This window comes from Anomaloglossus baeobatrachus, chromosome 1, assembly GCF_048569485.1.
Source record: "Anomaloglossus baeobatrachus isolate aAnoBae1 chromosome 1, aAnoBae1.hap1, whole genome shotgun sequence".
NCBI lineage: Eukaryota > Metazoa > Chordata > Amphibia > Anura > Aromobatidae > Anomaloglossus > Anomaloglossus baeobatrachus.
Window position 1 is genome coordinate 953,282,861 of NC_134353.1, and position 104,494 is coordinate 953,387,354.

General features: G+C 48.5%; 1 protein-coding gene and 1 long non-coding RNA gene across 3 annotated transcripts; one reads left to right on the forward strand and one right to left on the reverse strand.

Annotated features, from left to right (window-relative positions):
• Positions 1–10,293: 10,293 nt before the first annotated feature.
• On the reverse strand, positions 10,294–62,574 carry LOC142257395 (uncharacterized). The gene is made up of 12 exons (XM_075329490.1): positions 62,359–62,574; positions 62,175–62,270; positions 58,681–58,857; positions 58,475–58,598; positions 58,326–58,393; positions 58,022–58,124; positions 33,009–33,127; positions 32,507–32,683; positions 32,294–32,423; positions 32,151–32,215; positions 14,235–14,337; positions 10,294–12,192 (listed from the first exon to the last, which is right to left on the reverse strand). Exons 2-12 carry the CDS (start codon positions 62,229–62,231, stop codon positions 10,358–10,360), a joined length of 2,958 nt encoding a protein of 985 aa, XP_075185605.1. The 5' UTR covers positions 62,232–62,270; positions 62,359–62,574; the 3' UTR covers positions 10,294–10,357.
• A 4,372-nt stretch (positions 62,575–66,946) lies between these two features.
• Positions 66,947–87,250, forward strand: LOC142257536 (uncharacterized). 2 transcript variants are annotated; one of them, XR_012727639.1, is made up of 4 exons: positions 66,947–67,005; positions 78,262–78,389; positions 86,512–86,580; positions 86,944–87,250. It is a non-coding gene; the product is annotated as an uncharacterized LOC142257536 (long non-coding RNA). The 2 variants fall into 2 exon arrangements; XR_012727638.1 differs by having other exon boundaries at positions 87,025–87,243.
• Positions 87,251–104,494: the final 17,244 nt, after the last annotated feature.

The window sequence follows — 104,494 nt, forward strand, 5'->3', positions numbered from 1 at the left end:
TCCAATAGAAGCGGAGATGAGCGAGACGTAACATCCCGCCCACCTCCTTCCTTCCGCATTGCCGGTGGAGGCAGGTAAGAAGATGTTCGTCGCTCCTGCGGTGTCACACATCGCTACGTACGAGACGATTTTTGGTGTTTGGACACCCTCTCCAAAACCAACGATTTTTGTCTCTTTTGTGATCGTTGTAGGTTGCTCGTACGTGTTACACGCTGCAATGTCGCTAACGGTGCTGGATGTACGTCACAAACACCGTGACCCCGACGATAAATTGTTAGCGATATCACAGAGTGTAAAGCCCCCTTTAGTCTAAGATCATTTGCGGAACGAAAGGGGCGGGTAAGATGATAGACAGAGATGAGGGATGAGATATATGGTGGTGCAGAGCTGTGGAGAGCTTTGTGGGTGAGGGATATGAGTTTGTATTGTATTCTGTAGCTGATAGGTAGCCAGTGTAGTGACTGGCACAAGGTGGAGGCATCGGTGAAGCGGCAGGACAGGAATATGACCTTGGCTGCTACATTCGTGATGGATTGGAGAGGGGAGAGTTTGGTCCGAGGGAGACCAAATCAATAAAGAGAAAAACAAAGACCAAGTACAGCAAACGTCATAATGATGGTAGTGTACATGAACCCCATAGAATACATACAAAAACTTGTGAACGAGGGGGGGTATTTTTCATGTTTTTTGGAGTAAGAATTACTGCACCACAATTGTGAAAAAAGTATACAGTTTTTATTATTACAAAAAATACAAAATACTGGAAATCACATGTGATTACAGTTAGTGATTAGACATACATAGTTAAAATTCAATTAAATGAGACAGAGAAAAGAAGGTCACAGGGAAGAAGACAGGCTACCCCTTAATTTCTGTGCAGGGAAGAGGATAGTTAGATTATATCCAAGATGGCCATATAAATAACCCGAGAAACATAGGTATATCCCCTAAGATAGTAGAGTAATGGAGTGCTTATACATGAAAAGTAACCAACAGGATAAGGTCCAAATTAGGGCCTGAACACATGTCCACATGTGAGGCTGACAGACTCCCCTCCTTGGGTGCTATACATACCACAGGTAGGTCCTTCAGGTGCCAATCTCCACCATTGTATGAATTATTATTTTTTTTGAGATTATGCTATGTGCTTGCTGGTGGTGTTACATACTATTGTGTTCAGGCCCTGATTTGGACCTTATCCTGTTGGTTACTTTTCATGTATAAGCCCTCCATTACTCTACTATCTTAGGGGATATACCTATGTTTCTCGGGTTATTTATATGGCCATCTTGGATATAATCTAACTATCCTGTTCCCTGCACAGAAATTAAGGGGTAGCCTGTCTTCCTCCCTGTGACCTTCTTTTCTCTGTCTCATTTAATTGGATTTTAACTAAGTCTAATCACTAACTGCAATCACATGTGATTTCCAGTATTTTGTATTTTTTGTAATAATAAAAACTGTATACTTTTTTCACAATTGTGGTGCAGTAATTCTTACTCCAAAAAAACATGAAAAATACCCCCCCTCGTTCACAAGTTTTTGTACAAATCAATAAAGAGTTGCAGTAATCCAGGCGGGAATGAATAAGAGCGACAATAAGGGTTTTTGCAGTTTCGAAAGTAAGAAATGGTCGGATTCTGGACATGTTTTTGAGATGTAGGTGACATGTGCAAGTGAGTGATTGTATATGGGGAATGAAGGAGAGTTCTGAGTCAAATATGACCCCAAGACAGCGAGCATGCTGCTCGGGAATAATGATTAAATCATCAAAGGTAATTGAGATGTCGGGTGTAGGTTGGTTGGTAGAGGGAGGAAACACAAGAAACTCAGTTTTGGAGAGATTCAGTTTCAGACAGAGGGAAGACATGCTTTGAGAGACAGCAGACAATCTCTGGTATTTTGCAACAAAGCAGGGGTGATGATTGGAGATTATGTATATAATTGGGTATCATCAGCATAGAAATGGTATTGGAAACCGAATCTGCTGATGGTTTGTCCAATAGGGGCGGTGTATAGAGAGAAAAGGAGCGGGCCCAAGACTGAGCCTTGAGGAACCCCAAAGGTGAGGGGGAGAGGAGTGGAGTAAAGGCCGCTTTACACGCTACAACATCGCTAAAGTGATGTCGTTGGGGTCACGGAATTTGTCGCAAAAACGTTCAAAATCGCTAAATCTGTGACATGCCCCCCTATTCCCAATTATCGTTGCTGCTGCAGGTACGATGTTGTTCGTCGTTCCTGCGGCAGCACACATCGCTATGTGTGACACCGCAGGAACGAGGAACCTCAGCTTACCTGCGGCCGCCGGCAATGAGGAAGGTGGGCGGGATGTTACGTCCCGCTCATCTCCGCTTCTATTGGGCGGCCGCTTAGTTACGTAGCTGTGACGCCGAATGAACCGTCCCCTTAGAAAGGAGGCGATTTGCCCATGACACACAAATGATGGAGGCGGGTACGAACGCTAGTGATCTCACTAGCGAGATCACAGTGTGTAAAGCGGTCTTAAGAGCCAGGAAAGGAAACAGTGAAGGAGTGGTCGGAGAGATAGGAGGAGAACCAGGCGAGAGCGGTGTCCTTGAGGCCAATAGAGCGGAGCATGGTGAGGAGAAGTTGGTGATCCACAGTGTCAAAAGCAGTTGAGAGATCCAAGAGAAACAATAGGGAATAGTGGCCTTTAGATTTTGCTGTTAATAGATCATTTGAGACTTTGGTGAGGGCCGTTTCGGTGGAGTGTAAAGAGCGGAAACCAGATTTAGAGGGATCAAGAAGTGAGTTTTCAGATAAATAGCGGATTAGCCAAGAGTGGACCAAGCGTTCCAGGAGCTTAGAGATAAAGGGAAGGTTAGAGACTGGTCTGTAGTTAGCGGCACAGTTCTGATTGAGGAAAGGTTTTGTAAGTAGAGGGGTTATGGTCGTATGTTTAAATGATGAAGGAAAGATACCTGATGAAAGAGAGAGGTTAAACATTTTGGTTAGATAGGTAGTGACAGCTGGGGAGAGAGCCTGAAGCAGATGTGAGGGAAGAGGGTCACTCGTGCGTGTTGTTGGGCGGGAAGAGCAAGGAGTCATGTCACTTTTTCTGTGACCGGTTCGAATTTTGATAGTGAGCTTGAGGTGCGGGAAAGGAGCGGATCAAGGCTCTGAGGGGATTTTTCAAAGATTTCTTTGCGGGTATCGTTGATCTTTTGTAAGAAGAAAGTGGCCATATCATCAGAGCTTAGGTTGGTGACCGTGGTCTGTGCTTTAGGGCTCAGGAGGGAGTGGAAGGTTTCAAAGAGTCGTTTAGGATTGTTGGCTAGTGAAGTGAGGAGAGTGGTAAAAACTATACTTGTTTAGCCAGATGGAGAGCAGAGTTATATTTTTTGAGCATGAACTGCTAGTGGATGAAGTCTTCAGCTGAAAAAAATTTTCTCCACAGACACTCAGCACACCTAGAACAGCGCTGTAGGAAACGTGTTTAAGGCGTGTGCCAGGGCTGCCGCTGCCTGTGTGTTTTTTTTCTGCATGTAGCTGGTGCAGCTTCATCCAGGGCACTCTGCAATGTCTTATTATAATGTGAAACTGCACAGGAGAGGGAGGAGATGGGAGCCAAGGATGACTGCAAATTGTTCATTAACAGTTGGGTATTGATGGCGCTTAGATTTCTGTATGGGTGATAGGTGGGGACATCCCGTGTTTGAAGACAGTTTGTGATGGAAAAGGAGAGAAGGTTGTGGTCAGAGAGTGGGAAAGGGAAATTGGTGAAGTCATGAAGAGTGAGGAGGCGGGAGAAGACCAGGTCCAGCGTATTCCCATCCTCATGTGTAGGAGACTTAGTGAGTTGTGAGAGGCCGAATGACGAGGTTAGAGAAAGAAAATGGGTGGCAGATGGGGAGAGTGGGTCGTCAATAGGGATGTTGAAATCCCCCATGCTGAGAGTGGGAAGGTCACAGGATAAAAAGTGTGGAAGCCAAGTGGCAAAATGATCAAGGAACTGATGGGAGGAGCCTGAAGGGCGATACACAACTGCCACTCGCAGGGAGAATGGTTTGAAGAGTCTAATGGTGTGGACTTCAAAAGAAGGAAACAAGAGTGAGGGTACTGAGGGGATGACCTGGAAGGCACACTGGGATGAGAGGAGCACACCAACACGTCCACCTGTGCAATGGTATACTGTATATTGTACATATGTACAGAAAGTTACCTCCAGAGCGAATCAGAGCATGGTGAAAGGACTGACCCACAAGTGATTGCAGTGAATATTTGCTCGTATTGCAAAGCATTTCTCTTAAAGTTACACATTTTTAAAAAGCTTTGCTTGTCTTGCAATACGCTCTCAAACTAAGTTACTCTAAAACCAAGGTTCCACTGTATAACATTTCCCACATTATAAACATAAAAGAAGGGAATTTTGTTTACTTACCGTAAATTCCTTTTCTTCTAGCTCCAATTGGGAGACCCAGACATTTGGGGTGTATAGCTTCTGCCTCCGGAGGCCACACAAAGTATTACACTTAAAAGTGTAAAGCCCCTCCCCTTCTGCCTATACACCCCCCGTGCATCACGGGCTCCTCAGTTTTGGTGCAAAAGCAAGAAGGAGGAAAAGTTATAAATTGGTTTAAAGTAAATTCAATCCGAATTAATTTCGGAGAACTGAAACCATTCAACATGAACAACATGTGTCACAAAGAACAACAGCCCGAAGGGAACAGGGGCGGGTGCTGGGTCTCCCAATTGGAGCTAGAAGAAAAGGAATTTACGGTAAGTAAACAAAATTCCCTTCTTCTTTGTCGCTCCATTGGGAGACCCAGACAATTGGGACGTCCAAAAGCAGTCCCTGGGTGGGTAAAATAATACCTCGTAAAAGAGCCGTAAAACGGTCCCTTCCTACAGGTGGGCAACCGCCGCCTGCAGGACTCGCCTACCTAGGCTGGCATCTGCCGAAGCATAGGTATGCACCTGATAGTGTTTCGTGAAAGTGTGCAGGCTCGACCAGGTAGCCGCCTGACACACCTGCTGAGCCGTAGCCTGGTGCCGCAAAGCCCAGGACGCACCCACGGCCCTGGTAGAATGGGCCTTCAGCCCTGAGGGAACCGGAAGCCCCGAAGATCGGTAAGCTTTGAGAATTGGTTCCTTGATCCACCGGGCCAGGGTTGATTTGGAAGCTTGTGACCCTTTACGCTGGCCAGCGACAAGGACAAAGAGTGCATCTGAGCGGCGCAGGGGCGCCGTACGAGAAATGTAGAATCTGAGTGCTCTCACCAGATCTAACAAGTGCAAATCCTTTTCACATTGGTGAACTGGATGAGGACAAAAAGAGGGTAAGGAGATATCCTGATTGAGATGAAAGGGGGATACCACCTTAGGAAGAAATTCCGGAACCGGACGCAGAACAACCTTGTCCTGGTGAAACACCAGGAAAGGGGCTTTGCATGAGAGCGCTGCCAGCTCGGACACTCTCCGAAGAGATGTGACTGCTACTAGGAAGACCACTTTCTGCGAAAGGCGTGAAAGAGAAATATCCTTCATTGGCTCGAACGGTGGTTTCTGAAGAGCCATCAGCACCCTGTTCAGATCCCAGGGTTCTAACGGACGCTTGTAAGGAGGGACTATATGACAAACCCCCTGCAGGAACGTGCGTACCTGTGGCAGTCTGGCTAGGCGCTTCTGAAAAAACACAGAGAGCGCTGAGACTTGTCCCTTAAGGGAGCCGAGCGACAAACCCTTTTCTAATCCGGATTGAAGGAAGGACAGAAAAGTGGGTAAGGCAAATGGCCAGGGAGAAAAACCCTGATCAGAGCACCAAGATAGGAATATCTTCCACGTCCTGTGGTAGATCTTGGCGGACGTTGGTTTCCTAGCCTGTCTCATAGTGGCAATGACCTCTTGAGATAACCCTGACGACGCTAGGATCCAGGACTCAATGGCCACACAGTCAGGTTGAGGGCTGCAGAATTCAGATGGAAAAACGGTCCTTGAGACAGCAAGTCTGGTCGGTCTGGTAGTGCCCACGGTTGGCCCACCGTGAGATGCCACAGATCCGGGTACCACGACCTCCTCGGCCAGTCTGGAGCGACGAGGATGGCGCGGCGGCAGTCGGACCTGATCTTGCGTAACACTCTGGGCAACAGTGCCAGAGGAGGAAACACATAAGGCAGTTGAAACTGCGACCAATCCTGAACTAAGGCGTCTGCCGCCAGAGCTCTGTGATCTTGAGACCGTGCCATGAATGTCGGGACCTTGTTGTTGTGCCGGGACGCCATTAGGTCGACGTCCGGCATCCCCCAGCGGCAACAGATCTCCTGAAACACGTCCGGGTGAAGGGACCATTCCCCTGCGTCCATGCCCTGGCGACTGAGAAAGTCTGCTTCCCAGTTTTCTACGCCCGGGATGTGAACTGCGGATATGGTGGAGGCTGTGGCTTCCACCCACAGCAGAATCCGCCGGACTTCCTGGAAGGCTTGCCGACTGCGTGTTCCGCCTTGGTGGTTGATGTATGCCACCGCTGTGGAGTTGTCAGACTGAATTCGGATCTGCTTGCCTTCCAGCCACGGCTGGAACGCCTTTAGGGCAAGATACACTGCCCTTATCTCCAGAACATTGATCTGAAGGGAGGACTCTGTCTGAGTCCAAGTACCCTGAGCCCTGTGGTGGAGAAAAACCGCTCCCCACCCTGACAGGCTCGCGTCCGTCGTGACCACCGCCCAGGATGGGGGCAGGAAGGATTTCCCCTTCGACAACGAAGTGGGGAGAAGCCACCACTGAAGGGAAGCCTTGGCTGCTCGCGAAAGGGAGACGTTCCTGTCGAGGGACGTCGACTTCCTGTCCCATTTGCGGAGGATGTCCCATTGAAGTGGACGCAGATGAAACTGCGCAAAAGGAACTGCTTCCATTGCTGCCACCATCTTCCCTAGGAAGTGCATGAGGCGCCTCAGGGGGTGTGACTGGCCTTGAAGGAGAGATTGCACCCCTGTCTGTAGTGAGCACTGTTTGTCCAGCGGAAGCTTCACTATCGCTGAGAGAGTATGAAACTCCATGCCAAGATATGTCAGTGATTGGGCCGGTGTCAGATTTGACTTTGGAAAATTGATGATCCAGCCGAAACTCTGGAGCGTCTCTAGGGCAATGTTCAGGCTGTGTTGGCATGCCACTTGAGAGGGTGCCTTGACAAGCAGATCGTCTAAGTAAGGGATCACCGAGTGTCCTTGAGAGTGTAGAACTGCTACCACTGTTGCCATGACCTTGGTGAAGACCCGTGGGGCTGTCGCCAGGCCAAAAGGCAGTGCCACGAACTGAAGGTGTTCGTCCCTTATGGCGAAACGCAGGAAGCGCTGATGCTCTGGTGCAATCGGTACGTGGAGATAAGCATCTTTGATGTCGATTGATGCCAGGAAATCTCCTTGGGACATTGAGGCGATGACGGAGCGGAGCGATTCCATCCGGAACCGCCTGGTTTTTACGTGTTTGTTGAGCAGTTTTAGGTCCAGAACAGGACGGAAGGATCCGTCCTTTTTCGGCACCACGAACAAGTTGGAGTAAAAACCGTGACCCTGTTGCTGAAGAGGAACAGGGATCACCACTCCTTCGGCCTTCAGAGTGCACACCGCCTGCAGAAGAGCATCGGCTCTCTCGGGGGGCGGAGATGTTCTGAAGAATCGAGTCGGAGGACGAGAGCTGAACTCTATCCTGTAACCGTGAGATAGAATGTCTCTCACCCATCGGTCTTTTACCTGTGGCAGCCAGGTGTCGCAAAAGCGGGAGAGCCTGCCACCGACCGAGGATGCGGTGTGAGGAGGCCGAAAGTCATGAGGAGGCCGCTTTGGGAGCGGTTCCTCCGGCGGTCTTTTTAGGACGTGACTTAGACCGCCATGAATCGGAGCTCCTCTGATCCTTCTGAGGCCTTTTGGACGAGGAGAATTGAGACCTGCCCGCGGACCGAAACCTCGATTGTACCTTCCGTGGTTGAGGTCTGTTTGGTTTGGACTGGGGTAAGGATGAGTCCTTTCCCTTGGATTGTTTAATGATTTCATCCAATCGCTCACCAAACAGGCGGTCGCCAGAAAATGGCAACCCGGTTAAGAACTTTTTGGAAGCATAGTCTGCCTTCCATTCACGTAGCCACATGGCCCTGCGGACTACCACCGAATTGGCGGATGCTACCGCCGTACGGCTCGCAGAGTCCAGGACAGCATTAATGGCGTAGGACGCAAACGCCGACGCCTGAGAGGGTAAGGACTCCACTTGCGGAGCAGATGTACGTGTGACTGTATTAATCTGCGCATGACAAGCTGAGATAGCTTGGAGTGCCCATACGGCTGCGAATGCTGGAGCAAAAGACGCGCCGATAGCTTCATAGATGGATTTCAACCATAGCTCCATCTGTCTGTCAGTGGCATCTTTGAGTGAAGCCCCGTCTTCCACTGCAACTATGGATCTAACCGCCAGTCTGGAGATTGGAGGATCCACCTTAGGACACTGAGCCCAGCCCTTGACAACGTCAGGGGGGAAGGGATAACGTGTATCCTTAAGGCGCTTGGAAAAACGCTTATCTGGACAAGCTCGGTGTTTCTGGACTGCCTCTCTGAAGTCAGAGTGATCCAGAAACGTACTCAATGTACGCTTGGGAAACCTGAAACGGAATTTCTCCTGCTGAGAAGCTGACTCCTCACTTGTAGGAGCTGGGGGAGAAATATCCAACACTTTATTGATGGACGCTATAAGGTCATTCACTATGGCGTCACCTTCAGGTGTATCAAGGTTGAGAGCGGTCTCAGGATCAGAATTCTGATCTGCTACCTCCGCTTCATCTCCCAGAGAGTCCTCATGCTGAGACCCTGAACAGTGTGATGAAGTCGAGTGAATTTCCCAGCGAGCCCACTTAGGCGGCCTGGGACTGCGGTCTGTGTCAGAGATCTCACTCTGGGACCTATGGGTCACCTCAGGAGCACTTTGCTGCTCCAATTGAGGGGGGCCTGGGGTCAATGATTGAACAGTGCCCGGGGCCTGAATCACGAGTCTGGACTGTAAGGCTTCTAGTATCTTAGCAGACCATTTATCCATACTCTCAGACAGTTTGTCAGCAAATACTGCAAACTCCGTCCCTGTCACCTGGACAGTGGAAGCAGGTGGTTCCACCTGGGCCACCAGTAGCAGAGGCTCTGGCTGAGTAGGAGCCACAGGGGCCGAGCATTGCACACAATGAGGGTCAGTGGAACCTGCCGGTAGGATAGCCGCACATGAGGTACAGGTTGCAAAGTAAGCCTGTGCTTTGCCACCCTTGCTTTTTGCAGACGACATGCTGTTGTGTCCTCTGAGTACAATCCAGGAGGGCATATAGCCAAAAATCAACAGTGCGACTATACAGTGTAAATGTATAGCATATAAGCATATATATATATGTACACTTCGGCACTCAGTGGGGCTAGCACCTCAGGTGCTGCTTACCGACCGCTCAAAGCGGTTGTGTGATCACCAGATTCCCTGCCTGGGCCTCCCAATGTTGTCTCTCCTCTCCAGCGTCAGAAGTGCTGACAGGAATGGCTGCCGGCGTTCTGTAGGGAGGAGGGGGCCGTGGGCGTGCACTAAAAAGTGCGGGAATCTAGTGCCCCACTGTGCTGAGTGAGGTGGGAGGAGGATACACAGTATGCTCCATCCCCCAGTGCTGACGATCTGTGCAGCGTCCCGCCCTTCCCCTGACTGGCAGGCCTGTGGGCGGGAATATACGATACTAGGCCGCAAAAGCCGGGGACTAAAGTTATAAGCGCGGCCGGCAAATAAGCTCGGCCGGCGCGGTAGTCCCCGGCGCACTAACACACCCAGCAGTGCTGCAGTGTGTATGGCACAAGCGCTCCATGCGCGGTCCCCACGGGGACACAGAGTACCTCACAGTAGCAGGGCCTTGTCCCTGACGATACCCGGCTCCTATCCAGCAAATTCCCCAGGGGCTGCGGAGGGAGCACGGTCCCAGTGCCTGGAGACCGATTAGGATCCCACTTCACCCAGAGCCCTAAAGGGATGGGGAAGGAAAACAGCATGTGGCTCCTGCCTGTGTACCCGCAATGGGTACCTCAACCTTAACCACACCGCCGACCAGAGTGGGGTGAGAAGGGAGCATGCTGGGGGCCCTGATATGGGCCCTCTTTTCTTCCATCCGACCTAGTCAGCAGCTGCTGCTGACTAAGCTGTGGAGCTATGCGTGGATGTCAGCCTCCTTCGCACAAAGCATAAAAACTGAGGAGCCCGTGATGCACGGGGGGTGTATAGGCAGAAGGGGAGGGGCTTTACACTTTTAAGTGTAATACTTTGTGTGGCCTCCGGAGGCAGAAGCTATACACCCCAATTGTCTGGGTCTCCCAATGGAGCGACAAAGAAATGTCTGCTACCTTCTGTGAGTTTTTATATGCAAATCAAGCAGTGATTTCACAATAAAACATTTCCCACATTCTGAACATGAAAATGGCTTCTCCCCTGTATGAGTTTTTATATGCCTATCAAGATGTGATTTCCGAATAAAACATTTCCCACATTGTGGACATGAAAATGGCTTCTCCCCTGTGTGAATTTTTATATGCTGATGAAGGTTTGATTTCCGAATAAAACATTTCCCACATACTGAACATGAAAATGGCTTCTCCCTCGTATGAGTTTTTATATGCAAATCAAGCAGTGATTTCACAATAAAACATTTCCCACATTCTGAACATGAAAATTGCTTCTCCCCTGTATGAGTTTTTATATGCCTATCAAGGTGTGATTTCCGAAAAAAACATTTCACGCATTCTGCACATGAAAATGGCTTTTCCCCCGTATGAGTTTTTATATGCAAATCAAGCAGTGATTTCAGAATAAAACATTTCCCACATTCTGAACATGAAAATGGCTTCTCCCCTGTATGAGTTTTTATATGCATATCAAGGTGTGATTTCAGAAAAAAACATTTCCCACATGCTGGACATGAAAATGGCTTTTCCCCCGTATGAGTTTTGATATGGTCATCAAGACGTGATTTCCGAATAAAACATTTCCCACATTGTGGACATGAAAATGGCTTCTCCCCTGTGTGAGTTTTTATATGCTGACGAAGGCTTGATGTCTGAATAAAACATTTCCCACATTGTGGACATGAAATTGGCTTCTCCCCTGTATGAGTTTGTATATGCCTATCAAGGTCTGATTTCATAATAAAACATTTCCCACATTCTGAACATGAAAATGGCTTCTCACCTGTATGAGTTTTTATATGCCTATCAAGGTGTGATTTCCGAATAAAACATTTCCCACATTCTGTACATGAAAATGGCTTCTCCCCAGTGTGAGTTTTTATATGCACATTAAGGTGTGATTTCTGAATAAAACATTTCCCACATTCTGAACATAAAAATGGCTTCTCCCCCGTATGAGTTTTTATATGCAAATCAAGCAGTGATTTCAGAATAAAACATTTCCCACATTCTGAACATGAAAATGGCTTCTCCTCTGTATGAGTTTTTATATGCTTTTTAAGCGGTGATTTCCGAAAAAAACATTTCCCACATTCTGAACATGAAAATGGCTTCTCACCTGTATGAGTTTTTATATGCCTATTAAGGTGTGATTTCCGAAAAAAACATTTCCCACATTCTGTACATGGAAATGGCTTCTGCCCCGTGTGAGATTTTATATGCAAATCAAGCTGTGATTTCTGAATAAAACATTTCCCACATTCTGAACATGAAAATGGCTTCTCTCCTGTGTGAATTTTTATATGCAGGTCAAGCGTTGATTTCCGAACAAAACATTTCCTACATTCTGAACATGAAAATGGCTTCTCCCCTGTGTGAATTTTTAGATGTTGAATAAGTTTTGATTTCAAAGTAAAACATTTTACACATTCTGGACAAGAAAATGGTTTTCCTTTGTGAATTATATTATGTGAAATTAGAGCAGACTTTTGGGTTAAACATTTTCCACATTGACTAGCTTTTAGATGTAAAATAAGCTGTGATTTTTGATTAAAACATATCTCACATTCTGAACAGGAGTACAGCTTATCCCTTGTGTGAGTTTGTTGCTGTTGATGCCCCCTTATGTGGCTTTTAATTTGCTGAACATTCCGAGGTGACTCAGGATATTGTTTAGAAGCATAAGATGACGGATCTTGAATGTGAAGGACTGAGGATTTATCTGGGATAATGACTTGTTCTTCATACTTATTCTGTATAATACCACAATATTCTGTCAAAAGAATAAAACAGATTTTGTACATTTAAAAATTTGTAACATTTGAACTTGGTTTTTATTGGTAAATTCAGGCCCCTAACTGCATTATAGTTGTGCTGCCCAGATTGTGATGATTTTATTATATTTAAGACGACTCTTCCACAATTCCAAAAAGAAATCACATAGAAAATGAGTTAATAATATTGATTATATACTGAATATCATATCTGGTAACATAAGCACAGTGTCCATGGCTGCCTTATATAAGGCAACATAAGAGGAATTATACTTTATGATGCCATGAAGGTGAGGGTCAAAATACAGCACTCACCACAGCAAGTTGTGCTAGCAGGTACAACACTGGAAACAGCCCAGAAAAAATCCTGCGGAAGCTGCAGCACCGACCGCCCAAGACAAGAGAACTTATCATGGAAGGAAAGGGGCTGCATAGCAGGATGATCCGAGCGCTGCAAAAAGAGGAGGCGAGCCAGTGCAGGAACAATCAATTCTTACAGAATACCGCTCTGTAGCCCCTTTCCTTCCATAAATCCTCTATAAGATGGAGGAGTCAGCAACAGAAATAAGCAAAGAGAGATTTGTTACATTTCAGCATCTTGTGATATAAAAGAAAAAAATATAAATCTGAATATTTTGACTCCTAGAAAAAAAAAAATCAAAATATAGAAATAGTTTATGCCATTTGCTATTATTAAACTCGTATCCGGCACAATGACAGATGAAATGTCAGTAAAAGAATCGCCCAAGAATCCCACCCCCCAATATCAGGATTAAATTGCTGGACCCCGGACATCCTATCAGGACACAATAGGTTATATATAAGAGGTGACGCTCATCTTCATGTAACCATATTTGTTATGTGATGATAATGCTCTGCCATCTTTGTCTCTGCCTCCTCCCTGGTGAGCACCATTACCGACCCTCAGAGCAGTAATCTCCATCCGCTCCGGTTATTTGGGTATATGTCCCCGTTCTGTATCTCTCACACACTGACATGACTGTAACAGGAGATAATGGAGACTTAGTCCTTAAACTGGAGAAACCCCTCATCAGCCCTGACAGCAGATAATAGGAGAGAGCTGAAGCTCGTCCTCGCTCACATCGGCAGAATTCACGTCCAGCTGTATTTCTCCTCTATAACATAACTGCACATCCAGTGTTATCCCCTGCACCGGGATCACAGATTCATTCACATTTCATGTTTATTTTACATGAAGGGTTAATATACCGCTGGAAAAACTGACATATAAAAATAGCAACAAAAAGAGGACAATGTCCTCCAAAAATTAAGTATTACTCACAGCAAGTTGGGCTGCAGTGTGTACATCGCCCAGGCCAAAAGCTAATGCTCTACCAGGATACAGCTAAACCCCCACTAATGTGGAAGCGTCACAGGTGCAGGAGAAGCAGATCACACACACACCTCCATGGAATGGAGGGGAGGCGAATGCTAGATGATAAAACTGCACACTAGTGGCTTGCATAGAGGGCTGTTCACATGCAGATGGCACAGTCACAAACCCGCAGCCTATTAGGTGACGCCCTTCTATTAGATCAGGCGGGCTGCCAAGCCGTACCCCACTGTGTATATTTTTTTTGTTTGTACAGGATACAGCCAGGCCCCTTTCTGTTGGGCCTTGCATTGTAGAGTGTCTGTCCGTGCATGATACACAGTGGGGTACGGCTTGGCAGCCCGCCTGATCTAATAGAAGGGCATCACCTAATAGGCTGCGGGTTTGTGACTGTGCCATCTGCATGTGAACAGCGCTCTGTGCAAGACACTAGTGTGCAGTTTTATCATCTAGCATTCGCCTCCCCTCCATTCCATGGAGGTGTGTGTGTGATCTGCTTCTCCTGCACCTGTGACGCTTCCACATTAATGGGGGTTTAGCTGGATCCTGGTAGAGCATTAGCTTTTGGCCTGGGCGATGTACAAACTGCAGCCCAACTTGCTGTAAGTAATGGAAAAACTGACACCGGAAGGAGCGGAGAAATTGTAATGTGTGACTTGTTTGCGTTATTCGGTGGTCTGTACTCACCGGGGCGGTGATCTGTAGGAATCCCCTCTTTACTCCGCTGATCGCCACTCACATTTCTCTCTGGAGAATTAATATTATTCAGATCTTTATCCAGATCCAAAAGCTGCAAAACAAAATATTGTAAAAGTCCCCGGGAATAATGGAGATAAGATCCGGACATGTGAAATCTGTGGTCAGCTGTGATCCTGCTGTCTCCACCGCTCTCATGACACAAGTATATAACATCCAATACTGGAGGAGAAAATAGGATTTGTCATACTGGTAATTCAGTTTCTAGGAAACCCTCCACGACAGCACCACAGGAGTTAACGCTCTACCCTAATATGGACTGGAAACACAGAGGATAAAAGTAGATTTTGGGTACTCACCGTAAAATCTCTTTCTTGGAGCCTTCATTGGGGGACACAGGAAACCATGGGTGTATGCTGCTGGGACTAGGAGGTGACACTATGCAAATAAGAAAGATGGCTCCTCCCCCGCAGTATACACCCACTGACTGGAGCTGAGGAGATCAGTTTGTGTAAAAGCAGTACGAGGAGAAGCTTGAAATCTATAACATTCCGAATCCATTGAAGTCTTAGAAAAGGGCGGGTGCTGTGTCCCCCAATGAAGGCTCCAAGAAAGAGATTTTACGGTGAGTACCCAAAATCTACTTTTCTTTATCGCTTCATTGGGGGACACAGGAAACCATGGGACGTCCTAAAGCAGTCCCTAAGGGTGGGAAGAGAAAAACCCGAAAACAGGGTTAGCAGAGACAAGGTTCTTTGACCGGAACCTGGTCCTAGACCCCGTAAGGAACCCCTATCCGGCCAGGGGCCGAAGTACAGGAGACGAGTTAGAGTACTAGGGAGTACTAAGAACCAGTGTAAAATGCGTGTGCTGGGGAATAGGATGATCAGGGAGAAACTGCATCCTCTGAGGTCTGTACCTAAGAGAAAGCTAAGGATCTAAGGCGATTGACAGCAATAGGTCTGGCTAAGAGAGAAAGAACTCGACAGACCCTGGTACTACGTTTGAGAGTGTAAGAATGAGCGAAAGGCTAGGACACCTGGTAGAGGTAGGAGCTAGAAAGCGGAGGCCAAAGGAGCCTTGGCCCCTCCTTATTGCCGCAGAATGACTAAAAGGGAAACCGACTGCCTAAAAGGTTGCAAGGGAGTCGGGATACTCGAGAAGCGTGCAAGGGAATTCCGCCATAGGGGAACGTGACCCGTTGGTTCCACAGTACCCGAGGAAAGTGATCTGACCCTAGTGGAAGAAACAGCCTGCGGACGGGTAAAATAATACGGGAGATAATTCTCCTGTGTATGGAAGGGGTTCAGAGAACCTGTGAGGCTCGGAGAAAAATGACAGTGTTAGAGAGCCAAAGGAATTCCCAGGACCGATTACCACTGTGACGTGACAGACAGGAGAAGGGAATCAGAGCATCTACAATGACGTGACTGGGAAAAAACTCGAACTCTGTAGTCGGGTACTGGGTGATCATTGCAGTGAATTATGGGAAGGAGAACCCCCATGGGGGAAGGCTCCTGAGAATGACAAAGAGGCACAAGACCTGGGATATATGACCTGAAGTGGAAGAAGGAAGACCCTTTCGAGGGGGACTTCAAGAAAGGGCTCGAACTATGTCGTCGGCTTAAGCGCTAGCCGACCAGGGGAGGGACGCCTATTCCTGGAAGGTAGCAAGGAAAATGGGACAGTGACGGGAGAATGAATAAAACATTCTCAATATTATTGTAAAATGCGTCATCCAGTCACAACTAGAAGTGACGACGAGGGGAAGGAAATGAGTGAGAATATGTGAGTCTAAATGGTCTGGCAGGAACTCTGCTTGAAAAAGTGCAGGGATGCACAAGAGACTGAGACCAAGCGGTGGAAAACGGGCATGGAATCTGGTATGGCGGAGACTACGGAAAGATCTAGCATATCTCCAAGAGCCATCTAGAATGGCTACGAGGGAAGGGAGGCAGACCCGTGACAGAAGAAAAGAAGACCCCTCTTGGCCTGAAACTGAAGCAGGTCATGTCTAGGTGTTGGCGAAGAGTGGTAGATCAGACAGGGATCACTCGCTGTAGTGTTGAGTGTTCGGGTGGAAACACCCAGTGGCCCGAGTAATCAGGGCTCCCTGGAGGATTCTGTTGTGGAAAAAGGACAGAAGACAAACATTGGAACCTACGACCTGTCCGGAAGAGTGAACCCAATGAGTGGGCCATCAGGATACTAGAGGTCCCTTGGGGAAACTGGTCCTCCGTGGAATCGACGATTGGACGCTCCTGTGTCTGGTTCTTAACTTCATCTGTTGACTGAGAAGGGACTGAGGAATCTGAACTCTATCTGAAAGAGAGAGAATGTAAGTAACGACTTATGGCTTTAGACATGTACAGTGCCTGGCCTGAACCCTAGTGGCGGGCGCAGCCAAGGCTGGTCTAAGCCAAAAAATAGGCGGATACCAGAAGTACTATGAACCACCCGAGGGGGGTGGCAGGAAGTAAAAAACGGACCACATACTGGTTAGCAGACAGAGCTGTACCCTGCTTACCTCATTTGGGAACCAAAATGACTGCTGCTTCAAGAAAACGACGGAGCCAACGCACGGTCAAGAGAGAAGAAGCCTTACCTCGTGGTTACCTTACATGCATGTGCGAGATAGGAGAAGGTCTCGAGTCACTGGGAAGCGACCAAAAGAGAGCTGCTGCTGTGCCGCGTCATGGGGTTCGTGCTTGCTGCCGGGGGTGAAGCACACGACTCTCCAGTTAAATGGTCGCGTGTAGTCTTACCTCAAGGTTACTCCAGAGGTATGGATGCAGATCACTGGGAAGTGAGTAAATAGCTGGTGCAGGAAGGAAAGACAATGAACTGGTCCAAAGGACTCTGGCTTACCTCCAGGTCACCTGAATGGGTGGTTTGAAGTAGGAGAGAGTCCTGGGTCACTGGGGAGCAACCTACTGACAGTTGCAACCGTGCCGCATCATGGGTTCCCTGCAGAACCCAGTCCTCACTTCGGTCGGAGATGAGGGAAATAGCTGACCTACTAGGTGACTCAGTCTGTTCGAATCACTGGGTCGAGAGTAGAGAAACACATACCTGTTACAGTATCCAGGCTCTGGAGTGGAGAAACGCTAGCCCCTTGGGTAGCGGGCAGGATCATCGATCAGGAGTACTGGCACTGAATGTGACAGCTGCTGCCGTGCCGCCTCATGGGGCAGTGATGGATGGAGCTCTCGCCTCGGTCAGAGATGAGCGGAAAAGCTGAGCAAAGCACTTAAGCCAGTTGCTGTATCTGGCTTCTGGTTCAGATAAGTGCTGGCCCAAAGGCTAGTGGGCAGGCTCATCAAATCACTGTCCGCTGTAGTGTAGAGGTGCATATAGAAACGCTGGCACACAAGATAGAGGTCACATGCAAGAAAACACTAGCACACCGAATGGTGGGTAGGTGCCTAGAGATACACTGGATAGTGGATGCTGGCACGGCTCATCAAATCCTTGTCACGCTGTAGTATACAGGTGCGTATAGCCAACAGGTACACGAGATCGGGGCCCATTCAAGAAACACTAGCACACCGGATGGTGGGTAGGTCCCTAGAGACACTCTGGATAGAGGATACTGGCACCCTGGAAGATGGACCGACATATAGAGACATTGGCACACAAGCAAGTGGACAGATTTCTGGAACTGTCAATCTGGATGCTGGACTTGATGGTCTATATACAAAAAAATTCTTTTGTCTGCAGAAACAGACAGGTGCGATTAGAAACCTGACACCCCAAACAGTGGGTAGGTTCACACAACACTGGTACAGTGGTGTAAACAGGTGCGTAAAGAAACACTAGCGCACTGAATAGTGAGCCGGCTCGAGAGGACACTGGTACACCAGAGTAAACAAATGCGCGTAGAAACGCCGGCCCACTGAATAGCGGGCAGAATCCCAAAGGCACCTGTGTATTGGGGCAGACCGGCATGGCACAGACACTGGCACCTGGGTATTGGGGCACACAAACACTGGCACACTGGATAGTGGACAGGAACAGGGAAGCGCTGGCACGGAGATGTAGGCCAGTGCGTAGAGACGCTGACACACGGGATAGTGGGCAAGTACATGAAGACACTGGCACACAGGTGAAGACCACGGGCACACTGGTGTATACCATTGCAAGCGAAACACTGGCAAACTGGGTAGTGGACAGGCACATGGGAACACTGGCACACTGTATAGCAGACAGGTAAATGGAGACACTGGATAGTGGACAGGCTGAGGCTGAAAAAAAGAGGACGGGTCAATGACCCTGTGGTAGGCGGGTATAAGACAGCAGAGGACATGAGGAACATTAACCCACCAATGGTGACCCTACGCGAAAAACACTGACACACTAGGTAGTGGGAACAGGAAAGTAGGCAGGAGCACGAGATACACAGACAGTGGAAGTGGATAGGACCACAGTACGCTGGAAAACCCCTAGAAATGGAGTGCGTGTAGGAGATTGGTATCTCGCACCTGTAGGAGGGGGAGGGGGGGGCTGTTAATATTCCCGGACTGAAGTAGCTCTATAGCCATGCGGTATGCTCATGGAGTAATAACAGGAGAGCCGGTTTTGCGGCATGCTTAAGATCTTTTTTTTTATCTCTGCAGTCTTACAGGGACCGGGAGTAAAAAAGTGAAGCAAGTGGTGCTGTGCAGCCCGGAGCAGTGACTGCGGGGGGCCTGAGTCGCACTGGTTGCCTGCGGGGGACGCTGAAGCTGCGGCGGTGGGGCTACTTACCGAGCCGGGAGGCTGAAGAGCGGGCAGGAGTGACGGTCCCCGGGATTCTCAGCGCCGGGTGGTGACGTCAGGCGCCAGGAAGGAGGGGGGCGGCGGTTGCACAGGAACGCAAGCCCTTGGAAGAATTTGAAAAGCCGGCCAGGAGCGTGGGGGCGTGGACAGGAGAGCGTGCGGACACAGAGGGCCGCAATGAAGCCGGGGGCTAAATTTTAAGGTAGGCCCCGGAGGGGACGCCGGGCCGCAATGGAGCCGGGACCTAAATTTGTAAAGGTATGCCGCCGGAGGAGACGCCGGGCCGCAGTGGAGCAGGGACCTAAATTTGTAAGGGTAGGCCGCCAGAGAACACGCCGGGCCGCAATGGAGCCGGGGCCTAAATTTTAAGAGTAGGCCGCCGGGCCGCACTGGAGCCGGGGGCTAAGGTTTGAGGATAGGCCGCCGGAGGGGACGCCGGATAATGGACGCCACAGCAGGGGGGCCGGTTGGTGGAACGCAGGGAGGTCACGGAACCGGGGAAATAACTACCAAGGGGCCTAAGGTGAGGGGTTCTAGGGGAGATATGGGACCCCCTGACCCAGGTGGAAAAGACTGTGGGTTTCTATACCCGGGATCCCTCCCCATAACTCGGGACGGGGAAGAGGAGGGGGGAGTGGAGTACTTATCTGAGGTCCCAGCTTGTCTTGAGGTGATCCTGGATCCATCCTGGAAGGCGAGCGAAGACGTCTCGACGGTCGTCCCGGGCATAGTCTAGGGGAAACCGGAAAGGTACCTCTCCATCCTGGGTACGGTCTTCGTCTTCCTACCCCACAATCAGGCTCGGAAGCAAGAGAGTTTGGGGAGGGGGGCAAGGACCATCCGCCTGTCCCTCTGTGCGGATGCCCCCCAAACAGTCTTCAGAGTGTTAGGGGGGTAGGGTCCTGCCAGACTGACACGGAGGACAACGGAAGTGGCGGACGGACCCCACTTCTGTGCGACCGGTCTCTAGAGGGAGAGCAGTGTGAGCGATTACACCCTGTCGCCCGACGAGCTGTGTCTGAAAAACAAAGGGAAAACATTAATAAAACACAACAATACAAACCTGAGGGGCTGAGAGCAGCCCCTGTGTGTCCAACCTCCTCGGACACTAAGCAAAAACTGATCTCCTCAGCTCCAGTCAGTGGGTGTATACTGCGGGGGAGGAGCCATCTTTCTTATTTGCATAGTGTCACCTCCTAGTCCCAGCAGCATACACCCATGGTTTCCTGTGTCCCCCAATGAAGCGATAAAGAAATAACCTCTTCCCACCTCCCATCTGCAGTGTTGTTTTTTTCAAGAAACCACACTAGCATGAATGGTCTAAATCTTTTATTTCAGAAATAAGCCATTAAGTGCAAAACGTACAGAGAGGGAATAACCGTGCTGTCATGAAGGGTTCCTAGAAACTGAATTACCGGTAAGATAAATTCTATTTTCTTTATTCTCCATCCACAACAGCACCACAGGAGGAGTACCAACAAGTACACTTAGGGGGGGCGGCCAACAGCTTTAAGGACATTTCGACCAAAGGATAGGTCTTTATTAGATAGCAAATATAGCCTATAATGCTTTAAGAAGGTATGGACTGAGGACCAAGTGGTGACTCTGCAAATCTGCTCAATGGAGGAGTCTGGTTTCTCGGCCCAAAAGCCGGACACTGATCTGGTAAAATGAGCTGTGAGACCCTGGTTCTTGCATGCTTCGCTGATTGCATTTTTAATCCAGTTAGTGATTGTACTCTTGGCAGCTTTCTTGCCTGTGGTTTGACCAATGATTTAGACAAGAGACTTTGGTCCTTCTGCAAGGGCTTGGTTCTTGGAAGGTAGTTCATTACTCCTCTATGTACATCTAAGGAATGGAATTCCACTTCTTTATAATTGGTAGACTTTTGGCAGAAGAATAGTAACACAATGTCCTAGGAACTGTAAAACTCATAATACCTTTGGAAGGAATGACTAATCTAAGCGAAATAGTATTCTGTCTTTGCAAATTCATATGTACGGTTCTCTTGTTGACAAAGCCTAGAGTTCACCTTTTCGTTTGGCTGTGGTAATTGCCACCAGGAAGGTGGTTTTCCAGGATAAGATTCTTAGGTTTGAAGCGGTAACTGGCTCAAAGGGGAGGTTGTGTAAGTCCTTTAAGAACTATTTTCAAATCCAAAAGGGGAACTAGGTTGACTTGTCTGGGTCTTAACCTAACTGACATGAAACTTTTGATCCAATGGTGGCCTGCAAGGTTTTGATGAAAGTAGGAACCTAGAGCCGAGATTTGGACCTTAAGTGTTCCAGGTCTGAGATCTTTCTTTAGCCCATTCTGCAGAAACAGTAAGAGGCACTTTGCACGCTGTGACCATCGCTAGCGATGTGAAATTCTAGATCACAAGTGCGATCTTTCGGGATCGCACATAAGTAATTTTACGCATGTGCGACCTAGAAAGATCGCACTTGCGATCTAGATTTTCACATTGCTAACGAGATCGCTAGCGATGGTCGCAGTGTGCAAAGTACCCCTAAGATTTGAGCTATGCTAGGACGGAATGGGTCTGGAATATTGGGTTTACACCAGGGGTTCCATATTTTATTATAAATGGCGTTTGTTACTGGTGTGCTGCACGTCTGAAGGGTTTCGATTACCCTGTCCGACAGGCTAGCCTCTGGCTTTCAGGAGAGTGGCGTCAGAAGACAAACCACCAAGTTCGACCTGTGGAGGTAATGGGTAAAAAAAAAAAAAAAAAAGAAGAAGAAGAAGAGTGGACCCTGGTGGGGGGGTTGTATATTTGGTGTATGCTTCTTGGGCTAGGCTGATGAGAGTAACTGCAGCTTTGAGAACCTACACTGGGTGCAGACTTATTAGGCAAGTTGTATTTTAGCGGATTTTTTTTATTATTGATCAACAACTACGTTCTAAATCAACTCAAAAGACTCATACATATCAGAGCTTAATATTTTTGGAAGTTGGAGTGTTTTTTTTTTAGATTTGGCTATCTTAGGAGGATATCTGTTTGTGCAGGTAACTATTACTGTGTAGACTTATTAGGCAACTTAATAAAAACAAAATATATTCCCATCTCACTTGTGTATTTTCACAAGGTCAACCAATATAACTGCACAAAATTTAGACAAACATTTCTGACATGCAAAAATAAAACCGAAAAAAATTAGTGACCAATATAGCCACCTTTCTTTATGATGACACTCCACAACCTACCATTCATAGATTCTGTCAGTTGCTTGATATGTTTACGATCAACATTGCATGTAGCAGCCACCACAGCCTCCCAGACACTGTTCCAAGAGGTGTACTGTTTTCCCTCCCTGTAGATCTCACATTTTATGAGGGACCACAGGTTCTCTATGGGGTTCAAATCAGGTGAACAAGGGGGCCATGTCATTATTTTTTCATCTTTTAGACCTTTACTGGCCAGACACGCTGTGGAGTAGTTGGATGCATGTGATGGAGCATTGTCCTGCATGAAAAGCATGGGTTTTTTTTAACGATACCGACTTCTTCCTGTACCACTGCTTTAAGAAGTTGTCGTCCAGAAACTGGCAGTAGGTCTGGGAGTTGAGCTTCACTCCATCCTCAACCCGAAAAGGTCCCACAAGTTTATCTTGGATAATGCCAGCCCATACCAGTACCCTATCTCCATCTTGCTGGTGTCTGAGTCGGAGTGGAGCTATCTGTCCTTTACTGATCAGCCTCTGGCCCATCAAGAGTCACTGTCATTTCATCAGTCCATAAAACCTTTGAAAAATCCTTCTTAAGATATTTCTTGGCCCAGTTTTGACATTTTATGTTATGTTTCTTGTTCAAAAGGTGGCCATTTTTCAGCCTTCCTTACCTTGGCCATGTCCCTGAGTATGGTACACCTTGTGCTTTTTGATACTCCAGTAAAGTTGCAGCTATGAAATATGGCCAAACTGGTGGAAAATGGCATCTTGGCAGCTTCACGCTTGATTTTCCTCAATTGATGAGCAATTATTTTGCGCCTTTTTTGCCCAACATGCCTCTAACAATCCTGTTGGCTATTTGCAATGAAGCGCTTAATCACGCTTCAAACGTTTGGCAATTTCAAGATTGCTGCACCCCTTTGCAAGACATCTCACAATTTTGGACTTTTCAGAGCCCTTCAAACCTCTTTTCTGACCCATATTTCCAAAGGAAAGGAAGTTGTCTAATAAGTATGCACCCCTTATATAGGGTGTTGATGTCATTACACCACACCCCTCCTCATTACAGAGATACACATCCCCTGATTTACTTAATTGGTAGTTGGCTCTCTAGCCTATAAAGCTTGGAGTAGGACATGTATAAAAATTGTCATGTGATCAAACTACTCATTTGCCTAATACGTCTGCACACAGTGTAGACTACTATTTTCAGTTCCCTGACAGGGGAAGACTTGCAGCTGATGTCGCGTGCAGAGTCCCTGGAAGGATATTTGTTAGACCATTGCTCCCCAACCTCTCTGGCTGGCATACTTTCTTGGACATCTACAATAAAAGTTATACTCTTATCCGCCCAGGTAGAAGGACCTTCTTGTCTAAGGACCTGGGCGATATGTTGTGAATATCATTAGACATGGTGCTGTTCCCGAGAGTGTTTCTGCGCTCCCTCTGGTGGCTAGTGCCGGTAGTGGGTCCGATTCTGCATCTGTTGCTCAGACAGGTGCAGGAGATGATTGCTGTTCCAGGAAGCCTATGGAGTCCAGCCTGGAGAAATAAAGGAAGACAATTTCTGTCTAGCCTTTGCTGGTGATAATTGTTTCTGCTCAATGAGAAAATGTCCGGAACTTTGTCCTCCAGCTTTGAGGCTTTTGCCTTTCCCTGCAAGTTCTGTTTATGCATTTTTTCTGCTCCTTTTTTGGACTCTCCAGGAATGATTTCTGCAGCGATTTTTTCGTTCCTTTGCGTCGGTTTTGTTTACATGCCATCCTGGTCTGCAGCTATGCCTCATAAGTATTTTTATTTTTTCCTTCTGAGATTTAATTAGTTCTCATGCACCTTTTTGTTTCTTGCATGTGAATAAGTGCTCTCCCTGCACTTTGTTTGGAGGACTATTTATTCCCAGCAAGAAAGGGAGTTTTGCTCCCAGTCTAATCTAATCTAGAGTGTGTATTTTTGTATCTCATGTATTTGCACAAGAATTCCTGATATAGTTGGAGGAAAGATCGTGTGATCTTTTTAAGGAATTTTTGATTATCAGGTGTTGGTATTTCTTTAAGGGTTTTTAGTGGCTGTAACTAGGAAATCTATCCTTTCCTTTTGTATCTAGCTAGCAGGGACTCACTTTGCTTAACCCTATACTTTCCATCTGTGTGTTGTTTTTTCTTATATCACCGTCGTTATATGTTGGGGGCTTGTCTCTTTCCTTTGGGGCAATTCTGAGGCAAGTCAAGATTCCTCATTTCATCTTTGAGGTTAGTTCTCCGGCGGTGAAGAGGAGTCTACGTTGGTTAGGAACGCTCCACTGCTACTTCTATTTGTATTTGTGCAGTTAGTGAATTGCAGCCAGCTAAGTTTCCAACTACTCTTGTGCATTATCTTCAATCATCGTTTATGTTTTTTTTGCAAGATCTTTTGTGGTCTCATGACCATAACAGCGATTCGTCCCAAGAGGCTAGGATGTGTGTTATGATACGGAACCATGGAAGACCACCATAAATCATTGGTAAAAGGTGACAAGAGCATTGGCAACTAATCTGGCCGCCTTCCCCTTACTAACCATCACAACTAGAAATAGCCGATGGGTGAACTAACATCCTGTGCACCGCGAACCCAGCCGGAGAACTAGCTATCCTAAAAGGAAGGAAAGATGAATAACTCTCTACCTCAGAAAATAGATAAAGAATAGCAAGCCCCCCACAATCAAAGACTGCGGTGATATAGGAAAACACAATACACAGATAGATCATAGGATTAGCAAAAGGTGAGGCCCCCACTGACTAAAATAGAAAAGGACAGGAAAGGGGCTGATGGTAGCCAGAGAAAAACCCTACAAAATTCCAAATTCCTGATAGTACAAAAAAGCCCTCAGATCGCACGATCTGCACTCCGTCCTATACCAGGCGCTCTTGTCATACCAATGAACAGAAAACAGGAATCATTACAAATTCAAAAAAGCCACAAACACATGGACTTATAGGAGCAATACTCCAAACATAACTGCAGGGAGTTTCCCAGCTAAGCAACTGAGAGGGAAGATCCCTGCATGCAAATAAACTGAAAACAACCACAGCAAATGACAAACTCAGATAAGAGCAAAAAGCACAAAGCAACAAATAAAGAGCAAAGCATTTATCTGAGGTAGATGTGGTCTGAAGCAGGCTAGTGAATAAAGAACAACTGACATCCGGCATAGCCTGCTATCAGATCAGGATTTAAATAAGCAGAGAGAGTTAGCAATGGAAACGCCCATTGCTCAACACACCTGGTTTCTGTCCAAACCATTCCTGGCCACAAGAGGGAGCCTTCCAGCAGCCAAAGCATAACTGACATTCACAACATTACCCCCCCCCCTTGAGGAGGGGTCACCGAACCCTCACCAACGCCACCGGGTCGCTCGGGATGAGCATGATGGAAGGCGCGAACCAACCTGTCCGCATGAATGTCAGAAGCCACAACCCAAGAGTTATTCGCCTGCCCATAACCCTTCCATTTCACAAGGTACTGAAGCTGTCGCCTACTGCGACAGGAATCTAGAATTTTTTCAACCTCATACTCCAGATCCCCTTGTCCAAAAACAGGGTCAGGAGGCGCTGCTGTAGGAACCGTTGGCTCCACATGTTTCTTCAACAAGAACTTATGGAAGACCTTGTGAATCTTAAATGACACAGGCAGAGTCAAACGGAAAGATACAGGGTTGATAATCTCCGAAATCTTATAAGGTCCAATAAATCTGGGCTTAAATTTAGGAGATGGAACTCTCATAGGAATATTTTTAGAGGACAACCACACCATGTCCCCCACTTTAAACCAGGGACCAACAGTCCGACGCCGGTTGGCAAACTTTTGGGCAGTTTCTTGGGACTGAAACAATTTATCCACTACCTGCCCCCAAATCTGCTGCATTCTGTTTACCACCGAATCCACCCCTGGACAATCAGACGCCTCAAGCTGCCCCGAGAGGAACCTGGGGTGATACCCAAAATTGCAGAAAAAGGGGGACACCAATGTGGTAGAGCTAGCTCTATTGTTAAGGGCAAATTCAGCCAAAGGCAAAATCGAAACCCAGTCATCCTGATCCGCAGAAACAAAACACCGTAAATAGGTCTCCAGGGCCTGGTTAGCCCTTTCAGTCTGACCGTTGGTCTGAGGATGAAACGCCAAGGAGAAAGACAGCTGAACACCCAATTTGGAGCAAAAAATTCCTCCAAAACCTGGATACAAACTGCACCCCTCTGTCAGAAACAATATTTTCGGGAATACCATGCAAACGAACAACATGTTGGAAAAACAAAGGCACCAACTCTGATGAAGACGGCAACTTAGGTAGGGGAACCAAGTGGACCATCTTGGAGAATCTATCACAGATCACCCAAATCACAGTCATTTTCTGAGAGACGGGAAGCTCTGAAATAAAATCCATAGAGATGTGCGTCCAAGGTTTCTTGGGTACCGGCAAAGGCAATAACAGCCCACTAGAACGTGAACAACAGGGCTTGGACCTAGAACAAACTCCACACGACTGCACAAAACGACGGACATCCCGGGAGAGAGAAGGCCACCAAAAAGAGCGTCTCACAAGATCCCGAGTACCAAAAATGCCAGGATGACCAGCCAAAAGAGCAATGAACCTCAGAGAGAATTCGGTCTCTCCATTGGTCCGGGACAAACAGTTTCCCCGCAGGACATCTCTCAGGTTTATCCCCCTGAAATTCCGCCAGTGCCAACCGCAGATCAGGCGTAATGGCCGAGAAAGCTACACCATCATTCAGGATAGTAGACGGCTCGACAACCTCCAAAGAGTCAGCACAGAAACTCCTGGAAAGGGCATCGGCCTTAACATTCTTGGTTCCCGGCAAAAAAGAGACCACAAAATTAAACCGGGTAAAAAACAAAGCCCACCTGGCCTGCCGAGGATGCAACCTCTTGGCCGATTCCAGATAGATGAGATTCTTGTGGTCTGTAAGCACCACAACTTGATGTCTAGCCCCCTCCAACCAATGTCTCTACTCTTCAAATGCCCACTTCATAGCCAATAATTCCCGGTTCCCCACATCATAATTCCGTTCAGAAGGAGCAAACTTCCGAGAGAAAAAGGCACAGGGCTTAATTTTACCCGAAGTAGCGTCTCGTTAAGTCAGAACAGCTCCAGCTCCGATCTCTGAGGCATCGATCTCAACTTGAAATGGGCGAGACACATCAGTTTGCTGCAGGACTGGGGCAGAAGTGAATCACCTTTTAAGCTCCTGGAAGGCCACAATCGCCTCTGAGGTCCAAATGCTCAGCATCAGCTCCCTTCTTGGTCAAATCTGTCAGAGGTTTGACAATGGCAGAAAAATTGGCTATAAATTTACGGTACAAATTAGCAAACCCCAAAAACTGCTGCAGGGATTTTAAAGAAGTCTGTTGCACCCAGTCGTAAATAGCCTGAACCTTAACCGGGTCCATTTCGATAGCGGGAGACAAGATGAAGCCCAAAAAGGAAATCCTTTGCACCTTAAAGAGGCACTTTGACCCCTTAACGTACAGTGCATGATCCTTAAGTATCGGAAAAACAGCCCGTACTTGCCCAACATGAGAGTCCCAATCGTCAGAAAAAATCAAGATGTCATCCAAATACACAATCAAAAATTTACCAAATTTACCAATAAGGTCCCGAAAAATATTATTCATGAAGGCCTGGAAGACTGAGGGTGCATTAGTGAGTCCAAAAGGCATCACTAGGTACTCAAAATGCCCCTCAGGAGTATTAAAAGCCGTCTTCCATTCATCACCCTCCTTAATACGGATGAAATTATACGCACCCTTGAGATCCAGTTTCGTAAACCATTTGGCGCTCTTCACTCTAGCGAAAAGATCTGACATCAGAGGCAAAGGGTACTGATATTTGACTGTAATTTTATTAAGAAGACGGTAATCAATACAAGGCCTCAACGACCCATCTTTCTTAGCAACAAAGAAAAAGCCAGCACCCAAAGGAGAAGATGAGGGCCGAATGTGCCCCTTCTCCAATGATTCCCTGATGTATGACCGCATGGCATCATGTTTGGGCACAGACTTGAAAATCCACCCCTTGGAAAATTTACAACCCGGCACCAGCTCAATGGCACAGTCACAGTCCCGGTGTGGGGTCAGAGAATCAGATTCCTGGTCATTAAATACGTCACGGAAATCAGACAAGAAGGCCGGAACATCAACTGCCTGAGCAGACGTGGATGACACGGAAAGGTCCTGATGCAAACCTTGACAACCCCAACTAGCTACCGACAAGGATCTCCAGTCAAGAACTGGATTATGGGTCTGCAACCACGGAAATCCCAGTACCAAGGTATCCTGTAGATTATGCAATACTAAAAATGTACAAGTTTCCTGATGCGCTGGTGCAACTTTCATAGGCACCTGGGTCCAAAATTGGGGTTTATTTTCTGCCAAACGGGTAGCATCAATGCCCCTTAAAGGAATAGGAGTTTGCAAAGGAACCATGGGGAAACCACAATCCCTAGCAAACCCAAAATCCATCAAATTGAGCGCTGCCCCTGAGTCCACAAAGGCAAATGCAGAAAAGGAAGACAATGAGCAAAGCAATGTGACAGACAAAAGAAACTTTGGTTGCAAAGAACCCACAGTAACAGAAGTAGCCAATCTCCTTTCACGTTTAGGGCAGACAGATATTATGAGAAGCGACTCCACAATAGAAGCACAGTCTATTCTTCCGTCTGAACCCCTGCCGACTAGCATTAGAGAGGACCCTATCACACTCCATAGGCTCCAAAGGCTGTTCCACAGGAACAAAACCAGCAGGTATCTTCCTGCGCTCACGCAACCGCCTATCAATCTGAATGGCCAAGGTCATAGAGGCATCAAGACCAGAAGGGATGGGGAATCCCACCATTACATCCTTCACTGTATCAGCAATACCCTTCCGAAAAAGAGCCGCAAGCGCGTCATCATTCCATTTGGTAAGGACCGCCCACTTTCGAAACTTCTGACAAAAAGTTTCAGCAGAATCCAAACCCTGAGTTAAGGACAAGGCCTTTTCTGCTTAGTCCACAATATTGGGTTCATCATATAATAAACCCAAGCCCTGAAAAAAGGACTCCACATCACTGAGATTCGGATCATCAGACGCTAAAGAGAAGGCCCAGTCCTGAGGTTCAACACGCAGTAAGGAGATGACAATCTTAACCTGCTGTACGGGATTCCCTGAGGACTTAGGGCGAAGGTCAAAAAATAATTTACAATTATTTTTGAAACTCAAAAATCTTGACCTATCTCCCGAAAAAAATTCAGGAACAAGAATCTTAGGCTCTGCAAGGGGAGTCTGTGCAAGAAAAGACTCTATATGACGAACCTTAGCATCAAGATGAGCAACACGCTCACCCAATTCATCCATGCTAGAAAAAAGAAATCTTCCACAAAACCCAAAGAAAAAGAGAAACACAAAAAAAAACCAATTTTCAGCACACCTTATTTTTTTATTTTTCCTTCTTAAGAGTACCCTTTAAATTTGTAGGACGGATATACTATTATGATCCGGAACCATGGAAGACCACCATAAATCATTGGTAAAAGGTGACAAGAACATTGGCAACTAAACTGGCCGCCATCCCCTTACTAACCATCAACACTAGAAGTAGCCGAGGGGTGAACTAACATCCTGTGCACCGCGAACCCAGCCGGAGAACTAGCTATCCTAAAGGAAGGAAAGATGAATAACTCTCTACCTCAGAAAATAGATAAAGAATAGCAAGCCCCCCACAATCAAAGACTGCGGTGATATAGGAAAACATAATACACAGATAGATCATAGGATTAGCAAAGGTGAGGCCCCCACTGACTAAAATAGGAAAGGACAGGAAAGGGGCTGATGGTGGCTAGAGAAAAACCCTACAAAATTCCAAATTCCTGATAGTACAAAAAAGCCCTCAGATCGCACGATCTGCACTCCGTCCTATACCAGGCGCTCTTGTCATACCAATGAACAGAAAACAGGAATCATTACAAATTCAAAAAAGCCACAAACACATGGACTTATAGGAGCAATACTCCAAACATAACTGCAGGGAGTTTCCCAGCTAAGCAACTGAGAGGGAAGATCCCTGCATGCAAATAAACTGAAAACAACCACAGCAAATGACAAACTCAGATAAGAGCAAAAAGCACAAAGCAACAAATAAAGAGCAAAGCATTTATCTGAGGTAGATGTGGTCTGAAGCAGGCTAGTGAACAAAGAACAACTGACATCCGGCATAGCCTGCTATCAGACCAGGATTTAAATAAGCAGAGAGTTAGCAATGGAACCGCCCATTGCTCAACACACCTGGTTTCTGTCCAAACCATTCCTGGCCACAAGAGGGAGCCTCCCAGCAGCCAAAGCATAACTGACATTCACACAGATGTGTGTCTGCAGGATTCTCATGCGGGCCTGGGCCTAGGCTACTGCTTGGATGTACAATGTCATAGATCCCAGTATTGACATTGTCAACCTCAGTGTTACCAATCTCTGTGTATCGCTGAGATTTGGAATTGATTTCTGACTGATTTTCCCTGGGCAGGAAGGATGTTTGCTTGCTTGAGTCTAGTGGGATTCTGTGGAAATTCTTCCTTGTGGAGGGTTTCAGATCGGACTTCCTTGGATTTACCTTCCACCCCAACTTCTTTAGGACCTCGAGGGTTATCTGTATGTGCTGTTGGAGTACCGGAGTTGAGGAGCAAGGACAAGGAAGCCATTGAGGTAGGGAACAATGCAGAAGTCTTGTTCCCTAATGAAAGCCACAACCTCTGCCATCAGCTTGGTGAACACACAACGAGCTGAGCAGATGCCGAATGGGTTTACGTTGTACGGGTAGTAGTGTAATATCTACCGGTTGTGAGACACCACAAACTCCAAGAATTTCTTGTGAGACTGGTGGATTAGGATATGGTAGTAGGCATCCTTTAGGTCGATTGTTGCCATTACGAAATTGCACCTGATTAGTGGAATTATGGACTTGACTGATTCCATTTTAAACCGTCTGTAGGTTAAGTACTCGTTCAAGGGTTTTAAGTTTATTAAAACCCTGTGCGAGCCATTGGGTTTCTTTATCAAGAATAACTGAAAGTAGCGGCCTTGTCTGACCTCTGTCTCTGGAAGTGGTGATATTACCCCAGACCTCTGGAGCTCTCGAAGACCTTACATGAGCGGGTCCTGCCAACCCTGAAAGGAAGTACAGGTGAGTCTTAGATGTCGTGGAGGATAGGAGGAGAGCTCAATCTTCAACCCGTCTCTGATAGTATTTAGGACCCACTGGCTTGATGAAATAATTTGCCATTGGGAGGGAATTTTAAGATGTGGCCTCCTACTATGTTGGCGTCATTGTTTCTCCTGATGCTAGTTCCAATCGTTCGACCTCTGGGAGGTAAAAATGTTCCTGCCTTTTCATCCTTTTAGGTAACTCCACCATCCTGTTTTACCTTGACCTCTATACTGAAATGGCTGGCTCTGAAAATATTTTTTATCGTTTTATGCTCTGGTAGTGACTTTCGATTGCCCTTTCTAGTAACTCGTTTAGAGCCAGACTGGAGATGTACTCTCCCTGGAAGGGGATGGAGAAAAGCCAGATCTTTGATGTAGCATCACTGCTCCAGAACTTGAACCACAGGGCCCTTCTTGCAGAATTTGATAGTACCGCTGCCTTTGCAGATCAGCGATGAAGGAGAAAGCGAGTGAGCTCTGACCTCAGCTACCTGGTATAAAGGTGGAATTTTGCTGTAGCAGTGTTCTGGTCACCAGCCACGAAGCACCGCAGGTAACCTGTTCATGCCCTCATAAGGACAGGAAACAAAACTGGAAATGGGAGGTGGGAAGGGACTCGGTTTCCTATTCCTATTTGGTCAGAGAGTTAACTCCTGCTGTGGTGCTGTCCTGGAGGGTGACTAGAGAAAACAAGACTGAACACAAGGAGGTCACAGCCGTCTACACCTCATAGGGGAGATCTCCATCTACCTGAGGATCCTGGGGAGGAGGAGGAGCGGGACATCTCTCTGGGGTCGTCCTTGTACTGGAGAGACCTGCAGGAGACACAGACAAGACGGACATCATTACATACAGATAATTATAGGGTGGGTGTATTCAGTCCTGTCTATTACCTGGTGATGGGCGGGGCTGGTGCTCCTCCATCATCACCTCCTTGATGACCAGTAGGTCCTTGTGTCCTTCTAGATACTCCCACTCCTCCATGGAGAAATAGACGGTGACGTCCTGACACCTTATAGGAACCTGACAACACAATGATACCATCATCACCCAGAATACTCCAGTGCCGTCCTGTATAAATGTCCCAGCATTCCCAGCAGTGTCACCTCTCCAGTCAGCAGCTCCAGCATCTTGTGGGTGAGTTCTAGGATCTTCTGGTCTTTGATGTCCTCATGTATCCGGGGATGAGGTGGAGGCCCCGGGATTGGGCTCATGGTTCCTCCCTGTCCTTCAGACACAGGAGCCTGAGAGCGATCACTAGAGGTCTTCACTACTGTGTAATCCTGAGTGTGGAGACATTAATAATATCACTACAGACATTTCCAGAGTCCATCACCTCCCCGGTCATATCCTCTGTTATTCCCATAGATAATGATGTAATGTGATTACATCAGAGCCTCTCACCTCCCCGGTCATATCCTCTATTATTCCCATAGATAATGATGTAATGTGATGACATCAGAGCCTCTCACCTCCCCGGTCATATCTTCTGTTATTCCCATAGATAATGATGTAATGTGATGACATCAGAGCCTCTCACCTCCCCGGTCATATCCTCGGTTATTCCCATAGATAATGATGTAATGTGATGACATCAGAGCCTCTCACCTCTCCAGTAAGATGGAAGATTATCTCCAGGGTGAGGTGTATTATCCTCTCCGCCATCTTGCCTCTGTCCTTCGTTCTCGCAGAGATGTGATCAGCAGAGGATTCTTTATTATAGGAATCTGAATGGAAAAGAAGGGAATTTTGTTTACTTACCGTAAATTCCTTTTCTTCTAGCTCCAATTGGGAGACCCAGACAATTGGGTGTATAGCTATGCCTCCGGAGGCCACACAAAGTATTACACTAAAAGTGTAAAGCCCCTCCCCTTCTGCCTATACACCCCCCGTGCTCACGGGCTCCTCAGTTTTGGTGCAAAAGCAAGAAGGAGGAAAAAATTATAATTGGTTTAAAGTAAATTCAATCCGAAGGAATATCGGAGAACTGAAACCATTCAACATGAACAACATGTGTACACAAAAAACAGGGGCGGGTGCTGGGTCTCCCAATTGGAGCTAGAAGAAAAGGAATTTACGGTAAGTAAACAAAATTCCCTTCTTCTTTGTCGCTCCATTGGGAGACCCAGACAATTGGGACGTCCAAAAGCAGTCCCTGGGTGGGTAAATAATACCTCATAATAGAGCCGCAACCGGCTCCGTCCTACAGGTGGGCAACCGCCGCCTGAAGGACTCGCCTACCTAGGCTGGCATCTGCCGAAGCATAGGTATGCACCTGATAGTGTTTCGTAAAAGTGTGCAGGCTCGACCAGGTAGCCGCCTGACACACCTGCTGAGCCGTAGCCTGGTGCCGCAAAGCCCAGGACGCTCCCACGGCCCTGGTAGAATGGGCCTTCAGCCCTGAGGGAACCGGAAGCCCGGAGGAACGATAAGCCTCGAGAATTGGTTCCTTGATCCACCGAGCCAGGGTTGATTTGGAAGCTTGTGTCCCTTTACGCTGGCCAGCGACAAGGACAAAGAGTGCATCCGAGCGGCGCAGGGGCGCCGTACGAGAAATGTAGAATCTGAGTGCTCTCACCAGATCTAACAAGTGCAAATCCTTTTTACATTGGTGAACTGGATGAGGACAAAAAGAGGGTAAGGAGATATCCTGATTGAGATGAAAGGGGGATACCACCTTAGGGAGAAAGTCCGGAACCGGACGCAGAACCACCTTGTCCTGGTGAAACACCAGGAAGGGGGCTTTGCATGACAGCGCTGCTAGCTCAGACACTCTCCGAAGCGAAGTGACTGCTACTAGGAAAACCACCTTCTGCGAAAGGCGTGAGAGAGAGATATCCCTCATTGGCTCGAACGGTTGTTTCTGAAGAACCATCAGCACCCTGTTCAGATCCCAGGGTTCTAACGGACGCTTGTAAGGAGGTACGATATGACAAACCCCCTGCAGGAACGTGCGTACCTGTGGAAGTCTGGCTAGGCGCTTCTGAAAAAACACAGAGAGCGCAGAGACTTGTCCCTTAAGGGAGCCTAGTGACAAACCCTTTTCTAATCCGGACTGAAGGAAGGACAGAAAAGTGGGCAAGGTAAACGGCCAGGGAGAAACACCCTGAGCAGAACACCACGACAGGAATATTTTCCACGTCCTGTGATAGATCTTGGCGGACGTTGGTTTCCTAGCCTGTCTCATGGTGGCAATGACCTCTTGAGATAATCCTGAAGACGCTAGGATCCAGGACTCAATGGCCACACAGTCAGGTTCAGGGCCGCAGAATTCAGATGGAAAAACGGCCCTTGAGACAGCAAGTCTGGTCGGTCTGGTAGTGCCCACGGTTGGCCGACCGTGAGATGCCACAGATCCGGGTACCACGACCTCCTCGGCCAGTCTGGGGCGATGAGGATGGCGCGGCGGCAGTCGGCCCTGATCTTGCGTAACACTCTGGGCAACAGTGCCAGAGGAGGAAACACATAAGGGAGTTGAAACTGCGACCAATCCTGAACTAAGGCGTCTGCCGCCAGAGCTCTGTGGTCTTGAGACCGTGCCATGAACGTCGGGACCTTGTTGTTGTGTCGGGACGCCATTAGGTCGACGTCCGGCATGCCCCAGCGGCAACAGATCTCCTGAAACACGTCCGGGTGAAGGGACCATTCCCCTGCGTCCATGCCCTGGCGACTGAGAAAGTCTGCTTCCCAGTTTTCTACGCCCGGGATGTGAACTGCGGATATGGTGGAGGCTGTGGCTTCCACCCACAGCAGAATCCGCCGAACTTCCTGGAAGGCTTGCCGACTGCGTGTCCCGCCTTGGTGGTTGATGTATGCCACCGCTGTGGAGTTGTCCGACTGAATTCGGATCTGTTTGCCTTTCAGCCACGGCTGGAACGCCTTTAGGGCAAGATACACTGCCCTTATCTCCAGAACATTGATCTGAAGGGAGGACTCTGTCTGAGTCCAAGTCCCCTGAGCCCTGTGGTGGAGAAAGACCGCTCCCCACCCTGACAGGCTCGCGTCCGTCGTGACCACAGCCCAGGATGGGGGCAGGAAGGATTTCCCCTTCGACAGAGAAGTGGGAAGAAGCCACCACTGAAGGGAAGCTTTGGCTGCCCGAGAAAGGGAGACGTTCCTGTCGAGGGACGTCGACTTCCTGTCCCATTTGCGGAGAATGTCCCATTGAAGTGGGCGCAGATGAAACTGCGCAAAAGGAACTGCCTCCATTGCTGCCACCATCTTCCCTAGGAAGTGCATGAGGCGCCTCAGGGGGTGTGACTGACCATGAAGGAGAGATTGCACCCCTGTCTGTAGTGAACGCTGTTTGTTCAGCGGAAGCTTCACTATCGCTGAGAGAGTATGAAACTCCATGCCAAGATATGTCAGTGATTGGGCCGGTGTCAGATTTGACTTTGGAAAATTGATGATCCACCCGAAACTCTGGAGAGTTTCCAGAGCCATGTTCAGGCTGTGTTGGCATGCCCCTTGAGAGGGTGCCTTGACAAGTAGATCGTCTAAGTAAGGGATCACCGAGTGTCCCTGAGAGTGTAGGATTGCCACCACTGTTGCCATGACCTTGGTGAAGACCCGTGGGGCTGTTGCCAGGCCAAAAGGTAGTGCCACGAACTGAAGGTGTTCGTCCCCTATGGCGAAGCGCAGGAAGCGCTGATGCTCTGGCGCAATCGGTACGTGGAGATAAGCATCTTTGATGTCTATTGATGCCAGGAAATCTCCTTGGGACATTGAGGCGATGACGGAGCGGAGCGATTCCATCCGGAACCGCCTGGTTTTCACATGCTTGTTGAGCAGCTTTAGGTCCAGAACGGGACGGAAGGATCCGTCCTTTTTTGGCACCACGAACAAGTTGGAGTAAAAACCGTGACCCCGTTGCTGAAGAGGAACCGGGATCACCACTCCTTCCGCCTTCAGGGTGCCCACCGCCTGCATAAGAGCCTCGGCTCTGTCGGGGGGTGGAGATGTTCTGAAGAAACGAGTCGGAGGACGAGAGTTGAACTCTATCCTGTAACCGTGAGAAAGAATGTCTCTCACCCATCGGTCTTTTACTTGTGGCAGCCAGGCGTCGCAAAAGCGGGAGAGCCTGCCACCGACCGAGGATGCGGTTTGAGGAGGCCGAAAGTCATGAGGAGGCCGCTTTGGGAGCGGTTCCTCCGGCGGTCTTTTTAGGACGTGACTTAGACCGCCATGCATCGGAGTTCCTCTGATCTTTCTGAGGACTTTTGGACGAGGAAAATTGAGATCTGCCCGCGGTCCGAAAGGACCGAAACCTCGATTGTACCTTCCGTGGTTGAGGTCTGTTTGGTTTGGACTGGGGTAAGGATGAATCCTTTCCCTTGGATTGTTTAATGATTTCATCCAATCGCTCACCAAACAAGCGGTCGCCAGCCAATGGCAAACCGGTTAAGAACTTTTTGGAAGCAGAGTCTGCCTTCCATTCACGTAGCCACATGGCCCTGCGGAGTACCACCGAGTTGGCGGATGCCACCGCCGTACGGCTCGCAGAGTCCAGGATAGCATTAATGGCGTAGGACGCAAACGCCGACGCCTGATTGGTTAAGGACACCACTTGCGGGGCAGATGTACGTGTTACTGCATGAATCTGCGCCTGACAAGCTGAGATAGCTTGGAGTGCCCATACTGCAGCGAATGCTGGGGCAAAAGACGCGCCTATAGCTTCATAGATGGATTTCAACCATAGTTCCATCTGTCTGTCAGTGGCATCTTTGAGTGAAGCCCCATCTTCCACTGCAACTATGGATCTAGCCGCCAGTCTGGAGATTGGAGGATCCACCTTAGGACACTGAGTCCAGCCCTTGACAACCTCGGGGGGGAAGGGATAACGTGTGTCCTTAAGGCGCTTGAAAAAACGCTTGTCTGGACAGTCTCGGTTTTTCTGGATTGCCTCTCTGAAGTCAGAGTGATCCAGAAACATATTTAATGTACGCTTTGGAAACCTGAAACGGAACTTCTCCTGAGAAGCAGACTCCTCAATTGGAGGAGCTGGGGGAGAAATATCCAACACCTGATTGATGGTCGCTATAAGGTCATTCACTACTGCGTCACCCTCAGGTGTATCTAGGTTGAGAGCGGCTTCAGGATCAGAATCCTGATCTGATACCTCCGCTTCATCCTCCAGAGAGTCCTGCTGGGACCCTGAACAGTGTGATGAAGTGGAGGGAATTTCCCAGCGACCCCGCTTGGGCGGCCTGGGACTGCGGTCCGTGTCAGAGACCTCACCCTGGGACCTATGGGTTAGCCCCGGGGCACTTTGCTGTTCCAATTGAGGGGGACCAGGGGTCAAGGATTGGATAGAGCCCGGGGCCTGAATCACCGGTCTGGACTGCAATGCTTCCAGTATTTTAGCCGACCATTTATCCATAGTCTCAGACAGTTTGTCAGCAAAGGCTGCAAACTCCGTCCCTGTCACTTGGACAGTGGTAGCAGGTGGATCCACCTGGGCCACCTGTAGCAGAGGCTTCGGCTGAGTAAGTGCCACAGGGGCCGAGCATTGCACACAATGAGGGTCAGTGGAACCTGCCGGTAGTACAGCTGTACATGAGGTACAGGTTGCAAAGTACGCCTGTGCTTTAGCACCCTTGCTTTTTGCAGATGACATGTTGTCTCCTCTGAGAACAACCAGGAGGGTATATAGCCAAAAATCAACAGAGCGACCGTACAGTGCAATGTATAGCCTATAAATATATATATATATATATATACACACTTCGGTACTCAGTGGGGCCAGCACCACAGGTGCTGCTTACCGACCGCTCAGAGCGGTTGTGTGGTCACCAGATTCCCTGCCTGGGTCTCCCTGTGTTGTCTCTCCTCTCCAGCGTCTGAATCGCTGACAGGAATGGCTGCCGGCGTTCTGTGGGGAGGAGGAGACCGTGGGCGTGCCCAAGAAAAGTGCGGGAATCCAGTGCCCCACTGTACTGAGTGAGGAGGGAGGAGGATACTAATGTATGCTCCAGCCCTCCGCTGACGATCCGTGCAGCGTCCCGCCCCTCCCCTGACTGGCAGGCCGGTGGGCGGGAATAAACGACACTAGGCCGCAGAAGCCGGGGACTAAAGTTATAAGCGCGGCCGGCAATACGCGCGGCCGCGCGGTAGTCCCCCGGCGCACTAACACCTCCAGCAGTGCTGGAAAGTGTCTGGCACAAACGCTCCATGTCCGGCGCACTAACACACCCAGCAGTGCTGGAAAGTGTCTGGTACAAGCGCTCCATGCCCGGCGCACTAACACACCCAGCAGTGCTGGAAAGTGTCTGGCACAAGCGCTCCATGCCCGGCGCACTAACACACCCAGCAGCGCTGGAAAGTGTCTGGCACAAGCGCTCCATGCCCCGCGCACTAACACACCCAGCAGTGCTGTAATGTGTATGGCACCAGCGCTCCATGCGCGGTCCCCACGGGGACACAGAGTACCTCAGAGTAGCAGGGCCTTGTCCCTGACGATATCCAGCTCCTATCCTGCAGATTCCCAGGGGCTGCGGAGGGAGCACGGTCCCAGTGCCTGGAGACTGATCCGGACCCACTTCACCCAGAGCCCATTAAGGGATGGGGAAGGAAAACAGCATGTGGCTCCTGCCTGTGTACCCGCAATGGGTACCTCAACCTTAACAACACCGCCGACAAAGTGGGGTGAGAAGGAAGCATGCTGGGGGCCCTGTTATGGGCCCTCTTTTCTTCCATCCGACCTAGTCAGCAGCTGCTGCTGACCAAGCTGTGGAGCTATGCGTGGATGTCTGCCTCCTTCGCACAAAGCATAAAAACTGAGGAGCCCGTGATGCACAGGGGGTGTATAGGCAGAAGGGGAGGGGCTTTACACTTTTAGTGTAATACTTTGTGTGGCCTCCGGAGGCATAGCTATACACCCAATTGTCTGGGTCTCCCAATGGAGCGACAAAGAAATGAGGAGACGATTAAAACAACGTAAACTTCATAGTAAACAATACAGAGAAACGTTTACATTGTAACCGTCATGTAACCATATACCCCGGTTTCTGCATCTAGGCGGTGCCGCATTTGCTCTGTGGACAGCACTGGGGGCGCAGGCGCAGTGCTGTGTGACATTAGTGTGGCTGTGATTTGTTGTGCCGTCCAGCAGGGGATCTATGTCTCTCTGCAGAGTGCTGGGATCTGTAGTTCTACACTATGTGCTGGGAGTCTTGTGTGAGCACAGGTCCTGTTTAACCTTAAGAGCTTCTTCTGGCTCCAGGTATAAACAGATAAGTGCCCCCAAAGCCAGTATGATACCCCCACTGTGAATTCCTCCACACGCACCATATGATGGACCCCACACAATCCTTCATACTGTATAATTCCTCACATACAGTATAATGGCTCCATCATAATCCTGTAAACAGTGTAATGGCCCCTACATTGATTCTATATGTGACGCCCTGGACCAGCCAGGTAGTCACAGGTAGGCCCCGTACAACACCTGTCCCTACATTAGGTCACATCAGCCAACCACAAAAATCCTACGCCACCTTCCTCAGTGCTGATGGACACACCAGGGGGGTGTGGTCAGGCGGTTGGCCATGCCCACCGAGGAGTTCGGATAGCCTGAGGCAGGAAAAGTAGTCAGATGAGTTGGAGGAGAGGAGTAGGAGAGATCGTTCAGGAGATGAAGCAGAGTAGATGCAGGCCTGTGACACAGGTCTGCGGCAGTCTGACAGGTGCCAGGGTCGGAGCCCAGGCACATTTGGCTAGCAGGCATACGGAGGCCTCTGCCCGCAGGAGCCGGGAAGACAGCCTGGTGGAACCGTGGTGGACCGGGACAGGGTAGTGGCCCGCCGGTACCGACCCAGGGAACAGACTGGAAACCAAAGCACAAGGAGGGGGTACTCAGACCCTGAAACGAGGTCCAGAAACCACTGGACTGAGTTAATTCACTGATTGCGGCCAGGACTATAGGTCCTTTCCCACCCAAGTTCCGACTGAAGACAACAGCCCAACGAGGGGGATAGAAAGCCACCGCACAGGCAGGAGATCCCCCGTGCCAGCGTCTGCGGGCAAAGGGCTTTCCCGACATACACAATGCCGGGGAACGGATTCCCTGTTGCTGAAGCACAAGCAGCCACATCACACAACACAGTGCAGGAGAAAGGCAGAGACCACCAACCGGGTGGGGGACCTGACCGCAGCCGGCTGCGGACACCGACCACCATCAACTCAGTTTACCAAAGACTGGTGTGTGTTACTAAGCATGAGTACAACAGTGCCCTCCGGCCGTATGTCGCCCTGCACCGCCCAACTCTCCGCCAACGGGTCCCGGGGCCACCATCCCTACCCACGGCGGGGTTAACAACTTGCTGCGCAAATATCTCCCACGGGTGCCCTGTAAAACAGCAGCGGTGGTGCACACCTTCACCACAACCCGTGGATGGTGTCACGAACTTACCAACATGGCTCCGGCCGTACACCTACGTCCCCTAAAGCACCAGCCCTTCCTTTCAGATCGAAGTGACCATTGGGGCCCCCGGGTCCGGAGACGCTCGAGCCACCACTCGAGTCCAGATCCGAGCAGGCTCGGCGGCCGCCGAGCACCGGGGCGGTACACATATACCGTGTTTTTCAAAAAATAAGCCCTCCCCCGAAAATAAGCCCTAGCCACGGTTCAATAATGGAGTGTCCGTGCAGCTAAAAAAGTTAGAGATACTGCAGTACACTTCATTATAGAAAGCGGGCACCCCACAATCACACTCCACAGACGCCGAGCGGGAGGCCCTGCAGTGATCACACACCCACACACATCTGATCTCACACACACACACACACACACACACACATCGCATCACACACACATCGCATCACACACACATCGCATCACACACACCGCATCACACACATCGCATCACACACACACCACATCCAGCGACACCGATTTCTTCTGGATGGCAGAATCCTGGGAGGCTGGTCAGTGGAGCACAAGAATGCTTGCTTGCTTACAGGACCTGTGAGCCGGACACGTGACTTCCTCCCATCATTCCCTGCAGCCAGAAGTATTCTGTAACACTGGATGTAATGTGTGTGTGTGTGTGTGTGTGTGTGTGTGTGTGTGTGTGTGTGTGTGTGTGTGTGTGTGTGTGTGTCAGTCAGCCAGAAGCATGGAAGGACGGCATGCAGCACCCACCAGAGATCACAGGGAGGACCTGGGAGCCATGCAGACATCCGGGTCTGGTAAGTATGTGTCCCCTGGAAAGTGGGGCGTCTGCTTTTTTGGAGGGGATAAACCCCCAGCCATGTTTCTCCAAAAATAAGACCTCCTCCAAAAAAAAAGCCCTAGTGCTTTTTGGAGGGGGGGGGGGGGGGGGCAAAAACAGTATAAGACAGTGTCTTATTTTTGGAAAAACACGGTAGTAAAATGCCCCCCATTACTAGTGCTACCTGTGCAGCTGCACAAGGGCTCAGGAAATAAGGGGGCCACATCCACCTCCAAAGCAGCATATCACTAAACAAGAGGAAAAACTGGGAATCATAGTCCAATTTATCAAAGAATGAGTCATAAACTAGTTACTTGCAAAAATATAAAACTTTTTTTATTACATATTTTTATAGCAAGAAATAGATCATATCAAATAATTTACACATTCATAACACAACGGGTTTTACAAAAAGGGGGTCCAAATGGTTAAACACTAAAGGTCCAACCAAACAACCATGAGGGTGAGAAATCAGGTCCAAATATATATTATATATATATATATATATATATATATATATATAAAATATAAATATATAATATAAAATATATATATGCAGTATTTAGCACACCTCAAAACAATCACATATGATGGTATACAGCCATAAAAAGACGTACAATTGTGTGGAAATTGCATCAAAAAGTTTGTGTTTCCAAATGGAAAGCAGCATGTAGCTTCTGTTATAGAAACATTACTGGACTGCGAACGGCCAGTACAGTGACATGCAAACGTTTGTGCACCCCTGGTGAAAATTGCTGTTATTGTGAACAGTTAAGCAAGTTGAATATGAAATCTCTAAAAAGGCAGAAAGTCACAGATGACACATGTCCTTTGTATTTTAAGCAAAAAATAAAAATTATTTTCATCTTTTACATTTTAAAAATTACAAAAAGGAAAATTGGCTGATAGAAAAGTGTGGCCACCCTTGGATATTTGTGTGCTCAGATAACTTTGATCAAGGTTTCAGTTTCAGTCCTTAATTACCATGTTAGGGTTAAGCCCCCGTCACATTTAGCGACTTACCAGCGATCCCGAAAACGATGTGGCCTGAGAAGAATCGCTGGTAAGTCGCTGGTGAGAGGTCACACAGTCAGACCTTACCAACGACTCAGTAACGATACAGGTCTCAGTAGCGACCTGTGTAACGATCTCTGCTGTCACTGGGACCCGGTCACACAGTGTCAAACATAGCGATGCGTCCTGCCCAGCAGGACATCGCCTTTGGAGAAAATGGTCCCAACCATTCAGCAATGACTAGCGATCTCACAGCAGGGGCCTGATCGCTGGTAGGTGTCACACGAGATCGCTGCTGCGTCACGAAAACGGTGACGCAGCAACGATCTCATTAGCGATCTCGTTACCGATCTCGTTGTGTGTGACGGGGCCTTTATGGCTTGTTCACCATCATTAGGAAAGACCAGGTGATGGAAATTTCACAGTTTTATAACACCACAGCCTCCTCTAACCTTGTGCCAAAAAACAACAGCCATGGGTTCTTCTAAGCAGCTGCCTAGCACTCTGAAAATGGTGCAGGCCCACAAAGCAGGAGAAGGCTATAGGAAGATAGCAAAGTCTTTTCAAGTTGCCCATTCCTCGGTTTGATATGTAATTAAAAAATGTCCGTTAACAGTGAAGGTCAAGATTAGGTCTGGAAAGAAGAATTTCTGTGAATTCTGTGAAAGTTGACAAAAGCAAATCAGTGATGAAATTCATGGACAAAATGCAGCCAATTCCCCGGCTATGATGGCCTTTAGCGTGTGCGCAAGTTTCACAAACGGATACAAAATCTTTAATATCATTAAACATGGATGAACACCAAAAGAGTTTAGCAATAGCTTTCAGGGTAGCTGGGACCTCTGGGTGACCACTCAAAATAGAGTCATGAAAGTTCTGCAACAGACATAATCTCAGGTACACAGGATCAAATAATTTGGACTTTGGAGTAGTGGAAGGACCTAACAACTGGGCTTCACGATGTAAAGCTTGCAGGTGCAAGAAGGGAGTGGACCCACTGAACTACAGCACACAGAATATCTTAGGGACGTGGCTATGGCACGCACCAGTTTGTCACCACAGCCTCTGTTTGATGAGGGTGTATTTGGTGAGGGTGTATTTGGGCTGCAAGTAGATACCAGTTGCCACTCAGGGAGATGCGGTGCTGTGACAGCTGACCCCAGGGATATGGACACTGACAGTCTCTGATAAAGCACATTTGGCTGATATGGTACGATGCAGCAGTAGCCAGTACAGCAGGCTTGGCCGATAAGGTACGATTCAGCTGCAGCAGCAGAGACTACGAAACAGACAATTTTAAGTAACACAGCAGCAGCACATAGGTAAGCAACCTTAACAACGTGTTTCTAGGAATAGACCACGGTAGTTTAAATACCAAGTGGCTCTCAGCCATAGGCTGAGAGGCACTTCCGGGTTAGGGCTCATTGGCCCTTTCAGAAAAGCTGCATGCACGCCCTAAGATTGCTACCAGGAGAGCTATGCGGCGTGCACAGGTCCCGGGAGGTGGCAGTAGGGACCAGGGACGGAACAGACGGGTTGGTGAGTGTGCTGGCATTGAAGCTGGGGAGGAGGGGCAGGACAGTGCGGGGATGCAGTGCGGGGATGCAGGCTTCCTGCCCGGCTCATTACTGTTGTGCATATTCATTATTAGCTGCAGAGGACAGAGAGTGGCGGGGGCCGGATGCTGCAGAACTGGAGACTTCAGCACCATGGAGAGTAGGAACGGGACAGGTGAGTATTTGTCCATGTGCAATCACGGAATACGGATCACATTTCACGAATTGCACATGGACAACCCCCGTGTGCCGTGAATCATGGCACACGGAAGGACATAGGCGTGTTTTACATGTCAGTTAAGAACATCTGTGTTTTTCTGACGTGTGAAACAGGCCTTAAAGGGAACCAATCATCAGGATTTTCGTATATAAGCTGAAGCCAGTGCTATACTGGTGCTATGAGGCAGATTATCTACATACCATTAGTGGGCAGCTCGGATGTTTAGGCTTTCAAATCCAAGAAAGTGAAGTTTAAAAATTCGTCAGTTTTTTGATTGACAGTTTCACCACAGCAGATAATAGCAGGGTGGGTTATGCACATGGATTCCCACCCCCCCTGCCTATTATTCCTCCCCCTCTCTGTGGCTCTATGCTAATTTTTCTATTCAGTAAGATGGCATTGGAGTTGGCGCCTGTGCATAGCGCTTATCTCCGGTGCCATCTTTCTGAAGACAGTGTTACCCCCCCGTCATTATATTCTTGTGGCTGAGGGCGGCGCATGCGCCCTTGCTTCTTCAGCTCTCTTTGTGACCGAGGGAGCGCTACAGGACACCGGACCGCTCCAGAACACCGGAACACAAGAATATAATGACAGGGGGTAACACGGACTTCAGAAAGATGGTGCTGAGATAAGCGCTATGCGCAGACACCAACCCCGACGCCATCTTACTGAATAGAAAAATTAGCATATTATTCTTATTGGGCTCCCATGATCTCTCCTCAGGACCAAACCCCTTCTAGTCCTCTAAGAGGAGGTTTTTACTTTGAACCCTTTCCAGAATCCCGGAAGTAGCGGCTCAGGACAGGTTGGAGGACAGAAACATGGAACAAGTTGGGAATACGCAAGCAGGATGGAAGCGTTAGCTTGTAGGACACATCATTGATCAGCTGGAGCACCTTGAAGAAACTGATAATGCAGGGACCTAACTTGTAGGACAGCAACTTGAGGTAGACATATCTGGGATTGTCTCCTGGCTGGAACAAAGTGAGGTCTAGGCGTCTCTTATCCGTATGACTCTTCATTTGGATGGAGGACTGCTCCAAGGAGGACTTGGTCTCCGCCCAGACATCGAAGAAAGTATTGACGAGAGCATCGGCTGCAGGGTTGCTGGGGGAAATCGCCATAGGGAACTGGATTTTGGGCTGCTGACCATACACTATATGGAACGAGCAGAGTACTCACTCTTGAGGTTTTGTTATGACCAGACGAGGGACAGGCTGAGACAAATTCCACATAGTCTTTAGGGAGCATTGGCCACCAGTAATGCAAAATCAGCAGAGTTGTCTTCATTTGTTCAGCGTCACCGACCAGCTTAGGAGACAGACCCTGTTGCAACACACACCCATCTGCCTTAGCAACAAACGTCTTTCCGGGTGAGACTTAAGACACGTTTACTGGTGCCACCGGGAACATCACAGAGGGGGTCAATATGTTGAGGCTCTTCTTCTTGATCGGCAGTAGAAAGGACCTGGAAAGTGCATTACATCTGCCTAGACGTTTGTCTCGGACGGCCGGAAGTAAAGAACAAAGTCAAAATGAGCGAAGAACAGCATCCAGCGGGTTTAGCACTGACTCAGCCTCTGAGCCAACTGTAAGTACTTGTGGTCAGTGTAGATGATGACTGGATGCACCCCCGACCCCCCCAGAAGGTATTGCCACGCTTACAAAGCCATCTTAGTCGCTAACAGTGCTCGGTAGCGAATTGCGATTAGAAGCAAAGAAGACCCTGGAACAGAAACCGCAGGTTAATGTCTTACCAGCAGGTAGACTTCTGTGTGAGAACTGCACCAACCCTGGAGGACAAAGCATCCACTTCCAGGATGAACTTCCCATTAATGTCCGATCTATGCAGCGCCGGGCCGAAAAGAAGGGCCTTGAGGGCGATAAACGCGCTGTCTTCTTCTGGAGTCCACATCTTAGGATTCGCCCTCTTGCTTGTCAAGGCAGTAATGCGCAGAATCCGGGAAGAAAACTGAGGGATGAACTGATGGTAATAATTGGCAAAACTGACGAACAGTTGAATCACCTTTACTCCATCAGGACAGGTCCACTTCAGCACCACCGACACCTTGTCCGGGTCAATCTTCAGGCTGGTGTCCAAGATTACGTAACCAAGCAAAGGGAGGGAAGACAGTTCAAGGGGGCACTTCTCAAATTTGGCGTATAATTGATTCTCACTTAGTCTCTGTAGTTCCTGTGTGTAGAGAGATCAGGAGAGACCACCAGGATGTCGTCCAGGTACACCACCCCGCATGGGTAGAGGAGGGTCCTGAAATAAATCGTTCACAAATTCCTGGACGATCGCCAGAACATTGCTGAGCCCAAATTGCATTTCCCGATACTCAAAGTGACCGTTACGGGCATTAAAAGCAATCTTCCATTCATCACCCATATGGTTATATCTGGACGAGGTTATACGCACCACGGAGGTCAAGCTTGGAGAAGATCCTGGAACCACGGAGAGTCAAACAATTCCAGTATTTATTCTTGACAGTGATTTCGTTAAGACCTCCATCATCAATACATGGCCGAAGGAAACCATCCTTTTTCTTGACAAAGAAGAATCTGGCTCCGGCCGGTGAGCAGGACCTTTTGGATGAATCCTTTTGCCAGGTTTTCCTTGATGTATTCGGACATGGCTTGGGTCTCCGCCTGAGACAGAGGGTAGATACGACCGCGGAGAGAAGTGGAACCAGGAAGAAGGAGGTTGATAAGGTAATCACGTGGCCTATGTGGTGGCAGTCTCAGTTCCCTTCTTGTCGAAGACATCCGAGTAGGACCAGCAGGCAGACAGCAGACCCAGAAGATTTGAAGGCCTCACAGGTTGAGCTGAAAAGAAACATTCTTTGAGACAGGTGTGACCCCGACCTGAGCACATCTCTGGATCTCTATTCTAAAATCGGTTCATGCCTCCAAAGCCATGGCAGACTCAATAACAGTAAATGCAACATTCTTGGTAACAAGTAGAAAGGGATTCTCTCCATGTGCAGCATTTCCATCTGAAGGTCAACTTGCTCGGTGATTAAATGGATAGCCTCTAACAAGTGCTTTCCATCCACAGAGGACACTGCATAGGGAGCTTGTAGCTGATGGACCTGAATCAGATACTGATCCACAATGGCCTGCTGTACAAAGTTCCCGATGCAACCAGAGTCCAATAAGGCCAACTCTGTGAATCAGGTGTTGCCACTAGTTACAAACACGGATATAAATAAATAGTGATGAAACTTATTTTCAGTTAGGGTAGCCTCTCCTACTGACCCTCAGGTTGGCAGTTTCCCGGAATTCTTGGACAGAAACGAATCAGGTGAGCAGCACTTCCGCAGTAGAAGCACCCCTCTCCAGTGGGATGGATCTCTCAGTGGCGCTTTTCTGGATGCATTTGATCCGCTTCCATGGGCTCGGGAGGAGTCACAGAGTCTACGGGTCATGGCATATGGGGTTTCTGGAATGAAGGAACCAGGCGTAACAGTCTTTTCTCCAGGTTCATCTCTCTGGATCATTCTTGGAACCTGAGGTCAATGCGGATAGCTAGCAAAACCAGGTCGGCCAGAGAAGAAGGCACATCTTGACCAGCCAGCTTGTCCTTAATCCTACAAAACAATCCTTGCCATAATGTAGCTGCCACCAGTGTTTCATTATTCCAGCCCAGTTTGGAAGAGAGAGCGGACAGCATACTAGCACCCAGAACGAGCAGTTCTGTATGCATATCTAGAATCCTTGCCCAACAGTCTCAGCATATACGTAGTAGCACACAAACAGATTTTTTTACTCTGAAGCCAGCTGTACGTGTCCTGACTTCAGAGATGTAAGAAGCAAAAGAGGAGGGCACTCACTGGGCTACAAACAGCTGTACGTGTCCTGACTTCAGAGATGTAAGAAGCAAAAGAGGAGTGCACTCACTGGGCTGCCACATACAAAAAGTCTTTTTGTTTCAGCATGAAATAAAAACAGCGGGAGGGAGGAGGGGGAAATGCACGGCACAGCAGACGACGGCCGTTTCGTGCTTAACCAGCACTTCATCAGGTCTACAAAGACATGACGTCAGATCCCCTTTCTTATAGGGCAACACCCAACAGAGGAAATATCAGAAACGTATAAAAACATTTTAAAAACATCACTAAACAACATCAGACTGTAACACTTATAACAAAGACATGAAAAAAGCAAGAAATCTCCGGCTTTTCTAATCGTACAAGAACACGGAGATCGTTTTTCTCGTTTAACCCTAGCGGGCCCAGAGCATTGTACTTTATTATATATTGAGCTTCCCTTTGTAGTAGAATGTTATGGAGATCTCTTCCTTCTGCTCTGGGCTCCACTTGCTCTAAACCAGCAAAATTTAGTATATTTTTATTGGCTCCATGTAGGTCTCTAACATGTGAAATCATTTTAGTTGCACCAATACCTGTCTCTATAGAGTTACGGTGCTCTCTAAATCTAACAAAGAGCGGCCGGATAGTTTTCCCGATGTAGTACATTCCGCACGGGCAAAAAATGATATATACCACCATTTTGGTTTTGCAAGTGATCAGTTGTTTAGTAATATGCCAGATGTTCCCTATTTTTAGAGGTCTATCTGTGCAGTGAAACTTGCAAAATGAACAACTGCCACACTTGTAATTCCCTTTTGGGCTATATTTATGCAACCAGGTAGTGGGTGGCAAATATCTTTTAACCAAAATATCACCCAAACTTTTGCATCTTTTGAAGGCTACTATTGGTCTATGTCTTGCCAAATCGGTTAGATCCCCATCTTTCTCTATTAAATGACAATTTCTGTTAATAATTGAATGAATAGTATTCTCTAGTGGATTATATTTGCATTTTTGTTGTTTATTGATGTTTTTAAAATGTTTTTATAAGTTTCTGATATTTCCTCTGTGGGGTGTTGCCCTATAAGAAAGGGGATCTGACGTCATGTGTTTGTAGACCTGTTGAATTGCTTGTTAAGCACTAAACGTCCGTCGTCTGCTGTGCCGTGCATTTCCCCCTCCTCTCCCCCGCTGTTTTTATATTTTACCTGATGATGAAATAAACAGACTTTTTATATACGGCAGCCCGGTGAGTGCCCTCCTCTTCATTTGCTTCTTATGGATGGGACTTATGCTTGGAAGGAGCACCAGTGCCCGGAGCAAAGCTGTAACTATGCCGGAGTGAGCTGTACCGGACTTTGAGTGGAAAGGTGAATTTCCTTGGAGGGAGGTCGGTGAGCTGATTAGTGCCCGGTGTTCCTTTTCTTGGATTCTTCTGTTGTTGGCTTCAGAGATACATAGTGTGCATGACCGGAAGTGCGATGACTTCTGACCATGAGCAGTGAGCCTACACCTGGCGTTGGACATGCTCAATGCCGAGAGGTACGCCCGGCTTTATATAGAGATGCAGATGACGCTGGACATTGTAAAGCATGATTGTGATCCCTAGAAGAGGGTGCTGTCACGATTCCTCCACACAATGCGTCTGGGAGGCAATGAAGGATTTCATGCCTACTAAGGTATTATCATGGCTCCTCTCTGGGGTTCAAACCGGTGCTCTCTGGTTGTTTGTTGCTTTCCCTCTTTGTTGGACACTGCCTGTTTTGTGTTCGTACAACTGATGAAGGACGTTGTCTTTATTTCTTATGTTTTGCCTTCCAGTTTCACTTCTATTCAGGAGGGTGCAATTTCTTTTTTTTTTTTAAATCAGATACTTTTTTTTATCAAACCAAAATACATACAACAGTATAACAAATCGGCATTCAAATTAAGTTTATCATATCAATTACCCCTTTCCCCCCCTCCCCCACCCCACCCCACCAGCAGCACTCCTCCCCCAATACTACATCCCATTTAGTACATACTTAGAATATCCTCCAACTGTAATATAGCAAACGTCCAGTTCACTCCGCTGCGCAAGAGGAATTACTAATAATACAAATAATATAAAGCAAACACATCAGAGGTCTCCGATGGCTATCCCCGTCTCATATCAGTTTACTGGTCCATCACTCGTCCTATCCGCATTGCAGCCAGAAAGGCCATAGCTTCTCAAACATTTTAACATTCCCCCTTTCATACACTCCCTGCTCCAGCTGAATAATACATTTCACCCTTTTAATGTACTCTCCCCTGGTTGGGGGGTCCTTTTTAATCCAGGACCTGGCGATTAGCTTTCTTGCCGCATACAGCAGCCTAGCAATGGCAATTTTCATAGTAATTTCAACCCCAAGCTCCTCAACGTATCCCAATAGGCATATCAATGGTTCCCTGGGAAGGACACACCCATATGTTTTTCCTATCTTGTGACTAACCTTAGTCCAAAAGGAGACCAGTCTCGGTCAAGACCACATCATATGAAAAATACCTGCGTCAGATCCCTGACACCTTGGACACTCCGAATTCCTTTTCAACCCCATTTTAAACATCAGTAAGGGAGACCTATATACCCGGTGAATCACGCATAGGTGAGATAACCTGGCCAGTTCGCTCATAGAGAGTTTAGGTACATACTCCAGGATACTCTCCCACACCTCCTCCGTTATCGGCCCAACTTCCTCCTCCCATTTAGATTTAGTTTTAAGTAGGTAGTCTAAAAGAAAGGTATGTAGTATATCTTTATATGTGCCACAAATGATCCCTTTAGTGCTTCCTCCGCCCTTACACACATACTCCAGTACCAGGTCAGTCTGTATGGCCACACTTTTTTAAGCCGCTTGGGCTGCAATCGCATGTTTCAATTGACTGTAGTGGAGCCAGCCGGACGCCGGTAACTGAAACTCACTCTGTAAACTGTGGGAACGATTTCAGAATTCCTCCGTCCAATATCTGATACATGTATATTACACCCTTGCGTCTCCATTCCTCAATATTCCCCATTTTCTGAATCTCCGGGAGATTACGGTTATCCCAGATAGGTGTAAACTTAGTTAACCGGGTCACCCCTCTCACCCTTTTCAGCCTCTCCCAGGTCTTGTTCATAAGTGCCATTGTAGGAGGTGTTCCACCCAGGAGCCCCAACGCACCATCCTCTAGTCCCATTATCAATGGACTTCTACCCACTATGTATTCCAGCACTTCTTTAATGCCCCCATCTTTCTCCCGATCGGACCACCCCTGAGGTGTTGACATTGCGCCGCCATATAATACAATTCCGGATTTGGGATTGCCAGACCCCACTCATCCTTCGGCCTCTAAAGTCTCCAATCTCACCCTATGCTACTTTTTCCCCACACCAGGTCCCTAAACAGTGAGTTTATCCCTTTACATCTCTTCTTGAAATACAAACAGGGGCATTGTGCAGTATGTATAGGAGTTTAGGCATTACTACCATCTTTAATAAATTAACTCTTCCAACAACCGATAAATCTAGCTTGTTCCAGGCATCCACTTTGGCTCTTAATTTGTTAAGAAGCGGCTATAAGTTCACCTGTATGTATTTTTCTACTGGCAGAGATATCTGGATGCCTAAATATTTAAATTCGTCAACACTCTTCAATTTGTTAGCCCCAGTATCATCATTTGTGCAGGTTACTTCCACATTCACATTAAAGAGGCTCGATTTAGACCATTTAATGGTCAGTCCCGAAACTTCTCCAAATTTCTCTATTATCTGCATGTCATGATCCAATGAGGCTGACGGATGCCCCAAGAAAAGTAATAGGTCATCGGCATATAGAGCTATTTTCTCCTCTAAGTTTCCATATCTAAATCCATGGATCTCCTTTGAGTTCCTAATGGCCGCCGCCAGAGGCTCTATTGCAATAGCAAATAGGAGCGGCGATAGTGGGCAGCCCTGCCTCGTTCCCTGGTGTAACTCAAACGCTGAGGAAGTCATACCATTAACTCTCACTTTAGCAGTAGGCCTATTATACAACAGCTGCACCCACTTTACAAACCGTGGGCCAAAACCCATATGTTGCAACATTTTCCACAGATACACCCACTCAACACTATCGAAAGCTGTCTGGGCATCTAGCGAAGCGATCACCCTCTGGCCAGGGTTATCAGGCGGCAACTGTAAATTAAGGTATAGTCTCCTGATATTAGCAGCTGTCGACCTATTGGCCATGAACCCTGATTGGTCCATATGTATTAGGTTAGATATAACTCCAGTTAGGCTGGTTTCACACTACGTTTATTTAACATCCGTACATAACGTTTTTTTTTAGCGGAAAAGCGGATCCAGTGCAAATGCGTTTTCATTTCAATGCATTTGCAATGGACTCGCATTAACATGCGTTCACCTGCGTTTGCGTGCGTTATAGTGAGGATCCAGCGACTTGCAGTTTTTTAACATGTTTCAAAAACGCTACTTGTAGCGTTTTTGAGCTGCGTACAAATACTGCATGTCACCGGATCCTGACTAAACAGCACGCAAACGCAGGTGAACGCTGGCGTGCTGATAGACAGGATCCTGCTTTTGTACTGAGCATGCCCAGAAAGTACTGAGCATGCCCAGAACCAGTCTCGCGTGATCTGTCTCTCTCTCCTCCTCCCTCACCCTCTCTATCTCTGTCTTTCCCCCTTCCTCTCCTCCCTCTCTCTCCCACCTGAGAGCTGCGGACACTCGTAACCAAGGTAAATATCGGGTAACCACTTCTCTTAGTTACCCGATATTTATGTTGGTTACGTGTGCAGGCAGCCCGGCTCCTAGCAGCTGCAGACACTCGTAACCAAGATAAATATCGGGTATCCAAGGCCGATGTTTACCTTGGTTACCAGCGTCTGCAGCTGTCAGAAGCCGGCTCCCAGTCTAGTTCCCCTCACTCCCGATCACATGACTCCAATGCCCGCCCCTAAACATCCAGTGACAGGATCCTGCAAAATAACAGATGCGTTTGCATGCGTTTTTTGCTGTAAAAGCAGGATCCGCTTTTGCAGCAAAAAAACGTTCCTGACGCATGTTAAATAAACGTAGTGTGAAACCAGCCTTAGCTGATTTGACAACACTTTAGCCAGAAGTTTCACGTCCGCTGTTAATAGCGAGATTGGTCTATATGAGTCCGGAAGCCTCGGGTTTTTATCCTCCTTAGGAATTACTACTATTATTGCTTCTCTCATAGATCCAGGCAATACACCTTCCCCCGTCCGCCACCTCAAAGACTTTCAATAGTTTGGGTAATAGGATTTCTTCTGTTTATAAGTTTCAACTGGTAGCCCGTCTGCTCCCGGTGCCTTGTCATTGCTCATGCCATGCAGAGCGCCCTCCAGTTCATCAATAGTAATAGGTAACTCCAATTTATCTCTATCGGCCACCGACAACACAGGAAGCTCACATCGTTCAAGAAATGAGTCCACCTCTTCCGCCCTTACCTCACCGCTGGAAGAATATAGTGTGCGATAGAAATCTTTAAAGACCCCCAGGACCTCTTCAACCTCAGTGACCTGTGTCCCCTCCACCGTGTCCATACCATGCACAAATGAGCTGCTCCTTTGAGCTGCAGCTATGACCGATAATAGATGATCAACTTTTTCTCCCTCCTCATAAAAATTCAGTTTTTGGAATGCCTGCTTCCTTACCGCCTTCTCCAAAAGCATCTTATTAACCTGCTCATGCGCCTTCCTAAAATTTTGCTTCGCGTCCGTTGTATTACTCGGGATTGCTTCCAGCTGCGCCTTATCTAGGGCCTCCAGGCTATTTTTCTCATCCTGCCTCGTCTGTGTTTTACGTTTACAGATATCCCTGAACAGGAGCCCCCTGAGGTATGCCTTCATCGCATCCCATACCACCAGCGGACCAGTGCTACCCTCGTTGTGGATAAAGAAATCCCCAAGATCCCGTTCTATATTCCCCATATTAATATGACGGACCCATGCTGGATGAAGCTTCCACTCTCCCCTCCTTCCCCCTGTCAGGGTCCCCCGTCGTATGGACACTAGAATTGGGCTATGATCTGAAATCACTCTTGTCAGATATTGCACGTCACTTATCATTGCATCCATCAGATCACTAGCTAGAGCCATGTCAATACGGGACAAAGTGTTATGCAAAGCAGAGTAACAAGAGAAGCAGGATACCCTCTCATTCCTTACTCGCCAGGCATCCACCATTCCAAGTTCCCCAATAAGAGTGCCAAATGGGGTCATACAACTATCCTGAATACCTGGAGGTCTACTACTCCTATCCCAGTACAAATCTATCACATTTCGGGGAGAAGTGTTGCTGCCGGGGTGGGGGAGGGGGCGGGAGGGGGAGTTAAAGGGGTAATAGATGTGATAAATTTAATTTGGATGCAGATTTGTTATTCTGTTGTATGTATTCTGTTTTAATAAAAAAGTATCTGATTTAAAAAAAAAAACAAATCTATCACATTATTGAAAACCCCACCAGTAAAAAAGGGATTACTCCCCCCTTCTCAGAGAACTCCCTTATCTCCCTTAGTTTGGTGCACATATGTGGAGGTGGTATATATATTGCAGCTATACACATGAGTTTGCCAAATATTTTACACTTGACGGCCACACACTGTCCCTCTTTATCCACATACACATCTATCTCTTCATAGTTGGAAAAGGTGGAGTGATAGGAGATGGGTGCAGAAGGCCTATTTAAAACATGTGTTGTCTCCTTTGTTAGATGGGTTTCTAGTAGACATATTACTGACGGATTCAGGTCTTGAATATATTTAATTATTGCCGCCCTCCTGGACCTATCTGACAAACCTCTAACATTCCAACTCAACACGTTAATTCTATCCCCCATAATCCCACCCAGTAAAACCATCCAACCTTGTAGTATCTCCCCATGCTTCCTTTACCCTACCCCTTTCCCCCCTCGCCCCCTGCTTCCCGCCACCTCCTGTTCTTGAGTACTCCCTTGAAGCATCGGGTTTTCCAAACCTGGACCATTGTCCATGCTAAATTCCTCCCCGCCTATCCAGTCTTCCCCTCCTAGACACATTTTGAAACTCGTCCCTTTTTCAACAGCTCCCTGCTCCCACCCTTCCTATGTATAATCATATTCCATTCAACCAATATAACAGTAAAATGGCGAACAGTAATTAAACTGGAATCTCAAATTGTAGACACCACCACCGCGAATAATTAGGCAGTCCCCATGTCCTGCGAAGCTCACATCAAACCCTTCGCACTCCCCTGTATACTACCTCAATCCCAAAGAGAAGGAGGAGATAAAAGGGGGGGTGGGGGGGGGAGAAAAAACAAGAAGGGTCCCTTGTAAGCTCCTAAGGATGTCGTAGAGCCTCAGCCGGCCTTCTCCAATATACTGCAGATTCAGACAGTCAGCTCAATCCTTCGCACGGATCCGTTTTTCGTTTGCGTCCAACCACTGCATGGCTTCCTCCGGAGTTGTAAAAAAAGTGCACCCGTTCCAACGCCGTCACTCTTAACTTTGCCGGGAACATCATTGAGTATTGCACCCCAATCTCTCACAGGCGCCTCTTTACTCCAGTAAAAGTCATACGCAGCTATTGAACAGAAATGGAGTAGTTCGGGTATATGGAAATTCTCTGACCGTCAATCATAAGATCCTCCATGTCTCTTGCCTTTCGCAGTATAGTGTCCCTGTAGTTAAGGAGCTTGGCTAGCATAGTGCGAGGACCCCTGCCGGCTGGCTGTGACTGCATCGGGACTCTGTGTGCACGTTCCCCGGCATAGAGCTTGGATAAGACATTAGCACCAATTTTTTCCCTGAGCCACCCTTCTACATATTCAGTGGGGTTCCTTCCTTCCGCTTTCTCAGGGATGCCAACAATCCTGATGTTATTCCTTCTAGATTGATTCTCTAGGTCATCGTTTTTTGCCATGACTTCAGCTATCTGCTGTGCAAACGTTTTTTCAGACTTTTGTAATTTTGTGATATGGTCCTCTGTTATCCCCACCCTTTCCTCCACAACTCCTGTTCTCAGGTCAGCTTTTTTTCAAGTCCTTCTTAATGCCAGCAACCTCTGCCTGTATTCCCTTAACTTGCTTTGTCAGGGTAGTCAGGGCTTGTTTACAAAAGGACACCACTGCCAAAACGTCCTTTATAGTGGGGTTTTCTGGAGCCTCCTCTGCACTGTGGGCATTCTCCACCTCCCGTGCACTATCTTGCTACTCTTCACCATCCCCCATCTCATCAGAGCTTGCAGCGTCTTCCCCCTCCTCCTCACCTCCATTGTCTGCATGCTGCAGGGATTCCTCTGAATTCCGGGCAAACCGCCAGCTTCGCTGCGACCTGCATCTGTTGCTGGCAGGCTGCATTGGCTTTCTCTGTTTCCTCCCTTATCACAAAGCCATCTTGAGAGCTGGGGACTTTCCCGCCTCAAGTGTCTTTCTGCCGGCGGCGGGTCATGGCGCTGCTAATGATCCACCAGACTCACCCCGGAGAAATCACCACTACCGCAATATCCAGTCAGCCGGCTGAGGCAGCGGTACTAGCGACGTGTCAGGTGTTTATTGCGGGTGAATCCAGGAGAGCTCCAGAGACACGTCTCCTCACATTGACGTCCAGGCCACGCCATCCGAGGGTGCAAATTCTTGTTTGGTTTGCCCAATCACATTTTGGGAGAAGCCATTTACACTCACTACTCACATGCCTCAGTGCTGGTTATTTCTGGATGGATGATTGTCTGGAGTCACAGCTACTTTGTTAAACGGGTTCTCTGGCCTTAAATGTTAAGTCCTCAGTCTCTCTTTGTGACTGCGGACTTATGCACCCTCCCAGTGCGCACACTGTGTGCTGCGACAATTCACCGTTTTTTGAGCTGGGAACGGCGGTCACACAACGCAATTCTGCGATATGCATGCACCCCGGTCAGAATTCGACTAGTAGGTGTGGCATCACTTAATACAACGGTGGATTGGAGAGTAACTCCTTCTTGTACCCATTAATGATGGTTTTCAGGATCTAAGCATTTCTGGTTATAGATTCCAATTGTTAGGCCAAGCCAATCAGTCATCCTCTGATCTCTATGGCCTTTACTCTGGAGATTGGGATTGAGGATAAAGTCCGGCCCTTTACCACCTTTAGGTTCTCCCGAATAACCCAACTTCCCTGTAACCTGGTATTTCTATTTCCAGAGGGAAAATACCTTCTCTTCTGTTTGACTTCAAGAAACCCTTTATGTCAAAATAACGTATTACCTTTATTGTATGGGTTACACTCTATAGGAGTCTATTTTCTTTATTTGTAAAAAAAAAAGGTTTTAGATTTTTTTTATTCCAGTGCACATTCATTTTTCAAAAAAAAAATATTTATTTAGTCCATTGGGTCTCATGGGTGAGAGAGAAAGTCCCCTTCATTATCTAACCACCTAGAGTCCTTCTTTGCTACTAAGCGCAGCATCTTAAGGGGTAAAGATGAGGCTCAGCGTTATCTCCAATCCCAATCATTATGGCAGGAGCCCGGCTGTCAGTCACTGATATTGGGGTTTATGTCTCCATATTCTGTTATCAAACACTAACATGAGTGTAATAGGAGACGATGGCTTCTTAGTCCCAAATTGGACAAATACTTTTTCTTCATCAGGACTGACCGCGGATGATGAAAAAATCGGCCGCAGTCACATTAGTATAATTCATCCCCGGCTGTATCTTATCATCCATATTATAAATCCACAACCTGTGACATCACATAACAGTATTGCATCATAAAGGAGCAAGATTTTAGCCAAAAAAGTAATTATACATCTAAGAGCCTCACCGGGGCGGTGATCTGTAGGAATCCCCTCGTTACTCCGCTGATCGCCCCTCACATTTCTCTCTGGAGAATTAATATTGTTCAGATCTTTATCCGGATCCAAAAGCTGCAAAACAAAATATTGTAAAAGTCCCCGGGAATAATGGAGATAAGATCCGGACATGTGAGGTCTGTGGTCAGCTGTGATCCTGCCGTCTCCACCGCTCTCATTACACAAGTATAAAACATCTAATACTGGAGGAGAAAACAAGACTGAACACAAGGAGGTCACAGCCGTCTACACCTCATAGGGGAGATCTCCATCTACCTGAGGATCCTGTGGAGGAGGAGGAGGAGCGGGACATCTCTCTGGGGTCGTCCTCGTACTGGAGAGACCTGCAGGAGACACAGACAGGACGGACATCATTATTACATACAGATAATTATAGGCCGGGTGTATTCAGTCCTGTCTATTACCTGGTGATGTGCGGGGCTGGGGCTCCTCCATCATCACCTCCTTGTACCGCTCCTTGTGTCCTTCTAGATACTCCCACTCCTCCATGGAGAAATAGACGGTGACGTCCTGACACCTTATAGGAACCTGACAACACAATGATACCGTCATCACCCAGAATCCTCCAGTGCCGTCCTGTATAATGTCCCAGCATTCCCAGCAGTGTCACCTCTCCAGTCAGCAGCTCCAGCATCTTGTGGGTGAGTTCCAGGATCTTCTGGTCATTGATGTTCTCATGTATCCGGGGGTGAGGTGGAGGCCCCGGGATTGGGCTCAGGGTTCCTCCCCGTCCTTCAGACACAGGGGCCTGACAGCGATCACTAGAGGTCTTCACTACTGTGTAATCCTGAGTGTGGAGACATTAATAATATCACTACAGACATTTCCAGAGTCCATCACCTCCCCGGTCATATCCTCTGTTATCCCCATAGATAATGATGTAATGTGATGACATCAGAGCCTCTCACCTCCCCGGTCATATCCTCTGTTATTCTCATAGATAATGATGTAACGTGATGACATCAGAGCCTCTCACCTCCCCGGTCATATCCTCTGTTATCCCCATAGATAATGATGTAATGTGATGACATCAGAGCCTCTCACCTCCCCGGTCATATCCTCTGTTATCCCCATAGATAATGATGTAATGTGATGACATCAGAACCTCTCACCTCCCCGGTCATATCCTCTGTTATCCCCATAGATAATGATGTAATGTGATGACATCAGAACCTCTCACCTCCCCGGTCATATCCTCTGTTATCCCCATAGATAATGATGTAATGTGATGACATCACAGCCTCTCACCTCCCCGGTCATATCCTCTGTTATCCCCATAGATAATGATGTAATGTGGTGACGTCACAGCCTCTCACCTCCCCGGTCATATCCTCTGTTATTCCCATAGATAATGATGTAATGTGGTGACGTCACAGCCTCTCACCTCCCCGGTCATATCCTCTGTTATTCCCATAGATAATGATGTAATGTGATGACGTCACAGCCTCTCACCTCCCCGGTCATATCCTCTGTTATCCCCATAGATAATGATGTAATGTGGTGACATCAGAACCTCTCACCTCCCCGGTCATATCCTCTGTTATCCCCATAGATAATGATGTAATGTGATGACATCAGAACCTCTCACCTCCCCGGTCATATCCTCTGTTATCCCCATAGATAATGATGTAATGTGATGACATCACAGCCTCTCACCTCCCCGGTCATATCCTCTGTTATCCCCATAGATAATGATGTAATGTGGTGACGTCACAGCCTCTCACCTCCCCGGTCATATCCTCTGTTATTCCCATAGATAATGATGTAATGTGGTGACGTCACAGCCTCTCACCTCCCCGGTCATATCCTCTGTTATTCCCATAGATAATGATGTAATGTGGTGACGTCACAGCCTCTCACCTCCCCGGTCATATCCTCTGTTATTCCCATAGATAATGATGTAATGTGATGACGTCACAGCCTCTCACCTCCCCGGTCATATCCTCTGTTATCCCCATAGATAATGATGTAATGTGGTGACATCAGAACCTCTCACCTCCCCGGTCATATCCTCTGTTATCCCCATAGATAATGATGTAATGTGGTGACATCAGAACCTCTCACCTCCCCGGTCATATCCTCTGTTATCCCCATAGATAATGATGTAATGTGGTGACATCAGAACCTCTCACCTCCCCGGTCATATCCTCTGTTATCCCCATAGATAATGATGTAATGTGATGACATCAGAGCCTCTCACCTCCCCGGTCATATCCTCTGTTATCCCCATAGATAATGATGTCATGTGGTGACATCAGAGCCTCTCACCTCCCCGGTCATATCCTCTGTTATCCCCATAGATAATGATGTAATGTGGTGACATCAGAACCTCTCACCTCCCCGGTCATATCCTCTGTTATTCCCATAGATAATGATGTAATGTGATGACGTCACAGCCTCTCACCTCCCCGGTCATATCCTCTGTTATTCCCATAGATAATGATGTAATGTGGTGACGTCACAGCCTCTCACCTCCCCGGTCATATCCTCTGTTATCCCCATAGATAATGATGTCATGTGGTGACATCAGAGCCTCTCACCTCCCCGGTCATATCCTCTGTTATCCCCATAGATAATGATGTAATGTGGTGACATCAGAGCCTCTCACCTCCCCGGTCATATCCTCTGTTATCCCCATAGATAATGATGTAATGTGATGACGTCACAGCCTCTCACCTCCCCGGTCATATCCTCTGTTATCCCCATAGATAATGATGTAATGTGATGACATCAGAGCCTCTCACCTCCCCGGTCATATCCTCTGTTATCCCCATAGATAATGATGTCATGTGGTGACATCAGAGCCTCTCACCTCCCCGGTCATATCCTCTGTTATCCCCATAGATAATGATGTAATGTGGTGACATCAGAGCCTCTCACCTCCCCGGTCATATCCTCTGTTATCCCCATAGATAATGATGTAATGTGATGACGTCACAGCCTCTCACCTCCCCGGTCATATCCTCTGTTATTCCCATAGATAATGATGTAATGTGATGACATCAGAGCCTCTCACCTCCCCGGTCATATCCTCTGTTATTCCCATAGATAATGATGTAATGTGATGACATCAGAGCCTCTCACCTCCCCGGTCATATCCTCTGTTATCCCCATAGATAATGATGTAATGTGGTGACATCAGAGCCTCTCACCTCCCCGGTCATATCCTCTGTTATCCCCATAGATAATGATGTCATGTGGTGACATCAGAGCCTCTCACCTCCCCGGTCATATCCTCTGTTATCCCCATAGATAATGATGTAATGTGGTGACATCAGAGCCTCTCACCTCCCCGGTCATATCCTCTGTTATCCCCATAGATAATGATGTAATGTGATGACGTCACAGCCTCTCACCTCCCCGGTCATATCCTCTGTTATCCCCATAGATAATGATGTAATGTGATGACATCAGAGCCTCTCACCTCCCCGGTCATATCCTCTGTTATCCCCATAGATAATGATGTCATGTGGTGACATCAGAGCCTCTCACCTCCCCGGTCATATCCTCTGTTATCCCCATAGATAATGATGTAATGTGGTGACATCAGAGCCTCTCACCTCCCCGGTCATATCCTCTGTTATTCCCATAGATAATGATGTAATGTGATGACGTCACAGCCTCTCACCTCCCCGGTCATATCCTCTGTTATCCCCATAGATAATGATGTAATGTGATGACGTCACAGCCTCTCACCTCCCCGGTCATATCCTCTGTTATTCCCATAGATAATGATGTAATGTGATGACATCAGAGCCTCTCACCTCCCCGGTCATATCCTCTGTTATTCCCATAGATAATGATGTAATGTGATGACATCAGAGCCTCTCACCTCCCCGGTCATATCCTCTGTTATCCCCATAGATAATGATGTAATGTGGTGACATCAGAGCCTCTCACCTCCCCGGTCATATCCTCTGTTATCCCCATAGATAATGATGTCATGTGGTGACGTCACAGCCTCTCACCTCCCCGGTCATATCCTCTGTTATTCCCATAGATAATGATGTAATGTGGTGACGTCACAGCCTCTCACCTCCCCGGTCATATCCTCTGTTATCCCCATAGATAATGATGTAATGTGGTGACGTCACAGCCTCTCACCTCTGCAGTAAGATGGGAGAGGAGCTCCAGGGTGAGGGGAATGATCCTCGCCGCCATTTTGCCTCTTTTCTTCAGAGGATTCTTTATTGGAGGAATCTGAATGGAGAAAAGATGAGAAGAGAAAATAACGGAAACTTCACAGGAAACAACTCGGAGAAACGTCTCCAGAGGATCCGGCATTTACCCTTATTCCCGGCTTCTGCCTGTAGGTGGCGCTGCACTTGCTCTGTGGCCAGCACTGGGGGCGCAGGCGCAGTGTGACATTAGTGTGGCTGGGACTTGTGGTGCAGGGAGTCTGTGTCTCTGCAGAGCGCTGGGATCTGGAGTTCTCCGCTCTGTGCTGGGGGAGGACGCGTCCTGCAGATTTCCTGAGGGGTGACGTCTAGTGATGTGTCGTTCGCGAACGAGCCGATTCTTTGAGCCGGCTCTTTGAAGTGAACGATATGAGCCGAATCATCAAAGTGAACGAGCCATAAAGAGCCGCTTTTTTTTTTTTTTTCTCTGCTTCAGGGGGAAGCAGGAGATAAGGAGAAGAGTAAAGTAAACACAAGCTCTGGGCAGGAGCTGACACTTAAAGCTATACACACATAGTGGTTCTTCCTTAGTTCAGTGGGCACAATTGAGTACCAGGGAATGATGTGCTAGGGTTAAGTTTTCTGACCTCGACTGGCACATATGGTAATGTGTAGGAGGAGAGGGGCTCAGCTTGTTTGCTGATAACAATGATCATCTTCTCTAGTGTGTGCACAGAACAGATGACCCCTGACATGTTCATTTAACCCTGTAAGGTTTTCTTTCTGGCATAAAAAAGAGAAAATCATTGATAATAAGCCATGTCTCCATTCCTTCAAAGTTTAGTGGAAGCTGCTGTGTGTGTGTGTGTATGTGTGTGTGTGCATGTGTATGTGTGTGTGTGCATGTGTGTGTGTGTGTGTGTGTATGTGTGTGTGTGTGTGTGTGTGCATGTGTGTGTGTGTGAGTGTCTGTGCATGTGTGTGTGTGTGAGTGTCTGTGCATGTGTGTGTGTGTCTGTGTGTGTCTGTGCATGTGTGTGTGTGTGTGTGTGTGTGTCTGTGCATGTGTGTGTGTGTTTTTTTTGTGACCACAATTGATATTTTTTTACTAGTTTGGTGACTACATACAGCATATTCATTAGCCTCTATATGCATGTGTCTGTGGCGTTGTGGTGTCACAATTCTCGCAGTTGAGACTTTTTTTCTATTTCTGTTAACAAATCCTGTCATTTTTAGATGTAAATAGATCTGACATCTGCACACATCTATAAAACACTTTTTTTTGTATCGCTTCCTAATTATCAGTGGCGTAACTAGAGTCTGGTGAGCCACAGTGTGAAATGTAGACCTGGGCACTCCCCCACCTGTCACACTCCGCGCGCACACATGTTGGTCAGATCATATGTATGGGCCCCGTGTATATATGTCCCTTATCCTGGTATATATGGTGTTCCCCTCCCACCACCATAGTCATCCAATTATTATAACGCATCCCCATATTCCTCCATATATCACAATGTACCCTCATAGTCATTTATATATTATAATGCATCCCATAGTCCCCTATAGTCATCCAATTATAATAATGCACCTCCATATAGTATAATACTGCCTCACAGCCCTCCATATAGTATAATGCAGCCTCACAGCCCTCCATATAGCATAATGCAGCCTCACAACTCGCCATAGACTATAATGCACCCCCCTCCTCCCCCATAATCCTCTGGCGAGCGTGTACTCATTAAAAAATAAATCTGTACTTACCTCTCTTGGTTTCCCCGCAGCCTAATGTGATTCACGATATCGCCACAGCGATGTCACTGTGGCGATATCGTGAGTGCATCGCCACGTGTGACCCGGCAAAATCGCCCCACAATTTATCGCTGGTCGCAGTCGCGAAGTTTTCGGTCCGGACCGAAAACCACGCAACTGCAATCTAGCGACATCGCTGCATGTGACACCTTCACACCAGCGACTTCAGGAGCTGCACTATAGCTCCTGGAGACACTGGTGTGATGCTATGGCATCACACAGTGACATTGCAGGAGAAGTCGCAGGTGAGATCGTCACATATGACATCTCACCCGTGACGTTGATGCGGTGGGCGGGGTCACACGGTCATCAGCGACGTTGCCCACCACATTGACATGTGTGACAGGGCCCTTACTTTAATTCAGAGATGGGAAACTTCAGGTCTTGAGTGCCACACACAGTGTAGATGATTCAATTATCAACTGTGCAATACTAAAGACCCCGTCAGACAGGGAGGTATCACTGGCGATGTTGCTGCAACTTAGTAGGCATGGCCAAGTTACAATGACATCGCCAGTGTGTCGCCTCGTGTGACAGGGCAATTTCCCGCTGCCACCGCTCATCTCCTGAATTCGGAGGTTGCCTAGCACTGCTGGGAAACCTGGCGATGAGGAGCAGGCGATCTGAACACATTGCCGCGTGTGACGCAGCAATAGTGTTCTAACACATGACGGGAGCCATACAAAGTATAGCCCCCTGCCTCGCCTGGACTACAGGCATGTTCAGAGGCGATCCTCCACCAGTGTGACAGTACCATAAGGAAATCCTGAACACATGACCTGCACCCTCCAGACCTGGAGGTCCTCACCTCTGCTTTAGTTGATCAATGTGTGATTGCTGTAGGGCCGCACCCGACACCTCGGATGATCAGCTCTTCTTAATGTTGGCCAGATTTGCTGTTATGAAGGTGCTCCATCTTGTATGTAGTGACAGCGGCTAGATACCGCGCATCCGCCCTCCAGCCATCACACATTGATTACCTATAGTAAGGCCAGACCATCAATGTTAGGACAACCTCTATACATTTATCTTATGTGCAATACTACCTCAATGACATTTATTGTCACTTAACTGTTAAAAAAGTTGGTATGTAACTAGTGTTGCATTGCCATATTGTGTTCCACTTGCTGGGACTTGTAGTGCTGTGCACCACCAGCAGAAGGTGGACCCATGCTATGTTAGCATTTAAACATTTCTGTTCCAGGTTGTGTTGTAATAAACTGATTTTGCTATTCAGTATCCTATGCTTCCATATGTTGGTGTGCGTACAGTATGTGTGTACAATGTGTGTATGTATGTGTGTCCTTTGTGTTCAGTATGTACAGTGTGTGTGTACAATGTGTGTATGTATGTGTGTACAATGTGTTCAGTATGTACAGTGTGTGTGTACAATGTGTGTATGTATGTGTGTCCTTTGTGTTCAGTATGTACAGTGTGTGTGTACAATGTGTGTATGTATGTGTGTCCTTTGTGTTCAGTATGTACAGTATGTGTGTACAATGTGCGTATGTGTGTCCTTTGTGTTCAGTGTGTACAGTATGTGTGTACAATGTGTGTATGTATGTGTGTCCTTTGTGTTCAGTGTGTACAGTATGTGTGTACAATGTGTGTATGTATGTGTGTCCTTTGTGTTCAGTGTGTACAGTATGTGTGTACAATGTGTGTATGTATGTGTGTCCTTTGTGTTCAGTATGTACAGTATGTGTGTACAATGTGTGTATGTGTGTCCTTTGTGTTCAGTGTGTACAGTATGTGTGTACAATGTGTGTATGTATGTGTGTCCTTTGTGTTCAGTGTGTACAGTATGTGTGTACAATGTGTGTATGTATGTGTGTCCTTTGTGTTCAGTGTGTACAGTATGTGTGTACAATGTGTGTATGTATGTGTGTCCTTTGTGTTCAGTATGTACAGTGTGTGTATGTGTGTACAATGTGTTCAGTATGTACAGTGTGTGTATGTATGTGTGTCCTTTGTGTTCAGTATGTACAGTGTGTGTGTACAATGTGTGTATGTATGTGTGTCCTTTGTGTTCAGTGTGTACAGTATGTGTGTACAATGTGTGTATGTATGTGTGTCCTTTGTGTTCAGTGTGTACAGTGTGTGTGTACAATGTGTGTATGTATATGTGTCCTTTGTGTTCAGTATGTACAGTGTGTGTATGTGTGTACAATGTGTTCAGTATGTACAGTGTGTGTATGTATGTGTGTCCTTTGTGTTCAGTATGTACAGTGTGTGTGTACAATGTGTGTATGTATGTGTGTCCTTTGTGTTCAGTATGTACAGTATGTGTGTACAATGTGTGTATGTATGTGTGTCCTTTGTGTTCAGTATGTACAGTGTGTGTGTTGCACATATAGTGACAGGCAGCACAGTAATTGCAACTCGCCTTTATTTTCAGGAATTATAATCTTTTGTAGGAGCGACACATATCAGAGCACTGACTAATGTAGAAAGGACATGTACAAAAAACACCACATAAAAGAGGCGCGAGGGCCCTGTCCAGAAGAGCTGACAATCTGAGGAAACGGAAACAATAATGCTAAAAACTGTTTTTACTGCTTCACTAGATACATACAAGGGTGTAGAATGAGGTTCCCAATGTACAGGGGAGGTTCTGTATCATCACAAGGTGGAGCAGAAGGTTTTTTTTAAAAAAAGAGCCGTTTTTTGAGCCGAAAGAGCCGATTCTTTTTGGTGAGCCGAGCCGAATGAGCCGGCTCATCAAAAAGAGCCGGACTGCCCATCACTAGTGACGTCACCGGAAAAGGCGGGGCAGAGCGGCGGGCGGGAAGCACCAGGATAGAAGCTAGAGAATACAGGCTGCTTACAGGCTATGACGTCACTTCCGGGGCGTATTCATCTACTATTGGGGGCGTGTCCTTTATTGAGCGTGGTCTGTATTCTCTAGGCTGAACCGATCTGTGGGCGGGCAGAGCTGTGGGCGGGGCACAGCTGTGGGCGGGGCAGGGCTCGGGCTGTGCAGAGCGGACGGATCTGACCCTGAGGTGGGGAATATTGCGCTTCTCCTCATTAGTGATAGCTCTGGGGTGTCAGGCTGGATGTTGGGGGCACAGAGCAGCGTCTCCTGTCAGTGTTGGGGGCACAGAGCAGCGTCTCCTGTCAGTGTTGGGGGGCACAGAGCAGCGTCTCCTGTCAGTGTTGGGGGCACAGAGCAGCGTCTCCTGTCAGTGTTGGGGGCACAGAGCAGCGTCTCCTGTCAGTGTTGGGGGTACAGAGCAGCGTCTCCTGTCAGTGTTGGGGGTACAGAGCAGCGTCTCCTGTCAGTGTTGGGGGTACAGAGCAGCGTCTCCTGTCAGTGTTGGGGGGTACAGAGCAGCGTCTCCTGTCAGTGTTGGGGGGCACAGAGCAGCGTCTCCTGTCAGTGTTGGGGGTACAGAGCAGCGTCTCCTGTCAGTGTTGGGGGTACAGAGCAGCGTCTCCTGTCAGTGTTGGGGGGCACAGAGCAGCGTCTCCTGTCAGTGTTGGGGGCACAGAGCAGCGTCTCCTGTCAGTGTTGGGGGCACAGAGCAGCGTCTCCTGTCAGTGTTGGGGGCACAGAGCAGCGTCTCCTGTCAGTGTTGGGGGGTACAGAGCAGCGTCTCCTGTCAGTGTTGGGGGGCACAGAGCAGCGTCTCCTGTCAGTGTTGGGGGGCACAGAGCAGCGTCTCCTGTCAGTGTTGGGGGGTACAGAGCAGCGTCTCCTGTCAGTGTTGGGGACACAGAGCAGCGTCTCCTGTCAGTGTTGGGGGCACAGAGCAGCGTCTCCTGTCAGTGTTGGGGGCACAGAGCAGCGTCTCCTGTCAGTGTTGGGGGGCACAGAGCAGCGTCTCCTGTCAGTGTTGGGGGGGCACAGAGCAGCGTCTCCTGTCAGTGTTGGGGGCACAGAGCAGCGTCTCCTGTCAGTGTTGGGGGCACAGAGCAGCGTCTCCTGTCAGTGTTGGGGGGCACAGAGCAGCGTCTCCTGTCAGTGTTGGGGGGCACAGAGCAGCGTCTCCTGTCAGTGTTGGGGGGCACAGAGCAGCGTCTCCTGTCAGTGTTGGGGGCACAGAGCAGCGTCTCCTGTCAGTGTTGGGGGCACAGAGCAGCGTCTCCTGTCAGTGTTGGGGGCACAGAGCAGCGTCTCCTGTCAGTGTTGGGGGTACAGAGCAGCGTCTCCTGTCAGTGTTGGGGGGCACAGAGCAGCGTCTCCTGTCAGTGTTGGGGGCACAGAGGAGCGTCTCCTGTCAGTGTTGGGGGCACAGAGCAGTGTCTCCTGTCAGTGTTGGGGGGGCACAGAGCAGCGTCTCCTGTCAGTGTTGGGGGCACAGAGCAGCGTCTCCTGTCAGTGTTGGGGGTACAGAGCAGCGTCTCCTGTCAGTGTTGGGGGGCACAGAGCAGCGTCTCCTGTCAGTGTTGGGGGTACAGAGCAGCGTCTCCTGTCAGTGTTGGGGGGCACAGAGCAGCGTCTCCTGTCAGTGTTGGGGGGCACAGAGCAGCGTCTCCTGTCAGTGTTGGGGGGGTACAGAGCAGCGTCTCCTGTCAGTGTTGGGGGTACAGAGCAGCGTCTCCTGTCAGTGTTGGGGGCACAGAGCAGCGTCTCCTGTCAGTGTTGGGGGCACAGAGCAGCGTCTCCTGTCAGTGTTGGGGGCACAGAGCAGCGTCTCCTGTCAGTGTTGGGGGCACAGAGCAGCGTCTCCTGTCAGTGTTGGGGGGCACAGAGCAGCGTCTCCTGTCAGTGTTGGGGGGCACAGAGCAGCGTCTCCTGTCAGTGTTGGGGGCACAGAGCAGCGTCTCCTGTCAGTGTTGGGGGGCACAGAGCAGCGTCTCCTGTCAGTGTTGGGGGCACAGAGCAGCGTCTCCTGTCAGTGTTGGGGGCACAGAGCAGCGTCTCCTGTCAGTGTTGGGGGGCACAGAGCAGCGTCTCCTGTCAGTGTTGGGGGGTACAGAGCAGCGTCTCCTGTCAGTGTTGGGGGCACAGAGCAGCGTCTCCTGTCAGTGTTGGGGGCACAGAGCAGCGTCTCCTGTCAGTGTTGGGGGCACAGAGCAGCGTCTCCTGTCAGTGTTGGGGGGCACAGAGCAGCGTCTCCTGTCAGTGTTGGGGGCACAGAGCAGCGTCTCCTGTCAGTGTTGGGGGCACAGAGCAGCGTCTCCTGTCAGTGTTGGGGGGCACAGAGCAGCGTCTCCTGTCAGTGTTGGGGGGCACAGAGCAGCGTCTCCTGTCAGTGTTGGGGGCACAGAGCAGCGTCTCCTGTCAGTGTTGGGGGCACAGAGCAGCGTCTCCTGTCAGTGTTGGGGGGCACAGAGCAGCGTCTCCTGTCAGTGTTGGGGGTACAGAGCAGCGTCTCCTGTCAGTGTTGGGGGTACAGAGCAGCGTCTCCTGTCAGTGTTGGGGGGCACAGAGCAGCGTCTCCTGTCAGTGTTGGGGGCACAGAGCAGCGTCTCCTGTCAGTGTTGGGGGGCACAGAGCAGCGTCTCCTGTCAGTGTTGGGGGCACAGAGCAGCGTCTCCTGTCAGTGTTGGGGGGTACAGAGCAGCGTCTCCTGTCAGTGTTGGGGGTACAGAGCAGCGTCTCCTGTCAGTGTTGGGGGGCACAGAGCAGCGTCTCCTGTCAGTGTTGGGGGGCACACCAGATTCAAATTAGTCTGCAGTTAGACGTTAGCTATTAGATATTCATTCATCTATGCTGCACCAACTGTTTTAAAACAAACTGATCATACATAATTTTTATTTTGATCAAGGTGCCTGGTCCACAAGTGCTCAAAATGAATGTCTCAATGTCCTGAATAATATTTGCTAAAAAAATTATCACGTCTATGTGTAGTTTAGAAGTTATTCACGTAAATCTGTGTTATATAATGCTATACGCACAGAATCAAACGTACTCAATCGTCCATACATTTAATTTGAAAAGAGGTACCCTGGACCACAAGTCCTCAAAATGAACATCTCAATGTCCTGAATAATATTTGTTAAAAAAATTATCAAATCTATGTGTAGTTCAGAAGTTATTCACGTAAATCTATGTTATATAATGCTATACACGCATAATCAAACGTACTCAATCGTCCATACGATTAATTTGAAAAGAGGTACCCTGGACCACAAGTACTCAAAATTAACCCCTCAATGTCCTGAATAATATTTGCTAAAAAAATTATCAAGTCTATGTGTAGTTAAGAAGTTATTCACGTAAATCTGTGTTATATTACGATATACACGCGTTATCAAATGTGCTCAATCGTCCATACGATTAATTTGAAAAGAGGTACCCTGGACCACAAGTCCTCAAAATGAACATCTCAATGTCCTGAATAATATTTCATAGAAAAATTATCAAGTCTATGTGTAGTTCAGAAGTTATTCACGTGAATCTGTGTTATATAACGCTATACGCGCAGAATCAAACGTACTCAATCGTCCATACGAATAATTTGAAAAGAGGTACCCTGGACCACAAGTACTCAAAATGAACATCTCAATGTCCTGAATAATATTTGACCGAAAATTTATCAAGTCTATGTCAGGGCTGTGGAGTCGGTAAGCCAAACCTTCGACTCCGACTCCGACTCCTCAAATTCTCTTGCACCGACTCCGACTCCGGCTCCGACTCCGACTCCGGCTCCGACTCCGACTCCTACATATATTGCTTATAGTTAGGTGAAAAATTTATTGTAGTACATGAATATGTGTATGTGAACATCAGACATTTAATAATTTTTATGATACAATAATCAAGATATTTGGATAGAACATAAAATATATTTATTGGAATACAACTTTAGAACACAAAAAACTGTAATAAATTGTAAATATGTAATACACTATGTAATATACAGTAGATTACATATATATCTTGTGTGTGTGTATATACACTGTATATATATATATATATATATATATTATATATATTACATATTTACAATTTATTAGTTTTTTTGTGTTCTAAAGTTGTATTCCAATAAATATTTTATGTTCTATCCAAATATCTTGATTATTGTATCATAAAAACAATTAAATGTCTGATGTTCACATTGTACTACAATAAATGTTTCACTTAAATATAAGCATTATACTAAATGTTGTTATTTAGTAAAATATTCAGCACATTCTGCATTGCACTCCTGTCCCCAATTTATTATATATTTTAGGAGTCGGAGTCGGTGCATTTTATACCGACTCCGACTCCGACTCCACCAAAATGAGCTCCGACTCCGACTCCACGACTCCGACTCCGACTCCACAGCCCTGGTCTATGTGTAGTTTAGAAGTTATTCACGTAAATCTGTGTTACATAACGCTATACGCGCATAATGAAACGATGCTGAAGTTGGTTTCTTATTCGTCAGTTTCTTATTCGGCAATTTAGTTTTTTCAGTTTTTTATGCATTTATCAACAAAAATAACACATCACAATAATAAAATACAATGCACTGATGTGCCCTAATATACATACACTCAAACTCAGCTGTGAAAAATATAAAACTGGCAAAAAAATGGACATCAAAGTGGGCACCAAAGTATGTTAGTGAAAGGGTTAAATTGCTTTGGGCCACTGATCTAACACCACAAGTGCATATCTAGTGATGCCCCTAATCAAACTCAAGTGACTCCAGCCTGGCCCAAAGGGGTTCTGGGCATCAAAACTGGCATCAAACTGGGCACACAAACAATTTTCACAGATTTGAATAAGTAACTGGTGTTTTTGAGGGGTTAAATGGCTTTGGGCCACTGATATCACAACACATTTACATACCTAGTGATGCCACACATCAAATTCAGATCATTCCAGCCTGGCCCAAACAGGTTCTGGGCATCAGAACTGGCATCAAAGTGGCCAAATGGCCAATTTTCACAGATTTGAATAAGTAACTGGTGTTTTTGAGGGGTTAAATGGCTTTGGGCCACTGATCTCACACCACATTTACATACCTAGTGATGCCACACATCAAATTCAGATCACTCCAGCCTGGCCCAAACAGGTTCTGGGCATCAGAACTGGCATCAAAGTGGCCAAATGGCCAATTTTCACAGATTTGAATAAGTAACTGGTGTTTTTGAGGGGTTAAATGGCTTTGGGCCACTGACCTCACAACACATTCACATACCTAGTGATGCCACACATCAAATTCAGATCACTCCAGCCTGGCCCAAACAGACTGGAGTGATCTGAATTTGATGTGTGGCATCACTAGGTATGTAAATGTGTTGTGAGATCAGTGGCCCAAAGCCATTTAACCCCTCAAAAACACCAGTTACTTATTCAAATCTGTGAAAACTGGCCATTTGCCCACTTTGATGCCAGTTCTGATGCCCAGAACCTGTTTGGGCCAGACTGGAGTGATCTGAATTTGATGTGTGGCATCACTAGGTATGTAAACTTGTTGTGAGGTCAGTGGCCCAAAGCCATTTAACCCCTCAAAAACACCAGTTACTTATTCAAATCTGTGAAAACTGGCCATTTGCCCACTTTGATGCCAGTTATGATGCCCAGAACCTGTTTGGGCCAGGCTGGAGTGATCTGAATTTGATGTGTGGCATCACTAGGTAGGTCAATGTGTTGTGAGATCAGTGGCCCAAAGCCATTTAACCCCTCAAAAACACCAGTTACTTATTCGAATCTGTGAAAACTGGCCATTTGCCCACTTTGATGTCAGTTCTGATGCCCAGAACCTGTTTGGGCCAGGCTGGAGTGATCTTAATTTGATGTGTGGTATCACTAGGTATGTAAACTTGTTGTGAGGTCAGTGGCCCAAAGCCATTTAACCCCTCAAAAACATCAGTTACTTATTCAAATCTGTGAAAACTGGCCATTTGCCCACTTTGATGCCAGTTCTGATGCCCAGAACCTGTTTGGGCCAGGCTGGAGTGATCTGAATTTGATGTGTGGTATCACTAGGTATGTAACTGTGGTGTGAGATCAGTGGCCCAAAGCCATTTAACCCCTCTAAAACATCAGTTACTTATTCAAATCTGTGAAAACTGGCCATTTGCCCACTTTGATGCCAGCTCTGATGCCCAGAACCTGTTTGGGCCAGGCTGGACTGATCTGATGTTGATGTGTGGCATCACTAGGTATGTAAATATGGTGTGAGATCAGTGGCCCAAAGCCATTTAACCCCTCAAAAACACCAGTTACTTATTCAAATCTGTGAAAATTGGCTGTGTGCCCACTTTGATGCCAGTTCTGATGCCCAGAACCTGTTTGGGCCAGGCTGGAGTGATCTGAATTTGATGTGTGGCATCACTAGGTATGTAAATATGGTGTGAGATCAGTGGCCCAAAGCCATTTAACCCCTCAAAAACACCAGTTACTTATTCAAATCTGTGAAAACTGGCCATTTGCCCACTTTGATGCCAGTTCTGATGCCCAGAACCTGTTTGGGCCAGGCTGGACTGATCTGATGTTGATGTGTGGCATCACTAGGTATGTAAATATGGTGTGAGATCAGTGGCCCAAAGCCATTTAACCCCTCAAAAACACCAGTTACTTATTCAAATCTGTGAAAATTGGCTGTGTGCCCACTTTGATGCCAGTTCTGATGCCCAGAACCTGTTTGGTCCTGGCTGGAGTGATCTGAATTTGATGTGTGGCATCACTAGGTATGTAACTTTGGTGTGATATCAGTGGCCCAAAGCCATTTAACCCCTCAAAAACACCAGTTACTTATTCAAGTCTGTGAAAATTGGCCATTTGCCCACTTTAATGCCAGTTCTGATGCCCAGAACCTGTTTGGGCCAGGCTGGAGTGATCTGAATTTGATGTGTGGCATCACTAGGTATGTAAATGTGGTGTGAGATTAGTGACCCAAAGCCATTTAACCCCTCAAAAACACCAGTTACTTATTCAAATCTGTGAAAATTGGTTGTGTGCCCAGTTTGATGCCAGTTTTTATGCCCAGAACCCCTTTGGGCCAGGCTGGAGTCACTTGAGTTTGATTAGGGGCATCACTAGATATGCACTTGTGGTGTTAGATCAGTGGCCCAAAGCAATTTAACCTTTTCACTAACATACTTTGGTGCCCACTTTGATGTCCATTTTTTTGCCAGTTTTATATTTTTCACAGCTGAGTTTGAGTGTATGTATATTAGGGCACATCAGTGCATTGTATTTTATTATTGTGATGTGTTATTTTTGTTGATAAATGCATAAAAAACTGAAAAAACTAAATTGCCGAATAAGAAACTGACGAATAAGAAACCAACTTCAGCCCCGAATAAGAAACTGGACTAATAAGAAACCAACTTCAGCATCGTTTCATTATGCGTGTATAGCGTTATGTAACACAGATTTACGTGAATAACTTCTAAACTACACATAGACTTGATAATTTTTTTAGCAAATATTATTCAGGACATTAAAATGTTCATTTTGAGTACTTGTGGTCCAGGGTACCTCTTTTCAAATTAATCGTATGGACGATTGAGTACGTTTGATTACGCGTGTATATCGTTATATAACACAGATTTACGTGAATAACTTCTAAACTACACATAGACTTGATAATTTTTTTAGCAAATATTATTCAGGACATTGAGATGTTCATTTTGAGTACTTGTGGTCCAGGGTACCTCTTTTCAAATTAATCGTATGGACGATTGAGTACATTTGATTACGTGTGTATATCGTAATATAACACAGATTTACGTGAATAACTTCTTAACCACACATAGACGTGATAATTTTTTTAGCAAATATTATTCAGGACATTGAGGGGTTAATTTTGAGTACTTGTGGTCCAGGGTACCTCTTTTCAAATTAAACGTATGGACGATTGAGTACGTTTGATTACGCTTGTATATAGTATTATATATGTTAGAATTTCAAATTCATATAGAAACCTTGAGACATTCATTTTGAGCACTTGTGGACCAGGCACCTTGATCAAAATAAAAATTATGTATGATCAGTTTGTTTTAAAACAGTTGGTGCAGCATAGATGAATGAATATCTAATAGCTAACGTCTAACTGCAGACTAACTTGAATCCGGTGGGGGGCACAGAGCAGCGTCTCCTGTCAGTGTTGGGGGCACAGAGCAGCGTCTCCTGTCAGTGTTGGGGGCACAGAGCAGCGTCTCCTGTCAGTGTTGGGGGCACAGAGCAGCGTCTCCTGTCAGTGTTGGGGGCACAGAGCAGCGTCTCCTGTCAGTGTTGGGGGGCACAGAGCAGCGTCTCCTGTCAGTGTTGGGGGCACAGAGCAGCGTCTCCTGTCAGTGTTGGGGGGTACAGAGCAGCGTCTCCTGTCAGTGTTGGGGGTACAGAGCAGCGTCTCCTGTCAGTGTTGGGGGCACAGAGCAGCATCTCCTGTCAGTGTTGGGGGCACAGAGCAGCATCTCCTGTCAGTGTTGGGGGCACAGAGCAGCGTCTCCTGTCAGTGTTGGGGGCACAGAGCAGCGTCTCCTGTCAGTGTTGGGGGTACAGAGCAGCGTCTCCTGTCAGTGTTGGGGGCACAGAGCAGCATCTCCTGTCAGTGTTGGGGGCACAGAGCAGCATCTCCTGTCAGTGTTGGGGGCACAGAGCAGCGTCTCCTGTCAGTGTTGGGGGCACAGAGCAGCATCTCCTGTCAGTGTTGGGGGCACAGAGCAGCGTCTCCTGTCAGTGTTGGGGGCACAGAGCAGCGTCTCCTGTCAGTGTTGGGGGCACAGAGCAGCGTCTCCTGTCAGTGTTGGGGGCACAGAGCAGCGTCTCCTGACAGTGTTGGGGGCACAGAGCAGCGTCTCCTGTCAGTGTTGGGGGCATAGAGCAGCGTCTTCTGTCAGTGTTGGGGGCACAGAGCAGCGTCTCCTGTCAGTGTTGGGGGCACAGAGCAGCGTCTCCTGTCAGTGTTGGGGGCACAGAGCAGCGTCTCCTGTCAGTGTTGGGGGCACAGAGCAGCGTCTCCTGTCAGTGTTGGGGGCACAGAGCAGCGTCTTCTATTAGTGTTGGGGGGCACAGAGCAGCGTCTCCTGTCAGTGTTGGGGGCACAGAGCAGCGTCTCCTGTCAGTGTTGGGGGGCACAGAGCAGCGTCTCCTGTCAGTGTTGGGGGCACAGAGCAGCGTCTCCTGTCAGTGTTGGGGGCACAGAGCAGCGTCTCCTGTCAGTGTTGGGGGCACAGAGCAGCGTCTCCTGTCAGTGTTGGGGGCACAGAGCAGCTTCTCCTGTCAGTGTTGGGGGCACAAAGCAGCGTCTCCTGTCAGTGTTGGGGGCACAGAGCAGCGTCTCCTGTCAGTGTTGGGGGCACAGAGCAGCGTCTCCTGTCAGTGTTGGGGGCACAGAGCAGCGTCTCCTGTCAGTGTTGGGGGCACAGAGCAGCGTCTCCTGTCAGTGTTGGGGGGCACAGAGCAGCGTCTCTTGTCAGTGTTGGGGGGCACAGAGCAGCGTCTCCTGTCAGTGTTGCGGGCACAGAGCAGCGTCTCCTGTCAGTGTTGGGGGCACAGAGCAGTGTCTCCTGTCAGTGTTGGGGGGCACAGAGCAGCGTCTCCTGTCAGTGTTGGGGGCACAGAGCAGCGTCTCCTGTCAGTGTTGGGGGCACAGAGCAGCGTCTCCTGTCAGTGTTGGGGGGGCACAGAGCAGCGTCTCCTGTCAGTGTTGGGGGAACAGAGCAGCATCTCCTGTCAGTGTTGGGGGCACAGAGCAGCGTCTCCTGTCAGTGTTGGGGGCACAGAGCAGCGTCTCCTGTCAGTGTTGGGGGCACAGAGCAGCGTCTCCTGTCAGTGTTGGGGGCACAGAGCAGCGTCTTCTGTCAGTGTTGGGGGGCACAGAGCAGCGTCTCCTGTCAGTGTTGGGGGCACAGAGCAGCGTCTCCTGTCAGTGTTGGGGGCACAGAGCAGCGTCTCCTGTCAGTGTTGGGGGGGCACAGAGCAGCGTCTCCTGTCAGTGTTGGGGGAACAGAGCAGCATCTCCTGTCAGTGTTGGGGGCACAGAGCAGCGTCTCCTGTCAGTGTTGGGGGCACAGAGCAGCGTCTCCTGTCAGTGTTGGGGGCACAGAGCAGCGTCTCCTGTCAGTGTTGGGGGCACAGAGCAGCGTCTTCTGTCAGTGTTGGGGGGCACAGAGCAGCGTCTCCTGTCAGTGTTGGGGGCACAGAGCAGCGTCTCCTGTCAGTGTTGGGGGGCACAGAGCAGCGTCTCCTGTCAGTGTTGGGGGCACAGAGCAGCGTCTCCTGTCAGTGTTGGGGGCACAGAGCAGCGTCTCCTGTCAGTGTTGGGGGCACAGAGCAGCGTCTCCTGTCAGTGTTGGGGGCACAGAGCAGCGTCTCCTGTCAGTGTTGGGGGGCACAGAGCAGCGTCTCCTGTCAGTGTTGGGGGCACAGAGCAGCGTCTCCTGTCAGTGTTGGGGGCACAGAGCAGCGTCTCCTGTCAGTGTTGGTGGCACAGAGCAGCGTCTCCTGTCAGTGTTGGGGGCACAGAGCAGCGTCTTCTGTCAGTGTTGGGGGCACAGAGCAGCGTCTCCTGTCAGTGTTGGGGGCACAGAGCAGCGTCTCCTGTCAGTGTTGGGGGCTGCAGCTCGTGTATATGTCACAGGGAATGTGCTGAGGCTGCAGCACTGTGCTTTGCAGGCTTCAATAAGGAGGCTCGTACTGCACATTTGGGGTGGCTCGTACTGTGCATGGGGCTACGCTGCTTGTTTGAGGGGCTCGCAAGGGGGTGGCGCTGCACGTTTGGGGGCATCGCAGAGGGCGACGCTGCACATTTGGGGGGGCTCGCACTGGGCAGGGGGCGACACTGCACATTTGGGGGAGCTTGCAGGGGGTGACGCTGCACTTTGGGGGGGCTCGCACTGGGCAGGGGGCGACGCTGCACGTTTGGGGAGGTTCGCACTGGGCAGGGGGCGACGCTGCACATTTGGGGGGGCTCGCACTGGGCAGGGGGCGGCACTGGCTGTTTGGGGGGGCTCGCATGGAGAGTGGCTGCATGTTGGGGAATCACATGGAGAGAGGCTGAACGTTGAGGGGGCTCGCAGGGGGGAGGCCGCACGTTGTGGAGGCTGCACATGGGGGCTCGCACTGGGGGAGGCCACACGTTGGGGGGGCTCGCACTGGGGGAGGCCACACGTTGGGGGGGCTCGCACTGGGGGAGGCCACACGGGGACTCGCACTGGGGGAGGCCACACGTTGGGGGGCTCGCACTGGGAGAGGCCATACGTTGGGTGGGGCTCGCAGGGGGTAAGCCGCACGTTGGAGAGGGCTCGCACTACGCAGGGGGTGATGCTGCACTTTGGGGGGCTTGCAGGGGCCCGTGTTGCACGTTAAGGGGGGCTCGCACAGGGAACTCTGTGTATTATTAATCTATGTTTCTCATACACAGCTTGTGACTATCGGCGCTGGGTGTAATTGCCCCCCGTTGTCCCACCTTAGAGACGGAGAGAACAGTGCGGTGTAATCCACATCATCTTCCGGTGTCCTCCAATGTATTCAATGAGAGAGGAATTTATGGTAAATGCAGAAATACAATTTTTACACCTAAAACGCACGGGACTCGGATGCAAGAGATTTCTTTCTTTCATTGTCTCCAATGTCCAACATGGCTTAATTCTATGTATTGATTTGTAAAGTTGATTGTTATATATTTGTATCCCCGCCCTACTGTCTCCTCCCCATTACCCTGTAGACTGTGAGCCCCCGAGGGCAGGGTCCGCTCCCCTCTGTACCCGTCTGTCAGTGTTATACACATGTATCCCCGCCCTACTGTCTCCTCCCCATTCCCCTGTAGACTGTGAGCTCCGAGGGCAGGGTCCGCTCCCCTCTGTACCCGTCTGTCAGGATTGGTTTAGTCACTGTAATTTATATCTGTATTTTGTGTGTAGCCTGTTCCCATGTACAGCATGCAGGGCCGCCACTAGGAATTTCAGGGCTCCATACTGGCAAAATGTTCGGGCCCCCTTGAGACTCCGCCCAGGCCCAGCCCCGCCTCTGCCCAGCTCCGCCTCCAACCCTCAGACCTTCCACAGTCTCACTGTCCACTCTGGAAAAACTCCAATCGGCACTCCGCTCCCATAGTCTGAGTAGTCATCATGTGACCAATCATTCATATGCGATTTTCATGCTTAAGCGGGCTTTACACGCTGCGATATATCGGTCCTGATATCGCTAGTGTGGGTACCCGCCCCCATCTGTTGCGCGACACGGGCAAATCGCTGCTTGTGGCGCACAACATCACCTAGACCCGTCACACATACTTACCTGCCTGGCGACGTCGCTGGGACCGGCGAACCGCCTCCTTTCTAAGGGGGTGGTTTGTTCAGCACCACAGCGACGTCACAGCTGCGTCACTGAACCGCCGCCCAATAGAAGCGGAGGGGCGGAGATAACCGGGACGTAACATCCCGCCCACCTCCTTCCTCCAGCATAGCGGCCGGGAAGCAGGTAAGGAGAGCTTCCTCGTTCCTGTGGTGTCACACGGAGCGATGTGTGCTACCGCAGGAATGATGAACAACCTTGTTACTGCTGCAGTAACGATTTTTGAGAATGGACCCCCATGTCACCGATGAGCGATTTTGCACGTTTTTGCAACAATGCAAAATCGCTCATAGGTGTCACACGCAACGACATCGCTAATGCGGCCGGATGTGCGTCACAAAATCCGTGACCCCAACGAGTTCGCATTAGCGATGTCGTAGCGTGTAAAGCCCCCTTTAGTCATGTGATGCCGAGCTGCTTTTCCTAATTCTTTCAATGATCATTGCAAGAGAGCGGAAAGAAGAAAAGCGAATTGTCAGATGACCGTAAGTATGAAAATCACACATGAGTGGAGTGGCCATGTGATTACTGCTGCAACCAGCAAGCAGAGCCAAATCCTGACAGTGAGCATATTACACGCTGTTAGGATTGGGCATGCTACACGGCTGAACTTTATAATTGAAGGGCTTGTGCAGGTTTGAGATGAGGTGACTGCCGGCTTCTGCATTCTCACTGCACTTACACTTCACACTTTTAGGTTTCTCCCTTGCTAGTTGTAAAGCGGACTTTACACGCTACGATATTTCTAGAAATTGCTGGCGATATCGTACGCAAAAGCACCCGCCCCCGTCGTGCATGCGATATCGTGTGATCGCTGCCGCAGCGAACATTATCGCTACGGCAGCGTCACACGCACTTACCTGGTCGGCGGCATCGCTGTAACTGCTGGACAATCCCTCCCTCAAGGGAGGAGGCACTACACATGAGGGAGAGAGAGCGACAGACCCCGCACTACACATGAGGGAGAGAGAGCGACAGACCTCGCACTACACATGAGGGAGAGAGAGCGACAGACCCCGCACTACACATGAGGGAGAGAGAGCGACAGACCCCTCACTACACATGAGGGAGAGAGAGCGACAGACCCCTCACTACACATGAGGGAGAGAGAGCGACAGACCCCGCACTACACATGAGGGAGAGAGAGCGACAGACCCCGCACTACACATGGGGAGGAGAGAGACAGACCCTGCACTACACATGGGGGAGAGAGAGCGCGACAGGCCCCGCACTACACATTAGGGAGAGAGCGACAGACCCCGCACTACACATGAGGGAGTGAGCGACAGACCCCGCACTACACATGGGGGAGAGAGAGCGACAGACCCCTCACTACACATGAGGGAGAGAGAGCGACAGACCCCGCACTACACATGGGGGAGAGAGAGCGACAGACCCCGCACTACACATGGGAGAGAGAGCGACAGACCCCGCACTACACATGGGGGGAGAGAGAGACAGACCCCACACTACACATGAGGGAGAGAGAGCGACAGACCCCGCACTACACATGAGGGAGAGAGAGACAGACCCTGCACTACACATGGGGGAGAGAGCGAGCGACAGACCCCGCACTACACATGGGGGGGAGAGAGACAGACCCCGCACTACACATGGGGGAGAGAGAGCGCGACAGGCCCCGCACTACACTTGGAGGAGGGAGCGACAGACCCCGCACTACACATGAGGGAGAGAGCGACAGACCCCCGCACTACACATGAGGGAGTGAGCGACAGACCCCGCACTACACATGAGGGAGTGAGCGACAGACTCCGCACTACACATGAGGGAGGGAGTGAGCGACAGACCCCGCACTACACATGAGGGAGAGAGAGCGACAGACCCCTCACTACACATGAGGGAGAGAGAGCGACAGACCCCGCACTACACATGGGGGAGAGAGAACGCGACAGGCCCCGCACTACACTTGGAGGAGGGAGCGACAGAACCCGCACTACACATGGGGGAGAGAGAGCGACAGACCCCGCTTTACACATGGGGGAGAGAGAGCGACAGACCCCGCACTACACATGGGAGAGAGAGCGAAAGACCCCGCACTACACATGAGGGTGAGAGAGCGACAGACCCCGCACTACACATGGGGGAGAGAGCGAGCGACAGACCCCGCACTACACATGGGGGGGAGAGAGACAGACCCCGCACTACACATGGGGGAGAGAGAGCGCGACAGGCCCCACACTACACTTGGAGGAGGGAGCGACAGACCCCGCTCTACACATGGGGGAGAGAGAGCGACAGACCCCGCACTACACATGAGGGAGAGAGCGACAGACCCCTCACTACACATGAGGGAGAGAGAGCGACAGACCCCGCACTACACATGGGGGAGAGAGAACGCGACAGGCCCCGCACTACACTTGGAGGAGGGAGCGACAGAACCCGCACTACACATGGGGGAGAGAGAGCGACATACCCCGCTTTACACATGGGGGAGAGAGAGCGACAGACCCCGCACTACACATGAGGGAGAGAGAGCGACAGACCCCGCACTACACATGGGGGAGAGAGAGCGACAGACACCGCACTACACATGAGGGAGAGAGCGACAGACCCCGCACAACACATGGATGAGAGAGAGACAGACCCCGCACTACACATGAGGGAGAGAGAGCGACAGACCCCGCACTACACATGGGGGAGAGAGAGACAGACCCTGCACTACACATGGGGGAGAGAGAGAAACCGACAGACCCCGCACTATACATGGGGGAGAGAGAGACAGACCCTGCACTACACATGGGGGAGAGAGAGAAACCGACAGACCCCGCACTACACATGGGGGGGAGAGAGACAGACCCTGCACTACACATGGGGGAGAGAGAGAGACCGACAGACCCCGCACTACACATGGGGGGGAGAGAGACAGACCCTGCACTACACATGGGGGAGAGAGAGACAGACCCCGCACTACACATGGGGGAGAGAGAGCGACAGACCCCGCACTACACATGGGGGAGAGAGAGCGACAGGCCCCGCACTACACTTGGGGGAGAGAGAGACAGACCCCGCACTACACATTAGGGAGAGAGCGCGACAGACCCCGCACTACACATGGGGGAGAGAGAGCGACAGACCCCACACTACACATGGGGGAGAGAGCGACAGACCCCGCACTACACATGGGGGAGAGAGCGACAGACCCCGCACTACACATGGGGGAGAGAGCGACAGACCCCGCACTACACATGGGGGAGAGAGAGAGACAGACCCCGCACTACACATGGGGGAGAGAGAGCGACAGACCCCGCACTACACATGGGGGAGAGAGCGACAGACCCCGCACTACACATGGGGGAGAGAGCGACAGACCCCGCACTACACATGGGGGAGAGAGCGACAGACCCCGCACTACACATGGGGGAGAGAGAGCGACAGACCCCGCACTACACATGGGGGAGAGAGAGCGACAGACCCCGCACTACACATGGGGGAGAGAGAGCGACAGAACCCGCACTACACATGGGGGAGAGAGAGCGACATACCCCGCTTTACACATGGGGGAGAGAGAGCGACAGACCCCGCACTACACATGAGGGAGAGAGAGCGACAGACCCCGCACTACACATGGGGGAGAGAGAGCGACAGACACCGCACTACACATGAGGGAGAGAGCGACAGACCCCGCACAACACATGGATGAGAGAGAGACAGACCCCGCACTACACATGAGGGAGAGAGAGCGACAGACCCCGCACTACACATGGGGGAGAGAGAGACAGACCCTGCACTACACATGGGGGAGAGAGAGAAACCGACAGACCCCGCACTATACATGGGGGAGAGAGAGACAGACCCTGCACTACACATGGGGGAGAGAGAGAAACCGACAGACCCCGCACTACACATGGGGGGGAGAGAGACAGACCCTGCACTACACATGGGGGAGAGAGAGAGACCGACAGACCCCGCACTACACATGGGGGGGAGAGAGACAGACCCTGCACTACACATGGGGGAGAGAGAGACAGACCCCGCACTACACATGGGGGAGAGAGAGCGACAGACCCCGCACTACACATGGGGGAGAGAGAGCGACAGGCCCCGCACTACACTTGGGGGAGAGAGAGACAGACCCCGCACTACACATTAGGGAGAGAGCGCGACAGACCCCGCACTACACATGGGGGAGAGAGAGCGACAGACCCCACACTACACATGGGGGAGAGAGCGACAGACCCCGCACTACACATGGGGGAGAGAGCGACAGACCCCGCACTACACATGGGGGAGAGAGCGACAGACCCCGCACTACACATGGGGGAGAGAGAGAGACAGACCCCGCACTACACATGGGGGAGAGAGAGCGACAGACCCCGCACTACACATGGGGGAGAGAGCGACAGACCCCGCACTACACATGGGGGAGAGAGCGACAGACCCCGCACTACACATGGGGGAGAGAGCGACAGACCCCGCACTACACATGGGGGAGAGAGAGCGACAGACCCCGCACTACACATGGGGGAGAGAGAGCGACAGACCCCGCACTACACATGGGGGAGAGAGAGCGACAGACCCCGCACTACACATGGGGGAGAGAGAGCGACAGACCCCGCACTACACATGAGGGAGAGAGTGACAGACCCCGCACTACACATGGAGGAGAGAGAGCGACAGACCCCGCACTACACATGGGGGAGAGAGAGCGACAGACCCCACACTACACATGGGGGAGAGAGAGCGACAGACCCCGCACTACACATGGAGGAGAGAGAGCGACAGACCCCGCACTACACATGGGGGAGAGAGAGCGACAGACCCCGCACTACACATGGGGGAGAGAGAGCGACAGACCCCGCACTACACATGGGGTAGAGAGCGACAGACCCCGCACTACACATGGGGGGGAGAGAGACAAACCCCGCACTACACATGAAGGAGAGAGCGACAGACCCCGCACTACACATGAGGGAGAGAGCGACAGACCCCGCACTACACATGAGGGAGAGAGAGCGACAGACCCCTCACTACACATGAGGGAGAGAGAGCGACAGACCCCTCACTACACATGAGGGAGAGAGAGCGACAGACCCTGCACTACACATGGGGGAGAGAGAGCGCGACAGGCCCCGCACTACACTTGGAGGAGGGAGCGACAGAACCCGCACTACACATGAAGGAGAGAGAGCGACAGACCCCGCTTTACACATGGGGAGAGAGAGCGACAGACCCCGCACTACACATGGGGGAGAGAGAGCGACAGACCCCGCACTACACATGAGGGAGAGAGAGCGACAGACCCCGCACTACACATGGGAGAGAGAGCGAAAGACCCCGCACTACACATGAGGGAGAGAGAGCGACAGACCCCACACTACACATGGGGAGAGAGAGCGACAGACCCCGCACTACACATGAGGGAGAGAGAGCGACAGACCCCGCACTACACATGGGGAGAGAGAGCGACAGACCCCGCACTACACATGGGAGAGAGAGCGACAGACCCCGCACTACACATGAGGGAGAGAGAGCGACAGACCCCGCACTACACATGGAGGAGAGAGAGACAGACCCCGCACTACACATGAGGGAGAGAGAGCGACAGACCCCGCACTACACATGGGGGAGAGAGAGACAGACCCTGCACTACACATGGGGGAGAGAGAGCGCGACAGACACCGCACTACACATGGGGGAGAGAGAGCGACAGACCCCGCACTACACATGGGGGAGAGAGAGACAGACCCCGCACTGCACATGGGGGAGAGAGCGACAGACTCCGCACTACACATGGGGGAGAGAGCGACAGACCCCGCACTACACATGGGGGAGAGAGCGACAGACCCCGCACTACACATGGGGGAGAGAGAGACAGACCCCGCACTACACATGGGGGAGAGAGAGCGACAGACCCCGCACTACACATGGGGGAGAGAGAGACAGACCCCGCACTACACATGGAGGAGAGAGAGCGACAGACCCCGCACTACACATGGAGGAGAGAGCGACAGACCCCGCACTACACATGGGGGAGAGAGAGACAGACCCCGCACTACACATGGGGGAGAGAGCGACAGACCCCGCACTACACATGGGGGAGAGAGCGACAGACCCCGCACTACACATGGGGGAGAGAGCGACAGACCCGGCACTACACATGGGGGGAGAGAGAGCGACAGACCCCGCACTACACATGGGGGGGAGAGAGACTGACCCCGCACTACACATGGGGGAGAGAGAGACAGACCCCGCACTACACATGGGGGAGAGAGAGCGACAGACCCCGCACTACACATGGGGGAGAGAGAGCGACAGGCCCCGCACTACACTTGGGGGAGAGAGAGACAGACCCCGCACTACACATGAGGGAGAGAGCGCGACAGACCCCGCACTACACATGGGGGAGAGAGAGCGACAGACCCCGTACTACACTTGTGGGAGAGAGAGACAGACCCCGCACTACACATGAGGGAGAGAGCGCGACAGACCCCGCACTACACATGGGGGAGAGAGAGCGACAGACCCCGCACTACACATGGGGGAGAGAGAGACAGACCCCGCACTACACATGGAGGAGAGAGCGACAGACCCCGCACTACACATGAGGGAGAGAGAGCGACAGACCCAGCACTACACATGAGGGAGAGAGAGCGACAGACCCCGCACTACTCATGAGGGGGAGAGAGCGACAGACCCGGCACTACACATGGGGGAGAGAGAGACAGACCCCGCACTACACATGGGGGAGAGAGAGCGCGACAGACCCCGCACTACGCATGGGGGAGAGAGAGCGACAGACCCCGCACTACACATGGGGGAGAGAGACAGACCCCGCACTACACATGGGGAGAGAGAGCGACAGACCCCCCACTACACATGGGGGAGAGAGCAACAGACCCCGCACTACACATGGGGGGGAGAGAGCGACAGACCCCGCACTACACATGAGGGAGGGGGGGAGAGAGCGACAGACCCCGCACTACACATGGAGGAGAGAGAGCGACAGACCCCGCACTACACATGAGGGAGAGAGAGCGCGAAAGACCCCGCACTACACATGGGGGAGAGTAAAACATGATTTATGTTTAACTCCTTTAAAGCTGGACAATTTTAGGACTATTAAGAAAGTGTTGGAGTCGCCCGATCTACTGCACAGTCTCCTCATATCAGATTCAGTCGGCGCCGAAAGAGGACGGAAGAAACCTACAGTTTATTTTCTCCAATGATTTCCCCTTATTATCCTCACATATTTTGTGTTTTTAGTTGATTTTTTGTTAACATCATTTCATCTTCATTACAATAAAAAAATTCTCTTTTCTTTTTATTTTTCTTGATTGACCCATAAATGATGAATAAGGACAAAGACAAAATTATGGAGAAGATATTAAACCTGAATCTGGAGATCATCTTCCATCTTATTGGAGAGGTGAGAGGCTAACAGAGGATATGACCGGGGAGGTGAGAGGTTCTGATGTCATCACATTACATCATTATCTATGGGAATAACAGAGGATATGACCGGGGAGGTGAGAGGTTCTGATGTCATCACATTACATCATTATCTATGGGAATAACAGAGGATATGACCGGGGAGGTGAGAGGTTCTGATGTCATCACATTACATCATTATCTATGGGGATGTTGAGGATAAAGAATTGAGTATCCAAAAATACTTAATTCAGCCATTTCATAGACTCAGTTATATAGTTCAGTAGATGTGAACTAACACACATATTTGTGAATGCTTTTGTTTCTTACTAACATGTATATATGTATATTGCATATTCAGTGTATTTTCCTTAGACACAGTATATACCAGCACATGTAATTGTAAAGATGGCTGCTATTTCCTGTTTTGCGCCCAAGACAGATGGACAAAGGAAATTCCTGGAGTCTGGACTGACCAATCCAAGGAGGATGTGTAGATCTCTCTACGTCATGAAGCCCTGCCCTGCGATACTTGATTGGACTAAAACTTTTGTTTACACCCCCTTACTGCTTGGTCTAGAGTTTCTTTCAAACAATAAAAAGTACACTTGGTTAAGAGCCAGTCATGGAGATAGATGTAACTGACTTGGTGTCTAGTTATTTAGTCTCTAAGTGCACTCATGACATTTTAATTAGAAACAGCAGCCGGATCCGAGAGATCCTTTGAGTCTCATCATCATCATCGTCATTCTGACCTTGACAGTTGGCGCGCCAAGTGTGGGGCCACCGAGAAGAGTGAGTCAGAGCTTCCATTTTCCGGACGTCTGGGGGCTACTCCACAAGTATCCAGGTGTTGCTCGATATCAAGGATTTGATCACCCTTCGTTTCACGGTAAGCATCATATACATTGTGTGTGCTGTTTTACCTGTGGATCGAGAGACTAGCAAAATTAGGGACAAGGCCCGGGAATATTTATAAACAGTAAAGGTACGTTATTCCCATTTACAAATTTTTTATTAAAGATATAAAACACACCATTAATGGAAAAAATAGACCAAAAGGTCACAGTGAAATAAATACAGTGAACACATACAGAATATATAATTCCAATTTCTGTGGGACCAGAGGGCTCAAGACTTAACTTGGAAATAGAAATGCATTCAGGCAGCGCCACAAATAGAAGATTTTGGATGCTTGCTGTCCATGAACGTCCAAATGAATGTAAGTCAGCGCTCTCCAGGTGTCCCCTTGTTTCTTGTAAAATCAAGAAATGGCAACTGTTTCCTTCAGTTTAGTAGAAGTAAGCCATTAAATTCAAGATTTACATCAATCTCCACCTCAACGCGTTTCCCCACATAATAAATATGTGGTTCATCAGGAGGCTACAAAACAGATAAGTTCTATCAGCAACAAGTTGGAAAAAGTATTCACCTAGATTGCATACTCATACATTGCATCACAAATAGGCATGTAAAATAACAGAACAACACAATAATATAATAGTACCTGCCCAGGGAGAAAGGGTATTAGATGTGCAGATCCATGGCGCCCATCACACAGGATCAACGGCTAGTCAGGCAATGCTGAAAGGAATGTACTGCCATAGTCCAGAGAGGCGTCATGGAACTGCACAAAACTGGGAGATTTAAATAGCCCACGGTCTTCTAATCAGCTGTAGGCGGTCAAGGCAATCATACTGATGCCGATATCGCCACATGTGCGCATGCCTGATAAGATTGCGCACACCTGAGAAAAACCCAGGAGACTGATATGTTGGAGGCGCCTCCGTCCACATCACGACTGCGCCTGCCCAGAGTCTCATTGGCAGCGTGCATGTGCCGACGGAGGCCCTCATGTGCCAAAAAGTAAATGGATGTAAACACAAGGACTGCGCATGTCCGAGGATCATGAAAATCGTGACGCCCACAAGAACGCCGCCGTCCAGATCACCACTACGCCTTCGCCAATCAACAGGCAGCGCGCACATGTGGACGGAGGCCTCAGGGTGCCAAACTTAAGGGAAGGTAAATAGAAGCACAGCGCATGCGCAAAAACCAACGGAGCCTGCATATAGATAATAGAATAGTGCAGAGGACCGTATATTATATTCGCAGGCATAAGTAAAAAATATATACTGAGTGCCTCTTCCATGAATACAATATTACCTTTTAACCCCCATTAATATAGATATATCCTTATGTATATTCATAACGATGATAGGGATTAGGGGGTCCCTTATTCGAGGAGGATATAAATAAGATAAATACTGAAAGGGACGCCACGACAGCCATGACCCTCATCTATAGCAACATATGCCACAGAGGCGTACATGATCATACAGGAGCGCCATATCAGATCAAATCCCTAGTAGGCACATAAATTACATAGGCAAAAAATGGAATTTGATGAACAAACTGATAACATTGTGCTGCATCAAATACTGTCAAGGATATTCAACAGAAATACAGTCATTCCCAGTCAGACACATCCCCCAATAAGTGAGGGTACATCTGTAACCAGGCTCCCATAGCAAGGACTACAATGCATAGATATTTACCAACAATATGGTCCATTCCAAAAGGAAAGGAAGTTTGTAAAGTAGAGCAAATCAGGTTTAAACTATACAAATTTTGACACCGCTTCAAAGCTAAGTGGGAAGGAAGCAGCCAAAGGAGAGCTGTTCATTCAGCCCCCTTGGGGTTAGAGATCCCATTTTGAATATCCAAGCGGATTCCTTCTGCAATAATGTCCTATCAAAGTCCCCTCCCCTAAGGTTGGGTTTCACCACCTCCAAAATGGAAAATCGGATTTGGGCCACCGAGAAGAGTGAGTCAGAGCTTCCATTTTCCGGACGTCTGGGGGCTACTCCACAAGTATCCAGGTGTTGCTCGATATCAAGGATTTGATCACCCTTCGTTTCACGGTAAGCATCATATACATTGTGTGTGCTGTTTTACCTGTGGATCGAGAGACACCTGGCGAAAGGGGGTGGTCACTAGTCCGGAGAATGGTAGTGCATCGGAGACCTAACGGTGTGACTGTAGCTCGCCGGTGACCTAGAGAAAAAACCCAGACCCTATAGGTGCTGGCTTTTAGGTCTTTTGTATAGGATCCGGCTGTCTGTATTTCTGGCTGTAAGTAAGGTAGAAATGGGGGGCTTTTTGAGTAGCTGTTGATTTGTATATAGGTGTATGGTTAATCAGGCTTGTGATTACTCTGTTTGGTTCTCGGAGAGTTAATTGTCTGAGCAGACAGCTATAGAAATGGTGGAGAGAAGCCCAGCGTGCCTGCAGTCTCTTACACAAAAGGAGGGGGGTCAGTTCCCCACTGGCTACTTGGGCAGGGACAGACTGCAACTCTACGTCCCTGCATTTCTCCACTAAGAGGAAAGCAAGAAAAAGGTGGGGGGCCACTCGCTCACGCAGCTACGTTCTTTTGCTAAGAGGGCAGCAGGGAGGAAAGTTTGTGTGTGTTAGAAAGAAGGGGGGTTGATAGAGCCCACACAGACGCAGCTGCTGTCTTTGTTCTGTGGAGGAGAAGGGGGGTCGGTGTGTGTTGGCCATTGCTCACCGGCTGCTTGAGACAGAGCGGAGATCGAATTACGCAGCCTGCATTTTTTCGCTGAGAACAGAAGAGAGCAGGAAGCAAGGGGGTAAAGGAGTGAAGAGTCAGAGACCGGGGTCAAAACAGCGCAGCTCTTTGCAGTGAGGAGAAAGGAGGGGTCAGTGGGGTAATATACAGAAGATGGCTGCAGCCTTTGTATAGTAAAGCAAACAGAGAAGTTGTAATGATTTGAAAGAAAGACAAGTGTTATTTTGGTTTGGATTAGAGAAATTAACTGGTTTATGCGTTTTTCAGCATTTTGTAATCGTTGGTTGGTTTTTGGAACAGAGAGATAAGGGAATTGGCGTGTCCCCCAGTGTTTTTTTATAACACATCGATTCTGTGTTAATAGCCGGAAATAGGAACACGTGGAGAACGGTATTAGTATCCACGTGTTGGACGCTGAAAAAGTGCGTCCTCTTACACGGGAAAGAGGGGGAGGGATTCCGGTGGTGGAGAAAAGTGTTTTGAACCAGCGTATTCCCCTGAGTATTAACTCATGCACTGCTATGTGAGAAGCCGGAAAAATAGGAACGTACGAGGAACGGTATTGTATTCGTATGTTGGACGTCGAAGTGTGTCCTTATTGCATAGTAGGGAAGTGGGAAGAGGGTTCAGTTGGATGTGGCCAATCCAACTAGAGCACTGTATACTCTGTTCAAGAAGAGATTGTTTTTAGTAGGAGCTGAGAACGCTGTCGCCCTAGTTACAAAAAAAACGGAAAAAATATAAAAGATTGCAAAAAGTTGTGTAAAATCGTTGGACTACCACTAGATGGCAGGCTGCAACCCATGTATTGAAGTTCAGATTAATCTCCAGTGAGAGTATACTGGAGGACAAAGACCCTATTCACTGTGTGTTGCTGTTTGTAGAATCACTAAATGTTTTTCTCTAGCGGTGCCTCATTGTTCTTCTCTAGAAGTCATCATATCTGGTGCTAATCAAATCTCTCCTTTATATGCTGGAATGCAAATTTACAGGCACTAAAAGTATCCCTGGTTTACTACGTAGTTCCAGCCACTCCCAGTACACCCAGGGAGTCACAACATGGATGCTACACCCGGAATTCAGGTGCCTGGAACTTCCTGTGGCAGCCGTCTTGCTACACCCACTGCTGGCAGTACACCTCATAAGCCACACCCCTCGCAATGGCTCTTTGTTCAAAGCTCTCCATCCTTCCCCGGTGGGAGGTGTTCTGTTGTATAAATGACTAACACATTTGAATAAGTATAAATTGTATATTTGTTTACTCAGCTATCCCATACATGCAAGTCAAAGATAAGTAAGTGAAATCTTTATTGAATTGATAAATAATCAGAGATAAGAATGGAATGTGTCTTTCCTCAATAGTGATGTAAGTTTGGTTTAACCCTTGGAGTTCAGGATTTCCCATTTTTAGTTTGCTGTTTATACCTGAATAGGGAATATTAAATTTCATGGGATGTGCGATATAATTTGTGTTGTTTTGTTTTTAATGGCGATTTATTTGAACAATATATTTTTATTTTGTGACTCTATCACCTTTTCTGTTTTTACGATTATTTCTAAACAATTTATATATTTTTGCAGGTTAGTCGCCCAGTCACAGCTGTCATTTAATCATGTCTCAGTTGTTTCTACTATGAAAGGTTTTTCTTTTCTTTATGGATACAGTGTTTATTGTAATGTTTTAAAATTTCTCAGTAATGTATATTGTTGTGAGATATACGTTATTTTCAGTGTTTGTTCTTTTTAAGTTTTAGTATGTAGCTAATTTATTACCTGCTGTTTTATTTTTTTCTTTTAGGGAATACCAGTATAAAAACGCTGAATTTTGCCATATTGGTAAATAAACAATTAAACAAGGGGGGAATAAGGTATTAATTATATTCTCCAGTTTCTTCGAGGGTGCAGTAGGCATATTATTTAGGTTTTGAAGTTGACCTTTTTTCCCATAGGTTATGTTTACTAGATTACTATGAGGTATATCTGTTAACTGAAATAGGAAAGTCTTGTCTTATATGTTTATTTGTTTATTTATTTAGTATTCTCAGTCATGTGAAGTATAGATGACCACTAACTGTATTATGATCAGAGATAAAGTTATAAGAATGATCTAATGTATATTTTTTAGTTTTTGTTTTTATAGATGAAACCAGATGGTGGTCGATTCTGCACTGGATATGCTGCTGTTTACACCACATGAGGTAGTCTAAATTCGACTACTCCCTCCAATCCTATTGATACAGGAGACAGTGATGCATTAATGCCTCTCTTGATGGGTAGAACAGGAGTGGGTAAGAGTCTTTAGAGGTGTATGTAGGTTGTAGATTTTTTCCTGTTGTCAAATGAATTAGGTATGCCGAAAAGAAAGTCTAGATCTGAGCTGATGGATTCGGATGGAGATCCTCGCACAGGTGCAGCTGACCAAGAAGCAGTGAACGGGCCTAGAGTTGAGAGTCTTTCACCAATACCGACCATGCCTTGGTGACACCGGTCACGTCAGTGACTTCTGTCACTCCTTGTGTTCTTAAATCCCTACAGGAACAAGCGATACAACAAGGAATGGAGTGTGACATGCAGGGAGCCAGCTGACTGAGGAAGGTCTGTGGACAAAGGGTGGTAAGCTTTCTCTGCCATGAGAGCTCTTCTTAATGATGGCCCAGGTAACATCTGTGAAAGACAATTGTCAGTGTGTGCTTTGGTGACATCAGGGTTCAGTACCCAGGTGGGCAGACTCACCCAGTCTTGTAAGACAAGTGCCTAGAACGAAGTGAGAAAAAACTGTAAAGAGTCCGTAGAAACACCCTGCACCTACTCTACCCATTCTTAGAGACTGCAAACTGATTATAGATGTATATTATGAGCACGTTGTATGCAAGTCTGTGCGTGTTGTGTAAATTTCTCTCCAGGTTTGGTCAGAGGCATTCCAGTGCAGAAAACGATATTATTGTTGAGGAGCACATGAAGGTGGTATGTAAAAAAAAATGTGTTTACAAAAAGTGTATATTTTATAGAAAAGTGGAAACTAGTAAATCGTGTATAAAATGTATATGTTTTGTTTCCTTTTTGCAATAAGCAGGTTTTTATGTAAGATGTTTTTTGGTTTAGCATAGACATGTATATGTTTATATAATTGACTGAATAGTGTGATAATCAGGTGTATCTTCCAATTCCAGATCTTAAATCAGAGCTATTAGCATATGGTCTCCAGTCAGGAGACTGATTGATCCTAAAGGACAAGCGAGAAAGAGCCATGAGTCAACACTAGAGGAGCTGATCCAACCACAGAAACATCTATGGATCCACACCTCGCATTGTAGAAGGGTTAATCAACCAGAGCTGCACTGAGCGTTCTGCTCATACTTATCCTTTTCAGAAAACCCTGTACAGTCTTAGACCAGCATTGCCAGAACAGTTAGAAGAGAGGACTTAGAGAACCTTGAGACATGGGAAAGCCCAACTACAAAGGGTGAGGACTCGCCTAGGAGTCCTTGGTCTCAAACCGGTGAAGAAAACCCCTTTCCCCTTTCTGCCCATGTTTCAACGTTCAGTTAGGCAGGTTTTTCAACAGATCTTTCTACCTCTCTTCCTAAGGGAACATCCAAAAAATGCTTTATTTGAAATAAAAGACAAAAAAGCCACATCTTTCACCACTTTATTAACCCCCAAACACCCCTCCAGGTCCGACGTAATCCACACGAGATCCCACGGCAATTCAGCTCTACTACATCTGACGCTGACAGTGAGCGCCATAGAACATGACTGCCCATTGTGCGCTCCATGCAGAAAGTGACGTGAGCCACATGACAACCGGTGACTTCACTCGGGTGATTTACGGTCACAGCTGGAGTCCATGTGTCCTGGAGTCCGCAATTGAAGTGAGACACAGGTGGAGGACTCGCCTGAGTGACGTCACCGCTGATCACGCATCTGACGTCACTCGCAGCGGCCTGATTTGCGGTCACAGGTGGAAAACTCCAGCTGTGACCGGAAATCACCTGAGTGACGTCACCGCTTATCACACGGCTCATTTCACTTGCTGCATGGAGCTCACAGTAGGCAGTCTTGTTCTGTTTCGCTCGCTGTGAGCGTCAGATGTAGCAGTGCTAGACACGTCGTGGGACCTTGTGTAGATTACGTCGGACCTGAAGCGGTTTTGGGGGGTTAATAAAGTGGTGACAAAGGATGCTTTTTGTCTTTTATTTCAAATAAAGGGTTTTTTTAGGTCTTTGTGTTACTTTTACTTACAGATTAGTGATGAGAGGCTGTCTCATAGACGCATGGCATGACTAATCTAGGACTTAATGGCAGCTATGGGCTGCCATTAACCCCTTATTACCCCGATTGCCACTGCACCAGGGCAATCGGAAAGTGCTGGGACTGTCGCATCTAATGGATGTGGCAATTCCAGGTGGCTGCTGGCTGATAGTTTTAGGCTGGGGGGCTCCCCATAACGTGGAGCTCCCCATCCTGAGAATTCCAGCCATCAGCCGTGTGGCTTTACCTTGGCTATATCAAAATTAGGGGCGACCGCGTGTCGTTTTTTTTTTTAATGTATTTATTTTACTGCACTATATAGTCCTGCCCACCGGCGGCTGTGATTGGTTGTAGTGAGACAGCTGTCACTCAGCGTGGGGGCGTGTCAGACTGCAACCAATCATAGGTGCCGGTGGGCGGGAGAAGCAGGGAATACGAGATGGAATAATGAACGGCATTTTCAAAAGAGGAGAAGCCGCCAGAGCCGTGTGACAGCCGTGCAGCGCCGCGCCGGTGATCGTTGAATATAAAGAAGGGAGGGGAGAGACCGACGGACGGACCGACCGACACATCAACAGGGAGAGAGAGAGAGACTATTTAAACGACTGGGCATGCCCAGAAACAAAAAAAGGATCCCGGCGCCGGTTTCCGGCATATGACGAATGACGACGAATCCGGCGCCCATAGGCTTCAATTATAAAAAGAGCCGTACGGCGCTGGATCCGGCGCAATGCATTTGTTTGTCAGAGACAAAAAACATTACAAGAGACGTTCCCTCTGGCCACCGCATTAGCCAATTACGCCGGATCCGGCAAAAGCCAGATGCAACGCAATACCATCCAGCACAATCCAGGGCTAATACAAATCAATAGGGATAAAACGGATTCGGCGCCGGATCCGTTTTATCCGTTTTTTCAGGATTGTGCCTGATGGAAAAAAACTGATGTGACCACATCACACTTGTGAGGGACTCCCACGAGTCTGACATCGCAGCACAGCCTCACACTTCTGACAGGAGCATGCATGTGTTTCTAGGTACATGCATGCTGATACTCTGAGAACGGCAGGCTGTGCCGGGTTGATGTCATGCTTGGCAGACCCGCACAAGTCTGACATCACCGGCACAGCAGTTTTCTTCTGACAGGAGTGTGCATGTGTTTTTAGGTACATGCACGCTCATGTTCAGAGAACGGCAGACTGTAAAAAGAGAAAAAATTCTTGTCAGAAGGTGGAAATGTGGTGCTGAAATCTGGTGCAGACAATTTCAGCAGCAAATGTGCACCTCCTGGCAAAAATTCGCAAAAAAATAACAGCGGCAAAAAAAATGCGTCAAAACACCACGTTTTTTTTGCCAGGAGGTGTAGATTGGATGCAGGAATATGGTGTAAAAATTTCAGCACCAAATTTGCATCTCTTGGTCAAAAAAACTGCAATTTTTCTGCTAGGAGATGCAGGTCTGTGAACTCAGTGACCTCCACCTGAAGTCAGGTTACCTGTGATCACAGATGAAGGACTGTGGGAACCTCCAGCTGTGACCGCAAATGACCTGAGTGACGTCACCACTCAATGCGCACCTCATTCATTCTCTGAATATCACAGAGAGCGGTCGTGCTCTATGGCCCCTCTCTGTGATATTCAGATGTAGCAGAGCTGAAGCAGCGTGGGACGTCATTTGGATTACGTCAGAGCTGCAGGATGTTGGGGGGTAATAAAGAGGTGAAGGAGGGGGTGTTTGTATGTTATTTCAAATAAAGCATTTTTCTCTGTGTTTATTTTCATTCATTTACATGTTTGTGTGATGCAGGTATCTGATAGACGCCTGTGCCATCACAACCTTGGGTTTAGTAGCAGCCGTGCGCTGCTATTACCCCGATTGGCACCGCATCACGCCACTGAGAAGAGCCGGTATCGCACTCTAATAGATGCGGCAATAGCAGGTGGCTGCGGGCTGGAATATCAGCTCCCAGCCGGCGTTATCATTGCTGGGGATGAAGATTAGGGGGAACTGCACGTCATTTTTTTAAAATTATTTTTTTAAATAAAAAAAAAAAAGCCGCATGCGGGTTCACCGCAGTCACACATGCGAGGGACTCATGCGAGTCTGCCATAACATTACCTGGCAGCCTCAAACGTGTGATTGGATACACAGTACAGATACAGCCCGACAGCTGGGGCTGCAGCCGCGCACTGTATCTGTGCTGCCGATTGTTTATTTTTTACCACCATGCTGACCGGCAGACACACTGCTTTCCCCGCCCACCGCCCATCCTGGTGCCTGTGATTGGTTGCAGTCAGCTGACACGATGACACTCAGGGTGGGGGCGTGTATAGCTGCAACCAATTATACGCACCGGTGGGCGGGGAAAACAATGAATATTGAATTGTTGGCTCCGGAACGGAATAGCGTGACCCGGAAAGCGTGTGCCGCTATGACAGCGCCTCGGTGAGTATTCCGCGCTCGCTCCTACCCCCCTATCCCCTCCACAAACGTTTTTAACCTCCGGATTCCGGTCCCCATTGACTGATATGGGCACCGGATTCCGGAGCAGAGCGGACTCTTTTTAAAATCTGGCAGTGATCTGACGATACCGGGTTTTCGGCCGTTCGATCAGCTCTAGTCTCTACCCAAATGTACACAGATTACTCTTCATCATCAATAGATACTAAAAATCATTCTGCCATATATGATAATAACTGGAGTGAAACAAGTTATCAAAGAGTCGTACAGGCACATAGAAATTAATCATGTAAAAAAAAAAATATATATATATATATAATATATATATATAGTGATAGAAACAATGGGTCACCTCAACTCCGAAATCTGCCTTATAGGTCAAAGAGATGACAATAATGTTACCCTTATAGGTCAGATAAATAGTCTATAACCTTAGATCAGCGAGCAGAAAGCATGTGCCTATTGGTTGTACAAAAAGTACCAATAACAATTAGGACTTCTGCACAATCCATAATGTGAGCCTCACACCATTATATGATGCAAAGGATCTGTATAATGAATGTCCAGAAACACACACACAATTAGCACTGGCACATGCAGAGAATTGGAAACTACTAAAGTCTACCGCTCCAGAAACTAGCCCAAAGAATGATGGAAAACACACACATTTTATATATATATATATATATTTATATATATATATGCCGCCCCCGTGCCAGCAGCCGACGCTGCTCGGATCCGAGCCTTCAGGGGTGGTGGCTCGAGGGTCTCCGGACCCGAGGGTCTCGCGATCACGCCGAATAAATGGGGTATGTAGATGTACGGGCTAGGCCGTAACAAGTTTGTGACGCCACCCACGGTGTTTGGTGAGGTGGGACACCACCGCTGCTGTTATGGGGCACCCAGGGGAGATGTTGTGCAGCAAGTTGTTAACCCCTCTGTGGGCAGGGATGGTGGCCCCGGGACCCAGTGGGATGGTGCAGGGGGATGGCGACCGCAGGGGTGCTGGAGTACTCACGATTAGAAAAACACACAAGTCTCTGGTAAGCCAAGATGGTGGTGGCCGGTGCCGCTGTCGGTTGCGTTCTGGATCCCCCACCCGGCTGGTGGTCTCTATCTCTTCCTGCACATGTTTGTGTTAAATGGATCTTCCCGGTGTGAAACTCTGGAGTCCGCTCCCAGCTGGATGTGGCCTAAGGAGCCGTGCCCGCAGACGCTGGCCCGTGGGATCTCTGGGCCTTGGTGGTGACCTCTTATCCCTAATCGGTGGGCTGTTGTCTTCTATGAGGGACTTTGGGTGGGACAGGACCTCTAGTCCTCGCCTCAATCGGTTAATTAACCAGTTCCAGTCGTTTCTGGTTCCTGGCTTCAGGGTCCGAGTAACCCCCGTTGTGCACGATTTCCGGTCGGGTCCCCGGTGTAGGTACTGGCGGGCTACAACCCTGTCCCGGTCCACCTCGGTTCTGCCGAACCGTCTTCTCGTCTCCTGCTGATGGAGACCACCGTCTGCCTCTTAGCTAGTGGAACCAGGGCTCCAACCCTTGCGCTGTTCAACTTGGACTTCACTGGTGGAGCTACACCTAGCTCCAGCCCACACTCCTCTCCAAACTTGAACTACAAGCTATCTGCTGTTTTCCCACCCTCGGGCTGTCTGGACTCCTAGGTGGGCGTCTTCCAACCTCCTGGTTCCGCCCCCTGGCGTGCCTATCAGTCCCTGAGGGGGGTGACTAGGGTTTACTGGTCGCTGTGTGTTTCCTAATGAGGGAAGGTGTTATGCGGGGCCCTATTTGTGACTACCTGGTTTTGCCAGGGCGTCACATATATATAATTATGCAAAAAGTGGTTGATCCCTAAGGTCACACATAGTTGGTGACCGGGCCCGGTATCAGTTTGCATTTGTCACAGGCAAGTATGTGAGCAGGGAAACCATGCATAAAGGAGACGGAGGACACAAGATATATTAGCATGCGTCAGTAAAGAGCACAGAAGCAGGGAGCACGTCAGTAAAGAGGGTCGTGGAGAGATTCCCCCGCGATCCGCTCTATAGCAGCTTCATCAGGGGCAGCGGAGCAGTGGGACAGCCGGTGATGGAAGAGTATGCATGCAGCACATTCTCCAGCCTCTCCCCATTCAGTTTCATCACTTTCCCATCCATTTCAGCCTTTTCCTCAGGCTCCAGACCTCTTTGTTGGGTCCAGCAGGAAATTACTCGCATTCCCCATTGATTTGCATTGTACTCGCTATTTCGCACGAATATTACAAACTACTCGTTCACAGTATAGCGATTACAAATATTTCGGTCCTCGCTCATCTCTAGACGGTACTTCTCAATTAAAACAAAGCTGAGTCCAGATGTGGGGTACCATAGACAGAGTAAACAAGTGGTCACAAAGGAAAGTGGGGAGGGGGTCGTGGAGGGGTCAATTAGAGATATACCAGATTGACTCAAACCGCAGAGGTAAAGGCCGCTTTACACGTTGCAATGTACCTTACGATGTGTCGGTGGGGTCACGTGGTAAGTGATGCACATCCGGCATCGTAAGGTACATCGTAGCATGTAACAGCTACGTGCGATTGCGATTGAACGGTAAAACGTTCATCGCACGCACGTCGTTAAATTCTTAAAAATTGAACGACAGGTTGTTCATTGTACCCGGGGTAGCACACATCGCAGTATTTGACACCCCGGGAACGATCAACTGCAGCTTACCTGCGTCCTGCGGCTCCCGGCCAGCAATGCGGAAGGAAGGAGGTGGGCGGGATGTTTACGTCCCGCTCAGCTTCGCCCCTCCGCTTCTATTAGCCGGCTGCCACGTGACGTCGATGTGACGCCGAATGTCCTTCCCACTCCAGGAAGTGGACGTTCGCCGCCCACATCGAGGTCGTATGGACGGGTAAGTACGTGTGACGGGGGTTAATCGTTTGTGCGACACGTTCAAGAAATTGAACATGCCGCACATACGATGGGGGCAGTTACGATCTCATACGATATCGTATGTGAAATAGTAACGTAAAGCAGGCTTAAGGGATGACAGTTGTTGGAAAAGTTGAGTACGCTCCTCATAAATGCTTTTTTTCTTATCACTTTACACTTTTAGAAAAACCACATAGAACTATATAAAAAAAACTCGCCAAGACAGATGATGTATGCACACACAGAATGTGGTGAGCCTTCCTCATAAAGATGGCTGCAGCCCGGGTGCAAGATGCTGATGAACAGCCACTCCAACCTCTACACTAGAGGTGTCATCATCATCATCTGTCTTGGCTCCTTTTGGTAAGTTTTTTTTTATATATAGTTCTATGTGGTTTTTCTAACAAATTTGGTGTAGGGACTCGCAAGTGTGAGAATCCTTGACGAATGGATTGCGAGCTTACATATTTTAGGCCAAAATATAAACTAATATCTCACTATTTGAGGTATGGCACATTTTATCGATTTTTGCAGTATATGTGTTGACCTTCTGAATTCAGGTGGTAAATTGGTGAGCCTGTCATGTGTAAAGGGGGCTTTACACACTGCGATATCGGTAACCATATATCGTCGGGGTCACGTCGGTAGTGACGCACATCCGGCGCAGTTACCGACATCACAGTGTCACAAATGAGCGACGATCAACGAGCACAAAAACGTGACAAATCGTTGTTCGTTGACACGTCGCTCATTTCCTTAATATCGCTGCTGCGACAGGTACGATGTTGTTTGTCGTTCCTGCGGCAGCACACATCGCTATGTGTGACACCGCAGGAGCGACGAACATCTCCTTACCTGCCTCCAGCGGCAATGAGGAAGGAGGTGGGCGGGAGGTTACGTCACGCTCATCTCCGCCCCTCCGCTTCTATTGGACGCCTGCCGTGTGACGCCGCACGACCCGCCCCCTTAGAAAGGAGGCGGATCGCCGGTCATAGCAACGTCGCAGAGCAGGTATGTGCGTGTGACGCTGCCGTAGCGATAATGTTCGCTACGGCAGCAATCACACAATATCGCACATACAACAGGGGCGGGTGCTATCGCGTTCGACATCGCTAGCCGATGCTAGCTATGTCGCAGCGTGTAAAGCACCCGTTATGCACTCATATAGTGCTAACTGACCCGCCTGACCTAGTGTTGTGCGTCATTTATAGGCTATAGTTCAGACACTGTGCATCTCGCGTATCCGGGTGAGATGCACTTATATATAGTGCTGATGGGCCCGCCTGACCTAGGTTTTTGGCGTCATTTATAGGTTACAGTTCAGACACTGAACATTTCACTCATTATATGATGGTCTCCCTGTGCAAGCCTTATGAGTGTGCATGTCTAATGCTAAGCAGCCGTCCCTCACCTCTAGTGTGGAGGTTGGAGTGGCTGCTCATCAGCATCGTGCACCTGGGCTGCAGCCATCTTTATGAGGAAGGCTCACCACATTCTGTGTGCGCATACATCATCTGTCTTGGCTCCTTTTGGTGAGCACTTTACACTTTTAGTAGAATAGCTGATGTGTGGATTACAGTGGATGGGTGGATTACAGCTCATGTGTGGATTACAGCTGATGTGTGGATTACAGCTCATGTGTGGATTACAGCTGATGTGTGGATTACAGCTGATCCGTGGATTACAGCTGATCCGTGGATTACAGCTGATGTGTGGATTATAGCTGATGTGTGGATTACAGCTGATGTGTGGATTACAGCTGATGTGTGGATTACAGCTGATGTGTGGATTACAGCTGATGTGTGGATTACAGCGGAGGCGTGGATTACAGCGGAGGCGTGGATTATAGCAGAGGCGTGGATTACAGCTGATGCGTGGATTACAGCTGATGCGTGGATTACAGCTGATGCGTGGATTACAGCGGAGGCGTGGATTACAGCGGAGGCGTGGATTACAGCGGAGGCGTGGATTACAGCGGAGGCGTGGATTACAGCGGAGGCGTGGATTACAGCGGAGGCGTGGATTACAGCGGAGGCGTGGATTATAGCGGATGGGTAGATTACAGCGGATGGGTGGATTACAGCGGATGTGTGGATTACAGCTGATATATTCTACTGGTTTCTAGCTGAGATAATGAACTTTATCTTGGTTATTAGTAAAAATTCTTAAACCGCTTCAAAATCACTGAAGTAGATAAATCCCGGCCCGGACGGCAGACACCTCCGAGAGCTGCAGGGATTAAGTACGGTGATAGACACCATTATTATTAATCTTCACAGCCTCCATAATAACAGGGTCTGTCCCGCATGACTGGTGCCAGCAAATGTGGGGTTAATATTCACAAAGGTAATTACTGCAAAGATCTGCAATCACATCAGATATTCACCAATTCCTCATTTACTCCAACATGTTCCTGCAGCAAAAAGAGGAAACAAATGTAGCATTAACCCTTTACTATTATCCTCTAAACACCAACACACACTTATACAGTGCAAACGTGAGAGAGGGGCCACTAACCAGTGTGCACTGCATTCACTGACCAACCGGCCTTAGGACAACAAAAGGAGTGTGTGTATATATATATATATAATATTCCTTCTGATAAACCCCTCGCTCCACGTGTTATATGCCATGCATTACAATCTGGGGTTCTGGTTACTATAACTCCAGCGACGTATGTTCATATATTCATTCTCCATTTAATAACAGAAGGTCTCAGAAATGACGAAGCAGTGACCCTAAATGTACCGTCACACTAAGCGACGCTCCAGCGATCCCACCAGCGATCTGACCTGGCAAACAGGCAGATCTCCACAGCGATCAGAGATCAGCCTCCAGCCACCAGCGACCCGTGTAACGACGCTATGCTTCGTAATCACAGTACACATCGGGTTACTAAGCAAAGCGCTTCGCTTATAGTTACCCGATGTGTACCTTGGCTATGTGTGCAGGGAGCCGGCTTCTAGAAGCTGCGGACGCTGGTAATGAAGGTAAATATCGGGTAACCAAGCAAAGCCTTTGCTTGGTTACCCGATATTTACCTTGGTTACCAGCGTCCACAGAAGCCGGCTCCCTGCACATTCAGTTGTTGCTCTCTCGCTGTCACACACAGCGATGTGTGCTTCACAGCGGGAGAGCAACAACTAAAAAATGGTCCAGGACATTCAGCAACGACTGGCAACCTCACAGCAGGGGCCAGGTTGTTGCTGGATGTCACACACAGCAACATCGCTAGCAAGATCACTGTTGTGTGACAAAAAAAGTGACTCAGCAGCGATGTTGCTAGCGATGTCGCTTAAGCCCGCTTTACACGCTACAATATATCTTACGATGTGTCGGCGGGGTCACGTCATAAGTGACGCACATCGTAAGGTATGTTGTAGCGTGTGACAGCGACGTGCAATTGCGATTGAACGAAAAACCGTTCATCGCACGCACGTCGTTCATTCCTGACGAATTGCACGTCAGGTTGTTAATCATACCCGGGGTAGCACACATCGCAGTGTGTAACACCCTGGGAATGATGAACTGCAGCTTACCTGCGTCCTGCAGCTCCCGGCTGGCAATGCAGAAGGAAGGAGGTGGGCAGGATGTTTATGTCCCGCTCAACTCCGCCCCTCCGCTTCTATTGGCCGACTGCCGTGTGACGTCGATGTGACGCTGAACGTCCCTCCCACTCCAGGAAGTGGACGTTCGCCGCTCACATCGAGGTCATATGGAAGGTAAGCATTTGTGACGGGGGTTAATCGTTTGTGCGGCACGTTCAACAAATTGAACGTGCCGCACATACGATGGGGGCGTTGCAAATCGCATATGATATCGTATGCGAAATTGCAACGTGTAAAGCAGGCTTTAGTGAGACGTGGCATTAACAGTTATATTCTTCTGTGCGCCTTTCTTTTGGGAAAACAATTTTAAATGTGATCCCAGATCTTTCATCTATTGGGTTTATACTGTCAAGGTAGAGATTTTGGGTAAAGATAGCTAATGGTATCTTCATACAGGGTATCCAGAGACCGGTGCCGCATTAGCTGTATATCAGTGCCGATATTAATGAATCAGACAGTGATCACACAAAACGTGTTCTCTCCTTGAGCCAGCGTCATCCACTGAACTCGTATATTCTATAGCTTAGATTTTAGTATTACATTTCAACCTTCAGATATGTACAAAAAGTATCAATCTGTTTTCTCTCACACATCGAAGCCGCATAGGGAGGGTTGGGGAGTGTAGGTACACACATTTCATCCCATAGATGGCACATTCCTTCTTTGTGTGGAACTACTGATAAGCATAAATACTTTCTTTGTTCATTGTTTGTACATCTGTTCACTTATTCTTGGTGACCCTTTCATGACTATACAGTTTAGGATTATATTATGGGTCTACGCGATGGCTACATAGACAGACAGATAATTATGCAACTACATCTATATTTTGATTATTTACATACACAGATATTCTTATTACATTTAAACAAACAAGTTATAGCTTAGGCCACCTCCACAGCCCCCCTTAATAAAATATCTGTGAATATTGTTAACCTTAAATTTTAAAGATTTTTCCCATTTAGATATATTTTAATTGGGACTAATTTGTGACTTACCCCCCTTGGGACTCAAATTATATTTATATATATATATATATATATATATATATATATGTGTGTGTGTGTGTGTGCTTTCCATGAGATTGTT

Excerpts from the sequence above, each read along its gene's own strand:
- LOC142257395 (XM_075329490.1), bottom strand. The coding sequence starts at position 62,231 with ATGGCGGCGAGGATCATTCCCCTCACCCTGGAGCTCCTCTCCCATCTT. Across the intron at positions 58,599-58,680 it reads TGGAGCTGCTGACTGGAGAG|GTTCCTATAAGGTGTCAGGA; the intron begins GTGACACTGCTG and ends TTGTGTTGTCAG. Across the intron at positions 14,338-32,150 it reads CTCCTCCCCAGGATCCTCAG|CTTTTGGATCTGGATAAAGA; the intron begins GTAGATGGAGAT and ends TTTGTTTTGCAG.